At 43.0% G+C, this 140,016-nt stretch overlaps 2 protein-coding genes across 2 annotated transcripts; one reads left to right on the top strand and one right to left on the bottom strand.

Moving 5' to 3' along the window:
* Window positions 1-30,579: 30,579 nt before the first annotated feature.
* On the top strand, window positions 30,580-32,533 carry PTF1A (pancreas associated transcription factor 1a). The gene is made up of 2 exons (XM_004280952.3): window positions 30,580-31,588; window positions 31,982-32,533. The coding sequence occupies exons 1-2, from the start codon at window positions 30,811-30,813 to the stop codon at window positions 32,182-32,184; spliced, it is 981 nt and encodes a 326-aa protein (XP_004281000.1). The 5' UTR covers window positions 30,580-30,810; the 3' UTR covers window positions 32,185-32,533.
* A 7,715-nt stretch (window positions 32,534-40,248) lies between these two features.
* Window positions 40,249-133,219, bottom strand: C2H10orf67 (chromosome 2 C10orf67 homolog). Its single transcript, XM_049705367.1, has 15 exons — window positions 133,138-133,219; window positions 130,132-130,275; window positions 128,143-128,217; window positions 108,512-108,667; window positions 102,042-102,189; window positions 100,896-100,954; window positions 90,958-91,023; window positions 80,546-80,605; window positions 79,729-79,893; window positions 67,380-67,439; window positions 66,624-66,706; window positions 66,484-66,549; window positions 63,448-63,535; window positions 58,362-58,445; window positions 40,249-42,549 (listed from the first exon to the last, which is right to left on the bottom strand). The coding sequence occupies exons 1-15, from the start codon at window positions 133,168-133,170 to the stop codon at window positions 42,547-42,549; spliced, it is 1,290 nt and encodes a 429-aa protein (XP_049561324.1). The 5' UTR covers window positions 133,171-133,219; the 3' UTR covers window positions 40,249-42,546.
* Window positions 133,220-140,016: the final 6,797 nt, after the last annotated feature.

Here is a 140,016-nt window from a genome sequence, read left to right as displayed (position 1 = left end):
CCAGCAGAACTTCCAGGGGCTGTTTCGAGCTTTAGAGCCTGGGGCGCTCTGGAAAACAGAGCCCACTCACAGCTCTAAACTCACTACTAGGGAAAACACGCGAGAAGATGGGAAAACTCATGGCGGTTATTGCCAAGGCTTCGATGTCAGAGGAGTCTTCTATTCTGGCCTCAGGTGGACTGACTCACTGGCGTCAGGCCTGCCTGTGACTCGCATCACCAGGCTCGGTGGGCAGAGGCTGCAAAGATCTGAGTGGAGGAGTCCCCGGCATTCAGGGCTGTTGGCTGGGGGTCCGGAGCGACAGCCCTACTACCAGGTTCCCTGTGGAGGCCAGTGAAAAAGGAAGTTGGGGGATGGGGTCAGGAATCAAATGGGTTTGAAAAGAAGACAATCATAACAGGTATACTGTTTAAAAAATATCTCCCAGCGATGCTTCTTTAACAGTAAGCCTGTCTCTCTCTCCCTATACTTCCTGAAACGTCCACCTTCCTTTTCTTTATTTACACTCCACTTCTCACCAAAAATAATCTGAGGACAGAATGGAAACTTTGAGCCCCAGGAAGTACTTAATAGCATTGCTCTAAGTTTCGGGGCGTCCTTTGAGCTCACTGGCAGAAAGAAAACAGAAGTGCCTGAATTGTTCTCATTTTCAGGAAGGAGAAAGCATACCACATTTCCAAACTATAAAAGAGTTACTGACACAACAGCTAAAAGAATTTTCTGACGTGACTCTTTGTTTTAGCGGATAAATGTAGATGACGGAAAATCATTTTTCAGTAAGGCAGAAAGAGCATTTTATATGTTTATGCGTGTTGCTCAGAGTTGCTGATCTATTATTTCTACCAGAAGCCCACGCATGTCAGAAATGCATTTAAACAGCTTAATTTCTGCTAGAATTCACCCTAAAATAAACAAATGAGCAATTATTTATGTGCCTCTTCTGTTTCAGCACTGGGGTGAATGAAGAGATGCCAGAGAGTGAGAATAGTATTTGAGTTCTAGAAAATTCCTTAAGCTGTAACAGTAACACACAGGAAATAATTTGAACTGTGGAACAGCACAGACTTAGATGCCGGGGTGGGCGGCAGCTAGGCACCTTACCTTGGACGTGTGGGGGTTCCAGCAGGAGAGATCAGTGAGAACCACAGTGAAATAAAGCTGCGTCAGAATGAAGGTCTGGAAAGCCAGGCTCCAGGGCTCTGACCTGCCTCCTCCATAAAGAGGGCACCAGGCTCACACCCATCCTGGAAAGGCTGGTCCCATGCCAACGAGGCCAGGGAACAGAAACGGCAACACCGCAAGCCTCATTACAGGATAGCCATCCCCCAGAACAGATGCAGCCCCACCCAAACAAGGCAGTTTGGGGACAAAGGAGACCTAAATCCCTTGGCCACCCCCGACCCCCGCCCCTCTCAGCCGCGCTGTGGCCTCATTGGGCCAGGTGGCACCTAGGGCCAGTCTGCCATCCGCTGCTGGGAACTGGCATGTTTAATCCACTCAATTAGAAATGTAACGAGGGCTTCCCTGGTGGCGCAGTGATTGAGAGTCCGCCTGCCGATGCAGGGGACACGGGTTCGAGCCCTGGTCCGGGAAGATCCCACATGCCGTGGGGCAGCTGGGCCCATGCTCCACAACTACTGTGCCTGCCCTCTAGAGCCCGTGCTCTGCAACAAGAGAAGCCACCGCAGTGAGAAGCCCGCACACCACAACGAATAGTAACCCCCGCTCACCACAACTAGAGAGAGCCCGCATGCAGCAACGAAGACCCAATGCAGCCATAAATAAACAAATAAAAAATAATAAATTAAAAAAAAATGTAACGACTTCTCGCTTCCATTTGCCAGGCTGCCAGGGAGAAGGTACAGACAGCCAAGTGCGGTCCACGATGCTTAGCAAAAGCTCAGAAAGCGCAAGCCCAAAGCTTCCTTCAGAGTGACAAGCATTCTCCGGAAAAGACCCGGATGTGCCCAGCTCTTCTTCCCGCCCCGGGTGGTCCTGCCTGCGGGGGCATGATGGCCAAGGACACGGCCTACAACCCTCTTTTCGTCATCTCTAAATCGGTGTAATAATAGATGATGTCCACTTTTGCAAAGATTAAGACAGAGCCTATAAAGGGCTGATGCCTGATGTCTGGCACTTAGCAGTTTCGCAGGAGCTGTTATGACCCCGTTAATTTCTAGTAGTTTTGGTCCCTCCGTCTGCTATTTCTAGTCCCTCCACCACCGGGAAAAAATCCAGACAAAATGTCTCCTGAGATGCAGGTGAAGTGGGCTCAACCATACGACTCCCCAGCACATCAGTGTCTCAGCAACAAGTCAGGGAGTGGCCTGAAAACACCGGGGGAGTCGATAGATATTTCAGTAAACCCAGGGATGTCCCTTCCAGGATCGCAATGCACAGTCACGTCATTTCTCACTCACCTTCCTGCACCTCTGCCTCACCTGGGGGAAGCAGAGAGGCAGCTGTTTTTATACTTTCCCAATCAGCCTCCTATACTTTCTCACCTCCACCCAGGGCCTCCTCCCCATTGGAGTCCCAGGGCATGGCAATCAAGCATGTGTGAGGAAGGGTCTGCAGTAGGCAGAAAAGCAGTCCTTTGAGAACACCCACACCCTAGTCCCTGCGAAGGGCACCCCCTGTTCCACAGTGGAGGGCGGCTAAGGTAGCAGATGGAATTAGGGCTGATAATCAGCTGACCTTAAGACAGAGAGACGAGACAACAAATGCTGGAGAGGGTGTGGAGAAAAGGGAACCTCTTGCACTGTTGGTGGGAATGTAAATTGATACAGCCACTATGGAGAACAGTACGGAGGTTCCTTAAAAAACTAAAAATAGAACTACCATATGACCCAGCAATCCCACTACTGGGCATATACCCTGAGAAAACCATAATTCAAAAAGACACATGCACCCCAATGTTCATTGCAGCACTATTTACAATAGTCAGGACATGGAAGCAACCTAAATGTCCATCAACAGAGGAATGGAAAAGAAGATGTGGTACATATATACAATGGAATATTACCCAGCCATAAAAAGGAACGAAATTGGGTCATCTGCAGAGATGTGGATGGACCTAGAGACTGTCATACAGAGTGAAGTAAGTCAGAAAGAGAAAAACAAATATCGTATATGTGGAATCTAGAAAAGTGGTATAGATGATCTTATTTGCAAAGCAGAAATAGAGACACAGATGTAGAGAACAAACGTATGGATACCAAGGGGGAAAGGGGTGGTGGTGGGATGAATTGGGAGATTGGGATTGACACATATATACTATTGATACTATGTATAAAATAGATAACTAATGAGAACATACTGTATAGCACAGGGACCTCTACTCACTGCTCTGTGGTGACCTAAATGGGAAGGAAATCCAAAACAGAGGGGATATATGTATACGTATAGCTGATTCACTTTGCTGTACAGCAGAAACTCACAGAACATTGTAAAGCAACTATACTCCAAAAAAAATTAAAAAAAAAAAAAAGAGATGATACTGGAGGGCCCCACGTGACCACAGGGTTCTTAAACATGGAAAAAGGGGCAGAAGGAAGTGTGACAATGGAAACAATGGCCAGAGAGCTGCCATGTCACTGGCTTTGAAGATGGAGGAACGAGGGCAACAAGCCAAGGAACATGGGAGCCTCCAGAAGCCGGAAGAGGCAAGGAAACGGATTCCCCCGTAGAGCCTCCGGAAGGAATGCACCCTGCTGACACCTCGATTTAGTCCAGCGAGACCTCAGTCAGACTTTCAACCTACAGATTGTAAGACAGTAAATCTGTATTGTTTCGAGCCACCAAGTTTGTGGTGATTTGAATGACAGCCGCAGAGAATGAAGACAGAGACTTCCCACTCATCATCTGGCGACATCCATTCTCCCTCCCAAGATGTATTTCCGAGAGAGGTGGTGCGCGCTATCTCCGTGATTTTTCTCGTACTCCGATGGAACATGCCAGCCAAATGCTAAGACCCTATGCCCTGCAAGTATAGGTAAAAATCGTCGTCACGCGTGCGAACCTCCACGTGAGCCCGCTCCAGGAAGTAAGGATGGCCAAGGAGTTACTGGAGCCCGCAGTTGTGGCGTGTTCAGGGGTTGCCAAGGGCACCCGTGTTCTGCCTGATCACCCCTTCCATGCTTCCCAACCTCTTCATCACCACAGACCTCATGGCCCCAGGGTTTAAGAGATTATGCATGAATTAGTTTTTCTCTATTTTTATTCGTCAGAGAAACATATGCCTTCCAACCAAAGCTTGTAATGAGCATGAAGTAGCCAGAGCTCTCACTATGATTTCAGTGAATTCCAGGTGAAAGCAAAGCCAGGAAGCTTTAGAAATCCTGCCCAGTCCAATCCTCAGTAAATGGTTGGCTTCTCTAAGTTTTTATTTAATATTTAAAATACTTGGTGAAGCCGCATTATCACCTTATGGCTTCCTAAAGGCCCCAGGTTGAGAACTACTGAAAAAGATTTCATTTGTGTGATCCATTTAGATCCTGAACTTGACACCTCAGTGTCTAACTCCTTTCACCCCAGTGTGATTTCTGAGTGCCTTTCAGCTCTAGGAGTTGAAGATTTTTTTCATTGTATTGGTAGGTTTACTTCGAGGTCAGCTTAGATTCTGGTCTGCCGAGTGTATAGCAATGGAGGCATCCATGGTGGGCCTTGGAGACGCCACAATCTGATACAGAGGCTTTCCCCAGTCTGTCCCTGGGAAGGAAGGGACTGAAAACAAATTCCCTGGAATCTCCTTTTATGGACCATACGCTCCCACTTCAGAAAGAGTTAAAGCACGTGCTTCCTGCTTCTGGGAGTATAAACTGTTAGAACCACTGTGAAAAATAGTTTGGAGTTACCGCCTGAAGTTAAAGATACGCATACCCCATGGTCCAAAAGTTCCATTTCTAGGTTTACACTCAAAGAAATGTCTGCCCATGTGCACTAAGAGACATGTACAAGAGTGCTCATAGCAGCGTTATTCCTAACAGTCCAAACTGGAACCGTCTATAGGAGAATGCTATAAAGAGCAGCGTATTCATACAATGCAATACTACGGAGCAATGAACACAGCACAGTGGACGGTGCGCACACTCATAGTGTTGAAAACAAAAGAGAGCAGGTGCAAAGGAATGTTCTCTGATTCCATTACATAACGTCAAAAAGCAGCTGAAATCATAGCATTTAAGGATTCAGACTTAGGAGACAAAATTCTAAAGAAAAGGAAGTAGTTACCGCAGAAGTTTAATATTCATTACTCCTGGGCGTTAGGAAGGGGTTGGTGATTGGGAGTGGACATGAGAGGGGCTTCTGGGGGACTGGCCATGCTCTATTTCTTCACCTTGGTGGCGATCACATGGGTGCATGTTGTGCTAAATCCTTGAGTTGTGTATTTTACACATTTTTCTGTCTGTGTGCCATGTTTCACACTTTTAAGAAGAAAAGTTTGAAATGTAAATTCTGAACTATTTCCCTAAAAACAAATTCCTTGCATTCGAAATTTTCTTACTTTATGAATTTCCATTATACAACATATTCATGAGCATAAAAGAACATTTGAAAAACTTCAGATAAGTGGGAAAAAAATCACCTCTAAATTCTTTCTCCCAAAGCAAATACTGTTAATACTTTGGTACATTTCTTTCCAATCTTTTCTCCATGACTAGTTTTTGATGTTTTTATTTTTCATGACAGATAGCCAGATTTATTCAAATCTATATTTTAATATCTTTCACTTAACATTATCCTGTAAGCATTTTCAAAGTTCTTACAAACCCTCATGTAATTATTTTAATGACCATGTATCTCACTTAATGGTGCATCATTAAAGGACATATCAACCTGAACAATATTTAGGTAATTTCCTCTTTTTCTATCTATAGGCAGTATCATGGCAGAGCTTTTTCTGTACAGCCGATTTCAAATTATTTCCTTAGAAATGATCTCTAGAAATGGATTTTCAAGAGCCAAAAATAACGCCTTCCTAAGGCTCTTTATACAAAACATGTCCCTTTTCCAGGATCGGAGTTCAAGGAAGTTATGAAATCCAAACAGACTCATCTTAGGCTCATTTAGAATAGCTCCTCCCAGAACCGGGTCAGCTGATCTGTTGATTTCCCTAAATCGCGGCTGCAAGTCCATGGATGCCACTAACCTTGAGTTCACGCACTTTTATCTTCCCACTGAGATGCACAGCTCAGGGGTACTTTGGTCACCCAGCAAGATTCCTTAAAAGAGCAGAGCTATAAGCTCACCTGTGAGTTTCTAAATGCTTAGAGCAACAATTCCAACAAAGTTTTAGCGTCTTCAATGGAAAATGAGAATATGAATGTCAAATTTGAAGGAATATGTGTGAGTATAAATGCGATGATGCATGGAAAGTATTAAGTATCGCGTGTGCCCCACAACAGACTGTCTACAGATGTGAGTGCTCTTTCTTCCCTTTTTCCTGAGACTCATCTTTCTCCCGCAGTGGTGACAGGATCAAAGATGAGAGAGAAAGAAGAAGGAAATATTCAGGAAACATAATAATCATGACTTCCAAGTATATATTACGAGGCAACAACATTTATAGAATGTAAGTAGAGAGGCACTTATCCCAAGTCTTGCATTCACCTGGACTATACCTGGGAGCCTTTACCATTCGAGTCATTCTTATAAGCTAATGAATTGTCACCAGAAGGCTGAATGATTTGCTTCTCCATAGTTTTGTTTAGGGTAGTGTTTCTCCAAATGCGGTTATGGGACAGTTTTAGAAGCAACCTGGTATATTAGGGCAAGTAAAGCTAGAAGATGTAGTAAACAGTGCCCCAAACTCAGTGGCTTAACAGCATGAAGATGTAGTTATTGCTCATTTCATAGTTCAGTGTGTGTTAGCATGTTGTGAATGATGGTCTTCCCACCCAGCGGCCGTGGTTCTTTCCACCTAATGTCTCTGCTGTCACCCAGGGCCACAGGGTCCTCTACCAGGCCCTCTGTATCCAGCCGGCAGATAACAAGATAGGGGAAAGCCCACACAGAGGATTCAAGAGTGGTTTTAGGGGAATTCCTTGGCGGTCCAGTGGTTAGGACTCCACTCTTTCACTGCCGTGGGTCTGGGTTCAATCCCTGGTCAGGGAACTAAGATCCCACAAGCCAAGTGGCACAGCCAAAAAAAAAAAAAAAAAAAAGAGTGGTTTTAAGTACCAGTGCTAGAAGTACATCATTTTGCTGACATTCTATTGGTCACAACTCAATTACCCAGTCCCACACAGCTGTGGGAGAGGGTGGGAAGTGTAGTTTAACTCCATCCCAGAGGAAACGAAAATGATTTTGGTGATCTCACTGCATACCTGGAGTGACTGTAAATATATATATATATATATATATATACACACACACACATACATACATACACACACACACACACACATGCACACACATGCACACACATATTTAGTAGGTTTGGGTAGCCTCAGATCTTATGCATATCTGAGGCTACCCAGACCTACTAAATCAGAATCTCAGGGGCCTAGGAATATGAAGTTTAAAAGGATTATTATTATTTTTTTTTTTTTTGCGGTACGCAGGCCTCTCACTGCTGTGGCCTCTCCCGTTGCGGGGCACAGGCTCTGGACGCGCACGCACAGCGGCCATGGCTCACGGGCCCAGCCGCTCCACGGCATGTGGGATCCTCCCGGACCGGGGCACGAACCCGCGTCCTTTGCATCGGCAGGCGGACTCTCAACCACTGCGCCACCAAGGAAGCCCCTAAACAGATTATTTTTATAGGCACTAAAGCTGGAAGCCAGAGACGGCTTTGAGGGTTCCAGCACAAACATCTCTTTTCCAAGGGCAGCCCTGCTATTGATCTTACCTTAGCTGCCAGGCTGGGTGCCCAGAGTATTTTTGCAAATCTTTCAGAAGCTGCAACAACTGTACCGTAAGGACTCCCAGGATGGTTTGCCAACATCCCATTAAAAGTGTGCGTAAGCATGGCATTTGCTGGGTCCCTTTCTCAGCACTTTTATCCTTACTCAGACAAAGGGGACAGTGCAGGGCTACACTGAGCAACACAAAGAGAAGCCAGCCCTCACAGCCCAGATCTACCTGCTGTAGGGACATTGCTGAGGTCGCCATTCAAGACATCATCATTTTATGGGGACACATGGAAGAAATTCTCTCAGGTGTCAGTATCTTAAATAGTTGTTTTTCTGTGAACCATGAAATTGATTGCATTTCTTCTTTGTATTGGCTGCTGGGAAGTTTGGAGCCAAAACTTGAGACCACCTATAGCAAGTATACAGAACTTAATCCCAATTACATCTTATTTTTCCTACTTTTACCCCAAATATTCACATTTGCTTATTTTCTTATCTTATTAAAGTGTACATATTTGCACATGCTACTTGATATCTATTTTGAATGAGCAGGTTGTAGAAATTGATTTTTAATGGTTGAATAGATCTTGTGACAGAAAAGTGAACAGAAATATTGGTTCTTAGTTTTCTGACCATGTTTTAGCCCAAGGAAAATATTCCCCCCAAAATGACATGCATGAAGCCTTAATCACTGGTTTCACTCAGTACAAAGTGAGTTTCTTCAGAGACTTCAGAAAAAAATCATTAATTAAAGCCACACGTACCTTTCTAAGATCACTCTGTCCCAGCTGTCATCTCTTTTCCTGAGATGGAATCACCATATTCTGGGCCCAGAGATAGTACAGAACCGAATTACCATTCGAAAGTAGAGTGTTGGGTGAACACGTCTTGGCTTTGATAAATTTTGCTCTCTGAAAAAAAAAAAATTTTGCTCTCTGTCCAAACTTTCCCACAATAATAATTAAATCCAGTGCAAAAAAAGCTAGAAAGAATTCATATACCTTTGAGACATCTTAAGACTATTACTTAGCAAAAACTTCCCACACTGAATTTAATGAGTAACTCATGGAAGGGGCTGAGAGAAAGGTGTCCAAATGTCCATTTAATTAACTGAAATGTATTAACTAAAATTTATTGAGCGCCTGTTTATGTTCCAGTCACTGTGCGTTAACATGCGATTCCCATTTTACAGATGCACACACACACACACACACACACACACACACACACACACGAAAGAAGCTCACATTTTGAAAGGGAGGTATTAAGAGGGTGTGGACACGTTTCTTTGAGCAGCCCCTGACAATGGCCCTTGATCGGAGGGAGGCTGCCTCCGGAGGCCTGGCCGTTACCTTCAGCACCAAGGCCAGCGCACCTGGCTCTTCTGGGATCCCCTTACCTTCCCCATTCCGGAACTCTCACACCCAGAACTACAATAAAGACATGCTCTTTCTCAATGAAACATGCCTTCTTAATTCTTGAAATGAGCTTCATAAATGGCTCTTCATGCAGTGGTCAGCAGAAAAGCTTTTGACAATGAGAGATGAAAATGGTCCGTTTATTGGAGACTACCCCTTCCGAACACAGGCGCCCACGCAAACCACCCCCCCACACACATACACAAACACACGCGCGCGCGCTGCCAGATGGGCTGCACGTTGTCTGAGCTCTGCTCTTGTCACTCTCAGCACCTCTTCTTACAGAGGAGCAGTTGGGAAAAGCCTTCTTTGCCTCCTGTCCCAGCAAGTAGTGACTCCTGTGCCAGCACAGGGAGGGGAGATGTGTGACGAGCACAAGGGCTCAGGACTCTGGTTTTCTGAGATTTGTGCTTCTAAGAGCGTTTTATGCCTGGGGTTTGTGTATAGCTCTTGACTCTAAGGCGAACAAACAAACAATAACAACCCACCATAAAGACTGCCCTTCCCGGGCTTCCCTGGTGGCTCAGTGGTTGAGAGTCCGCCTGCCGATGCAGGGGACACGGGTTCGTGCCCTGGTCCGGGAAGATCCCACATGCCGCGGAGCGGCTGGGCCCGTGAGCCATGGCCGCTGAGCCTGCGCGTCCGGAGCCTGTGCTCCACAACGAGAGAGGCCACAACAGTGAGAGGCCCGCGTACCGCAAAAAAAAAAAAAAAAAAAAAAAGACTGCCCTTCCCAACTAAAGTAATACAAATCCTGTAAGGCAAACATTTTGGACATTGGTAGCTATTCCCACTTCACAGATGAGGAAGCTGAGCCCGAGATTAAGCTACTTGCCCAAGATAACACAGTGACAAAGACGAACCAAAAAAGCCAGATTTCCAGTCTCCTTTCTGCTGGTCCTTCCCCAGCAAGATACATACACATATTTGCCAACTGTCACCAGCTTCCGGGTTGTGCACCCCTCCCTCTGGCCCAATTATCTGAAAACCAAAAGAGTAGAAAATCGAAAATGAGAGGGAAGTCGGCAGGGACGTGAGGCAGCGTATTGCTGCCGCTTCCTTGCCTCCTTTTTCAGAAGCTAAAATCGACTCAACTCTTCCTCGGTGACAGCCCCTCGCCTGCGGCGTGGCTCCCGGCCTCGGCGGGGGTCCGTGCAATCTGGGCGCCTCCAGCTGCCCCTTCTCCAGAGTCGCCAGCCGCAGAGCGCTGGGACGGAGCGAGGGTGCCCGGGGTGTCCGGGATGCCCGTTCCGTTGCCGCTGCTGGAGCCGCCCTGGGCGCACTGCACAGGGCCCGGCTCTCTTCTGCTCGCCCGGCGCGCTGCTCGTCCCGGAGCGTAGCCAGAGAGCCTCCAGCTGCGCCCCGGGCCCAGATACTGGGCTTTGCGGAGCGCGGAGCCCCGGCTTCCCCCCAGCCAGCTCCCTCCTGAGTTAGCACTCAGTGCCAGGGAGAAGCGTGGGTCTCTCCCCACCCTCCCCAAGCGCACCGGGCCAGCTTCCATCTGATTAGAATGTTTCTTCCATCTGATTAGAATGACAGTAGCTTTCAAGTCATTCATTATAAGAATTTTAGTCTTAAAAGAAAAAGAGGGTCCCACTGTAATTGTGAGTTGTAATAGATGCGAACTTCTGGTGCCTTCCTCTGCAGTATGTAAGACAGTAAAAAATGTTGTCTCATCCAAACGCGCCCCCTCCCTAAGCCCATTGTGAAGTCAATCTCTAACAAAGGGGACGTGTGAATATTCAACACCAAGTCTTTCAGCAGTATTTTCCGGAATCCCTGAGTCGGGCTTTTTTTTTAATCAGCGAATACCTGTTTAAGTTTTAAAAGCACATGGAAATCGCCCGCGAGCGACCATATAATTTGATTTACCAGGCAATCTGCAGAGCGATCGCACATCATTTATAATGTTCATTGAACATTTTGCCTAATTGTGTCTGTCTCTGAAAGGGCGGCGCACCCCCTCCCGACCGCGAGCAGCACAAGTGGCGACATTCCCATGGAGCGGCCGCGCCGCAGCTTGTAGCATTCAGCTCGGGAGGCCGGGCCGCGCGCTTCCCTGCCCGGCGACCGGGCGCGCCTGACACTAATAGCTCGCGGCTCAGGTACGAGCGGCAGCCGCGTTTGACTCCATTCAATTCACAACCGGCCGCGCTTGCAGGTGTCGCCTTTTGAAACTGCCATTCAGGCGGCCGCTGTTCACTTCTCGCTGCGCCGCGGGTTTTGTGGAAGCGCAAGAATGGGGCTGATTATTCCCGTGCCCACAGGCCGCCCCCACCCCAGCCGGACGCGAGGCTTCCCTCCGCCAAAAGAGGCGTTTAATTAGTTCTGGAGCCGCGGACAGCCAGCGCGGCCGACAAAGCCAGGCTCCCCAGGTAATCCCGGTTCCCGGCGGCCCCGGGAGAGGGCGCCCGGGGCCAGAGCACCGGCCTCGGGCCGCACGCTTCCTCCCGCGCCGCCGCCGTCCCTCTGCCCTCCCGCAGGCTCTCCAGGCGGCGGAAGCCTCGCTCGCTGGGCGCCTCGCTCGCCGGGCTTGGGTGACCTTGGCCAGGGGCGCCGTTGGTCCCCGGCCGCGAGCAGCTCTCGGGTGCCTGCGACCCCTTCCCGTCTCTCTGTCCCCATCGCCAGCCGGGGAGATGGAAACTTGGTTGGCAAGACAGGTGGCCCTAGCTGTCTTGCGAGTGAGTGTCCTCTCCGTGACATGTCATCCTCCACCCCATTCCCATTTCGGAGAAATATCGGACAATGTTTTGGGGAAACACTGGAGACACCTGACTCCTTTATCCGCCTTTGCGTCTCAGCGCCGCGTGCGCTAAGCTCAGGGCGCAAAGTTGGGCCTGGGAGATGGCGAATGGTTGCCTCGCCACCGCGGCCAGTGACACTCCCTTTGCAACAGGGCTCGGGCGCCCGAGCTGGCCCCAAATACGCACGTCAGTGGACAGCATCAGCCTGGGCCGCATACTCTAGGCCACCGGAGTCACAGGTACCACCCTCACCCTCCAACCCCCCCAAAGGGATCGCGCCACCGGGATCCAGGCCTTTGGCTGCCGGACGCGCAAGACCTGCAGCGGGGGCGGGTGGGGGGGGTAGGCCCAGTCCAACCGGATGCACACTGGGTACCTTTCGCGGGGGGGAGTAGGCGTCGGCCGCTGGGCAGGAGCCCCTCCCGCCTCGTCATTTGGTTTCCGCGAGCGTCCGAGGACGCCGGCACCCATTCGTTCCACTCGCTGCGCTCTGTGAACGAGCGTGGGGAGGGCTGGGGAGGCCGGGCCCGGGGAGGGCCGGGTGGTCTCCCTCCCCCGCCCGCCCCGCCGGCCGAGCCGCGGCACAAGTGTTGCGATTCCCACGAACCGGCGGGCTCTGCGGCTGGAGGCCCGGGCATCCGGGGCCCGGGAGACGGGGCGGACGCAGAGGGGTTTGTCGACACGGTGACCTCCGCGCTCCCGCTCTGAAAGGGGCTGAAAGGAGCTGTTTATGGTGCATTACCAGTCAAGGGCTCAGGTACCAGCGCCTTGTGTCGGCAAGCCCCGGCGGCCGCCCGTGCTGCAGGTGTCAACTATACAAACGCCCGGGAGGGGGAAGGACGCCGGGGAGAGACGGGGAGGGGCGCCCGGCCGCGCCGCGCCCACCGCTCGCGCGGTTTCGCTCTTTCTCCTCTGCGGTGAGAGCAGCCGGCCTGGGGCGCAGACCCAGGTCTTGGGGGGTTGGGGAGTGGTAGAGACAGCGGCGGAGGCAAGGGCGGCGGGGAAGAGGGAAGGACCCACAGGACGTTGTTTATGGGCCGCATTTGATCAGGAGGGGCGTCGGGGGAGGCTTTGAGCCTCTGCCCAGCTCGACCCAGTTTCAAGGCTGAGGGCAGAGGGAGGTCACGGGAGGCTAGAACTGTCCAGTGGAGGCCAGCGTTGGGCCGGGCAAGCATTTTGCCCGCCGGTAAGGCTGCTTGGGCCCCCAGGGGCCTCCCCGGATTTAACCTGAACTTCCCACATGGGTCCATCGTCTTCATGTCTATCTTCCTGTGCAAAGATGGGCCTGAGCCTGGGTGCACGTTTAACAAATGTTCTTGGTTAAAGGAGTGGCCCTCTCCTCCTCTCCCCACGAGTCAGGGTCACTTCCGGCCCAGAAGAAACCAAGGAAGGCGCCGTACTCTCAGTGGGCCCCTCTGTGCCCCCAAAGGCTTAGCAAGCCGAGAACTCAAACCCCTAAAGTTGGCTTCTATAAAGCAACACCTGGAAATGTTTTTTTCCCTTAGGGAGGAGATTGTTACTGGAGTTTACTTCCTAGATTGGCCCTCAAAAGCCTTCACGGGGCCAAAATACTAGAAAAAAAAAAAAAAAGGTAAAACAAAACAAAAAAGCCCCAGACACCACTGCCATGATATTAAGCAAGACAATTTTTAAAAATAGCAAATGATATTTAACGATTTTCAGAGCCAACTAGAAAAAGGATGAGCAGACAGAAATCTTAGGTGTGTCTGAAGGAAGCTTCTGGGAACTCCCAAAGGTCTTAGCGATTATCTGCCTTGCTTCCTTATCTAATACTACCTAGAAACTTCTTTCTCCTTTCTGCAGCTCCATCACCATCACTACTTTTACATGTGCCATCTACGATTAGAATTAGTTTTTAACTGAGTAAAACTGAGTGCTTTTCTTAAAGTAACAGAGGAATGGGACAAGGAATGGTGAAGAGAATGAAGAAGACGGGTGTGTGTCTGAGAGAATAAAGGGGAGAGAATAGATTCCTTACGAGGTGAAAGAAAACATTTCCCACCTGAAAAACAAAGAAAAATCGCCCCTGTTCCCTCTATCATCACATTCACAACTAAACGTCTTGAGTAAGTTATCCAAAGTAGGGGGTTTCTATTTCCTCACCTTTATTCAGCGCTCAGCACACTGCATTGTGGCCCACAATCTCACACTGCAACTCTCACGCATTCAGTCATTTTCACCAATAACTTACATGGCCCCCAATTTAAGAACAATTTCTGACCTTATCTTGCCTAGAATTGCAGTAAACAGGCCCACCATTCATCCTGATACCAAGAGCAGAATCCTCAGTACCATCTTTTGTTTCCCTCTCTCCTCCAGGCCCACAGTCAATAAGTCACCAGATCCTAAAAGTATTTCTCCAGTCTGCCCGGCTACCAACCAGTTCAAGCCTTCGTAATCTCTCAGCCCTTCTGCTGCAGCTTCCTGATCCGTCTCCCTGCCTATAATCTTGCTTTACACCAAACTGTTTTTCAACACTGCAGCCTTGGTATCCTTTCTAAATGGCAGACTTGATCATGCCACCTGTGGCTTCAAACCCTTCCCTGATTAATTATATATAAGTTATAAATATGTGCTATTGTACTAATCAATTACATACATTATAAAGACTCAGACAAATTTTAAAAGAATGAGATACAAATACAGATAAAATAAATGATGGATTAGAACAGCAAAAAAAAAAATACAGGTGATAGTTTTAATATTTTTTTCCCATACCCCAGTGGATCTTCTTCTCCACTCTGGAAATAACTGTTCTACATTATGCCGAAGTCCTTAATACAGCTTGTAAGCTTCCTTATTCCCGACTCTGCCTATGTTTCCATTTTCATCATCTCTCTTTACTTCAGCCTTAATAAAGTTCTTTTACATTTACAAATGCCATGATACTCATACTCTGTCTCTGTTTCATGTTTATTTCAACCTCTACTCTCTGTTCCCTCTAGTCTGTAAGCTCCATGAATAAAGGATCTGTTCTATTTATTGTTAGTGCTAATCACAATTCTCAGCACAGAACTGTTGTTCAATGTTTGTTCCATAAATAAACATGGTACATCTTGGAGGAAGCCATGATTTCTATAAAGAGACTAGAAAGCAGAGAAAACTGATCCACAGAAAAAGAATGAAGCAGACACACAGAGGGGAACAGAAAGAAGCACAGGAAAGACAGAGAGAATGTGCAGGCATCTTTCCAGATCACAGTGTGTTAACAAAGGTGCAGGTTAGGCTGTTCTATAAAAGAGTTGAAATATATAGTGGTTTAAAAGAGATAGAAGTTTATTTCTCTCTCACAAAAACAAAACAAAACAAAACTGAATAGGCATTCCAGGCCTCAGGTGGGATCTAAATGATGTGGGAGACTCACTCTTTTATCTAGTTACTTATCCATCCTCAGTACGTAGCTTTCCACTCATGGTTCAAAATGGCTGCTCCAACTCCTGCCATTGCATTGGCATTCCAACCAGTAGGAAGAGAGAAAGTAGCAAAATGGGACATGTCCTTCCTCTTCAAAGAGCCCCAAAGGTGAATATCACTTCTACTCATTAGTTAGAAGTTAGTTTCACTGAGCTGCAAGGATGTCTAGAAAATGCAATTTTTATTCTGGGTGTTCATGTGCCCAGCTACAATTGTGGGGTTCTGTTCATATAGATATGGGGGAGAATTTTCAGTCTCTGAGACTCCTGGTACTGCTGCCTTCCTGAGGCCTAGCTACATTCCTGCTTATGGATTCTAGGACATGCCCTGAATCCCATATCATAGCTCTCTTTTAATGTTTGTTCATTCAAGTTGATTTCCATTACTTGAAACCAAGAGATTTAAAACTAACACAAAAATTCACCGAGTAATATGTGCAACAACACAGGTACATCAGATAAGCCAGGTCATGCTGCAGTAGCTACCTCCAAATCTTACTGGCTTCACACAACAAAAGCTTATTTCTAGTCCAGGTTTCCTGTTCTATGAGAGTTTGCAGGGGGACCCTGTTCATTGTAGTCACTCAAGGTCCCAGGCTGACAGATGTTCTGCCTTAAGCTGAGTTTCCGCCATCGTTACAGAAGAGAGAAGCAAAGGTCCAGTTAGTACACAGGCTCGTAAAGCTTCCTCCTGGCCTGCCTCTGCCCTGGTGCATTCTCCTTAGAGAACCAGCCATTTCTCTAAGGCTCTCTGGAACCTTTAAGTGAGGAATGGTTTTTAGAAACCAAGATCTGAGAACAAAGTGTGTTCATTGTTACAACGGCCCTTTTAGCAGACAGAGCTAGGAGAAAAAAAAAAAGAACGTACACATACATATATAAGTACCTCTACGTTTATATCTATATCCATATGTATCTGTACATTCTAGTCGTTCTCCTTTCCATATTTATAACTCCCTTCTCTAACAGTGAAAAACCCAGTTCTCATTATTCTCAATATATTTACTCATTCATTTACTCCTAGATCACACAGAAAGTCGTTTTAAAATTGCTAACCTATACCACTGTGAACATCAGACCTACTAAATACAGTTTAGAAGTTGTTTATAGTTCTTTTTACCCTGAGTCTGAAAGTATTGTATTCGAAAGTTACTTGGGGGCTTCCCTGGTGACGCAGTGGTTGAGGGTCCGCCTGCCAATGCGGGGGACACGGGTTCGTGCCCCGGTCCGGGAACATCCCACATGCCGCGGAGCGGCTGGGCCCGTGAGCCATGGCCGCTGAGCCTGCGCGTCAGGAGCCTGCGCGTCCGGAGCCTGTGCTCCGCAACGGGAGAGGCCACGGCAGTGAGAGGCCCGCGTACCGCAAAAAAAAAAAAAAAAAAAAAGTTACTTGGATCACTAATAATAATATTTTTTTAAGTAGCAGGGAAATTACAACAATAAAATGCACTATTGAACATGGAGGGGGAAAAAAGCTTCCTCCTGGAAGTGACGTGGCATTTCTACTCATCTTTTACTAACCCAAGCAAGTTACATGGCCACATCTCACCTCAAAGAAGACAGGGAAGTACAAGCTTATGACCTGCCTGGAAGAAGACAGAGGTCTGTGGCTTGTCCGTCCAGCTCCCATCACATGGGATGTCCTATGATGGAAACTTTTCAGGTTAACTCTTGTTGTAAAGCACCCAGAAAGTATAATATGGTCCTTCTGCACTTTCCCTTCTTCTCTGCTCACACCTGCCCAGCTGAAAAGGAAAAGTGCTCCCTAAGCACTAGGGACCTGTAAGGTCAATGACAACATAAAATCCCTCACATCACTTTAAATCAGGGCAGGGAAATGTCATAAAACGGATGATGGTTTGCAGAGCTTTGCTTCGCCCTGGGACATCTCAACACTCTTAGGAGTCTCTGCACATTTTCCTAGCTCCATCTTGGATTTTTACAGTGGGTTTGTCCTCCGGTCTGGTAGGTTCCAAGGACCTGAACAAATTACAAGGGCCAGGAGCATGTGAGGAAACAGGAAGACGTTCTACCATGAGGTAAATACAGGGAAATGGGTTTTGGAGGCTGGTGAAGGCTAAATAAAGGTGAGATTCTAGGTTCTTGAGGCAATCTCTGACTGTCCCCAAAATGCTTTCAAATGACTGCAATAGGCTACATTGTAAGAATTCATCCCTGTGATGGATGGCATTACCTTTCAAGGACACTAATAAAATGCCAGAGAGATGACGGTCCAGTTGCTGCATGTTGCTTACACCTTAGTGGCCTCTCGCTGAGATTGATGGCCTGGAAGTAAACTGGCTTTTAACGAGGGCAGAAAGGATAATTTGGAGCACTGAGCATTCTCTGAGAACACAGGTCTTGGTGGAGCATAGATGTGGTCACCATGAGGCCACACCATGCCTGGGATGGGAAAGGGGATGGAGGCAGGACCAAGAAAGGAGATACAAAAAGGCACATTGAAATGCACTGCCCCAGGGCTTGCTTGAGATGGAGTCTGTAGCTGGGACTCAGGTCCCTAAATGAGGGAAAATTGTGGGCTATTGCATGCCTTCTACTTTCATCAATCTATTCAGCCTCCTAGGGACGTACTTCTGCCCCTCCTCTTGTAGTCAAACTCACTCAAGACTCACCTAGCTCAACACTGTTCCCTTTATGAAGCTCCTGCCAACCCCTCACTCTCGTGCTGAGCCTTTAAACCTCAAGATAGCCCTTACTACACTGGATTATAATAATCTCTCCTCTCTCTTACTACCCCAAGAATGCATTAGGCACAGAGAGTGCATCTCTGATCCCCAGCATTTAACACAGTGACTGAACATAGCTGATGCTCAAAACATCTATCTTAAAGAGATAAATAAAGTAAGGCTTAGAACAGGGCATATTTACATTTTCTCAGTATTTCCACATTGCTTTTAACTTTGTATATAATATGGGGAAAAAAAGACAATTCAGCTTTAAAAAAGTGTAATCGATTGGCATTATATAGACTAGTAGTCTCCAAAGTGAACAAGATGTTCCTTTGGGCTACAGGGGAAAATTTAGAACTTCTAATATATTTTTACTCGTCTTCTTAAAATTTCTTTTTGGGCATGTTTAAAAATGTATGTATGCAGTGTATTAATAGACACTTATTTCTATGCAATTTTATATACATAATATACATAAATTCACCTGTAGAGTGTATACTCAAAAATGGTAATGATAAGGTGCATCAGACACAGCTAATCCTCCCCCCTCCTCAAACACACAGAATACTTTTCTCTCCTTATTTGATAACACCCCAAGTACTAACTGGGAGTATAGCCACCAAACGCAAGACCACATTTGTCACCTTCCCTTGTAGCTAGATGTGGCCATGTGATGGCTCAGGCCAACTGAATATGAACCACAGTGATGTGTGCAACCTTCAGATCATGATCTTAAAAGGAAAGGAGTGTGCCCTTCCTCTTTCCTTCTTCTTGCTGGCTGGGATGCAGACATGATGGTAGGAGCTAGAGCAGCCATTTTGGACTCAAGGTTAGAAGCCATGTTTCAGAAAGATAGAGCAACAAGTCACAAGGAAGCTTGACCCCCAACCCATTTAGCCACCATATAAACTTCGGGTTGCTGGGACTTCCCTGGAGGTCCAGTGGTTAAGACTCTGCATTTCCACCGCAGGGGGCGCAGGTTTGTTCCCTGGTGGGGGAACTAAGATCCCGCATGCTGAGTGGTGCAGCCCAAAAATAATAAATAAATAAATAAAATTTTAAACTTCGGGTTGCTTACACTTGGACTATTACAAGAGAGACAAAAATGTTATATTATCTTTAGATATTTGTTACAGAAGCCAGAACTTTATCCAGAATAATGCAAGATGTGCAGTAAAAAAAAAAACTCGAGACGATTACTTTAAAATGACTCCTTTATACAGACAATCGGGGCTCAAGGTGAAAGCTACCAGTGGTAGAGGACTCTTCAGGCTTTTTTAATGCCTGTGATATCACCTCTCATTCATATCTTTTTCTCCTGTACTTTATAGACATTTAATAAAAACGTATTCAATCTTGTATACTTGAAAGTTAAGACTAGAACATTAATGTTCTCACCATAACAGCCACAACAAAATGGTAAATTTTGTGGGGTAAAGGGTGTGTTAACTAATCTTATTTTGGTAAACATTTTGCAATATATACATATATCAGATCATCACATTGAACACTTTAAACTTATACGATGTTATATGTCAATTATATTTAATAAGCTCAGAAGGGAAAAAAGAAAAAAAACCCTTATTGATTAACCCACTGAGTATAGAGGGAAGCAGGATGAAACTAGCATTCTCTGAGTGCCTACTCTCTATACTTTACATACATCATTGCATTAACTTTCCACAGCAGTCCTTGAGGTAGATATTATTATTTCGTCCCATGTCTATAGCCAATGAAAATAAAACTCAGCAAGTTCAAATAACTTATCCAGGAGCAAACAACTGTGAAGAGTGGAACAGATACTTGAATTTGAACTCAGATCTACGAGAGTCAAACATCCACGCTTTTCCATCCTCTACACTTTCATATTTCAAACACCTCCTCTATCAAACTTCCAGACTCTTCCTCCTGCCTGTTCCCCTTTCTCATTTTGCTTCACATCCTTTTTACTTTACTCCCCTGCCCCCTTTCCTCTCTGCCTTCTTATCTCTTCACCTGAAGCCACACACCTGTATTTGATAACCATCTGGAACAGTATTTCTCAAACCTGACTCTGAAGATATGTATGTGTTTATGTGAGTATTCACATATTTATATACACACATAGATGAATATATGTCCTTGTATATAAAGTCTCCACACTTTTCATAGAAAAACAAAGCAACAACCAATAAAAGCTTTCATGAGCCCTCACTCAGTGTCAGCTTAACTGATCATTAAAATGAACCTGCTTAAGGATAAAGAAGATGTGGTATATATACACAATGGAGTATTAGTCAGCCACCAAAAAAATGAAATAATGCCATTGGCAGCAACATGGACGGACGTAGAGATTATCATACTAAGTGAAGTAAGCCAGACAGAGAAAGACAAATATCATGATATCGCTTACATGTGGAATCTTAAAAAAACGGACACAAATGAACTTATTTACAAAACAGAAATAGACTCACAGACATAGAAAACAAAAATATGGTTACCAAAGGGGAAAGGTGGCGGGGAGGGATAAATCACGAATTTAGGATTAATAGATACCCATTACTATATGTAAAATAGATAACCAACAAGGACCTACGGTATACAGCACAGGGAACCCTACTCAATATCTTGTAATAACCCATAATGGAAGAGAATGTCAAAAAGAATACATATACGTATATGTATAACTGAAACACTTTGCTGTACATCTAAAACTAACACCACATTGTAAATGAACTATAATTCAATAAAAATGTTTTAGAAAGGAAATTGCTGAAATATTTGCCAATATAAAGTTGGTATAAACTCTTTATGGGTGTTGTTCTTATATAACTGCAAAACCAAACACATTAAAACTTTTCTAAATCTACAAATCAATAAAGTTCAAATTAACTTTAAGGTGATATATGATACAACTGTGTAGTAACAGCATTTGCGACTTACAAAGCTGACGTGTTGTTGGTCCCTATCCTCAATCAACCCACTGTGCGTCACATCCATTTCTCCCCAGGTTAAGTAAACTACTGTGATAGTTTTGTTCATCTAGCTTGTTTTGTAGTTATTTCATTTCTTGGCACGAGCAACAATATCTGTATATCTTCTTTAGGCCGAAGCAATTAAAATAGACTGGCACCACCACAATCTTTTTTTTTTTTTTTTTTTTTTTTTTTTTGGTGCGGTACGCGGGCCTCTCACTGTTGTGGCCTCTCCCTTTGCGGAGCACAGGCTCCAGACGCGCAGGCTCAGCGGCCATGGCTCACGGGCCCAGCCGCTCCGCGGCATGTGGGATGTTCCCGGACCGGGGCACGAACCCGTGTCCCCTGCATCGGCAGGCGGACTCTCAACCACTGCGCCACCAGGGAAGCCCCCCACCACCACAATCTTAAACACAAACGTCAACTCAGATTCAGGCTCCAAGTTCAAAGATAGGGCTAGGTTTTTGGATAGCCATCCAGGTGGACCAGAATATGCTCACCCTTTGTTATTGTTTTTTCAAGATTAGCATCTGAACATGGTCACAAAATTGAAAAAAAAAAAAAAAAGACATAATTAACTTGTGGAGCCTTCATTTAAGAAGTATGGACCCAGAAAATCGGAGGTCCACAGAAATGAGAGGGGTCCAGTGATAGGTCGGAACCCTCACCAGGAAAATCAAACTCCTGGGTATGGAAACAGTCCCTTTGCTGTGAAGAGGTAAAAGGCTACAGATACGACCCCCTGATTACAGAGGCACGGGCAGATGACAGAGCGACTGTTTCTTCTAACAAGCCTGGCTTGTTTTTCCTTGCCGGTGAGGAAAGGCGTCTGGCTTCTCCGCAGGGCTGGTGAGAATGGAGGAATGAGTGGGGGACACCAGCCCCCGCCCCGTTCCTGCACTCCAGGCCCTGGTGTGTGTCTAACTGATATCTCTGAGAAGGACACTGCAGAAGAGAAACAGGAGAGACGGGCATGCGTGAACGTGCCCAGCTGAGCACTGGGGTGTTGCTCTGCCCCTTCACAGGCTTTGCTCTGGGAGCCATCCTGTGTGAATGGACCATTTTTCCATCCCCGACCCATAACCATGAGCATTAGCAAAACACCGTCACCAGGCCTAACCCTAACTGCCTCCAAAAGTTGTGAGAAGAGCTGAATAGAGGTGCACTGCCTCTTCCAGTGTCAGCGGCAAATCAACCTCAGTATCTGCTGATAGATTTTTTTGATATTGGTCCACTCTAAATCCTGGCGCTCAGGTAGGGGTGGGCGAAGCCAACAAGAATGACTCCTTCCTGCTTAATAGGGCTCCACTTGTAACTGATGCTACATCCTCATCGACTCCACCAATGTTTACTGAGCACCTATGAACCTACTACAGCTAAATAAATAAAGAGCATTGGACAAATAAATAAAATTGAGCAAATACTACCGTGTGCCTGACACTGGGTACGTGTTTATATTTGTTAACTCAATCCTCACAGTAACCCAACATGGCAGTATTGTTATAATTTCTTCTTGCAGGAGTAGAGGCCCAGGTAGGTTAGCTAACTTGCCCAAACGGCTGGTCAGTGGCAGAGCCACCAGAATCCAGGCAGTCAGGCTCCGGAGCCCATACTCACGACCTCTGTGCTTCCCCGCCTCTCTGGGGTGGCAGTGGAAGATGGGGTGCTACTTTCTCTGAGACAAAAATAGGCTCAAACCTCTAGCGGTGTGCAATCTGAGAGGAGTCTTGTGGTGGCAAAACCTGGGGCCTGGCGGGGTGCTGATTTCTTGGAATGTCCAAGCATGAAAACTGAATTCCAGACGTTTAGGGAACTTTTCCAAATAACTGGAGTTTCTTGACTAATAGTAGGCATTTCCCTGCTTGAACCAGGCATGGGCTGGCATAAGCTTCTTCAGGCACAGGTTCACGGGGCTGAGGAAGAGTTTTGCTCTAGGCAGGATTTTAAGGAACAAGAACAAAAATGCCACTGCAATAGCCTACATCTTCAGGACCACTGGTAGGCGTGAAAGCTAAGGTATCATTGAGGCGAGGGAGAAAAAATTACGCGGGAATCACAATCGGTGACCTGCCAAGCACGGAAGAAAGTCAGCCCACGGGCAAAACACAAAGGTGATTTCAAGAGATGCGCAAAGTACCACCTCAACTGTGCGTTCTCAGGAGTGAGCGGTGCTTAAGTGAAAATGAAATTATCCGACGGTAAAGTCCTATGACGAACCATCATGCCACTGTTCAAGCCCGTCAGTAAAGGTATAAGGAAATGGTGATGAAGAGAGGCAGTCAAGTGAAAAGTGCAAGATATGAAAATAGAAATACATGGGAGGAAACAGGCCAAAATGTTAGCAGTAGTCACGTGGAGGCTGCGGAGCTGTGGACAACGCAGACGATGTGGTGGCTTTAATGAGTAATTTTAAATTCCCTTTGTATTGTCAAATCCCTCTAAATTTTGTTTGCTATTGATCTCATGCAGAGAATGACACTTCATTCATCCCATGCCATCCCATTTCAACTGCACTGTAGGCGGGACTTAGACAATTACATGAAGGCTCACTCAGGACCTGGTCCACGTGCAGGGCACCCTGCGTGCCTGGTTGCCCCAGCCAGCCCTCACTGGTCCCACCTGCCAGAGGGTTCTTGCCGCTTTTTGAAGATGGCACAAGCTAATAATAGCCAATGTTTCTGGAGGGCTTCTCCAGGGCTTATATGAAGGGATCATAAACTGCAAACGTTTTCTTTTAAAAGAAATTCCTTATTTAAAAAAAAATCATAATTTAGGGCTTCCCTGGTGGAGCAGTGGTTAAGCATCCGCCTGCCAATGCAGGGGACACGGGCTCGAGCCCTGGTCCGGGAAGACCCCACAAGCCGCGGAGCAACTAAGCCCGTGCGCCACAACTACTGAGCCTGCGCTCTAGAGCCCGAGGGCCACAACTACTGAAGCCCGCGCACCTAGAGCCCGTGCTCTGCAACAAGAGAACCCACCACAGTGAGAAGCCCGCGCACCGCAACAAAGAGTAGCCCCCGCTGGCCGCAGCTAGAGAAAGCCCGCACGCAGCAACAAAGACCCAACGCAGCCCAAAAAATTGTTTTTAAATAATAATAAATCTTTTAAAAGATTTTAATTTAAAAGATCATAATTTAAAAATTAAAAAAACTCTGCATATATGTTCACATATTTCAAAAATCACAAGATCCGAAAGAGTATACAAGGAAAAACTCTATCCATTAGCCACTCAGTTTCTCCTTCAGTGCAGCTAACATCATCAGTTTCTTGAGTACCCATCTAGAGATATCGGCTGGCTGCATAAACAAATGTGCTCACATATAGTCACTGTGCTCTTTTTTTAAAAAAAATGCAAGTGGAGTACACTAGCCACTCTTGCTTCTTTCTCTTTAACGATGTATCTTGGAAATCATTTCACATCGTTACATCAAAAGCATTCTCATTTTGTTATGGCAGCTGAATATTGCATTATACAAATGCACCATAATTCAATTAAGGCCCTACAGATGGTCATGAAGCCAGAAAAAACATATAGCTTTAAAGAGAAACAAACAGAAAAAGGCTCAAAGTTCCTGTTTCTATTAAATTCGGGTTTTTTTTCCTCTTCATTGCTCACTATGGAGGCCAAGACACAGAAGTCTGGTAATAATGACCTGCAGTGTTTACCTTAACTAAAGACCAAACACCTTTTGGAATAACAAGACTGAAGGACAAAGCTCAGAAACTTTGCTATTCATCAAAGAAACCTTGGCACGACAGAAAATACTTATTTGGATAATTATATCAGCATTTCGGTGTTTCATCCTCCAAAGATTAATGTTTAACAACGGGAACTTCTAGAAGGAAGGAGCTGGGTGTTGGACGTTGGGATTTTCCCTGCAGTTGGTGGCAGCCACATGCCTCCTGCCCTCATTCCCAGATGGGACACGGCCCAGCTTTTTATTTCAGGCTGAGTAGCTTCAGAGCAGAGAATGTCTGATGGGAAACCCTAGAAAACAATGCTGACACCCCCATCACCCTTGTGCTGGAAAGCCATTTATTTCCACTCATGGCTCCCTGGCGCCAGCTGTGTCACTCCAGGACAGTGACTTAACCTTTCTGAATCTTATCATTTGCAAATAATAAAAACACCTGCCCAAGTCATCTCACAGTGCTCTGTTAGCAAACAAAGGAATCCATGTGAAAATCGTATTATATCAGTTACATTGGGCTTCCCTGGTGGCGCAGTGGTTAAGAATCTGCCTGCCAATGCTAAGGGACACGGGTTCGAGCCCTGGTCTGGGAAGATCCCACATGCCGTGGGGCAACTAAGCCCGTGCACCACAACTACTGAGCCTGTGCTCTAGAGCCCGCATGCCTAGAGCCCGTGCTCCACAACAAAAGTCACTGCAGTGAGAAGCCCACACACTGCAATGAAGAGCAGCCCCCGCTCGCCACAACTAGAGAAAGCCCGCATGCAGCAACGAAGACCCAATGCAGCCAAAAATAAATAAAATAAGTAAATTTATATTTTAAAAAATCATTTACGTTCAGTGTAGAGACAAAGAAGAGGCCAGAAGATGCTATGGAAGGCAACTGAGGTATGGAGTCAGACAATGTGGTGTGTGACTCAGTCTCCTTCTCTGACGGGCCATGCACCCTGGGTTTATGGCCGAGACTCATCTATTCACCGGTTGAAGTAAGGAGGATGCCCTTCAGCTTTGCGGAATTATGAGAGTAAGTGATAAACATGAGTGAAAGCCCTCCAAAATGCTCATCTCCATCTTGTCTAGCCTTCGTATTATTCCTTCTACCTATCTTACAATAAGTATAAGATGTCCAAATAAATATAAGATCGTCAAATCAAGGAGCTCAAACTAGTGGAAAGGACTGTAGAAAACCAGAGAGAGGTCATCGTAGCATTGGAAGAGATGCTAAGTTAATGAAGAATGAAGTAAAGAGGGCTTCCCTGGTGGCGCAGTGGTTGAGAGTCCGCCTGCCGATGCGGGGGACGCGGGTTCGTGCCCCGGTCCGGGAAGATCCCACATGCCGCGGAGCGGCTGGGCCCGTGAGCCATGGCCGCTGAGCCTGAGCGTCCAGAGCCTGTGCTCCACAACGGGAGAGGCCACAGCAGTAAGTGGCCCACGTACCGCAAAAAAAAAAAAAATGAAGAGAAGATGAAGAGAATGACAGGTAGGCGGGGCTAGTTCAAGGAAGGCTTCTGAAGTGGTGTCGAGGTTTTCAGCATTACCTAGGCCAGTCCTTTCCAGGATGGAATAAGATGTTACCTGATCAGAGTGTGCTTTCTGAGTGGAAAAATCATCCATAATCTATATAGTGTGACTTTGGGGGCCAGAGAAAGTCCCATGAGCCCATATTTAGTTCTGCATCCTTTGTCTTATGCTGGGAATTGCACCATTCAGTGATTCCTTCCTCAGCACATCAGGAGGTGCTGGAATCTGCAGTGTAGCCAGGACTCTGGAGAGGCCAGGAAGGTGGTGTTTGGTAAACTGGGGCCGGCTTAGAACGGGGTCTGACTGACTACATTGCACATCAATGTAAATACACCTTTCATGAGTGGGTGGAAGCAAGGCTAAAATCTGGTCTCAGCAGCCAGTGGAACCAGCACTGGGCTGGGGTGGACTGGGATTGATGGTAACCTGCTGTGCGACCTTAGGGAAGTCACTGAACCTCTCTGGGCTTCAGAGGCCTTTCAGCATTAGCCCATGATTCTATTTTTCAAACCCTTTCCTAAGAGTGTAGGGTTAAAGGGTGGGTTGATGAGGGCACTCAACTGAGAAGAAAAAGTTTTCACAGAAAGGGGGGAGGGAGGGGGAGGGTAAAGAAAGGGGAAACAGACACAGGTGAGGGCAATCCAGCCACCTGACATCACCTCTGTGTTCTTGAGTGGGGACGGGGACAATTTGGGTCATGAGGAATTAACATGGGACCATTTTCAAGGTGGGAGACAGACACCAGTCACATCTGCAGGTGCCGGCTTACAAGCACTAAGCGAGGAGCGTGGGACACCGGCGGGGAGACAACGGCACCCCATTTCTGGGGACCTGGGGCTCCAGCAGGGAGGACATATACTGAGGGGTGTCGAACACTGTGGAGCCATATGAAGGGAGAGAAGAGGATGGAGGGCCCAGAGGCCCCACCCTTCATGGGTGCTCTCTGCCCAGAATCCATCCTGGGAAGGAGTCAGGGACCCGGGCTCCAACGCTCCAGTCATTGTTCCTAAAAGCCAGAGAAAGACTCTAGAAATGTTTGCTGGGAAAGCAATGAGCAAGTATTCAGGTCCATGCCACCCCTGGGAGGGAGAGAGAGCTGAGAGAGACAGAGAGCATGCGAGGGAAAGAGAAGGACAAACAGGCAGACGGACACAGCAAAGCTTCCTCAGTGCCCCATGGCCCTTGCCAGATGTTCCCCTGGAACCCAGAAACTTGAAGATGGCCTCAGGCTTCCGACAGCCTCAAGATCAGGCTTCCGACAGCCTCAAAGGCGGCGTGGCAGGAGTCTGCTGGGCCCTGATGACAGGTGCCACTGAGCCCCTTGGAAAGACTTGAAAAAATCTCAGTGCCTCACTAGGATTTGGCCCTAAAAAGAATCAAGCACTTTGCCACTGCCTAACCTTAGGGGACGGATGTTATTTTATACTGAGGCGGAGGACAAGGTTATGGGACGTCTCTGCTGAGGACAGAGGGTGGAGCGGAGAAGCTAGAACTTAGCGAAGGGTGGAGAGGCTTCTGGCTCTGGGACCAGCCCTGTCCCTCTGCCCTGAAGTACCTGGAACCTTTTGTTCTTGTTCCTCTCCATGCCCCCCCACCCCACTGCCCTGGGGATCCAGGGCACGTGGAGGGATGGGCTGGAATGAGAGCTGGGGCCTGTAGCCTGGCGGGACAGGGCTCTGTCCCAGCCTTCTCATCCGACCTGTTGCTTCAAGAGGAAGAGGGCAGCCGTCCACACTGTTGTGACCTCCAGTGACCCAGAGAAAATTTCCTTTATTAGCAGTGAAGCCTTTCTTCTTTTTAGTAGAGAAAAGAACAATCATGTCTTACTTAAGGACAGGGTGTGTGTGTGTGTGTGTGTGTGTGTGTGTGTGTGTGTGTGTGTGTAAGCATGCACGCCCGCACCAGCGTCCCCGTATCAGCGTCTGCACCAGCCTGCAGACAGCCAGCAATTCTCTAAGGGGAAGATAATGGTTCGGGACGGGGAGGGCGAGGGCGAGGAGGGTTCTGACCGGAACAAGTGACTCTCTTTTCTTTTCCTCCTATCCCAGGCTCATCCCTGCAGCCCCAGGAGCTGCCCAGAAGCTTCATGCTAGCTTTGCTCACCCTCACAGGACAGTAAGGTTTCCCGCCAGCACTGGCCTTCCCCATAGCTCGCTTGGGTGCCCAAGGTAAAGTTCTGGACTCTTCCACAAACTCCTCAAGCATACAGAAGGTGATTTTCTGGGGACCCTGACTGTTAAAAATCACCTCGGGTTAAAATATCCCCCAATACACGCTTACTGACGCCCATTTCCCCCAGCTCCTCCCCCGCCCCCGCCCCCCGCATATCCATGACGCAAACATTTTCCCAAGAGCCATCTAGATCCATCAGAGAAGGCCTCTTGAAGAGAGCCTGTGTGGGCTGGAATCCCAGTCTTTCCTCCACGGACTGGTCATCAATATTTTGGATAAGGGTTTGAAGTCTGGTCATCTGTTGTTACTCCTCCAAGTGCTCGGATTGATTCAAAGCCATGTCCCTACTGGGTTTTAATCTAACCAGGGGAGGGGAGGGGAGGCGAGGGGAGGGGAGGAGGGTCTTTTAAACATAAAGAGAATTGGGTGCCCAATTCCAGCAGCTGGCTGGATCCGGGGTCTTGACCTCCTCCCCCGCAAACAGCTTCCCTCCCTTTGAGGTGAGAAAGGTCAATCTAAATACAGGAAATTGCAGCCCAGGGTCGGACACAGGGAAACCGTCCACATTTGCATCAGTTTATCACCTCACTAGGAAGGGCATGAGCTAACAGGAAAGAACTTGCTGAAAAACAGTAAGTCTTTGGGTTAGAATTCTCTGGTGTCCTTGGCCGTTCAAGGTAGGGTAATCTCTGGTTTTCTTATATATCTTTTGCCCTTTATTTTTTTGGTCTCAGAATTCACTTAAATACAATGTAATGTCTAAAACCAAGAAGCGTGTTGAAATCGCTGTTCTAAGAGACATGGACTTGGCTTTTGAGAGGGGTCTAAACACCCACTAGAAGCCTCTGGTGGGACAAGTGTCTGAAAAAGGAAGAGGCTGAGCCAGGGAGGCAGTGACTCTAGGTCTTCTGCTGAGAGAACACGCGCGGTCGGCTGCACTTCTGAACTCTCTGGAGCTTGGCTTTTAACAGAATTGCCTCGACCTTGAAAGTGTTTCTTTGTTACTTTTCAACTGAGGAACTCGTGTTGCAATCGTAGTCTGTGATAGAGTGTGTTATGGGCCAGAGCACAAATGTTTTGTGTTTGGTTTAAAAAAAAATTTTTTTTAAAGGCCGGGAAGGAAAAAAATCATTCAGGGATGGTCCCAGTTCCCAGTCAGAAAGGTGAGAGGCTCTGGTGAGAGACTTTGAAAAGGGTTCCCACTCTGCCCTTTAACTTCCATGCCCTCCCTCCTGACTGCTCCAGAGCAGAAGACTCAATTGACTCCTTTTGTATCCGGTTTTATTGCCCCGGACCCCTAGGGTCCCGATTTGATTTCAGAAGAAACGTGCCCCTCTGAGCCGCTCTCCAAGGCGTCCTCCAGCGTCCCTATTTCTGTCTGCGGGCGGGGAAAGGGAGGGGAGGGGAGGCGAGGCGAGGCGAGGCCGGCCGCGGAGCACCGGATACCGGAGTCAGGATCCCGAGCAGCGCCCCGCAGCCGCGCGCCCCTCGACCCCGAGCCGCGCCTGGAACGCCTTGCGAGCTGCATCGCTTCGCCTTCCAACCCCAGCGGCACACACTGTGCCAACTTGACCAGAGTCCTGGAAAGGTTCGGCAGCGAGACAGAGGCCGGGAATGGAACCCAGGCCGGAGGCCCGCGCGCTCCGGGGATGGGGGTGGCGAAACGCACCGCCTGGACTGCCCAGGCTGCCAGCAGTTTTTGCGCCGACCCCCAAGGAGCAGCGAGCTCCGCCCGCGATCAGCTCCCGCCGCCTGGGCCGCGGACGCGCCCTTAGTAACTTTTGTGGCTGCGCGGAGGCGCCCCGCGGAAGGGCCTGGGTCTGCGCAGCGCGCGCTGGCGGGCGCCGGGGGCCGCAGGTGCCCCTGGAGCCGCGCGTCCTGCAGGTACTCGGCCGAGGAGCCGGCGGGGAGAGGCGGGAGGAGCCCCGAGCCGCGCGGGCCCCGCCTCCCCTCCGCCCCGGGAGCTCCCACCGGGCGGAAAGCCTCCCCGGCCCCCTCCCCGCCGGCACCCCGCACTCGGTGATTGGCTGGCGCCGCGGGTCCCTGGCACGCGCCTGTGGATGTAGTTATAAGAATCCTCGCGTGCCAGCCCTCAGCTCCAGCCAGCCGGCACAGCCCTCCCCAGCGCAGCGCGGGCGTCGGCCAGAGTGCAGCGGCCGCGGGCTCCCCAGGGAGGCCGGGGGCTGGAAGCGGGCGGGCAGTCTTCGCCGCCTCCCGCGCCGGGCCGTGAGGGCGGGGCTGCCAGACAAGGCCGAACTGCCGCAGCAAACTTCCAGAGACCACCCTCACCCCAGGCCAGCAGTCCCCCGGGCGCTCGGCGGCGCAGAGCATGGACGCGGTGCTGCTAGAGCACTTCCCCGGGGGCCTGGACGCCTTCCCGTCCCCTTACTTTGAGGAGGAGGACTTCTTCACCGACCAGTCCTCTCGGGACCCTCTGGAGGACGGCGATGAGCTGCTGGCCGACGAGCAGGCCGAGGCGGAGTTCCTCAGCCACCAGCTGCACGAGTACTGCTACCGCGACGGGGCGTGCCTACTGCTGCAGCCCGCGCCCTCGGTGGCTCCGCACGCGCTCGCCCCGCCGCCCTCGGGGGGCCCCGGCGAGCCGGAGGACGGTGGTGGCGGCTACTGCTGCGAGGTGGGGGCGCCTCCCGGCGGCTTCCCCTACTCGCCCGGCTCGCCGCCCTCGTGCCTCGCCTACCCGTGCGCCGGGCCGGCCGTGCTGTCCCCCGGGGCGCGGCTGCGCGGCCTGAGCGGCGCGGCGGCGGCTGCGCGGCGGCGGCGGCGCGTGCGCTCCGAGGCCGAGTTGCAGCAGCTGCGGCAGGCGGCTAACGTGCGCGAGCGGCGGCGCATGCAGTCCATAAACGACGCCTTTGAGGGGCTGCGCTCGCACATCCCCACGCTGCCCTACGAGAAGCGCCTCTCCAAGGTGGACACGCTGCGCCTGGCCATCGGCTACATCAACTTTCTCAGCGAACTCGTGCAGGCCGACCTGCCCTTGCGCGGCGGTGGCGCGGGCGGGGGCGGGGGACCGGGCGGCGGCGGGCGCCTGGGCGGGGACAGCCCGGGCAGCCAGGTCCAGAAGGTCATCATCTGCCATCGGGGCACCCGTAAGTGCGTCCGCCTCCCAGCTGGGGGAGACGGGGACGGGCACGGGAAGGTCCCGGAGGGGCTGGGTGAACAGACCGACCAGCCGACTGACCGACAGACGGACGGACGGGTCGTGGGCACCGGCCACCTTGAGCGCGAGCTGGCGTTTCTGAGGTTTTTTTCCGCCACTTTGACCATGGCTCGGAGGGTACGCGTCCCCGACAGAATTGCAGCTTCTGGCATTGCGGGGTGGAGGCGCTGGGGGCTTGAGGGGTGGAGGAAGAGGGTCGTTCTAATGGAACCTAAGACGCCTGTCTGTCCAGGCGCCCAAGAGGGGATCCTAACGGACCGGAGGGCACCGTTGGGAACAGAGTTGGACATTCACAGTCTGTTTTCTCTTCTCACCCCCTCAGGGTCCCCCTCCCCCAGCGACCCGGATTATGGCCTCCCTCCCCTCGCAGGACACTCTCTCTCTTGGACTGATGAAAAACAACTCAAAGAACAAAATATTATCCGAACAGCCAAAGTGTGGACCCCAGAGGATCCCAGAAAACTCAACAGCAAATCTTCCTTCAACAACATAGAAAACGAACCGCCCTTTGAGTTTGTGTCCTGAGAAGTCCCAGACCCGCCAGAGGATCTGATTGTGTCTCTGTGCACATTGTACATGTATATAACGTAAATGTAATTTAAGAATCACATTTTTCTAATGGCAATCAACTGTTTGTTATTTATCTATTTATTATCCTGTCGAGTTAATGAAATAGATGATCTCTTTTAAAATATATAATTTATATAATTTATCCTGATTTTCTAAAAATATGCAATAGTCTGTGATTCCACCCAGCACCTTTGGCAGAACTCTGCATTGTTGGAAGAACTCTGGCCAGAAAACTTCATGCTAATTTATTGCCAGATATGGTTTATTTCTAAGCAATGTTAATAAATGCTATTTACACCTTTTTGTAAAAGTTATTTGTTTAATACATGATGGAGTGTAATTAACTTAGTTTAAAAAAAAAAAAAAACCTGAACCAGAGACTCAAACGTAGCTTTTAGTTTTGCTGAAAGGAATTGGGTTAGAGGTTTAGGCCTCAGTTCTCTCAGAGGCTCTTCATCTGAATCGCCAGCGCTAAATACGTAAATATTTCGCCTGTATTTTTAGCCTACCATCCAAACACCCTATGAGGCAAGGAGGTCATAGACTATTTATTGTTCTCATTTTTCAGACGGGAAAGCTAAGGCTGGGAGACGATGTTTGTCTTACCCAAGGTCACCGGCACCCTGCCTAATCATAGTGTAGAAAGTGTGTCCGGTGGCAACAGGGGGCTAGCTTCTGGTCTAGCCAAGGGAAGGGGCCTTTCTGCTTCCATGGGCTGGGGAGAAAGGGTTGCTGTTGAGCCGCCCTGTGACCCATCCCTTCTGCAGTTACAGCGTCAGATACATGGAACTCAGATGGGGAAGACGACCATGCTGAGGCCGGAGACCCTGTCGGATGCTTTCCAACAAAACCCAGGGTCTTTTAGGTAAGGCGAGAAGGAGGGCGCCCTCTCTGCCACTTCTGCAACTGGGTTATTTCTGAAATTCACTTGGTTTTGTCTCCAGAATCTAGTCCTTTTAAGGCAAGCAGCGTGGGGAGAAGGCGAGCTTCGGGTGGAGGGCTCAGGGTCGCCCCCTAGCGAAGGGGAGAGGCGTAAGGGCGCGGCCGGGAGAGCCCAGGAAGCTGGGACTCGGGCTAGTCTCCGCCGCCGCTACCCGGGGCCGCCCTGGCCCTCGGGGCGCCCTCAGCCGGCGGCGGGAGTCGGGGCGCGCGGCTTTGTGTGTGGGGTCCCGCGCGCGCTCGGACGGCACGGACGCGGAGGGAAAGGCACCGAGAGGGGCCTCGCGCGCCTGGCGCGCACCTACTGGCTGATCCGCAGACCCCGTGCCCCGCAGGCCCTGCGGAGGCGGGGTGTCGCTCCCCTCCAGGCAGCGGCCTTGTCAGCCAAGGTACGATCGCCCCGGTACCCACGGCCCTGCCGAAGGACAATATGTCGGCAGCATGCTAATTGCTTTAACCTAGTTTCAGACCCACCGAGGGGTTCCCGCGCGCCGCGGGTGCCATGGACGTCATCCAAAACCAATTAAAGCGAGGCCGCGAGCCCGACCCGCAGCGCGGCCTGGCCAGACGCGCGGAGATTCTGCGTCGCGAAGCTCCCAGGAGGCCCTTGGCCACGGACCCTCTCACCCTTTCCAGCCTCTCCCGTCCCTCCCCCTAAAAGATGGAGATTTCACACTGGAGGCAGAATTTGGGGACTAGAGAAAATAATTCGATTTTGTCCTGTATTAGGGCCTCATTAAACACGAAAGTTGCTTTTGCACAAGTGCTTCTATCAGGCATGTAATCTCATTACACTCATTAGAAAGTCAAATGGTAGGCAGACTTCAACTTAATTATAAGTTATGTAAGTATTGTACCGTTTTCTTCGGCTGTGTAGACCTGCGTTTCAGTTGGATTAGAGAATGTGGCAATCCGCCGTTAAAACACTACCATCATTGTGATGTGGCACCTTTTATTTTGCGTGCCACTTTTTTGTGATTCAATGCTTCAGCGACATCCTTTAGTGCGGTGCAGATGAAGCGGAAGAGCCGGGCTGAGCATGGAAAACACCAGGGTCTCTATCTTGTCACTCTTCTGTCCTGACTTGGCAAGTCCCTTTAAACACAACCTTCAAAGAGACTGACAGCTTCTTTTTATTTACTCATAATCCATTCATTCTAGTGTAGCAATTCTTAAAAAAAAAAATGCGGCAGTAAAAGCAGAACAAACGTATCATTTCAGAGTCTCCTTTGGCAGCGGAGAGGCCGGAGCTGCGCTCTGCTCGGTGCAGGAGCGGCTCTCCCTGTGGCAGAGCCAGGCTCGAGAGCCTCTGGCCCGGGGCATCTCTAGCCAGTAAATACAGCCTGGCACTGGAAGGATCAGCGTGGGGGCAGTTTGAGTGACAGGTATTCAGCGGTCCTTCTAAGTCGACACTCTTCTTCCAACTTCAGCAAAAATGCTTATGAAAACAATCCAGTAAGCCAACCTTCTGGATGGGTATGGAGACCCTTGGCTCAGCCCTGCTCTTCTGAACACTCATCAGCCCCTGCCCTGAAACCTAGCCTGGGACCACCAGGAGAAAGCGTTTAAAGCCCTCCCTGGCTGCCCTTGTCCATTTAGCGTAGTAAAGAAGCTGCAAACCCAGAACGGGATGCATTTTCTGATCTCTACTGGCAAACTGGCTAAATCATTGCCCAGTGGTCCAGACTCCATGCAAGCGGTCATGGGGGGGATGGGGTACAGGAGAGGGCTTGGTAAAGCCAAGGAAGAGAGTTTGGGTGTGGGGGGCTCCCTTCTCCCCATACCTTACCCCCCTCCCACCAAGTACACATCCTCACTTCCAGCCCATCCTCCTGGGCTCCATCCCAGGTTGCTCGACCATTCTATTCTGCCTTGGTGTCAGAGTGCCTATAGCTCTAAACAGTAAAAGCCCCTTCTCCCCATTTCTCTCTCTCGCCTACATTTCTGGTGGGCGTTGGGGTCAGTGTCCTCTCATTGTTGCCTTAAAAGATATTACATGTCACAAAAGGGCAGCTGTCTATTTTCAGAGACTGGGGACCAAGGCACCAAACCTCTTTGCTTTGTTTTTCATCAGGGGATTCTCACGTATGAGGTGAGGTGGGGTGGGCTGTCTCCTGAGAGGGGAGGAGAGGGAGTCAAGAAGAGGGACCTACTTCCCCACCCTGAGCTGGGTGGCCTCTGGGATGGAGCCCCCTTGTGGAGCCTCTTCCTTCCCAGGGAGGGCACACTAAGGAGTAATGAAAAGCCCTCACAAAAAGTTGAATTCTGGAGCCTATTGGTCCTGTAAGGTAGAAAAAAGTGGATGGGAAAGAGAATGAGCTTCCCACCCCAGGCTGGGCGCAGAGCGCATAAAGAGCCTTGTTGGAACTCCTGTGAAATCGGCTGCGGGTGATTCCCAGGACTGCTCATCTGCCAGGATCAGGATTAACGCCCCTCTGTGGAGAGGGTGTGAAGCCTCTTAAATCCATAAACTCATCCCATTTCCATTAATGGGCCTTTGCGGTGGCACCGAGTACCAGCTGCGGGGCTGAACAAACACCAGTAGAGCACTCCCCGGAGAACCTCTCTGGGAAGAGCCCTCGCCCTCCCTCTCTCCCTCGCCCTCCCCTCCCACTGCCTTCCAAAGCCTTCTGCAGCCTGTGGGAATGGCCCTAAATAATTCCACAACCAATTGCGTTTTTGAGATCTGGAACCAGTGGTAGGAAGCGATTCCCACGATGGGATGTGGGGTCTGGCCAACAGGTGTTGGGATTTGGCCCAGGGAGATGGGGAAACCCAGGGAGTGAGAGGGGACTGCCAGAATGCGGGCTGCTCAGGCCTCTCGGCTTTACAGGCCGTGGAAGCCGCAGACAATCGCAATGATATCTTTATTGCTAGGTTCATGTCCTGGGCTATAACATATCAATCCCTGTCGTGGTGCTCTAGGGTGCACCTGGTATTTCAAACTTGTTCTTTTTGTGCTTCTGGGTCCTGGGCTGCAGCTGCCTAAAACAAGCAAAGAGAGAGGCCCTTACAATGTCTCCAAGACGTGTTGGCATGGTTTGCCTGTCTTTAATGTACCATTAACTATTGTCTTTACACAATATGGGAACTGTAAAGCATGACATGTGTTATAATAAAACACATTTTCAATGATACACTTGGACTTGAAGCTGGGGTGCAGCAAACAAACAGGCCCAAATCTTGTTTTGTCTCCCTTGCTAAGCCTACTGGCAATTAAACCCAAGACCACTGCTTCCCCCCCTCCTGATCAGCCAATTAAATTTTATGTCTCCTAATTTTTCACATAGAAAAAAGTCTCCGTGCTGGCCCCTAAAGACATTGATTTTCTTGCTATCACCTGGCGCTCAGGCCTTAGTTCCATTTATCAAGAAGGGAAACGTCAGGCGTTACATAAAGTGACTCTGTTACCATAAGGCTCTCACCATCCTAGCCTATTGTTTTCCCTTGTTAATAACTCATTACCAGGATTTAACAAATCAACCATTACATATGTTTTGTGTCTCCATATTTTGATCCGTACGATTAAGCAGATGTTACGATTGAAAATTGAAAAGTCCAAGGCTACTCTAGTCTGAAAGAAAGAGGGCAGCCTCAAACAACGAGCTAACAATGAGATTCAGAAGATCTTCAGAAAAACATTTACCACCAATAAACAGACTCCAACCTGCTCCATTTCAACCATTGTGTGCTTTGGGGGAATAATTAAGTTTAATAGGAATAGGTCTGGAGGGTTTTCAATGCCAAGACCACAGGTGCGGGGTGGCATGATGAATGATTTGCCTGATTTTTGCCAAGCTCAAGGGCTCTTCTCTTGGACTTTCAAGCAGATAGAAAATATTGTCATTTCTTTTAATTCACAGCATTACTTTCAAGCCGAACAAAGGCCGGGGCCGGGGGGAGGCGGGGGAAGGGCTCGGCTGTAAGGAAGCGCCTCGGAGGCGGAGGTGCAGCCGAGGAGGCTGAAGCGGCGGCGGAGCGCGCTGCTGCGTTTGTGCGCAAGTGACTGTCCTGTGCCACACACAAAAGGCCTCCTTTTCCCCACCTTCTGCCGCCTTTCAGCCCTCGGGCCCACGCCGAGACGGCTGCCGGGACTCCGGGGGCCTCCTGGCCGCATCCCCAGGGCAGCTCGGCCTTTGGGAGTTACGCCGCTGCCAAGGCAAACCTCGCCAAACTTTCCCCAAACTCGGCGGGCTGGGGAGGGACCCTGGCTGGAGGCGCGCATGCGCCCCGCCCGCTGCTCGGCGTTCCCAGGGTTCGGGAGAGCCGGGGTGGAGTCGGACCAGCAACCCCAGAGGCTCGCCTAACCCCTGCTCCCGGGGCAGTCGGGGTTCGGGGGCTGTCTGTCTTCCCTCGAGGCTGGAAGTGGCTGCCCGGCGCCGGGCTCTCCGCAGTCCTGCTATCTTTGCGCATGGAAGTCTCCAAGAGGGGCTTCAGGAAGCGGCGAGCAGAGAGGGGGCTGAACGGCCTGAAGGAGGGCAGGAGATGGGACCCAAGGCTTCCTTTGGGGAGACAGGGGGTAACAACGCCCCCTGGCCGGGCGGGGATCCCTCGGGCGGCCGCCTGCAGAGGGCTCCGTGGCCCGGGGCGCAGGCTGCGGCGAGCTGGTTTTGCCTCTGGGCAGAGGCGTCAGCGCCAGCGGCGGCAGTGGCGAGGGCGCAGGTTTCTAACCCGCTCCTGCTTTCTGAACCCTGGGCATCTACCCTTGCTCCGCCGGGGGGTGGTCTTGGCCCTTGGGAGATCCCCGCAGCTTCACGCCAACGCTTTCCCTGGGGGGTCGGCACCAGTTCCAAACAAGCTGTGGCGCTGACATCGCTTTGGAGAGGCGCCGGCGCTTTGCTTGATGGTGGCGGGCTGTGTGGAGGCTCCGAGGCCCCAGGGAAGAATTTAGGGTTCCCGGCTAGTGAGAGGCACCCCTTCCCTGCCTCTTGTGGCACGCAGTGTGCTTCACGCCTGCCTTTGTCCCGGGAAACCAAGGCATCCTGGGCACTCCTGCACTTGGCCACTCTGTGGACTTCTGTATCTCTCCGCAGTTTGGGTGGAAGGACTAGACAAAGATCTGGATTAGGGACACACCACGGGCTCCTTAAATCCTCCCTTTCCACTCCTCGTTCCGCCCCCCCCCCCCCCCCGCAGCCAGATAGGAATCATTAGTCCTTCACCCCACCCCCAAGTGCTCCTAGAGAAAACTAGTTTCTTTTGCACTCGTCTTAGAGGAACTGGCACCTGGGACATTCTCACCCTTCAGGTGAAGTTTCCTCAGTTATTTCTAGTTTTACGATTTATTTCCAGCGATTGCACGGGATCGCCTTTAGCTCCTTTCTTGTTTGGGCCACAGGTCCGTCCCCCAAACAGCTAGGTAATCACCTACCTTTAGAGTACAAGCCTTTGGAATGGGATTCCGGTGAGAAGGCTAGCTAGTGGATGTTTCTAGAAGGAGTTTTATTGTGAAATCCAGTTGGGCAAGTGTTTTGAAATGGATAGCAACACTGTGTTGGCATTCGGATTTTCAAAAGAGACGTGGACTTGAATTGGGGCAATTCTGAAAAAAAAAAATTATCTCCTGACCTTGGTCAGTGACATGCTAACTACAAGTAGAAGTTGTAGAAGAACCACTTCTCAGTGAAGGACTGCGGGCTGCACACCCACCCACGTACACCTAACACTGGTGCAAAAATATAAATATTGGGGTTCAACCGTTAGGACGTGTGGGAATAACAAATGTGAGACTAAGCAACTATTGGGAAGTTTTTCTGTACTTTTGAAAACATCCTTGATGCCTCATTTCTTTGATGCCTGCTCAATAGACACCATGAGAGGCTGGCTGAGCCGTCCCTCCCCAGCCTTCCTCTTGCGTGCAGTGCTTTCATCCAGCGCTTGAATTGTGTTGTCAACGTTTAGTAGACGAAAGAGGCGGGGGCATGAGAACTGAGGGGGGGGGCGGGGTGTCCTTGAAAAGTCTTGGAAATCGGTATTTTTGCAGGTGTAGAATGTGCCTAATAACCATGGCTAGTGCGTGCTCCCCAATGGCGAGGGTATGACAGGGACAGCTGGCTCAGTTTTCAGCGTGAAAACACCCCCTCGGTGGACCAAACACAACGATACTGACCTTTCTGCGGGGGGAACGGAGATGTGCCTTTGACTGAACTAGACATAAAGACGTCTTGCTATGACTTTTGTTCCCCACGAAAGCGAAGAAATATTGCGTTTAATATGAGAAGTACTGTTCACAGCTTTTCTGTGCCCCTTAAGAAATATTACAGTGCGGATTTACTGGCCCTCTTCCACTGAGTTGGCCCCAAGGCCGGGGGTGGAGGGGGGGTACGGGGAGGCGAGGACAGAGGAGGGGGTGGCAGAGGGAGTGCGCTAAACCGCCTGTTGCCTGTTTCCAAAGTTCTCCCTCTGCAGCAGCAAATTTATCAATCTTTTCATCTGACAATACTTTGAAATATATCATTGTCATCCAGAGTTGTTTGATAGATTATCTGCAGGCACACAGCCTTTTTCAAGGTCAAGTTGAAGATTCTTGTTTGCTGTTTAACTGGGTTGTTTAAAAACTCAGAACAATGCCTGCCTGTTAAATTTTCACTTGTTCTCATGGGGCATTCCAAAGCAAGTTTTCCTATTGACCGGATGTCAGGTCATTTCATCCTCTTGAGCTTCTAAATTCAGCAACCAGGGCTTGGCAATGAAATCAACAGAAGAAATGAGATTTAACCTTAGCATTTGCAGACACTGAGGAGACTGAGCCATCTTCCACATCTCCTCAAAGTGTGTACTAACGTTTCTCTGCATGTCACGGTGCTGGTTATAGCCACACACATCTCTTCAACTTTCTGCCTTTATTCTAGTGGGAAGCTAGAAATGCACTCTCCTAAAGTAGAAGTGCAAAGAAATTGTGGCCACTCTTGTCTCTGTCAGCGCATAACCTGTTGCTCTAAGGACATTTTATAATAAAGTCAGCCTCTAAGTCGTCATGCTTTATGGACATATTTATTTATGTTTTTAATGGAGATAGGCTTCACAGTTTCCACACTATCTGCGATGATTGATTTTTTTATTCAGCCAACTTTTATTTACCTTGCGAAAATGTTCTGGACCAATGTGATAAATTACAGATATGCAAATTTCTTTGAATGGTGTTGTAAGTGTGTCTAGCTCCAGCTGAATAACGCCTTGCAAGTCAGTCTGTGCGCGCTCAGGACCCCAGGGAGCTGATCAAAGCACCCATTCTCTTTCATCCCCGGTATTCTCCTCCAAACTATTTCGATACAATATGTTTCCATGATGCACTTAATGTGCTAGGGACATAGAACTCATTACAACCTAGCTAGTTCTGCCGACCTCTTTGTTCTGAGGCAGAAAGTCAAAGAAAAAAGGAAAAGCGCTGCCCGTTGCCAGCTTTCTGAAATGCTAAAGCATGCGTCATTTTTCACCAGGTCTCGTCGTGATATCCTCAAAAGACAAACTATGAAACCGGCCTCAGCCCTTTCTGGCATTAATTACACTGCTGTCCAGCCGATCTGTTTTTCCTATTATATGCATTTCTCAGCAGGGATTTTTTTTTTTTTTGCAAGAGTAATGCAGCTGCAAGTTAAACTATGAATGCATTTTTTATCACTATGGAAAAAATAAGTGAAAAGGCTGCAAAACATACAGCTCAACTTTGTAAAGACTTCTGGTAGATGAGATCTAGGGTGGGACTTAGGAGGTTTGTGCAACATCTGTAAAACCTGAAATTGACTTAAAAGCCTCAGGCATTTCCAACGTGCCCTCAGTGTTCTGTGGAGACACTCATTGTGCCATGTGAAATTCCGCTTTGGTACCCAGATAAATCTTGAAGGTGAAACTTTTCAAGGTTTCTGTGAAAATTCTGAAATGAAACAGTCTATTCCACACCCAGGCAGAAGGCTGTCTCCAAGGGATTTCACTGTCCAGGATGATAGCACGGAGAATATAAGTTCTATTTCATTTCCTCCGTTTCTTGTAGGGTTGATTGGTTGGTGGAAATGGCTGGCAGCCAGTTCTGGGAAAGATTCCAGACCTGACTCCGATTAACCCTCTCTGGTGAAACTCTGCTGGAAACCAACTCACCAGCAATTGCCATTAATCTACTTACTAATTAAGCCAATTCATTTCTAAAGGAGAAAAATTCCTTTCTTTAGCCAAACTGATGGGAGGAAATTTGAAAGAAGCGCCAAACTGTGTAACTGTAATTCAGCCAAGGACTGCTAAAAAAAGGTGTTGATATATAGCCGCAGATTTAAAACAAGTTTCTAGGGCAACACTCCTCTGGGGACGGTGGCATACAGTGCATAGTAGATGAAGCTCGAATAATGCTCCACCGTGCTATGCCACCCCACGTCCTCGAGTTGAACACGTCTCTCTCCAATTAAATCCAGTGCCTTTTACGCACAAATAAATCGCCTCTGTAGCTTTCGTCTGCACCAGGGTACATCGGCTTTATGTGACGGCTACCACGAATATACTTCCTGAGATTTAATAAACAGCTTTAGAAATCTGCAATCCAGAGCCTACTATCTTGAAACTGGGCTGCAGACTGGGCCTGACTTGTAGTCAAGGGAACAGAAAGGACCGAATTGACCACTGCGCCGAGAAGAAAGCAAACCGGTCTTTCGGGAAATGGTACCTGACATTCCGGAAAGAATAGATATGTAAATCTTCATCTTGATCCTTACCTGGAAACACTAGTCCAAAGAGTTTCCACACTTACTGAAGAATTGTTTACAGCGTTTAAGATACTCTGGGAGTCCCGTGCCTATGTCGGAGTGGACCTCCTTTGAGGAAATTTAAAATCCTCTTCGAGGTTTCCTGGTTCTCCTTTATGGGATCAGTTGGCAGCAAATCAGTTCGACTTCCTGTTACAGAGAGACGGAGTGGATTAGAGAGGGAATGACACTGGGTTAGTGCCTCAAACTTTTTAATTTTAATTGAAGTCCGTTCCTTCCCACCTAAGGCGCTGGGGCACCCCGCTGAGCCCAGGAAGCGCCTGGATGGTTTTGGCGGCGGCTCGGGGTCTGTGCGCCCCGCTCACCAAGCGCCAGAGAGCGGGGTTTCCTTCCGAGCTTGGAAAGGTGCGCACAGAGCGCGCACTTGGCCTTCTCTTCAAGCGCGGTGCTCCAGAGCGTGCGCGACATGTGGAGAGACGGAACAGTTATGTTAGAAACGCCTTGGAGATGGTGTCCCTTGTCAGGGAGGCAGTCCTTACGCCAGGATGGGGAGGGCCCTCTTCCTGGGGTCCCGCTCTGCGCAGCCCAGTGTCCGGTGCCTACTCAGGGGCATCCGTATCGTTGACTGGGGTGTTCTGGGGCACCGACGGCTTCTCCAAAGACTCTTCTTCCAGGGCTTCTGACAGCCTCACTAAACATAGGGAGAGACCAAGAGATGTGAAATTTGTTTTACTTCTGTACATAAACCACTCCCCACCCATAGCTCTTTCCCTCACTTTCAGTGGAGTCTCCCAGGCCTGGCTCCAGCTGGGGGGCCTCTTCAGTAACCTCGACGAGGGGGTGAGGGCAGGTCAGTCAGGCGGCCAGATCATCCTTGGCCTTCAAAATAGCATGTGACCATCAAGTTTTCCCCTGAGGTAGTTTTCCTGCTGCCCCAGACTGGAGATATGGTCTGAGGTGCCTGTGACCAAGGCCGGTTCTGACTCAGGAGTTACGAGCCGTCGTAAGAGAATAAAACAAGGCAGGGGTTGTCTTGTGTTTGGGTCCTAGGATCTGACTAAGGTTTACATTTCCATTTGCGTTTTCAATCTTTCCTCCTTATGAAATAGCAAATTATGAATGAGGAGGAAAGACAATCAACTTGGCGGGGTTCTGATGTTAGGGGGGTGGGGAGGTTTGCCCTCCCTGCTCCCCGTCCCTCTCCCCCCAGGCTGGGCTCTCTGCTCGGTAGGGAGGGACATTTACCTGGTGTGTAAATTGTGAGGAAAGCGTTGGGGGTCTGAGACAGCAAAGCCACAACATGGGATATGATGTTCCAGCTTTGAAGGGGAACAAAGGCCCTGAGCTAACCCCAGTGAAAGCCAGGAGCGTGGAGAAGGCAACAAAGACTTGCAGCCTGCGGTCACCGGTAGGTGTCAATGTGGACACTCACAGCCGGGGCAGTGGAAGAGGGGGACACAGAGCCAGGCTGTCATTCCAAGGCTTAACATGAACAAAGATAAAAACGCGACAAGCTCAGCTTTCAATGGTTGGGAGGTTCAAAGTGGAGTGCTAGGGAGTGTATCTGGGTCAAGTATTCTCTGAAGCAGGGTCCCTCTTTCTCTCGTCCAGTATCAGCCAGGGAAGTTCTAAGGCCCCTTTCCCAAGGTAACTTCTCTTACTAAAAGAAGAATCTTCAAAATAATGTCCGATTCTACCCACTGCCTAAGTTGAAGAAGATGGAACTTTCAGCACTTCCGGATCCCAGAGACCCAGGTGGCCGCATTAACTTATGAACTGGAACAGCCTACCTTAACTTTTGGGATAAAGTTCATGTACTCTTGTACGAATTTAATGAAAAGAAATAACATTCCTTTTATGAAACTGTGCATACATGTAGATGAATCAAAGGGTAACATACTTTAGAAAGTATTCATCCAACAAAGAAGTTTCAGCAGTAAACCATTGAAAGAATAATGGAGACCTAGTAGAATTAAATATACCTGTGGTTTCAGATTCCCTATTAGAAATCAGCAGACAAGGCATTTACCAGCAAAGGACTCCTCTAGAATCTGGGAAAGATAATTGGGAATCCTCTGCTAATGCAACGGATTAGCAAAGACCATCTTAGAGAATGAATAAGTGGAAATGATAACAAATTATGTTTAATCCTTAGAAGGCGGACACACTGTGTTCCTTAAATTCTGCTACTAGAACCAAAATACAAGTTTTAAAAATTATCATATAATAAAATTCTGATTTTCTTTAGCTGAAGTATGTCTCCTAAATAATAATTTAAAAAAAGGATGTAAATATCCTTAAAAGACTAATGACATTTCACAGGTAATGCAATTTGGAAAGAAACACTTCCATGTTTTCTTTTCCAACAATGTGCATTTTTGTAAACTGCTATAAATTGCAATTCAAAAGCACTGATCTCGCCATCCCCAATCATTTTTTATACTGATCAAATGAATGCAGATACTCCCATTTGGGAGGGGCGACATGACATTTCACTTGGCAGTTCTAAACAGGTCACAGACCTTTCACAGACCCTAAGGCAGTGGGAGGGAGCTCTTTACTAAACCGTGTAACCAAATCAAACCAATGGTTACCCCTTTTCAAAACCATTGGAATGGTTTGCACAATGCTATTCACATAGCAGCACAGAAACTGAAAGGATGGTCATCCAATGGAAATTTCTTTCCTTTTGTTTACACTTGCAGAGCTCAGAAAGTAATACTTGGAGGAAAATAATTACATTTGCTATGATAAAAGTCTTAAATACTTAACATGCATTTTGGTTGGCGTGACCCGGCATAGATACGGCCATCCATTGGTACATATATATATGCACATGTATGTATGTATATGCATGTATATTTATTGGAGATGTCTCTTTGTTTGAAACCTTAGGCACAAAGACACAACATGGCTGCCCTCAAGATGACCTATTGCTTTCAAGTTGCTTGAACACATCAGAATTTCCATTGTTAAGGTTGATTAATTGAAACTGATAAGTTACCATGAATAAAGATTGTTTTCCTGTTTAATGTGGTGGGCCTGATTTGGTAAATGCCTTATTCATGTAGCTTTGCAGTGCAGCATATGGGCAAGAGTCATTCAGTATCACAAACATATACAATTTATTATGCTTGTATGGGCACAACCAAAGGCCTTTCTATTTTAATGACAAAGTTTCAATGAAAAATTCCATTTAAAGAGTCACTAGGAACATGAGGTGTGATTTTGTAATTTATTCTTAAGAGTTTCCATCTCTGAGTTTCTGTGAGTAGTTTAAAAGATATCACATTTAAATACAGTTTAAAAAAAGATGCAAACATCCACATTACACCTTAGCGCTTGTCATTGGGAATACAGCAGAATTTATGTTAATGTTAGCAGACATAAGAAGAGAAAGCACCTTTTCATCTGATGCTACCTTGTGTGCTCTGCTAATGGTAAAGTTACCTTAAACGTTTCATTGAGATGCCAGCAATAAAAGCTCACACTGCCCAGTTTACAAGAAAATGCAAAGGATGCTGGTGAATAACAAGTTAACTTCCTGACATCTTTTTTCCTCCTTTACTTAAAAGCTGATGTCACTTTTCAGACTACATTAAAAACTGTCATGAATATTTACCGATAAAGGTAAGTTTTAAAATTTTTTTCTAATGAGGTACAGAAACGTTTTTCTCCCTTTTTCATTTTGGCTGCTCATGTAATCCCCAGAAGAAGAATAACAACAACAAAAATCTACGAGAGATTTGCTAATGAACTAAAGAAATGACTGTATCAAACCATCAAAGACATAGCTACCATATTCAGCCCTTAATGTCTTATCAAATAAATTCTCTGGTCATTCATGTCCATGAAACAGTTCAAGTTCACCCAACATTTCTCAATTAAATTAGATGGGTAATCTCAGTTCAGCTCTTCGGGAGAGTAATAAACCACATTGGTCACAGTTGACCACAGCTAGTATGCGATTCATAAAGGACTGGGTGTCCATTGGAAAGCTAATCAGTGCACCGTCACTTGTAAAATCCCCTCCTGCATTTTGAAGCGATAATCTGTATCTAATTTTTAAAGAAAAATTTACTCTCCTTTCACTCTTCTGAGGCCAATTTCTTTTCTGGACCTGAATAGAGATCATTGGTGAAACAGTACCAAATAGCTCTGGTATGTGTATAACAAAAACCCACCTCTTTGTAGAACATAACAAATTATGCAATGTTCACAGATGCACTTCGCATTGTGCCTTTTGTGAGAAAATGAAGGCCCAAGTCAATTCCCCACCCCCCTCTTTATGAAAGCCTGGGCTCCCCATGCAATCTGTCCTAATCCTAGAGAAAAATCATTATACCTAATATGGAAGCTTCATAGTTCTTTGAAAAGGGATTTTTCATTTGCACTTTTGGTCTTTGTAATTTATTTGCACAAGTGTGAATCTGAAGTTGCAAGCAAATTTGTTCCTATAAACAAGCAAGGAGGATTAAAATGTTAACTGCTCCTCTAGCCCACATCTGATATTTAGAGGAAATGCTGTGTTCACACAATCCCATGGCTTGAATTTATAGGCTACCAAAGAAATATAGTCATTTTTCAGTTACAATTTTAAAAAATTTACTCACTGAAAATATGTTAAACATCGTTTCTGTATTTTGGCCTTTTATGATCTTTATGAGGGAAGGGGCTGCTAATGGCTAATCCTGATTTTCATGAGGTAGCAGTTTCTGCGGAAAGGTGACAAATGCAGAGAGGCATTTTCAGGTTCACCTTGCCTCGTGGGACCTCTGTAAATACTGGTATTACTTTTATTGAATGTGCTAATCTTTGAGTGTCAGTCTTAGAATAGAAATTTCAAGCACTGAGAAGACTCTCTGCATCCTCAGTGCCTCGCCTAAGTCTTTGTTTATAGTAGGTGCTCACAGTTACCATATGATGCAACAATCCCACTCCTGGGCATATATCCAGACAAAACGCTACTTCGAAAAGATACATGCACCCCAGTGTTCATAGCAGCACTATTTCCAATAGCCAAGACATGGAAGCAACTTAACTGCCCATTGACAGATGAATGGATAAAGAAGCTGTGGTATATATACACAGTGGAATACTACTCAGCCATAAAAAAGAATGAAACACTGCCATTTGCAGCAACATGGATGGACCTAGAGATGATCACACTAAGTGAAGTAAGTCAGACAGAGAAAGACAAATACCATATGATATCACTTGTATGTGGAATCCAAAATATGATACAAGTGAACTTATTTACAAAACAGAAACAGACTCACAGACACAGAAAACAAATTTATGGTTACCAGAGGGGGATGGGGGTGGGGAAGGGATAAATCAGGAGTTTGGGATGAGCAGATACAAACTACTATATATAAAATAGATAAACAGCTAGGTCCTACTATAAAGCACAGGAGACTATATTCAATATCCTGTAATAAACCATAATGGAAAAGAATATGAAAAAGAATATACATATGTATAACTGAATCACTTTGCTGTACGCCAGAAACTAGCACAACGTTGTAAATTAACTGTACTTCAATTAAAAAAAGTAAAATCTAGTAGGTGCTCATAAAGTCTGTGGAATGAATGAATAAATAAATAAATGAATTCACAAAAAGAAGGTGAAACCTAGGAGGTTAAGAAGTGTGGGCCCCTCGGTATCCACAGCCTTTCCAGTTGCCTCCATGTTGACCGGTCTTGGTCATGAGATTCTCTCTGACTAACGGGACAGAAGCAAATGTGGTGTCAGCAAACTTCAACAGTCCTTGTGCACTGGCGCTTGCTCTTTTTCGCTGTTCTTGAGAACCCTGACACCACCATGAAAGCAAGACTGGGTTTGCGTGATCAATGATGAGAAATATAAGATGTGGTTGCGCCTGTCAGCCCAGCAGACGGCCAGCCTGAGGCCAGCGACAGCCAGCTAACTGTAGAATATGAGCGACCCCAGCAAGAGCAGGCACAAGACCTACCACCTAGGTGCAAGCGTGTATAAAGGCACAGGAGCATGGAATAGCACGGAAGAGTGGGGAACAGCAAGTCATTTGTTATGACTAGATTAGAGAGCTCATGTAGGGGAGAGGCAGGGATCATGCATGCTCTTATACGCTAAACTGAAGAATTTGGTTTTATCCTGAAAGCCATAGACATCTATTGAAGGATACAGAGAAATAACAAAGTGTGTAAAAGTGAATCAAAGAATGAAATCCAGGGGCTTCCCTGGTGGCGCAGTGGTTGAGAGTCCGCCTGCAGATGCAAGGGACGTGGGTTCGTGCCCCTAGTCCGGGAAGATCCCACATGCCGTGGAGCGGCTGGGCCCGTGAGCCATGGCCGCCGAGCCTGCGCGTCCGGAGCCTGTGCTCCACAACGGGAGAGGCCACAACAGTGAGAGGCCCGTGTACCGCAAAAAAAAAAAAAAAAAAAAAAAGAGAAGAGCATTTCAAGAGTTAAGGGACGCTCATTAGTAACAGAATGCAAGGGGTGTGGTCCAGTGCCAGGGGATACACTGAGGAACTGAAAACTATTTCACCTTTGAAGGATTCCCTAGGGAGGGTGCCCTAGGGAAGAGCAGTGTCAGGGAGATGCAGAGCAGAAGGCAAGTGGAGTAATCTGGGGCTAGAGAAGGAGAGAGAGCAGGTTCCGATTTCTCTCTGGAGGGCTGACATTAAAGGTAAGGAGGACCAGAGTGCGCCTGCTTGAAGAGGAAGGGAGGGGATGAGTAAGAAAAGAAGGCGTTGACAGCATTACAGGAGGAGAGCGCTGGGATGCGGTGGGACTCTTTAGCCAGAGGACAAATAGGGATGTTAGGCTGTTACCCAAGTTCATACAATTATGATGTGATGCAAACGTCAGACTCAATTTTATTAAACATTTATTGATCACTTACTGAATGCCTGGGAAGTGGCAGGCACATTTATACACAAGCCTTACCACATTTGATTCCTTAAAACGACAACATACCTTGAAGTTGGAGGAAGTAGCTTTCTAATCAATCCAAGGGAGATGTCTCCGTTACTTGAGAAGTCAATGGCAGAACTCCTTACCCTACGATGATGTAATGCCAACTGGAAACACAAGGCCCCTGAACTCATTTGGGACGGTGGCTGTCTATCTATTGAATGTGGATGTCATGGAAATGATCAAATCGGCATCCTGCTTTTAGCTTCCTAGAGCTGCTGTAACAAAGTAATATAAACCATATAGCTTAGAACAACACGTATTTATTCTCTCACGGATCTGGAGGTTGGAAGTCTGAAATCCAGGTGTCGACAGGACCTTGCTCGTGCTCAAACTCTGGGTGCAATCCTTCCTTGCCTCTTCCTAGCTGCTGGTAGTGGCTGTAGATCCTTGGGGTTCCTTGGCTTACAGCCGCACCTCTCCAATCTCTACCTCTTTCATCACGTGGCATTCTCCCTGTGTGTGTGTGTCCCAATTTCGCTCTTCTTTTTTTTTTTTGCGGTACACGGGCCTCTCACTGTTGTGGCCTCTCCCGTTGCAGAGCACAGGCTCCGGACGCGCAGGCTCAGCGGCCATGGCTCACGGGCCCAGCCGCTCTGCGGCATGTGGGATCTTCCCGGACCGGGGCACGAACCCGTGTCCCCTGCATCGGCAGGCGGACTCTCAACCACTGCGCCACCAGGGAAGCCCCCAATTTCCCTCTTCTTATAAGGACACCAGTCATATTGGATTAGGGCCTATCCCAATCACCTCATCTTAACTTGATTAAATCTGCAAAGACCCTATTTTATAAATAAGGTTACATTCACAGGAACCAGGGTTAGGGTGTCAACATATCTTTTGGGAGAGGGGGGATATAATTCAACCCATAACACATCCTTTTCCAGAAGAGGTAACTTATTGCCTATTTCACAGACAGAACACCGGGGGAAAGGACTTTTACTAAGGTGCAACAGAGACTTTTAAAATGTTCTTTCAAGAAATGGTAGATATTTAATACGTGCTTTTGATGTATAGGATAATAAGAAGTGGGGCCATTGTTTACAAAGGGGAAGTGTTCTTAGAACAGACTGTATACATAAGGTAGACCTGAAATCAAATGAAGGGTCTTTGGTCTAGAAGCGTGAAGAAAACTGGTTTGAACATATAGGAATTTTTTGGTGGGGGGAGAAGGAAGTACAATATAGCAAGCTCATGATTTATTATACTGTATGGACATGATAAATAACAATTTAAAAAGAAAATAATCCAAAGATATACTGGGGGTCTTCCCTAGAGGCGCAGTGGTTGAGAATCTGCCTGACAACTCAAGGAACACGGGTTCGAGCCCTGGTCTGGGAAGATCCCACATGCCGCGGAGCAACTAAGTCTGTGAGCCACAACTACTGAGCCTGTGCTCTAGAGCCCGCGTGCCACGACTACTGAAGCCCACGTGCCTAGAGCCCGTGCTCCACAACAAGAGAAGCCACAGCAATGAGAAGCCCGCACACCACAACAAAGAGTAGACCCTGCTCCCTGCAACTAGAGAAAGCCTGTGTGTAGCAACGAAGACCCAACACAGCCAAAAATAAATAAATTAATAAAATAAATTTTTTAAAAAACCCAAAAAATAAAGACATACTGGGATAAAATAGATAAACATTTCTCAGGTAAAGAAATGTAAAACAATGAACAAGGCTGTTATGGACTGAATTGTGTCTCCCCCGAAAGACGTTGCAGTCCTAACTGCCAGGACCTGTGAATGTGACCTTATTTGGAAATCGGGTCTTTGCGGATGATTGAGTTAAGATGAGGTCATTAGGGTGGACCCTAATCCAGTATGTCTTCATCCTCATAAAAAGGTGAAATCTGGACACAGATACACACACACGGAGGGAAGACTGTGTGAAGACATGAGGAGACCACCATCTACAAGCAAAGGAACACGTGAGGTTCCTGAAGCTCTGACAGCAGCATGGACAGGTTCCCCCTCACAGACCTCAGAAGGAACCAACCCTGCTGGCATCTTGATTTCAAACTTCCAGCCTCCAGAGCTGTGAAACCACAAATTTCTGTGGTTTAGCCAACCAGCTGCTGTACTTGGTTACGGCAGCCCTAGCACTCATACACAGGCTGAAACCACAGACCTGTGTAATTCCAGCTGCAGAAATTCACAATGACAGCCAGGAATAAAGCTCCTTTTTGGTGACAGAGGCTGAATGTGCTCCGTGTTGGGTGAAAGAACAAACCACTCCTCAAAGACAGAAGCATGAATGAAAGGAAATTGGGAGGAAAAAAAAAGTTTCTAACCTGGGGCTACTATGGCTTTTTAGAAAGCTCTGGGCTTAGGGAGGCTCAAAGGCAAAACTTACTTCACTCACAGGAACTGAGCCAAGCGACCTGATGGCTTAAAGGCTTCAAGACCCTATTGTCACAGCAGGACAGGCATCCCCAAACTTACAAGAACTGGCTGTAGACTGGGAGTGAGAGTGGCGGAAGTGGGTGCAGTTACAAAACCGTACTCAGGAAATACTGCATTCAGGTGGTGGCGGGGGGGGGGGGGGGGGGGGGGGTGGGGGGGTGGGGGTGGGGGGGAGGGAGGGACGGAATGAATATGAATGAGACAGAGAAACTTGACCCTGTAAACCAAAATTCCAAAATAAATAAAGGAAAGGAATGCTAGGAAAGACAACAGAAAGATAAGCTATCAGGATACGAATTCACTCCAGATAAATTTAAGTTGGTGAAATAGTTTGACAAAGATTTTAAAATGTGTGTTTAGTATGCTCACAGAAATAATTGATAGTGTCCACTAAACAAATAAATTATGATGCAAAACAGGCCAGGATAAAATAAGAACTGACGGCTCTGAAAATGAATCAATTTAAAGTCTTGGGAAATAAAAAAAGTCACTAAAATAAAACTAAAACATGGGATAAATTGGGCATAGATGAAGAGAGGATTGGAAAACTGGAAAAGGTGACATCAAGAAATCCATCCATATGCACAACAGAGAAATAAACACAAAAATTAGAAAATGTAGATTAGAGGCATGAGAAGAGACTGTGAGGTGCTTCAGAAGAAAATAATGTGTAGGATGTTACACAAGCAACATTTGAAAAGACAATGGCTGAGAAATTTCTAGAAGTAAAGAAAGATATGAATGATCCAAATTGTACTCTGAATATTGATCAAGATTAAATACATTTTATAGAATGAGTACATTACAGTAAACCTAAAGACCATCAAGAATAAAGACTAAACCTTAAAAGCTACATAAAGAAAACTCAAATGACCACAAATGGTTGACAAATCGACAACAAACTTCAAGAAGCCTGAGCAGAGGCTCAAAGGCAATGGTATAATAACAAAATGTGGAGGAAAAAATAACTGCCAACCCAGAGTATCGTATCTTGCTAAACTACCCTCAAGAGGGAGATAAAATTAAGACAAACAGAATTTATCATCAATAGGTCCTCACTGAACAAATTATTGAAGTAATGATACTTTTTAACATGCACATATACTAAAACATACACATATGCAATGGGTACTCAACATGTAATTCTGTGTTTTCTGAATATTTCATAAAAAACAAAAAAATAGTTTCTAAATTAGTCAACAAGCCCTTCCTCAATTCATTCTCACTGATATGTAAACACAAATAATAAGATTATTTTATAGTTGTCACTCTAGCTTCCATTTGTGTAGCATGTAATAGTATACAACATACTTCTTCCTATGACCTACTTTTTTTCCATGTGATCATTTCATTCAAGATAAGGAACATGCATTAAAGAATCTGAACCAGCCGGGAACAGGAAAGGTTGAGGACTGAAGCCCAGTGACACTTCTCTACACTGACATAAATATCCGCTTTTCTGATCTCCATTTATTCCCTCAAATTCCAAACTCGGGGTTCCTCCCATTGAAAGGAATATTCACATGCAAAGATGTCACTCCCAGTTCACTTAAGGGTGCAACTTGATATGTCCATGAATTTGCATGAATCCATACCCAACATCTTGTAACATTTTGTCATTTCTCTAACAGAACCATTCCTAAATTTAAAAATTAATACTCACTCAACACTAATTAAAACCTCTCTCAATATTCTGTTACCACCATAAAAGGCTTATATGGTTTATAATGACTGGGCGGCAATGGGCAGCTGAGGTTTGGGATGAAATCAGTGGCCACAGGAGCCAGAGAGGCTGCTGGAATCCAACTCATGGCCCAATGACTGAATAATAACACACACCAGAAACCGTCTTTGCCGCATGCTACATGCTTTGGAGACCTCTGAGTACCAATCTGGGGCATAATTAGGAATATGCTTAGTGGCATTTATTCAATGAAACGTTGTCTACAAATACTTAAAAAAAGCATCACTAGGCTGAATTAATACAAGATAGTCCATCAAATTAATAAAGTACACTTTTAATATGTATTAGTTGTGACCTTTTTTCCTACTAAGTTGTTATGATCTTACAAATACAGAGTACTTTGCCTGCCTACTTGTTTCAACTATTAACATTATTTTCAAAGCATGTTATTATCTGTTTTCATTTTTCACATTTTTCAATTCCCTATTTGACCAATGGACAAAGCTTCAGTTGGATAGAGAACTTCAGATTAATTCTCAAATCCAGTTGGTCATCCTGGCTCTTTTCTATGCCATTGAGAATTCCCTGTATTTGGAAAGGTATGTTAAGAGACACACTGCTGATCTTCCAGGCTTTATTTGTCATTTAATAGCCTAAATCCCATGCCTTGAATAGAAAATATCTCTAGAACACAGGCATAAAGAGCAAGGCAAATTCTTAAGAAAAGGTAGTTGAGAATCAGCCCAAATCTCAAAGACAAGGATGACATATATAACTTAGCAATACGACATCTGAATTACAGGTAATTGGTGACAATAAGGGAAGTAGAAAAGTTGGTGGCAGTGACATCATGAACATTAACAGACTCCTTAATACATTATATTTAGTAAAATCAGGTTAGTCCTATTTTAACATTTTTAATAGCCATCAATTACATGCTAAGTGATGTTATATATTATGTATGTATGTGGTATATGTGGTAATACTGTAAAATACGCATTTGAATATGAATACCTTAGTAAATTATATTAATTATAGCTGAAGTCTAGAAACAATATGTAAAACAATGCTAACACTTATGCCTAAAATGCTTTCCTTTTTATCTTTTAAATTCCAATTTCTTGTGTGATTTTTAAAATTATTTTTGTGTTTAAAACAACAGCAGGGTCAACCGAACTCCACTTTCAATTAATATTTATTTTTATAAATTGGTGGATAATAATACACTTAGTGGAAAAAAACACTTTTCAGGTCCAAAGTTTCAAAGGGTGAAAAGAAAGGTTTTAAAATCCTATCCAACGTATTGCGATTGTTCTACTATTCTTTAAAGCCTTTAAAATCACTTCTTCCATGTTTCTTCCCTAAAAGACTGAGAGAATTAACAATACAATGTAATCTAGGTTTAAATTTGGGTGTCTCCTGTGTTTCAGATATTTATGTTTGAGCTTTCTCTTACTGACAAGCCACTTAAAGGGTCACTGTTACTTTGAGGTTTTATCTATGAGATTTGTGTCTTTGGGGCTCATTAGGAACATTTTCAAAGATTACAATGTCAATAGCACCTAATTACTGGACTGTGAGAAAGGTCTTCTTAAGTACATAAAATCTGTGGCAGTGCACAGTGCACAATGGGCAGCTCAGATCCCAAATTTTATCACAGTTAAGCAGCAAACAAATTAATAATGTTACCTGGGATCTTTTGGGATAATTACTACTGTGTAAAAAAAACGGCTTTGAAATTCTGCAGATAGTATGGTACCTCATTTTTTTATTCCCTTATATTGATGAGGATTTATTTATCTCTTAAACTTCCTTTGTTGCAAGAATAACTCTGTTGTTCTTGCTAGAATTTTTTGGAGTAAAGCTTGCAACATAACAAGAAGTTAATTTCAATTTGCTTAGGAAAGATATATCACCTGATGTAACATTGTTTTAAGTTATGTTTTGTTTTATTTTGCTCTTTTCAAAATATCTACCATATGATCTGATACCGGTGACAAATTTTATTCTTTCTTATGCTTGGTAGACAATTAGTTACTAAAGAATTAAAGGAGAGACCAGTTCTTTTAAATCACTAGCCTACTGCTGAGGACATCATAGCTCTCGTGTAGTAGATTAAAAAGCAGGTTTGCCTGACTTTATTTTGGGAACCCAGGGATTATATTATCCATAGCTCAGGAGGAAAGGCAGGGATGGGGTCAGCTAGGCACTTCACCTCATTTAATCCTCATAACAAAGCTAGGAGGTGGGGTCGCCATCTCCATTTTACACAGCAGAGGGAGCTGAATGAAGTTACCCAGGGAGTGACTGGAATGAGACAGGAATCGAAGTCTGTCCACCTCCAAAGCCTTTCTGCTACATCACGTTTTCCCATTGTGTGTTGTTGAAAATGGGACCACACATTGTCATGCGTGAGCCTTGGGGCAAGTCAATATAACTGAGTGGTGACAAGCCTGGGCTCTAGGGCCCCATTCTCTGGGTCTGAACCCAGCCTTATTTATAAATTAATAATCTATTTGTGGTCATAAACCTGGCAGCTTACTAAACCCCTCTGAATCCAACTGTCTCCTCTAAGGCTTGAGAAAGCAAGAGTGCTGACTTTATAGGGTTTTTGTGAGGATTAGAGTTAAAACTTAAAAGGCATTTGGAATAGTACCTACACCCACTAAATGGTAGTTATCCGTAATTTTCAAAAGTACCTTGTGGTATGAAAATACAACGTAAGAACCTCTATCTTTGATGCAACACCAAGGATGCTGTTAACAGGGAGGATAAATATTCGTAGGGTATTTAAAATATTAATATTCTATTTACATAATTTAAAAAACAGAACTCAACACCACAGTGACTTTACAGGGTTGAATTTGGCTTCTGTCACCATAGAGGTTACCCCTGTGTTATAGAAAGTAATTAAGATTTGTCTGTAAGTCAGGTACGTACAAACCATGTAGCTAAACACCTCTTTGAAAATGTATTTGTGAATTAGTGCTTGAAAACACTGATAACGTATTAAACTATTTCCTAGGGGCCTGAAGGGGGTTCTCCACCTTCTGAAGTACCTGAGAAGCTTGGAGTGATTTGTTTTGTGACGACAGTTTGGTCCTTTGACCGTCTAGTGTGAATACTGTTCAGTCCCCATAATTGTGAAAGGCTGATACTCATCTACTCCCCAATTAGTAAATTTGTAATTCAGTTTCCTCCTGGCATTTATGTATTGGTTTTCTTATCCATTAAAAATAGAAAATTTATTTCTAGTCAATTTTGGATGAACTGGAACCCAATTAACCAGAAACTTTTGTTAACTGGATGATTTCCCCACACTATCTTCAGAGGGGAAAACATGACATGTCAACGTTATATCAGAGGTTTTGTAGAAACATCAGGGTTATGCCCAGAGGCTTTCAGTATGACACTGTCGCCCACGCCTCTTCTGCGGTGCAGTCATATTCAGAATGAGGCACTTTGTGGCATGCTGCAAAATTATGGATCATAAAATAGCATTTACTTTCAATTTTATTAGTAAGGCAAAAAAAGGGGGCTAATGAATTTTAGGAGGACTTTCCGTAGACAGGGTGGAAATAACTCTACACTTCACATTTTCAGGACAGAGGAAAGGGAGTGACAGTGTTTGTTTTGGCCAAAGCTGCCTTATGGCCCAGGTGGCCATCAAGGTCAGTTTGTATGACTACAAATGGACCTTTGAAAACTGTTTTGCTTGGCAGAGAAAAATCACTTTTGGATGTAAAATTCTCAACTGAATTTTTTGCTGTTAATTAAGCTCTCTAATTAAAATGTCAGGTGGAACACAGGTTCCAAATTTAACAATTTATATTTTTATGATAAATCATGAGTCTCTCTTCCCCTAATACATTGTGATATTTTAGAAATAACTTACTGTATGGGTTGGAATTTCCAACAATTCAACAGAGCTAGTCCCTTATTTAAATGCTGATATCTTCGGGGACTTCCCTGGCACTCCAGTGGTTAGGACTCCGTACTTCCACTGCAGGGGGCCCCGGTTTGATCCCTGGTCAGGGAACTAAGATCCCCCAAGCCACGCAATGTGGCCAAAAAAAAAAAAAAAGGTGATATCTTTAAATTGCATGCCCTAGGCTAGCAGCTGGTACAGAGTCCAGGGTGGGTGTTACTGTCACCTAAATGCCAGTCCAGGAGGCAGCCAGCACTGTGACTGCCGAAAGATTCCTCTGCACCCAGGCAGGCACCTCCGGCAAAGGTACTACCTATACCCGTAAGCACTACAGAAAAAGCCTCTCCACTGCATGGAGGCCCAGAAGAGAGGTTCCTTTCTCAATCTAGTTTTCAAAAAGTTGATTTTAAAATTAGGGTCCAGCAGGAATAAAGATGCAGACATAGAAAATGGACTTGAGGACACGGGGAGGGGGAAGGGTAAGCTGGGACGAAGTGAGAGAGTAGCCCTGACATATATACACTACCAAATGTAAAACAGATAGCTAGTGGGAAGCAGCAGCATAGCACAGGGAGATCAGCTCGGTGCTTTGCAATGACCTAGAGACGTGGGATAGGGAGGGTGGGAGGGAGACGCAAGAGGGAGGAGATATGGGGATATATGTATACATATAGCTGATTCACTTTGTTATACAGCAGAAACTAACACACCATTGTAAAGCAATTATACTCCAATAAAGATGTTAAAAAAAAATTAGGGTCCAGGATTTAAACTCATATCACACACTTCCTCCTTGTATAAAGATTCATTATAAAAGTCTACTTTTAAAGATTCCCAGACATGAACAACAGAAATTACTGATACCCTTTGATTACCATCAATAATTCAAACAAATAACGTTGCATTTCATTAATCCAACTTGTTTATTAGAGAAAAGCAAGCATGGTTGTTTCCTAAAGACTTACAGAAACGTGTGGACAAAATATACTTCCACCTCCAAAAGAGTCCAATTTGAGGTCACACAAGGACTGATGGGAGATAAAGGATGCTATAAATAGTTATCCTTTTCTTCTAAGCATTAAATTGGAAAAATAGGGATTTAACAGGAGCTTCGGGTTTGTTGGCAGTTTAATTAAAAAGAAACAGGATTCCAACTGAGACAGTTCCTGGTTTTGAAATATGACTTAATTCATTTTTAGTTAGCAGAGATCAATATTCAGAAATACATATTAACATTCTTTTATCATATCTATTAATTTAATAAATTGGCTGAAAAAAGTCATGCATTCATCCAGAAACCAAACATCTCAGGACAACAAAGAAAAGCATTATTAATCTTAATTACCCATCCTGCGTGAACCATTTCTCCAACAATAAAGATTCTTATCTCTTGGTGAAGGAGGGAGGGATATGTGATCCCTGTCTAGGTCGACATACCTGTTGTCTGTAGGTAAACCAAACCGTTTCGTTACTGAGGCTGAATAATACTGACTGATTAAATGTTAAATAGGGAAAAAATAATCTACCTACCGAAGATGCATGATAAACATTTGCAGAAGATGTCGACGCTGTTATCAATTTCACTTTGGATTGCACAAATAAAGGTTTAGCTTTCTGAAAGACACAAACAGTATGTACCGTGTTATCCAGGGGAAATAATGACCAGCCCAAATGGATGTAGAATGTTTTTCAGTCTTTAGTTAACTGAGATATGAAAATCATGCTCCTAACTTATTTGCTCAAATATCGCTAGGGAAATCCTTTCCTTTAAACCCAAGGAATAGACCCCTTCCTAATTCAGGCTACTTTGAGAGAAAATTCAAGAAAAATGTTTTCCTTAATGTCTCTTCTGACTCTACTTCCTTTTGATTATCCCTATGCCATATGGGATTTACTGCTTGTAACTGGTCAGGTACTACGGGGTCATCCCCAGCACCACCCAGCTCCTGGAAGCTACACAGTGATGGTCGTGATTCCCAGGAACTGAAGAGTGAAAAAACAAAAGCATCTCTTCCAGGAGTTCAGAAGCAGTAGCACACAAGCAGAATTGCCACCAACATCATATACTGCAAAGTAAATCATGACATTAAAAATGCACAAGTGAAAAGGACCAGAAGTACACCAAGCATGATTATCAAAAAGAGGTCTGAGGTCCATGGATGCACCCTGGAAATTTATGTGACGTTCTCCCTACTCAAGGCTTCTCTCTTGCTGGTTTGTATGTGTGTATACACACATACATTAAGTGTGTTTGCACACATTTTTCTATTTCCCCACAGCCTGCCCCCACTCTGTTTTTGTTCCTCTCACCAAATAAACGATTTAAATATTTATTTGTATTTTTTATTTGAACATGTTCTTGCAAAAATATGTAATTTTGTGCATGTATTTTAATTTGTGCTAGTATTATGTGATATCCTATTTTGTTGATTCTAAGGCATAGCCTTCTGATATTTTAACATCCCTAAGATCAGGATGCATCTGACAATAGATGGAGCGTCACAGTATGATTGGCAGCACTTTTTCTCTTTTAGAGTCTTATAAAATCTTGAACCGATGTTGAGCACATCTTAGATTCAGGGTGAAAAACAGCACATCTCGTGTGTTCCACTTCTTTCGCTGAGGACTATGTACAAAGTAATTCCACTAAGTACTGTGCTTTTAAGGTCCATCCATTTTGCTACATGTACATAAAATCTAGCACCGCATAGGACTACCTAGTACTCCAGGCATGTGTCGGCCCCGTTTTGCCATCTGCTCTCCTAAGGTGGTCTAAGCCACACCATCTCTTACCAGCATCACTTCAATAGCTTCCTAGTCTGTTTCTTTCCCTGCCCCCGGCCTCCATAGCTGCCAGAGTTGTCCCTTTAAAATGTTAAGTGAGACTGTCTTACTGCTCTGCTGAAAACTCTAAAAGGCTCCCAATTTTACTCAGAGTAATAGAAAAAAAATCAAAGTCCTATTATCCCTTTAACCATATTTATCCCTGTTCTCTCTTGTTGCTCACTGCTCCAACCACACTGGATGTTTTGTTGTTTCTCAAACATGCCAGGTACACTTCTGTCTTAGAGTCTTCCGATGGTCCTTTCCCTGTCTAGAAAACTCTTTTAAATATACACATGGTTCTTTCCTCACTGCCTTCAAGTCTTTCATAAAGATGGTAAAAGAAGCCAGTGTTAAATGCCTGACTGCTGAGAATTTAAGTTCCAATGTACTCCATTGTTTCATACTGTGGGTGTAGAAGAAAAATACAACCTCTCTGCCAGGGCTGAAAAAGGTAAAATCCTGCTGAAGTTGGGGTCAGAAATAGGGGCTGTGCCTATCAACCTGCCTTCCAGCTGAAATGTAAAAGGGAGATTTGAGCAACACACAAGAGAATGCAGTTGATAACACTGGGTTTCAACACACCTCACCCTGTCAAGGATGAGAGAGAAGAGTAAATAAAACAGGGACTATGAAAAAACTGTAGCGTCAGTTAAAGAAACAGTATCCTGAAATCAGAACTATACTCTTTAAAAAATGACCTATTATGAGATCTAGATGAAAACTTCATTAAACTTGCTGTCCCCAACAATAGAGTATAAGAATATACGACCTCTAGAAACTACTGACAAAAGTCTCTGGAAAAGAATCGGTGGAGATAAAATGCAAACTAACATAATATTGTCAAGAAAAGCTATGACTTGTTTATGGATTAGATGATTCAGCACCTAAAAGGTGCCAACTGTGCCCAAACTGATCTATAGACTTAGTGCACTTCTAATCAAAATCCCAATAGAATTTTTAATTTGTTTCTTATGGTTTTTTTTATACTGTGAATACTGACAATCTGATTCTAAATTTTATATGGAAATGTAAAGATCCAATAAAGCCAAGGCATTCTTGAAGAACATCAGGGCAGGAGTATTTGTTTTATCAGAAAAAGATTTATAATAAAGGTATAGATACTAAATCAGTGTCACATTGATGCGAGAGTAGACAAATAGAACAGTAGGACAGAAACAGACTCATACATACATAAGCCCTTACTATAATATATAACGGGTGGAATTATGTACCAGGGGAGAAGATGGACTTTTTAATAAATGGCGCTAGATCTGCTGATTATATTAAAAGAAAATGAAATCAGATGTCTACCTTTCTGTACACTAATATCAAATCTAGGTGGATTAAACCTCTAAATACAAAAGGCAAAACAAGAAAAAAAATTTAAGTTTATAGAGAAGAAAATATTTTTTGTTTTTTAGGTTTTTTAAATTATTGAAATATAGTTGACAAAATTATGTTAGTTTCAGGTGTACGACATAGTGATCTGACATTTGCATACATCAGAGAAGAATTTTTTTTTTTTTTTGCGGTACGTGGGCCTCTCACTGTTGTGGCCTCTCCCGTTGCGGAGCACAGGCTCCGGATGTGCAGGCTCAGCGGCCATGGCTCACGGGCCCAGCCACTCCGCGGCATGTGGGATCTTCCCAGACCGGGGCACGAACCCGTGTCCCCTGCATCGGCAGGCGGACTCTCAACCATTAAAGGTTAGGTAAGGTTTTCTTAAAGACAGAAAAAAATATAAAGGCAATAAGGAAAAGATTATTAAACTAACATTGAGATTAAGAACAATTTATTTATGAAAAGATACCAAAACCTTGTCCACAAACTGGGAGATGACATTTGCAACCCAAGCATGCTGCTTGGTACATATTTGTACTCAAATATCTGTGAATGGACAAGTGACTAGAGTATAGGAAACCAAGGGAAAATGTTAGTTTACCCAAAGTTCATTAACTCATTCACTCATCACTTTCTCCCCTTCCCTCTCTCTATTTTTCTTAAATATTCGCTGTCCACTTTGATGAGTGTCTTGAGTGCATATATACTGTGTAGCTATATAGATAAGGATTCATGAGCTTGAATCCCAAATAAGTAGTGGCACACAGATGTATTCTCAACTAGATAGAGTCCATCTCTCCTCCACAGGAAGACAGATTGCATGAACATCTGAGGCAGGGCCAAGATTTTTCTCAAGAAAATACTGGATCTATTACTATGCTTGGACTGGAATAATTTTGAGATTTTAGAAGTCTGTTTCATAAAGCCTGGACAATTCAAATTTGGACCAGAAAATTTTACCAGATAATCCTTAAAAAGCCTGCTTTTTGAGTAGCACAGCATTCTCCTGGGTCCTCCAATATTTTATTTGTCCAGCTGATTAAATATCTAAAATGAGGATTACTCCAATTAAAGTTGTAACCTTCAGTTGAGAAGAGAAAAAACCAAAAGGAGAAGAAAGAGACTTAATATATTCCCGTCTACGTAGACCAGTTTTGGAACATTTCAGGGGAGTCAATTATTAAAATCCTCAGCAAGGTTCATATTACTATGTAAATTTAGTTAAAAATTAGAAATAATATTATCTTGCCAATGTTCTTAAGTTCTTTGATCTCTTGCAGCAACTTGGAGTTAGAAAACTGACTTAAAGTGAAAATTGTGGAAAAAATTTTAGAAAGAAAGTGATTTTAGATTGTAAGCCTCTTGAAGCAGGAAACCAAAATTTATATTTCTTTTGTGACTTTTTCCACAAACCTGACTTGTCCTCAGAACACTTAGCTGTGTAGCAGTTTCTCAATAGCATTTACAGTATGTTAAGTTACTGATTGATTGCAATTTATTATCTTTCTACACTGGTCATCATTTGCCTTTACAATTACAACTCCCAAGTGAAAACATTAAGTAAACAGTTTTAAAAATAGTCTATTTTATATCATATGATATCACTTATATGTGGAATCTAAAAAAATAATACAAATGAACGTATTTACAAAACAGATATAGGCTCACAGACATAGAAAACAAATTTATGGTTACCAAAGGGGGAAAAGGAAAGGGATAAATTAGGAGTTTGGGACTAAACAGATACACACTAGTATATATAAAATAGATAAACAACAAGGACCTACTGTATAGCACAGGGAACTATATTCAATATCTTGTAAAAACCTATAATGGAAAAGAATCTGAAAAAGAACATATATATATTCAGTTATGTATATATATGTGTGTGTGTGTATATATATATATATATAAAACTGAATCACTTTGCTGTACACCAGAAACTAACACAACATTGTAAATCAACTATACTTCAGTTTCCAAAAAAAGTCTATTTTAGAATTGGGCTTTATCTACAGGTGACTTCTAGTGTGAAAACGAATGGCTTGGTACTAGGAATAGATTCTTTTACCTCCTTTCTCCATTTGGAAGTGACTGGATACTTGGATCTTGAGCTGTGATAGTTCCTACATTCCATCCACGCACACAAATGGTCAGGTTGATAAATGCCACCCGGGGGAATGAGTCCCCCTCCTCTGAAATTTTCACTTGCCTCCATTATAGCTCAACCATACTGCGTGGTAACAATTTGTTTACACATCTATGTCTCACACTGGATTGAGCTCTTTGGGTTCAGACACTCTGTCTTATGCCATCAGCATTCAGCAGAGTGACTCATGTACTATCTCCAGAGCCTCTAATGTCAGGGGTTCAAAAAATGTTAACTTCAGAAAGACACGTTACAGGTATCATCAAAGAGACAAAGAGTATCTAGCCAGTGTGTACTTACAACATAATTGAAGGATGTGTCAGTCAGCACTGCAAACTGACGGGACAATGTGTGTCTAGTAAACATCTCGTTCTTAAGGACATGAAAGCTGAAACAAAAGAAGCAGTGGAATTAAAATGAACAGAAATTATAGGAAAGAGCAAATCGGTATTATGTTCTTGTGATTAGAAACTAGAGTGTTCAGTGTAAGAGCAAGGAGATACAAGTAAAAATTTAAAAATATTAGTATGAACTTACCACTCTTTGATTTTTAAAATTATGTATTTTCCAGCCCTGAAAAGCAAATAGGAGGGAGTAGCCATACTAGATATTAACATATACCACAAAAATCATAGTATAAAAACAGTTTGGAAAGGAAAAATAAATGGAATAGAATAGGAACACTGAAACAGATTCGGGAATGTACTAGAACATAGTATGTGACCAAAGTGGCACCACAACCCAATCCGGAAAGGACTGGAGTAAAGACCTAAATATGAGAGGTAAATCATATTTAGATTTAGGCTTAGATTTAGACAAGCCATAAAGAAGGCTTGTCTAAAACCGTGGGAGAATATTTTAGTGGAGATGGAGAAAGACTTTCTAAACACACCTAAGGCAAAAATATTGATGGATAAAAATTAAGAACTTCTGTACAATAAAAGTCAGCATACACAAAGTTCATAGACTAGGAAAAGGTATTTGTAACATCTAAAATTGATAAGGAATTAAAAATAAGAATACACAAATAAATTTCACAAGCCAACAAGAAAGCAAAAGACGAAAAGAGTTCACAAGAGAGGGACGTCCTTTAGAGGGAAAACATCAGATCCAAAAAAAGCATCTGAAAGTCAGTTATTACCAAATATTAGAACTCAATCCTTGTATCTCTCTATTTTTCTCCAACACTCATTCTTAACTGATCTCATTTAATTCCATGGCTTTAAATACCATCTATACTAATTAATCCCAAATGTATGCCCCCAGCCTAAACTTTCTTCTGAACTCCAGACTCATATACTCATCACTGCCACCAGACCTCTACCCTTAAGTGACTAAAGGCAACTTAAATCAAAATTGATTTCCCGCCAAAATGTGTTTGCTTGTTTCAGTTGAAGGTAACTCCATCCTTCCCGTTGTTTAGGTAAAACCCTTGACTTCTTTCTTTCCCACCTTATCTCCAATCTTTCAATACATCCTACTTTCAAAATATATCCCCAGGGCTTCCCTGGTGGCGCAGTGGTTGAGAGTCCGCCTGCCTATGCAGGGGACACAGGTTCACGTCCCGGTCCGGGAGGATCCCACATGCCACGGAGCGGCTGGGCCCGTGGGCCATGGCCGCTGAGCCTGTGCATCCGGAGCCTGTGCTCCGCAACAGGAGAGGCCACAACAGTGAGAGGCCCGCGTACCGAAAAAAAAAAAAAAAAAACCCCAATGTAATCATTTCTCAACAGCTCCAGGTCTCCCATTCCAGTCAAATCACCATCATGTTTTGCCTAAGAGGGGTTTATTCTTTCTGGAGCTCTTAACTCTTCTCCCTGCTTTTCCTTTGGCTTCCCTATGGCTTTTTATCAACACAAGTCATAATTCTTTTAAGACATCAGATCATTGGGTCTTTCCTCAGTTCAAGACTCTCCAGTGAGGTTTTAGGGTACCAACTCATTATTCTGAATATTGATAAATAAAGGGGATCAAGCATTTATCTTGCCTTATCTTTTCTGAAACTATATTTCAGGGTAACCAGTGGGGAAAACTTTTTTTTTCTTTAATAGAATTTAGCTAAGAAATGCAGAAGGAAAGATAAAATTAAGGTATCACCAACTTGCAACCCTAATGAAATCTTGGATCATGGTTTGTGATCATTGATGGATGTTAAAATTATTTGGAGAAAGGTCAGTGATGAACCTTAAAATATATGAATTAGCCTGATAACACTTGATTAAAATAATATAGCCAGACACTATGTGCCCTATGATGTGATGCACAGGAATTACATAGTAGTTCGAGTGAAGTAGTCTTGCCTAAAATATTGAACCTGAGTCTAATCAACTCTCTGGATTTAAAGATCAGTTTGTAAGATATACAGATAGAAGAACATGTTAGATGACACCACACATACATACACACGTGCACATAAACAATTAGTCAAATCCAGAATGGGGGACATTCTACATAACAAATGAGCATATTTCTCTAGCAAATCAGGTCGCTGGAAAGAACGGGGACGTAAGTGGGACCATCATAGAAAGAAAAAAAAGATTTAAAGGATATAACACCCAAATGCAGTGGTCCACCTACCATGAATCCCGATTTAATCAAACAACTGTAAGAGATTCCCTTGAGATAATCAAGGAATTTGAATATGATTTGGTCAATACGTAGTACTAAAGGATTGATATTGCTAACTTTATTAGGTGTGGTAATGACCCAGTAGGCATGTAAAAGAGAAAATTTTCGTATCAATTGAAAACAAAGCTTCTAGTGATTTCCCATCTCAGAGTAAAACCCCAAATGTTCTACCTCACTGAGCTCTTATACCACTCCTCCCTGCTCATGTCTCTCCAGCCACCTGGCTTCCTCACTGTCCTTGAACACACAAGCAAACCCCCACCCCAGGACCTTTGCACGTGATGTTCCTTCACCTGGAAGTCTCTTCCAGGTAATCACATGGCGTGCTCCCTCACTCATTCAGGTCTCTGTATCTGGAGATAAATATTATCATGTGCAAATGAATGGAAATGTTTTAATAGCCCTACGGAGGAAGATGACTATGTAGGTCCAATTAAACCAGGTATCAAGAGAGTCTGTCCATCCTGTCTATGATTTAAATTTGAAACACTGAGATCAGGAATAAAACAGTTTTGAATTAGTTTTTCTTTGAAGTGACTTTGACTACTCTTCTTTTTTAGGTCAGTTATTTTGCATCTCTTGAAAGAGGTATTTGAGGGCATTTCATATTAGTTAATATATACAGAAAAATGCAAGGCTCCCAATTTCCTTAAAAGACTATTAGTCGCATTTTTATAAATAGAATTTGTATATATCACCACACTATACCTGTTCCTGAGAATGAAGAATTTCTTTTCCCAGTTTTTGTTGATCTGATCTGATTCCTTCTTAACCCTGTAATAAATTTATAGGTGGTTAAATATTGTATTAGCTGCAAATGAACAATTATGAATTACTATTACCAGTACCTCTCCGACTTCTTTTTCTCTTTCTCTAACTTAGCCTTTAACATTTGTATTTGCTCTTCCAAACCACGTTTCTCTTCTTCAATCTTTCAATAGAAAATACATCACAAAGTTAATTATACCCTATTTCCCCATAAATCTGAAAGGTTATTTCTATTAAATAGCATGCATATTCTAACTATCATCGAAAATTTGAGGGAACAATGAGTTACATTTACTTGCAAATTCCCATAAACTGGAAGAATTTAAGATCCCATGCCTCCATTTCCTGTAAATGATTCACTTCAAAGCAGCCAGTGTGAGACAATATTACCAAGTAGCCAAAATTTATCTTCATCACCCCTCCCCCCTACCAGGTATCACTTTTTCTAAATCTCTTCATCATAGCAGCAGCTGCCCCCAGTTACTCTATTTCCTCTTTCTATCAAAACCGTCCTCAGGAAAGGATCTGACCAACTCAATCACATTAGAACTGTATGCCATTTCTCAGTACTGTTTCTATTTTACAAGGGGACAAAGTTTTGGCAAAGGAATGAATCTGTAACAGTGGAATTGTAGGCATGTCATGAATGAGATTTCTTTGGGTGTGGCAGGGATGTAACCCAGAATCATACTATAGAGGCAACCAGGTCCTCTGTCTCTTCATTAGACTGATTCTTGGTGTAGCTTTCAAAGTCATTACTCCTCTCTAAGGATAGTCAGCATTGATATAAACAATATTTAAGTTAATAATAAGGGTCATATTAGTCATTATTATACCTTAGCCACTGGTAGTCTCGCTTTTTCTCTATGCATCGCAGCAGGTATTCCATGTCTAACCTGGAAAGAAAATAAACAAAAGCAAGTATAACATTTCAAGTCAATGCATAAAGACGTGGTTTTTCTGCAGCTTAGAGAAAGGCAAATGAGACTAAAAATATGCCAACCCTAGTCCCATAGGGGTCTTGACTGCCTCATTTAATTTACAAGACTCAGTGTTTATACATTGCATTTGCAATTGGACAATTATATCCCATTAAAACCAACGTTCCCACTACTGTTTGTTTTCTAAATGCATTACTTTGTAATTATATATGGGTCAAATTTTACCATTACACTTTTTTTTTTAATGAAGTGGGCAGTTATTACCCAGTGAAGTCACAAGCTTAAAAAAAACCTTTTATTTTATTTTTCTCAACTATCTTTTGGATTAAATCTAATGAATCCCAGTTATAGATATAAAAACACTGCGTTTCAAAATGGTTAAGTAAATTACATATTGCACTTTTTTGGTTTTTAGATTTTAATGCATTCGTTTGCTCATTTATTTAATAATAAATAAATAAACTTTTATTTTAAATGATAATTAAGACGAATTTTCACTACTATTCCTCTTGAATGATGCAGAGAGCAGATGGCAGTGAGAAAATATACTGAATATAAAAACCTGCTTGATTAGCTATTCTTTTGGTTTTTTTTTTTTGTTTTTTTTTGCGGCACTCGGGCCTTTCACTGTTGTGGCCTCTCCCGTTGCGGAGCACAGGCTCTGGACGCGCAGGCTCAGTGGCCATGGCTCACGGGCCCAGCCGCTCCGCGGCATGTGGGATCTTCCCAGACTGGGGTATGAACCCGTGTCCCCTGCATCGACAGGCGGACTCTCAACCACTGCGCCACCAGGGAAGCCCTTTGATTAGCTATTCTTATATTCCTCCACAGAATGTAGACAGCAAAAGGTGCTTCTTATTACCACCACTACCTGCTCTAGTGGGTGACCCAAAAGCTTTTGATCTGTTGCCCATGTTGATGGGGTGGGGTCTGCCACGCAGGGTCTGGAGCCAGGTCTGCAGAATAAAGTAAAAGGAACCCAGAGCTCCCTGAAGCAATCAGAAGTGAGGGCTGAGAAGAGCTAGAAAAGAAGAGAATGGCCAGGCAGGACCCCAAGGCTGGAGCTGCTAGTGTGTGGTGAAGCCACAAGTGACCAGTGCCCAGGGGTGATGTCCAATATTCAATGTGAAACGGCATCTTGGTGATGCAGACTGTCCCTGTTACCTTCTTCAACCTCATTCAACTAAAGGTGTCCTGTGAGTGAGTGGTTTTAGTAGCAATCACAGAATTGGGTTGAATTCAGTGTATGATTCAACAAAGTGGGAGCTGGGATGACACAGAGTGCAATGGGACTCAGAAATTGACCCGTTTCAGTGGAAGAAGGAGCCCAGACATAACAACAACCACCAGAAGATGCCATGGGTGTCTGGAGAAACAAGTGGACACGTTTTCGGCTGCCACAAAGCACAGAATGTGGGTTTGAGCCAACTTTACTCGTATCTGAAGGGGCAGAGAGAACCCAGCTGACATTAGCTGCCACGTAACAAAATTTGTAATTAACAGCCATAAAAGTTACAAGTTTTTGAGTGCCTACTATGTGCCAGGCACATCACACATATTACCATTCACTTCTATACACTAACCTATTGATTTCACCATCCCTGTTACTTTAGATTTTTAGCGATAGAGAATGCACGCACATATTTTAAAAATAAACTGCAGATAGTATACGTGAACATAAAACTCTCACTTCCCAGAAGCCAAGGGTTTGGTTTTGTTTTAGTTTTTCTCGTCATTATCATTATAAATAAACAGTAGCCTTTATTTTTTGGGCTCCCCACAAATAAACATTAAGAATTTAGAGCATTCGAATTACCTTCCATCTTCTCTCTTCCCTCGCGTGCCTGATTTTTTATTTGCAAATGTTCAGCTCTTACTGTGGTTGCCTTTATTATGATGTCAATATATGTAAACTTCTATATGGTGATCTACGAACTCCCTGCTGATAATTCCTGATTATCCCCTGGCTGATAGGAGAATTTTCAGCATGGACTTAATCCTGAACTCGGACCCTAACCCATTGCTCTTACCTTAGTTCACTAAACTCTAACTCCTACTCCATCAGTCCCCTCAGTCCTGAGGAGCTTTCTGGTGGTCCTAGAACTACCAAGATTACAGTTCCCTTGGTTGTCTGCACACCTTCCTAGAGAAACCTACCACCTACAACCACCAGCATAGTGACTCAGTCTCCCCAAGGCCCATGTGGCAGGAAGTTAGCCAAAAACAAAGCCTGAGGCCTAGCAACACCTATTTAACAAAACAGTGAGAATCGTGGTTATCATTAGCCTTCCTTGGCTTCGAATACGTTGGGGTCACCCAAGTCATGGGAGGCATGCACTTTTGGGGCTCCCTCTACCTGTTTGTTCTCAAAGAACACAATCCGCTTGAACTGCCTCTCTGACCAGGACATGAGGAGTACACAGTGAATTCACTGCCATTTGGTTAACAGTAGACCAAGGAAATCATGGGAGTAAGAGCCCCAAACTTTGGAGGGCACTTGCCCGTATGTTAATGGGAATAAACCAACCCAAATTTTAAAAACGAATCCACAGGAAGTTAGGAAAACAAACTGGCAAAACAAAATAAGTTTCCACTTAGAAAGGCATTTATATTTATTTCACTCTATCTGAAGTCATATCAGTAATTGAAAGTTTATTAAAAAAAAAAAGATTCTGGGACTTCCCTGGTGGCGCAGTGGTTAAGAATCCACCTGTCAATGCAGGGGACACGGGTTCGATCGCTGGTCTGGGAAGATCCTGCATGTCACGGAGCAACTAAGTCCATGTATCAAAACTACTGAGCCTGTGCTCTAGAGCCTGCGAGCCACAACTAGTGAACCCACGAGCCACAACTACTGAGCCTGTGTGCCACAACTACTGAAGCCTAGAGCCCGTGCTCCGCAACAAGAGAAGCCACCACAATGAGAAGCCCAGGCACTGCAACGAAGAGTAGCCCCCACTCGCCATAACTAGAGAAAGCCCGCACACAGCAACGAAGACCCAACGCAGCCAAAAATAATAAATAAATTAAATTAAATTAAAAATTTTAGAAAGGAAAAAAAGATTCTGTATTTAAATTTGCATACAGTAAAAATTAGTTCCAATTTTCAAGGCTCCTTTTTCCCAACTCTCATATAATGATCAACTCTGTAATAACTACAGATAAAACTGTGCTAAACCATATCTTCTGTAAAGCAAATAAATATTCAATCTCTCCCAAAGACAATACTCTGACAATGACAAAGATAGCTTCTCTTTTCATTAAAAAAAAAGCACCACATGTAGACTAGAGTGTTTGCTCTCCAGTTTGAGTTGAACTTTCAACTCCCGCTATAGCACGTTATATTCAATCCTGGCTCTGTCCACATTAAACTGTCATTTTGTTTTGCCAGCTGCTGGCGTTCCATTTTCTCTGGAATACATGTGCTGGTCTTTATGTGGCTACTTCATTGACAGGTGCAAACACTGGACTGCTAAACAGTAGATAGAGGTGAAAATGAGTGGTAATAGAAAAGGAGATAACTTCCTAAGTAGGAAAATGTAAATTAAATAATTACAAAGATAATCGAACATTGTGACTAGACATAATTCATTATAAATATTTCTCTTTTTTTTGAATTTGTATATATATTTATAGCTAAAAGTCTATTAAATTAAGAAATAAGTTTTATTTACAACAGAAATTTAAGAATTATGATTCTTAAATTTATTTCCCAGTTTAAGCACTTAAAACATGTTAAAAAAACACCCAACAGTTAATAAATATAATCTAAATTTGGAATCAACAGCCAAGGTTTGTAATAACAGGAGTGCAATTATGTTTATTAACTGTCATATGATCAACCAGATTCCTTATCATATCCTCTTTCTTCTTTTCTTGTCAATCAAAGACTCATCACATTCTTTCATTTCTCCCAATTTCCACAAACATCCCTCTTCTGAAACTTGGGCCGTTCCTTCTGGGTTTAATGCCTCCTTGAGTCTCTCCTTTAAACCATCAAATATATTTCTATCAAAACAATGTTTCTAACTCATGAAGAAAGATGATATTCTGTCCCTAAAATTTCATTAATCTTGACTTCCATATTATCATTTTTTTTTCTGATTACCTTCTAAGCAAAGAACTAATTCTGAATACCAGTAATGTGCCAGCAGGTGCTAGCTATGGTGGTGGGTGGGGAGGGGAGAGTGATGCAACCATAGGAAGAGAGGAGAAGCAGCCTGTGTGCTTACAGTCTGGAAAGAAGAGACTTAAGAATTGAGAGCACTGAGGATAGACTAGGAGGCTGTATGCAGTCAGGCACTGATCACTGCGTAAGCCAGAAGGCAAAACAGAACATTTACTTCCATATATCACTGGTGAATTTTCTTCTAACAAAATTATTAGAATTCAATTTCAAAATTCTTTCAAAAATAGACAAGAGCCACAGGCACACAGCACTTCCCAAAGAGTAAGTTTGCTTTAGAACAACAGAGAACTCTTTCTGCCCTCACCTGTGAAGTACCAAGCAATAGCAGTCTATTACCAAGGAAGGCATAAGAGCATAGAGAGAGACTTACTCGGTGGCACAGGTGGATAGTTCTGCTGAAAGCTAAAGGTGGAGCAGCACACAGAGAAAAGCACTCTGTTACCCTCATTCCCATTCTAAGCACACACCCACTGCAAGAACATCAAGGTTGTGGCCCACTAAAAGGAACCATAGCTACAACCAAACTCAATTCAACTTTTGGCTAGATTGGCTCTACCGCTTACAATAACAGTCTGTTACAGGAAGAGGCATGCCATTTCCACGTGTGAACACTGTTTATTTCAGTCTCTACTATTCTACACATGATGACTGATATTCAATCGAAAATTATGAGACAGACAAAAAGGAAAAGAACCTATTGTCAGGAGACAAAGCAATCAACAGAATCAGATTCAAAGATAACCCATGGATCATGGAACTATCAGATGAGGACTTTAACTATAATTAAAATGTTAAAGAACCTAGGAGAAAAAGTGAACAATATAGATGGTAAACAATAGATAATTTCAGCAGAGATTTGGAAAATGTAAAAAAAAAGTCAAATGTAAATATTAGAAATTTTTTAAAAAGATGAAGAAATTAATTTCTTTGATTAATCAATACAGCTGAGGAAAACAATTAGTAAATTTGAAGGTAGGTCAAAAAAATACCCCAAACTGAAACACAAAGAGGAAAAAGTCATTTAAAATCAATGATCGGAATATCCAAGAATTTGGGGACAATATCAGATGGTCTAACATATGTGTAATCAGAGTCTCAGAAGGAGAAGGGAGAGAGAATAGGGCAAGAGACATAATTAAAGATAATGGTAAGGAGTTAATGAAAGACACCAAACCCCAAATTCAAGAAAGTCCATTAGGACAGAGAGAAAGAGAGAGGAACAACAAACACTCCAAAACACATTATAGTCTAACTGTTGAAAAGCAAAGAGAAAGAAAAAGTTCTAAAGGCATTCCAAAGTAAAAGACACATTACAGACAGAGAAACAAAGTTAAAATATACAGTAGACTTTTTGTCTGAAACTATGCAATACAAAAGATAAGGGAGTGACATCTTCAAAGTATTAAAGAAAAGAAACTGTCAACTCAGGCTTCCATACTCAGAAAAAAATCTGTCAAAAATACAGGCAAGGGCTTCCCTGGTGGCGCAGTGGTTGAGGGTCCGCCTGCCGATGCAGGGGACACGGGTTCGTGCCCCGGTCCGGGAAGATCCCACATGCCGCGGAGTGGCTGGGCCCGTGAGCCATGGCCGCTGGGCCTGCGTGTCCGCCGCAATGGGAGAGGCCACAACAGTGAGAGGCTCGCGTACCACAAAAAAAAAATAAATAAAATAAACAGGCAAAATAAAGTTTTTTTCAGACAAGCAAAAGCTGAGAGAATTTGTTGCCAGCAGACCTGCACTATAATCACTGCAAAAGGAAGTTCTTCAGGAAGAAAGAAGAGGATACCGGGCAGAAACTTAGATATATAAAAAAAATAAAAGCTCCAGAAATGGTATAAATGAAGGTGTCAAATGCAAACTTTGCCATGGCAAATCATATCCATTTTTGTTACATGAAAATATCTATATTAAATTATAATCTTCTGAAGAATATAACATGTTAGAAACTCCAAAGAACTGTACTTTTGAGGGACACATTGGAAAAGATCATCCAAAGGCATTTTGAGCAAGACGAATGGACAAATATGAGTTGCACAGTGACTTTCTGGAGAACTCTTAAACACTATCTTTACTGCTGAAGACTAAGCTATTTGGTGGGAGATTTCCAGGGGTTCCTACAAATTGCAATGACTTCCCACTGATCTCTTATCAACCAGCTGCTTGGGTGCTTCAGTCTGAAATCGTTTTTTTGTTGCTTTCCTAATAGATGTTCTCCTAGCTATTCCAGTGGTTGTATAAGAATCCCAAACGATTGAAATCTTTCTAATTTAAGTATAAAATTTACCTTTAAAATACACTTATGCCTTATTTAATGTAAACCAGACAGAAATGTTATGAATCTTAATCAGAATCCACTTGCATATATTCAACTAGAGAGAAAGACCACCAGAATTACTCTCTAGGACGTTCAGGCTCATGTCTATCAGTTCTGGTGGCATGAAACACAGTATGGGTCCACCATATGCTTTCAGCCATTGGATTAACTGGACTCCATAACACTTCATGGCACTGGTTATAAGTAACTCCTTATTCTATTCTGGAGATATATATATATATTCATATAGTCGACAGAAGAATGTTTCCCACATAGAAATTAGTGAAGGAGATCCTCAGGCTATATTCAAGATTTTTTAAAAGCCTAAAAATCAGTATACCTGATTCCCTAATAAGGCTGCATAGGCTAACAAAACATAAGAACTCTTTGGATTTGGCTGGCATAAAATCAATTCAGTGAGCTATCCTTGGTTATCTAAAGTTGATCAGAAATGCAAGTTAGCAGTAATATGCAGTAGGTGAATAAGGGGAAACACATAGCTTTCCTTTACTTAGTTTAGTTTTTTGATGAACGAATGGAGACTACAACTGAGGCATTACATGAAGAAAAGTCTAAGTACCACCCTCCACGAAAATACATTCCTAAAGAAAGGGGAATTGAAATATGTTGTAATTTATACAAACTAATCCCTAGGGTTTGAGGAGAAACCTGAAGAGGTCAGGGCTGGAGAAACTGACAAGTTGGAAGAGCTGGACCCGGAGAGGGTGGCTGATAGTCCAATGCCAGCATCCAGTGGGGTGTAGCTACCTCAGGTTGACGGTGGTGAACGTCCGTATTAAAGCTGTTCTATGACAGTGTTTGTAATAGAATTCACAGCAGAACTAGTACATGCAATGATGGCAGTTAGGATGGGTGGCAGCATGTCAAATGTTCAGGGGGTGAGACCCAAGTCCCGGCAGTGTCAGGACTCTGGCAAATGACCTGGTGTTCAAGACTGGCCCCAATTCCCAGGGAGAACTAGAAAGAAACCCACAGCTGAAACCCAGGTAAATGGAATAAAGCACACCATGCAGTGAGGGGTCAGGTGGCTGCCCTGTGGGCTCCTGAATGACATTTCCTCTGTTACCACCAAGGTGGTATTACATGTGGTCAGGACCTAGCATCTGCCCTATGGCTCAGAGTGTCCAGGGAAGAATAGCAATTGATACTAATCTCTTCTTTTCCTGATTTCCACAACAATCTTAAGCCCTTAAAAGAAATTATACTTAAATATCGCAAACTCTACAAGTAAAATGTTATTATTCTTCCCCAGCAAAAATAAACAAGAAGAAGACAAAGCATAAAACCTTTCAAGTGATTTTTTTTTTTTTTTTTGGTGCAGTACGCGGGCCTCTCACTGCTGTGGCCTCTCCTGTTGCAGAGCACAGGCTCCAGACGTGCAGGCTCACCGGCCATGGCTCATGGGCCCAGCCGCTCCGTGGCATGTGGGATCCTCCCAGACCAGGGCATCATTTACTGGGTGCAGCCTTAAAAATCAAGTGATTTTTAACAAAAACCATTTTTCATTTGTGGAACAAATGTTGGATATTATTTTCACCAAAATATTTTCAGTCCCAAATATACTGAAAGTACTTATTTATCATCAAACTACTTAGAGTAGAATAATACAGAAAGTCAATGCCACCTTTCACTTGAAGTTTAAATATGGTATTACTCAGATTTTTCAATTTTGGTCTCTGACAACACAATCTAAAGATGCATTCACTTTAGCGGCAAATGACAAATTTGATTTTAAAATAAAAAACAAGTAATTGTTGTGTATGATTTCAATTATCTCTACATTTTAAAGTTATTCCTATTCAGGAATTCCCTGGCGGTCCAGTGGTTAGGACTCAGTGCTTTCACCGCTGTGACCCCGGCAAGTCGCACGGCACAGCCAAAAAAAAAAAAAAAGCTACTTCCATTAGAAAACAAAGATCCAGTGCGATAAGGAAAATTCTTTTGTGTCAACATAATCTATCAAAATACAGTAAATATCCTTTGACAGTCCCTGAAGACCATACAACCGTACACGTGTCCGGGACTGTCCAAGCTCTGTATGACTCTACCACCCTGGGCTGCCAGGTCAACAATGAGCAAAATGCTGGCTTTTTCACACAGCTCTGCAGAACTATGAACTACCTTCTTTATGAAGGCAAGCCCAGGGGAAAAATAACGAAATAATGAAACAATGAACAGGTTATATGATTTTCTTCTCTGATGGAGTGTATTTTCAACTTCAGCAGCTCAATCAAATAAAAGGGATGTACAGGAGAGGAATGGGAAAGATCTTCCTTTCACCCACCTTGCCTATAATACTCTACACCCATAATAATTCCATATCCCATAGTAATAATTTTTTAAAAATTACTAGCTTGCAGGGTGACTATGGTCATACTTGCAAAACTATTGCAAAAGTACTTCACCTTGCAATTCTTGAATGTTTAAAGAACAACATTCTAGAGCTTTTATTAAAGTTTTTCCTTATGTCCAAATTGCTTTGTATTGAATGAACTTTAAGAATGGGAATACGACTGACTTTGTCCCCTGTCCCATTTCCCACATGGAAGGGTCCTGATGCTTTCTGCAGATCTAAGCGCGCACCATATGTTCCATCAGCGCAGACAGGTGACCCCATGGAAGCTCAGAAGTCTTCCAGGGAAGCATTTACTGGGTGCAGCCTTAATTAACTAATTACCCTGGAGCGGGGGCTGTGGGAGGGAAACCTGGGAATGTAAGTTAACCTTGCTTTGTGAAACCTCAGTATTTGAAATGTTTTACAGCTATCAAAAAATAAACTTTACACAAAAACGCTGTCCAAATACAAATTTCATGTTGTGAAATATTTCATAAATAGAAATCACACAGCAATGTTCCTATTGTGCTTTTCAGACTGGTTGAACACTCAGTTTATCACTGTGTGCGCCGCTGGGTGAAGCACGTGTGCTGTTCCCACCGAATGACACAGATTTCAAAAAATAAGTATGATTAATTAGATAAGGTAAATGACTGATGTAAAAACTTCCTGCAGCAAGCTCTCTGTTTGGTCATTTACACGTGGTCAAGATGACAAAACCCTTTAAAGACAATTTTTAAGAAGTCCAACTACCTCAATATAATAAAATATTTAAAGGAGAGAAACAGGAAAATGGTAACCAGAGTGCATATAGAGAGAGCTAATCTACAATGAAGAATACACCACATGGGGAGGTGATGGAAGGGAACACTCTTTATAATAGGATCATTATTAACAAAAGTGTATATGAGAGTAATAACGGTGAGCTAGAAAAATATATTTCCCTTTAAAATCGAGTCAATTCCTATGAAAATGTAAACCAGCTTATGTCATCTCTCCCCTCCCCCAGTCCAATTTTTACAATAAGTAAAAGTTACACATTAACTTCCGAGGCTCCCAGCTGACAAAATGTACTCTTAAGCTTCGGAAACATCTAGATAACAGTCATTACGGTCAGAAGGAGAGACTGTGACACTAGGAGAAAACCCTACTGAAATGACACCTTCTCAGAGACGCTGTCTGCCTTTGTCTCCCCTTCATGGTGTCTTTCCTGTAGGGGAGAACAGTGGTATTTCTGCCCCTTGTCGTTGGGACTTTGGAAGCTCAATTTTGATGGGTAAATTCGGGACTTTGGAGTTTCTAGTCTGCAATTCTAGGATTTAGTTAGGGCCCTGGGTTTGCTGTAGGGAAGGGGTTGCCCTGTCCCCGTCTCCAACCCCACTCTGCAATGCTCCTGCCATCATCTCAGAGCCTCAGACCACAGACCCCCGGCACACACCCTGATCTCAAGGCAGCTGACAGAGGTTTATGGAACAGGACACTGCCTCGGCCACAGACTCCCTAAGTCCCAGGCTTGGACTACAGCCCCTCGCCCAGTAAGGCTGGGCCCCCCGCCCCAGGTCAGCAGGCAGCCCTGCATGCTCAGCCACGGGGCGGGGGGTTGCTTTTTGTTTTCTTGCTTTGTTGTGGGCCTCCTCCCCCCACCCACCCCCGCCAAATACTTCCCAGATCTGGATTCTAAAACTCTTACTTCTAGAACCCAGTCATTGGTCAGTCATGTGCCGCATTCCCCAGATGTCCTTCTCCCCCTCAGGAAATTCCAGTTGTTGATACTTCCTAACTCTCTGCAAAGTGGAAGCGCTCTTAGAGGAGAATGCTTTTTCTCAAGTCCTGGGGTTTCCTTCCAAGTGGAGTGACTGCCACCAGTATTAACACCCTGGTCTCCCTCCACCTGCTGCTCTACTTCCCTCTTTCTCCTCCGAAAGGAGAGAAAGTGGTGGGTTCGAGTGGTGAGCCATCTGCCTGGTGAGTGAGCGAGAGGGCTATACCTTTTCCTGCCCCCGTTTGGAGCAAGGATGACACAGCGAGCATGATTCTGCTCTGTTCTCCTGCCCTGAGTGTTGGAGAGGTAGATTCCGCCCCCTGGGGGAGAAGGAGGGAGAACACGGGGACACGTAGAAACAAGACAAAAGAGTCTGGGAAACCAAAAGATTCTAGTGGACAGACTCTTTCCAGGAAGTGCTGTACCTTGGCCATATGTGTCACCCATCAGCCTCTAAGCTTTCTAAACGTCAACGTGGAAAAGGAGCTTTGACCGGTTGCACGATTCACAGGGCCCACAAGATAGATCGATTGTTCAGAGAAATGCAACTATTCCCATAACTAAGCTCAGAAGAAAGTTCGCCACAGGATCATTTTAAAGGGAGGTATTGGGTAATGCAGTGAGCAGTGTCTCTGCACAGTCCACACAATAAGCCAACATTGAGACGAACATCACAGACCTACTTCTTGATATGCCCTTTAATATAGACCAATGGCACCGCCGTAGGCCAGGTAGAAGCAACTCTGATTATCTGGGGGTAAGGAGGTTACTAGCATATAATTCATGGATGTATGTCTCTGATAGCATGAGCTAGTCCACGGTTGATTTAGAATAGTCCATGAGCAGGGCTTCCCTGGTGGCGCAGTGGTTAAGAATCTGCCTACCAATGCACGGGACATGGGTTCGAGCCCTGGGTTTGCTGTAGGGAAGGGGTTGCCCTGTCCCTGTCTCCAACCCCACTCTGCAATGCTTCCACATGCCGCGGAGCAACTAAGCCCGTGCGCCACAACTACTCAGCCTGCACTCTAGAGCCCACGTGCTACAACTACTGAAGCCCGTGCGCCACAACTACTGAAGCCCATGCGCCTAGAGCCTGTGCTCCACAACAAGAGAACCCACCACAATAAGAAGCCCGCACACCGCAACGAAGAGTAGCCCCTGCTCGCCACAACTAGAGAAAGTCGGTGTGCAGCAATGAAGACCCAACACGGCCAAAAATTAATTAATTAATTAATTAAAAAAAAAAAGAATAGTCCATGAGCAAATGGACTTTCCGACTGCACATCTTTCAGGGAGTCTCCAGGAAGCCTCTGATAGATACTGGGCAGTCATGAGTTAGAGATTATACACACTAGAAAGCGCTTGGAATGTGGCTTCTCTGTGTTGCTAATTTAATAGAGATCCACGAAGCCATGGTGACTAAGCCAAATAAACCACCACGCTCAGGACAACGGTGGCATCCTCCTGGATAAGGTAAGGGGCCTGATGAGGACGCATCGGTGAGGGGAAGAGAAGCCAGAGCCCCCTGCCCAGATGCACGCAGAGGGAGTAGGGGGAATCGGGTGTCTGAGACTGTTTGCAGGTGAAGGTGTCCCTGGGTGTGGTCCTGTGGGTGGGTCTTACCGTAGGATGCTCTTCCTTTGAAGCCTTCTTTGGACTCTTGACTCTTTTGGCCTTAGAAGGCAATGAAACGGTGAAGGAAGAACGTGGCCTCGGAGCGCCTGCACTCCCGGGCTGTGAGGGCCACGGGGACAAGGTGGTTTCTTTCTCCTTGATGGCTCTGGGGCTCTGGCACAGAAAAAGAGCCAGCTCTGTTATTCCCACTATACATGCCTCCGATTCGCCTCCCTCTCTTTTCCTCCCTTGTCCTCCTCTCCTGAGCTAGAATCGCAGTCCCGAAGGGCCTGGATCTACTCTTGCTCCCTGTCCCACCATCCCCGGTCCCCCAGCGCCCCCGCTCCTGCCTGATTTCATTTGCAGGTGAGGCCCAATTTTCCATTCCTCCCACAGATGCTCGTGTGCTAAGAAAAACATACCAAGAGATCAGTGTTTTCTGGAAGCACCTGGAAAGGTGGGGTCTTGGTGGAGTGGGGTGAGGTCGTAGCTTGAGGTGGGTGTCGTATTTGTACGGAGGTGGAGGTGGGCGTCGGGGGCCGCAGGCAGGAGCGACGGGACAGGAATCTGAAGGGCCAGGGCATTGAGCCCGGGGGTTGGGACGCCAGTGACACCTTCCATTCTCACTCCCTCCTCACTGCTCTCACCCACCAGTCCCTCATCTCCCATGCACACGTCTTGCCTCACTTTTAAGTGTTTTCTCCTTCAAACTTGGATGTGGGAAAGTGAAAAGCTTCGGGATGGTGTGTATAGGTTCTTCAAGCCAGATGCCCAAATAAGAAATTAACAGAGTAAAAGAAAAAAAAAAAAGAATTTAAATGCAAACCTTGGCGACTATGGCATCCAACTTTCTTGTCATTTCAAGGTCCGCTTTCTGTTTATTAACCTGTGAAATTAAAGACCCATGTCATTTGTTATCATTTGCAAAGATTAAGAAAGAGAATTTTTGGTAAACTTCTTAAGCAATGGAAGAGTGGCATTTTAAACCATTTCACTGTCCAAACTATTATAGGAATATAAATTATAATACTGAATGTAAATTAGAAGAGAAAATAAATTTGCACCCAGAAAAAAAAGTACTTTATAATAGAGATTATAGGAAAACATGCAATTGTTTGCTTATGTGTATTTATTTTATTAACATTATTGTGTACCAGGCACTGCACTAGACTCTTAGAATAAATAATACATAAACCTTGCCATCAAGCATTTAGGTTCTAGCAGAAAATGGGTTTCTAAAATGCTCCAATTAGGGAATTCCCTGGGCGTCTAGTGGTTAGGACTCTGAGCTTCCACTGTTGGGGGCAGGGGGTGGGTTCAATCCCTGGTGGGGGAACTAAGATTCCCACAAGCCATGAGGTTGGGAAAAAAATTAATTAAATGCTTCAATTAAAAAAAAATTTTTATATATACCAAAAAAGGAAGCAGTGCAAATGTTAGTTAGAAATAATAAAAATATGACCATCCGACTTGAGGAAGAGAACAATAGCTACAGTGTTGAATCTCCCTGTGTAATTGTAAGTGTCCCATGACCACCACCCTCCCAACCAGGTAATCACTATTCTGAATTTTGTGCTCGGGATTCCCTTTTATTTTTTTGATAATTTTTTGTCACTTTTATAGGCTTATCTTTTTACCCCATTGGTATCCTTAAACAATATACAAATTTAGTTTTGCTTATTTTTAAACCTTGTTTAAAAATCATAATGTATGTGTTCTTCCTCCACTTGTTTGTTCCATAGTTTCTGAAATTAACCCATGTTGATACTGGAAACGGTTCATTCATATTGGCTGCTGTATTCAAGTGTATGAGTAGAGCATAATTTATTAATCCATTCGCTGTCAATGAACATTTGGGAAATTCTAATTTCTTTTATACATAATATGGCTTTGAATGTTCCTGTACCTGTTCCCCCAGGCACATGTGCTAGGGATCTTCTGTGGACATTATATGCCTAGGAGCGGAACTCTGGGGCATATGTTAAGAGAATGATCAGCTTCAGAAGATAACCCAAATTTGTTTTCCAAAGTTTTGGTAACAATATACATAGTCCCCAGCAGTTTATGAGAATTCTCTACTCCACATTCTCACCAACACTTGGTACTTTTATATTATTAATGAAATCAAGCACATTTTCAATCAATGTTCATTGGCCATTGAGTTTCCTCTTTTGTGAAGGGCCTGTTAAAAACTTTTGCCCATTTTTCTATTGGGTGGTTTTTTTCTTATTGATTTGAAGGAGTTATTCACATATTCCTGAAAACAGCTTTGTGAATACATAAATGGTGCGAATATCTTTGCCAAATTGGTGGCTAGATTTTAAACTTTCTTTGAGGGGGTCTTCTGGTGAAAAGGGGCCCTTAATTTTTGTGGGGTTGAAATTTTTAACTTTCCTTTTATGCTTTATTTTGTGTCTTGTTTAGGCAATAATTTCTACTTGGAGTTCATATGATTTGTTCCCTAGAATTTTAAAAGACTGTTTTCCCTTTATATTTGAATGCTTAATCCATACAAAATGGGTATGCATCATGTGAGGTAGGGAGCCAGTTTCATTTTATGCAATTGTTGAATCAATTGTTAAGCATCTTTAGTGAAAATTCCACCCTATTTACATTGATCTGTGATACTGATACATATTATTTACGTATGTCTGGTTCTGCTCTGGGTTCTCTATTTTCTCCCAATGGTCTATCCCTGGCCCAGTATCATGATGTCCTAATTACCTTAAATTTATATTAATAGCTTACAGGAGAAATCGCTCCCTACTCCATCATGTCATTGTTTCACTTTGTTTCCTAGCTATTCTTGACCCTTGTTCTTCCATATTAATTTTAAAATAAGCTTGTCAATTCCATGAAAAACCTTGTAGTAATTCTGGTTGGAATTTTATTGAATATAGAGATCAGTTTGGTGAGAACTATTATCTCTAAGATAATCTAGTTTGCCTATGGCGACTAAGTTATAGCTCTCCATTTATTTAGTTTTTGTAATCCCCTTAAGTTTTTTTTAAAGTCTTTATTAATCCCAGTCAATAATTTTTTTTAAGTCTTTATTGAATTTGGTAATATTGCTTCTGTTTTATGTTTTGGTTTTTTGGCCGCGAGGCATGTGGGATCTTAGCTCCCCAGCCAGGGATCAATCCCGCACCCCTTGCATTGGAAGGCGAAGTCTTAACCACTGGACCGCCAGGGAAGTCCCAATAGGTTTTATAATTATTTTCCATGGAGATTTTTACAAATTTTTATGAGATTTATTTATGAGCCCTTTATAAACTTTGCTATTTAATTATAAATTTTTATAAATTATAATTTCTCCTAATTTTTGATTGAGAAATCCAATTGATTTTAGAATGCTGATCTTCTATCCAGCGATCTTGTTAATTTAAATAATTTGTCTTTAAGTGTTTTGCGAGGTTGGCTAAGTGGACAATTGCATCCTCTTTGAATAATAACAGTCTTGTTGTTTTCCATTCTACTCCTCACACCTCTTGCTGTCTTTTTTTCTTATTCTACTACACTGGCCAGAATTTCCAAAATAACTAAAAAAATGGTATTAGGCAACCTTACCTTGTACTGATTTTAAAGAGAATGCTTCCTGTGTTTCACCAAGAAGTCTGTTTGCTGTAGGTTTTACTCTTTAGCAAGGTAAAGAACTTCCTCCTACTTCTCATGGGACAGCAGTGTGTATGTGCACACCTGTGTGTGCATAAGATTGGATGTTATTTTTTCTCAAAGAATTTGCATCAACTCAGAATATCATATAATTTTTCTCCTGTAATCTGATTGTGTGGGGAATTACATTAATAGCTTTTGCCCAAATCCTTTTAAAACTTGTTGCATTCTTTTGAATGTTGCAGCTTGAGCCTAATATTGTTTGTGAGATTCATCCATATTGTTACCTGTCACTCTAAGTTATTCCACAACTAATTTAATTTACTCTAGTTTAGATGGACATTTGAATTGTTTCCAATTTGGGGCTATTACCGACAATGCTGCCCTGAACATTCTTGAAAATGTCTCTCTTTTGTGAGTCATTCTAAGGTATCCTCATCTTAAACAATAGTAGAAGATTTGCCAAACAATTGTCAAAATTAGTTCTCCTACCTTTTGAGAGTTATGAAAGTTCCCCTTGCTTCACAACTTTGCCAACACTTAGTACTGTAAGCCTTTTATTTTTGTTCTTAAACAATCAATCTGGTGTGAGCAATACTGTTTCTTCATGGTTTTACTCTGTTTCACTTATTGTTGAGGAGATTGGATATATTTTTGTAGGTTCCTCATCTGAATTCCCACTTTTCAACTCTTTGCCTATGTTTCTAGTGGATAGTATGTCTTTTATTAAATTGATTTTAGGGCATATTTATATTTTGGGGGTACTCATACTTTGTCAACTCTATGACGTGTGAAATCATCACTACAGTCAAGATAATGAACATACCCACCACTCCCAAAAGTTTCCTTATGCCTCTTTGTCAGTCAGTCCTGCCTCATCACCAGGCAACCACTGATCTGCTTTCTGTCACTATACATTAGTTTGCATTTACGAGAATTTAAAGTAAGTTGAACCGTACAAAGGTATTCTTTATTTTGTCTGGCTTCTTTCACTCAACATAATATTTCTGAGATTCATCCTTGTTGCTGTGTATAAGAACGATCCATTTCTTTTTATCTCTGAGTAGTATTCCACTGGGTAGATAAGGTACAACTTATTTACCCATTCACCTATTAATAGACATCAGGGTTATTTCTCCTACGAACATTTACATACAAGTCTTTGTGTGAATATACATTTTTACTTACCTCAGATAAATACTTAGGAGTGGAATAGCCAGATCACATGATAAGTATAGATATAAATTTTTAAAAGTATTGAAATATTTTCTAAAGTGGTTGGATATTTTACATTCTCACCAGCAGTAAATGAGAGTTCTAGGTGTTCCTCACTTTTGACAACACTTGATGCGGTCAGATTTTGACATTTTAGTCAGTGTGGTGAGTATATAGTGAGTGATAATATCTCCCTGAGATTTTAATTTGTATTTCCCTAAAGATTAATGATGCTGAGCATCTGTTCATGTCATAGTTCGCCACCCATACGTCTTCTTTGGTGAAGTGTCTGTTCAGATTGTTTGCCCATTTAAAAAATTGGGCTGTTGACAGTGTTACTGAATTGTAAGACCATTTTATGTATTCTAGATGCAAATCTTTTGTTAGGTATGTTTTGCAAATATTTTTTCCAACTCTGTAGCTTGCCTTTTCAGTTTTCTTTTAACATTCTGAAGAGCAAAAGTTTTTAATTTTGATGAAATGCAGTTTACACTATTTAAAGAAATCTCTGCCAAACCTGATGTCACTAAGATCCTTTCTTGTGCCTTATTCTATTAATTTGTGGGTTTAGCTATTACATTTAGATTTATGATTCATCTCAAGTAAATTTTTATATGAGGTATGAGGCAAGGGTTGAGGATCATTCTTTGCCTATAGCTATCCAATTATTCCAGCATCACCTGTTGAAAGGATCATCCTTTCCTGCTTGAATTGCCTTGGCACCTTTGTCAGAAATCAATTCATCATATATGACCCAAAGGGTCTACTTCTTGGCTTTCTATTTTATTCCATCAATCTATACGTTTATCCATATGCCAATATCACTTTATCTTGACTACTGTGCCTTTAAAGTAAGTGCTGAATTCAGGTTGTGTGAGTGCTTTCTCCAGCTTGTTCTTTTTCAAAATTGTTTTAACTATTCAAGGTCCATGAATTTCCATATACATTGTAGAGGAGCTTGTTGATTAAAAAAAAAAAACCTGCCGGGATTTTGATTGGGATTGTATTGTATCTATAAATCAATTTAGAGACAACTGACAGATTAATAACATGCATCTTCTGAACCACGAACACAGTATGTTTCTCCATCTAGTTAAGTCTTCGGTTTCTCTCAGCAGTGTTTTGTATGGTTTTGTACATTTTCTGTCAAATTTATCCATAACCATTTCATATTTTTATGTTATCGCAACTGGAGTTTTTTAAAATTTCAATTTTTGATTGTTCATTGTTAGTACATAGAAATGCATTATTTTGATCTTTGTAACCTTGCTAAATTCACTTATTAATTCTAGTAGTTTTTTTGTAGATTCCTTAGAATTTCCTATATAAATGATCATGGTTATCTGGGAATAAAAACAGTTCTACTTTTTCCTTTCTAATCTGGATGCCATTTCTTTCTTTTTCTTGCATATTATATTGGCTAGGACCTAAAAAACAATGTCTAGTGGAAGTGATAAGAACAGAGAGTCTTGTCGCATTTTCTGATCCTAGACTTAAAACATTTAGGCTTTCACTATCAAATGTACTAATGGTTATGTTTTGTAGGTGCCCATTATAAGCTTTAGAAGGTTTCCTTCTATTCCCAGTTTGCTGAGAGCTTTTATCGTAAATGTATACTGGACTTTCTCAAATGCTTTTTCTACATCTATCTGCCCCCTGGCTCCAACGTTTTACATTTTTCCCACATGCAAAATACATTCATCCTCATCCAAGGCCTCAAAAAATCTCATTCTATAACGGCATCTGCTTGAAGTCAGGATCTCATTACTTAAATCAGGTTTAGGTGCAGTTGAGGCTCCTTGAATAAGTCTATCTTGATTGGAAGACCCAGGAACTGAAGAGACAAGTTATCTGACCCCACAGCCAACATACCATGATGGGACATAGGATAACCACTAAAGACTCTCCCCTTGGGTCATGGATTTATCTATTCCCACTGGAAATGTGTGATGGTTCCTAGGCACAGAAATTCAGACATGTATTTTATTAGAGTAAATGTCTGGGTTACCAAAATATCAGTTTTCTAGCTGAATGGCCAAATGCTGGCATGTTACAGGTAATAGAACTGGACAGACTTGAAGCATGGCTCAGAGGGAACTCAGGCAACAAGGAAACCAGTAACGGAATCAAAGCCCACTGCAAAGATAACTCAATGCTGTGCCCTCAGAATGAGCGGCTAGAACAACCTTTGTAACTCCTTTCTATCTCAAGTCTGGATTGTTCCTAGAAATAAGGTGCACTGGGATGAAGTAGATAGAAAATTAGTTAAGGGTAAGAGTTCAATTATGGTAGTTTTCTGATAAGGACCCTCTTTTTTGTTAGCTTCACGATCAATGAAAGTTCAGGTTACAAAATCTACATATAAAAATCAGTAGCATTTCTATACACTAACAACGAATTATCTGTGAGAGTAAAAAGAAAATGATGCCATTTACAATATCACTAAAAGCAATAAAATATTTAGGGATAAATGTAACCAGGGGGGTGAAAAATCTCTACACTGAAAACTACAAGACACTGATGAAATAAATCAAAGAACATACAAATAAATGGAAAGAAACTTCATGCTCATGGATTGGGAGAATTAATATTGTTAAAATGTCCATACTACTCAAAGCCATCTATAGAGTCAATATAATCCCTATCAAGATTCCAGCGGCACTTTTTACAGAAGTAGAAAAACAATCCTAAAAATTATATGGAGCCACAAAGTCCCCCCAAAACCAAAGCAATCCTGAGAAAGAAGAATAAAGCTGGAGGAATCATACTTCCTGATTTCAAACTATATTATAAACCTATAGAGTCAAAACAGTATGGTGCTAGCATTAAAAACAGAGACCTAGACCAATGGAACAGAATCAAGAATATGGTCAACTAATATTTGACATGGCAGCCAAGAATACTCAATGGAGAAAAGACAGTCTCTTCAATAAATGGTGATGGGAAAATTGAACAGTCACATATAAAAGAATGAAACTAGACCCCTATCTTACACCACTCATAAAATTAACCCAGAATGGATGAGGGACTTAAATGTAAGACAGGAAACCATAAAACTAGATGAAAACATAGGGGAAAAGCTTCTTGACATGGGTCTTGACAATGATTTTTTTTTTGGATATGACACCTAAAGCACAAGTAACAAAATAAAAAATAAACAATTTGGGACTGCATCAAACTAAAAAACTTCTGCAGAGCAAAAGAAATAATCAACAAAATGAAAAGGCAACCTACAGAATGGGAGAAAATATATGGAAATCATATATGTGATAAGGGGTTAATATCCAAAATACATAATGATCTCATAAAACTCAATAGCAAAACCCCAAATAATCCAATTAAAAAATGGGCAGATGATATGAGTAGACATTTTTCCAAAGAAGATGTTCAAACGGCCAACAGGTACATGAAAAGGTGCTCAACATCATTAATCCCTGGGAAAATACAAATCAAAACCACAATGAGAGATCACCTCCCACTTGTTAGAATGGGTTGCCACTGAAAAGACAAGAGGTAACAAGTGTTGTCAAGGATGTGGAAAAAAAGGAACTCTTGTGCACTTGTTGGTGGGAATGTAAATTGGTGCAGCCGGTATGTAAAACAATACACAGGTTTCTCAAAGAATTAAAAATGGAACTACCATATGATTCCACTTTTGGGTATTTATCCAAAGGAATCAAAACACTATCTTGAAAAGATATATGCATCCCATGTTCGTTGAAGCGTTATTTACAATAGCCAAGACATGAAAGCAACCTAAAAGTCCATTAATGGATGAATGGATAAAGAAGATGTGGTATATTTATCCAATGGAATATGATCCAGCCATAAAAAAGAAGGCAATCTTGCCATTTGAGACAACATGGATGGACCTGGAGGGCATTATGCTAAGTGAAACAAGTCAGATAGACAAAGACAAATACTGTGTGATCTCATATATGTGGAATCTTAAAAAACAACAACAACAACAATAACAAAAAACTCATGGATACAGAAAACAGATTGGTGGTTGCCTGAGGCAGGGGGTAGAGGTGGGACCAAAATGGGTGAAGGTGATCAAAAGGTACAAACTTCCAGTTATAAGATAAGTAAGTCCTGGGGACGTAATGTACAGCACAGTGACTGTAGTTAACAACACTGTATTGTATATTTGAAAGCTGCTAAGAGACTAAATCTTAAAAGTTCCCATGATACGAAAAAAATTATGACGGGCATTCCCTGGAGGTCCAATGGTTAGGAATCCATGCTTTCACTGCCGCAAGCTGTGTTGCACAGCCAAAAGGAAAAAGAAAAAAACTGTGTAACTTCACGTGATGATGGGTATTAAGTAACTAGACATATTGTGGTGATGATTTTGCAATATACACACGTATCAAATTAATCATTATGCTGTATACCTGAAACTAATACGATGTTATATGGCAATGATATCTCAATTTGACCAAAAAAAAAAAAAAAAAAAAAAGGATAAAGGAAAGCCACCAAGCATAGGAATCACAGAAAGATTCAAAATTATTTCATATGCTTCTACTAAAACTAACTAAGGGTACATCGTTCCATACTTTATTGCTTACCTATATTTACTGATCCTGCCTTTTTACTACAACCTCTTTGACTTTTTAAACTAGGCTCTTAATAGTCCAGAAAATAAACTGTATTGAAAACAGTAATAGACAAGCATGGAACAAAAACCCTTCAGGGAGCACGTCTTTTAATTTTTACAAAGTGACTCTGGTCAACCCCACCTTCTTCCACTCCTCCATCTGGCCACAATCACAAATCTCCATTTCTGGAAAAAAGCACTGTAGCAACAAAGAAAGCCCTAATAGCCACAAAGCCAGCCTCCCTTCCAAGTGAATAACAGAATCCCTTGGTGGGGGGAAGGGGGTGCCAAATAGTGATCTTGTTGGGCCCAAAGTTATGCCATGGAAACCCAGTCCTAAGAAGAACCTTAAGTACACTCCTTCTACTGAAAATATGAGCCTCCAGACCAGCTCTGAACACGCTGAAGGCTCTTGTGCTGTCGTGAGGTTTGCGACGCAAGATCTTGCTGCTTGGCAACAAGCGTGGTGCTCAACTTCTAAACAGCAAAATAAAACATGATTGGTTCCCCATGGGCAATATAATAGCACCAGTTAACCGCTTACAGTTCAAATAGAGCGGCAAAGTAATTCACAAACTGTGTAGTCCGTTCCTAGCATAGGCACGAACTCATTGATGGAGTAGTTTAATTTCTTCTCTGATACTGCTAACAAACTGACAGTTTAACATCTGCTTCCCACTCTATAAAAACACTTTGTATTTTAATGACAATGTGCACATTTAGTTGTTTGTTTTCAGAAGCAACTCCTGGACTGGGGGGAATGACAGAAGAGGAAGGGGGTGGGGCAGAAATCGACCACGTATACTCAGTTCATGGAGATGACTTTTATACGCCAGGGGTTTAAAAGTAAAGAGTTCAAAATAACACATTTGTTAACACATGGTTTCTGTGGATAGCTAACCATAATTTTTTTCCTGGCCTGCATTCCCAAGTTGGTTTCATAGAAGGCTTTATTGTAGTCCCAGAGCATTGTTTTGCATTAATTTCTATGACAAGGCACCCAAAACACATGGTGCTGAGAGTAACAAAACAGAGTTAGGGAAACAGTCATGACTTGGCACAAAGTGTGACAAGCTGTAAAAAAGGGAATGTTTCAATATCTGAAGTGGTGTTGATTTCCTATGAACAACCTTTTCTCTTCTAAACAGTATCATATTCTTTTCAAGCACATTTAGAACGCAAGTCAAGCTGTGTTTTATTTTTGATTATAATAAACACAGTCAGTTTACTGTAACAAAGACATAGTAGTGGTGATCAGTTGAAAGCCAAAGTACGACACCATGAGCTGGACGGGGGGTGAAGTCGGGGAGCCTGGGGGGGGGCGGGCGGGTAGTCAACTGATAAAATAAAAGACCAGCCGTCTGGAAAGTTCGCTTAAAAGAACATAAAAAGGCAGTGTTTTCTTATGAGACTAACACAGAATGCCAAAATATCTGGCTGGGCTCTTTTTTGTTGTCACTTATGGCAATTTGTAACTAAAAATAGTAAATCCTTCAAAATACTGGGCTCTCATATTTGTTTTTTTAATCCCTATAATAAAATACAAAAATTTTGTACACTGCTTTAAATTGTAATACTCTTTCTTGTATAAGACTCTTCTACATTGTATGTATATTTATTAAAGAACTACTCAAATTGTTTTCTCCAAAACAATCATTAAAAAATGTTTATAATTACGCATGCATTTAGATTATGGATAAAGGTGAAATGAAGAGTTCACAGTAAATAGTTACAAATAAAGTTTATAAAACTTTCATGATTAAGTTCCTGGATTCAAATTTATTAAGAAATAATGTAAATCCCCTTACCATTTCTTGCACTAATGATTTTTCAAACTCAAGCTCACATAGTAATTTGTCTCTGCCATTGACTAGCTGAAAGAGAGGAATATTACATTTTGATTAAAGGTAAGAAAATACTCAAGAGTCCTCCTCAGTGAAATCTAGTGAAACATTTTGATTCTAAATGTGAGGAAAATGGATCCCAGTATGATCAAAGCAAAAATTAAATGTCCATAGATTACCATGTAATAATGATATACTACTATATAATTATTTTTATTATATAAGCAAGCAAAACATACATAAAAATGCCGATTTATTTACAACCTTTCTCACCCTACCCCCCAAAAAATGTGACTCAATGTCTAATAAAGCAAGTCCTACTCTATCAAAAAGAGCAATTTTGCTTTACTCATTATATGAACCATTTCTCTTATTTTAGGTTTTGGTGCTATATTTATATGCGTATCAAGCCATATTCATAACAATTGAAAACAGCCATCAAAGCATATACTGCAGGGCCTTTGTACCAACTTGACTTGCTTCAGTATTTTATTTTTTATAAATTTATTTTACTTTATTTATTTTTGGCTGCGTTGGGTCTTCACTGCTGCGCACGTGCTTTCTCTAGTTGCGGTGAGCGGGGGCTACTCTTCGTTGCAGTGCGTGGGCTTCTCACTGTGGTGGCTTCTCTTGTTGCGGAGAACAGGGTGCATGGGCTTCAGTAGTTGCAGCACGCAGGCTCAGTAGTTGTGGCTCACGGGCTCTAGAGCACAGGCTCAGTACTTGTGGCGCACGGGCTTAGTTGCTCCGTGGCATGTGGGATCTTCCTGGACCAGGGCTCGAACCTGTGTCCTCTGAATTGGCAGGCGGATTCTCAAACACTGCGCCACCAGGGAAGCCCCACCTCAGTATTCTAAATGATTATTTGCAATTTGCATGTAGTATATACACTGACAAAATTCAACCCTTGGTTTTGACATCCATTCAATTCAATTAATTCATATATTCATTAATTTAATAAACATGTATGGAACACCTTTCAGATGCCAGACATTTTGTTCGGCTGTGGAGGTAGGGAAATGAAGTTAAACAGATCCCTTCCCTGGAGCACCTACAGTATGCTAGGAGAGCAATGTGAACAAAATAACTGTAACACATAAGAAAAAAGGTTAATAAGTCAAATCTTCAGGTAGTCGAAAAGCATAAAAATCCACATAACCTGGCAACCGTAATTATAACAAGTTCTGCTATACCTGGTGTCAATGGCACAGAAGGGCCATTTGACAAGGGTCTTGAAGGATCTGCAGAAGTTCAACAAGTTGGAGGAAGAGAAAATGGCAATAAAAACAGCAAAGTAACCACAGAGAAGCCTGGAGTAATGGAGGAACTGGAAAAAGTTTGGTGTTTGTGGACCCAGGGTGCATAGAGACAGGAACGGCAGGAAATGAAGGGAGACAGAGATTCAGGGTGATATTATGAGGGGGCTTGTTCACCTCAATTAGGAGTGGCAGACTGGTGTAAAGTGCAGAATAGGGGTTGGTTCAAATCAGAGCTCTGCTGCTTACTAGCTGTGTGGGTAAATTAATTCTATGCTTCAGGTCTTCGTTGTCTCATCTATAAAACTAGGATAATAAAACCTACTTTGAAGAGTTCTTCTGAAAAGAATTTGAGACAGCAAATGTGAAAGTGCTTAGCTGCTCCCGGCACATAAAAATCACCCAGAACATTTTGAGGTAGCCTGATTTTATGCTGAAGGCAATGGGAAGCCACTGAAGGTTTTAGCACGTAAGATTAGGGTATTAATAACCATAGCAGGGGTGTGGAAGCTAGATTTGAAGGGGATGAGAGTGGAGACAGGAAAATGAAGTAGGAATCTATGGAAATGATGGGGCCTCAACTAAGTCTGTGACAATGTTGTTGCAGAGAAAGGGGATGGGGGTAAATTTTGGAAGGAATGTCTACAGACCTAATGACCAACTAGATATAAGGTATGAAGGAGAGAGTAGATGGGAATTCCCTGGACTCCATGCTTTCACTGCCGAGGGCCAGAGTTCAATCCCTGGTTGGGGAACTAAGATCCCACAAGCCATACCATGCGGCGTGGCCAGAAAAACCAAAAAGAGAAAGTAGAGAAGGACCCTAGATTTGTCACTTGGTCCTCTGGGATAGATGCCAATGTCATTCATTTAAGTGGGGAACACAGCCAAGTCCAGATGTGAGGAGTAATGAGTTCAAGATCTGACACTGAATTTGATGAAAATGTAAAGCTTTTTTTTTTTTTAGCAAATATTTTTGAGAGCTAACATGAAGGTAATAAAGGATTGACACAGTTCTTGACCTCCAGGGAGCAAATAGTCCCAGGTATGCGGGGGCACAGAGGAAGCCCCTAATTACCATAGGGGACAGAAGGAGACTGTCAAAGAAGTCTTCCCAGTGCATGTAACATGGAAATTGAGGGTGAGGACAGAGTTAATATTACAGATGTGGTGTTCAGGGAAAACATGAAGCAGGGGGAAGGTTCAGAAGTCATTTGTAACCAGATGTGCCAGTTATGGGAGAGTCTGAAGTCAGCCAGAGAGAAAACAAAGACCAAGGATAAAGAGAATTCCCAAGAATGGCATTCAAGTGAAAGATGGAGAAGAAGGAACCATTGACAGATATTGCTTGGGAAGGTGTGAGGGAGTGAGCAAAACATCAGAAGCAAGCACTGCTGCAGAGGGCATCTCTGACATGGGGCATAGTCCTGCCACAGAGAGTAGAAGATTCAAGAAGGAATGAGACTGAAAAGGATTGAGGGCAAGATGAACCTCATGGTGACCTTACCAACAGGAAAAACTAGCAACAGGGGTGTGAAGAAGGGGCTAGTAGATACAGGTTTCTTTTAGTTGATATTTGAAGAAGAGTGAATGGTAATTACTTCAGGGGTGATCAGGGTCAAGGGACACCACCCAGAATGATGGCTTGGCTGTATCTGAAGGCCAGAGGGAAATGCTTAAAGGCATATGAGAGAGAGAGGGAGAGAGAGAGAGAGGCTGATGAAGAAAGGTCCCAGAAGAAGAAGAAGGAAGCTTGTGAAAATGACTATACTACCCAAAGCAATCTACAGATTTAATGCAATACCTATTAAATTACCAATGGCATTTTTCACAGAACTAGAACAAAAAATCTTAAAATTTGTATGGAGACACAAAACACCCCAAATAGCCAAAGCAATCTTGAGAAAAAAAATGCAGCTGGAGGAATCAGGCTCCCTGACTTCAGACTATACTACAATGCTACAGTAATCAAGACAGTATGGTACTGGCATAAAAACAGAAATATAGAACAATGGAACAGGACAGAAAGCCCAGAGATAAACCCATGCACCTATGGTCAACTAATCTATGACAAAGGAGGCAAGGACATACAATGGAGAAAAGATAGTTTCTTCAATAAGTGGTGCTGGGAAAATTAGACAGCTACATGTAAAAGAATGAAATTAGAACACTCCCTAACACCATACACAAAAATAAACTCAAAATGGATTAAAGACCTAAATGTAAGACCAGACACTATAAAACTCTTAGAGGAAAACATAGGAAGAACACTCTTTGAATAAATCACAGCAAGATCTTTTTTGACCCACCTCCTAGAGTAAGGGAAATAAAAACAAAAATAAACAAATGGGATCTAATGAAACTTCAAAGCTTTTGCACAGCAAAGGAAACCATAAACAAGACGAAAAGACAACCCTCAGAATGGGAGAAAATATTTGCAAATGAATCAATGGACAAAGGATTAATCTCCAAAATATACAAACAGATCATGCAGCTCAATATCAAAAAAACAAACAACTCAATCAAAAAATGGGCAGAAGACCTAAATAGACATTTCTCCAAAGAAGACATACAGATGGCCAAGAGGCACATGAAAAGCTACTCAACGTCACTAACTATTAGAGAAATGCAAATCAAAACTACAATGAGGTATCACCTCACACTAGTTAGAATGGGCATCATCAGAAAATCTACAAACAATAAATGCTGGAGACGGTGTGGAAAAGGGAACACTCTTGCACTGCTGGTGGGAATGTAAATTGATACAGCCACTATGGAGACAGTATGGAGGTTCCTTAAAAAACAAAAAATAGAATTACCATATGACCCAGCAATCCCACTACTGGGCATATACCCAGAGAAAACCATAATTCAAAAAGACACCTGCACCCCAATGTTCATTGCAGCACTATTTACAATAGCTAGGTTATGGAAGCAACCTGTCCATCCACAGACAAATGGATAAAGAAGATGTGATACATATATACAATGGAATATTACTCAGCCATAAAAAGGAACGAAATTGGGTCATTTGTAAAGATGTGGATGGACTTAGAGACTGCCATACAGAGTGAAGTAAGAAAGAGAAAAACAAATATTGTATGTTAATGCATATATGTGGAATCTAGAAAAATGGTACAGATGAACCAGTTTGCAAGGCAGAAATAGAGAACAGAAGTAGAGAACAAACGTATGGACACCAAGGGGGGAAAGGGGGGTGGTGGGATGAATTGGGAGATTGGGATTGACATATATACACTAATATGTATAAAACAGATAACTAATGAGAACCTGCTGTATAGCACATGGAACTCCACTTTGCTGTACAGTAGAAACTAACACAACATTGTAAAACAATTATACCCCAATAAAAAAAAATTCAAAAAAAAAAAAAGGAGGAGGAAGAGATGGAGTCAGGCAAATGGGTGGAAGGATGGGTCAAGGCAAAGAAGAATGTCCCCTCTTCTGATGAGAAGGAGTAAAGGTGAGGCTAGGTAAGCTAAGTGACAGGGTGAGCAAGAGAGTGGAGAGGGGAAAAAAAATCCAGGAGTCCACTGTGTTCTCTGTGAATTAGAGAACCGCGAGGAGGAATGGAATATGGAGTTGGGGAAAGTGGTAATGATGGAAAGAGCGGCAGTGGGTGGTTAGAAAGGGTGCTAATTACAGATACAAATGACTACCTATAAAATAGATAAACAACAAGGTCCTACTGTAGAGCAAAGGGAACTATATTCAATATCCTGTGATAAACCATAATGGAAAAGAAAATGAAAAATAATATATATATGTATATATATAACTGAATCACTTTGCTATACACCGGAAACTAATATAGCATTGTAAACCAACTGTACTTCAATCAATCAACCAATAAGTTTTTTTTTTTTAAGGATGCTAATTAGATCCGAGGGAAAGGATGGGTAGAGGGAGGGCATAGCACCTAAAGGCAAGGATCAGCTTGTCTCCAATGGCACAGCTCAATCCCTGAGCAAGGCCGGGGAACAGTGGGTACTGGTTACATGAGAGCCTCAGAAGGGGAGGTGGTGGTGTAGTTGAAGATGTGAAAGGCTGAACAGTGGGTTTAGAAAAGTAAAGGAATGAGAAGTGGAAGGAAAGGAAAAGATTTTGTGTTGAGTCTTATACCTTGGTCTGAAAAGAAGTGTCATTAAGTTTACAATGGGCATCAGTTACTGGCGAACACCAAGGCCCTTGGCCCCAACCCTTCCTGCCTCCGTAGATGTCTCTCAGCAATGATCTCTTCTCTCTGTTGTACTTTTACCCTCTCATTCTTCTTTCCATCGACGTCATTTAAAAATACTCTAGTTTCATCTTTTAAAAAATTCCTTCCTCAACCCCATGTCCCCCTCCAACTACTCCCCGACCCCTCCCTGGCCATTCGCAGCCAAACTTCTAGAAAGTTGCACAAACCCACTGTCTCCACGTCTGCATTCACCCCCCATTCTCAACTGCTTCCACGTTCCAGTAAATGACCCTCATTAATTACCAGGGTCATTTTACTTGCCAAAGCTAATTGTCCAATCCTCCCTTTTTAGCCTTTTGCACACCTGGCCTCCGGGCAGCGCTGGGCACGCGGAACGAGTCCTTTCTCTTTGAAACTCTTGCCTGGCTTCTGTGATAGCCACTCTCTCTCCTGCTTTCCCCCTGCTCTACCTCTATTGTCATTTTCATTTGAATGTCAGTCTTCACTTCTCTCTGCTTAATCTCTCCGGCCTTCAACCTTCTTAAAGACCACAGCTTTTATTGCCTAACCATCTCTTGAATTCATCCATCCCCTTCATCCCCGTGTCACCGCCCTCCTTCTGTTTCGGGACTTTATATTTCCCCTAGTTACGGACGCGCAGGCTCAGCGGCCATGGCTCACGGCCCTAGCCGCTCCGCGGCATGTGGGATCTTCCCGGACCGAGGCACAAACCCATGTCCCCTGCATCGGCACGCGGACTCTCAACCACTGCGCCACCAGGGAAGCCCTATACAAGAAATCTTTTAACTGGCCTCTCTGGCTCTGGATTTTCCTCCCTCCCGTTCACCTTTTTTCTGAAACACGAATTCGATCCTGCCCCAACGTTCAAAGCTCCCCATCCATTCAGAAGGCAACTCAAACCCCTTGGAATAACACTCCTCCATGATGCGCCCTGCTTCTCACCACCCCTGTTCCCACACCTCCTTCCGGCCAAAGCAAGTCATGTGCCCTCTCCCTTCTTTTGTTCTGGCTCATCCACCTCCCCTTCACCCTTTCCTGCTAACGCTGACCTTGCTTCCAGGAGTCACCTCGGTGCCCTCCCTCCAGCCTTCCCCGATCCTTTACAGTCCAGGCTGTCTGTGCGACCACCTGCCCCCACGGCAAGCAACGCTGCCCTGCTTCCTGACACTGATCACACCTGGGCTATAATCTCTGACGACTGTCCCCTCTCAGAAGGAAATTCATATTTACAAATTTATAAATTCATGTATTCAGCCACAGGTGGAACACAGACTCAGCTGTCATTTGATTATTAAAATTTAAACATAAAAGCTACCGAATCCCATAATTGACAGCATTTAGCCCATGGAGACGGCAAGAGGTCAGCCTACACAAATTCCATCCCACTTTCAACTTGTTTTTAATTGCATCCTGGACTGAAAAGGGGAATATGTAGCTTATCCAGAGGCTTCTGAGCTGCCCCTTTCCTCTCTTCCGGTTCTGTTTACTCCTCCCTCACACCCCAGACTCCCCCCTCTCCCTGCCCCAACACAAATTCTCACCACGTGGTCTCACCAGATCCCACCTCCTGCTCCAGCCATAGCAAATCACAGAGTTCCACGGGCGTAGCTTACACTTTATGCATTCACACGCTGCATGCAGCTCTTCCGCCCTCCTACCCACCTGGAAAAATCACTTCAAGCGAAGGAGTGTGAGATAGGTGTGGAAGAATAGGTGAAGCCTTTTTCTAGAACCTTCCAGGTAAAGCCAGGCATCTCTTCTCTATGTACGTACTTCTATTACAGTCCCTATCACCCTGCCCTATGGTTTTTGTCTCTCCCTCCAGACTTGATCTCCCCCACAGCAAGGCTGCATGTGTGTATATAACACTTTTGTATCTCAGCAGTGCCTGGCACTAAAAGGCATCTGATGAACATTGCTGAATTAATTGATTTAGTGGAGGACATTGGAAACAAACAGGTAAATGTCAGCTGTCATTTTGTTCAACAACTCCAGATCTGCTCTCCAACTGGCAAAGCACTTTGACGTACATTACCTCATTCTGTCCACACAGTAAGCCTGTGAGACTCAGGAAGGAGGATGAGGAACCAGCCCAAGTGGCCATAGTGTCAGAAATGGAACAGGAACCCTGATCAATACCAAATTATTCCTACACTCATCTGGGTAGAGGCCCAGTGCATATAAAGAAAAAAAAAGAAAAGAAAAGAGACAGGATAAAAAAAGATAATCAAACAAACTACGGATTTGCTATATTTGTCTAGAACAGAGCAGTTGAATAGAAATATAATGTGAGTCTTATATATAATTTTAAACTTTACAGTTTATAGTTGAACTTATAGCCTTGTTAAAAAGGTAAAAGAGGGCTTCCCTGGTGGCGTAGTGGTTGAGAGTCCGCCTGCCGATGCAGGGGACACAGGTTCGTGCCCCGGTCCGGGAAGATCCCACATGCCACGGAGCAGCTGGGCCCGTGAGCCATGGCCGCTGAGCCTGCGCGTCTGGAGCCTGTGCTCCGCAATGGGAGAGGCCACAACAGTGAGAGGCCCATGTACCGCAAAAAAAAAAAAAAAAAAAAAAAAGGTAAAAGAAACAGGTGAAATTAATTTTAATAATATATTTTGTTTATCCCAATAGCTATTCAAAATAGTATCATTTAAATGGGTAATAATCCACATTAAAAATCATTAGTGAGATATTTCACATTTCTTACGGTACCTAAGTCTTTGAAACCCAGCGTGTATTTTTCGCTTAGAGCACATCTCAATTCGGGGGCTAAAATTTCATGGGAGATACTTGATCTGCATTTAGATTTCATAAAATTTACAAATAAAAAGGTAGATTCACATATTCAAGTTATTCAAAATATACATAAAAGTTTTCAGTAACTGAAACAAATATCAGTATTTTTATACTGAAATTTAAAAATTAAAATTAAACAATTTAAAATTCAGCTTCTCAGTTGCACTAGACACAAGTGTTCAGCAGCCACCCATGGCTGGTGGCTACCATGGGGCACTGCGGCTCTAGAAAGCTGAGGCAGCATTTAATCGAAATACTTAAACCCACAAAGGGTATAACCAGCCACTCAGGGGCTAATGGCTTAACGGTGAGAGTTTCTGCTTTAATTTCCTTGAACTGCCCCCAGAGAAGAGTAGGCTCATCGGACTCATCTTTCCCAGAGACAGTACTGACTGAGTAGTTTAAGAAACATTTACATAAACGGAGATGGTTCCCTTGCAGGTTATTAAGCGAAACTAGAAAGCTGAGATTTCTTTTTTAATCTTAGAATTTGATGCCAAGAAAGTTAAACTTGTCAGTTCTGTAGACTCTTGTTATCTCTGTAAGAATGGCATTTGCACCCTCATCACTGAAAATAGGATGAAGCACAAGAAAATGACATCATGTTGTGAAAACCTGTGATGGATTCAGTGATCACAGAAGACATCTCCCAGCTCTGACCGATCATGGCATACATTTGTTTACAAAACAGTTCTTGGAAGTCATTTTATCTAAAACCTAAGAATACCCAGAGCTGCAAAATCAGGTTGAAACCTGAATCTAAGTCACCTGAGCTCTCGATATGAGGCTAGTGTGACTGAGGAACTGAATTTTTAATCTTATCTAATTTTACTTAATTTTTATTTAAAAATTAATACTCGATTCAGTTCACGGAAACCTTTATGTCTATTTGGAATAATCGAGGATGTAAATCCACGTTTCGTCTATAAATTTTATGAACTCTAACTACATTCTCATTCTCTGAGTCACTCAAAGAGTATTTTTATTTTTAAGTGCGCCAGCACGGTGCTGAGCGCTGGGACGAGATCAGAGACCGAAAGATAGTACTGTCTCTGGGTTGTGGGGTCTTCGGCAAGGCAGACTGACCATCAGAGAAAAGCGTTTTGAGAGCTAAGAAAGCACAAAGCAGGAGCCCCTGACCTGGGTGTGGAGGGCAGGAACTGCCACGGTCCTGCGGCATTTGATGCCCCAGGAGATCTTGATCTTCATGATATCAAAAGAATTTCCTGCTCTAAATACAGATTTCCTGGATATACAAACCCAGTTCATTCATATACAGAAAAATGAACATAAACCAACATCTGATCTGAAAATAAGGCTGCTCATTTTTAATAATATCATTTTTCCACAAGCACATCTTCGGACTCCCTGTGTCATATGCTTTTTCAGTTCTTACAGTCAACAAGGTAGATACTCAGTTATCCCAAATAAAAGAAAACATGTATTTGTTTTCAAGATGGAATCCTTTTTCATTACTAAAGAAATAATCCTGAGTAACGGGCGAGATTAAAAACAGAAACCGACTTTTCTCTACATCATAAGGCAAGGGGAACACAGGGTTATTTCACCAATTATGCTGATATTGCCATTGAAAAGAGTCATTCATCAATGCAAAAAAGTTACAGTACCTTTTGAATGGTTTTATGATCCTTTTCTGCCATCTCTTTCAGACTTATAATTTCATCTTCTGTAAACAAAAGGAGAGAGAGGCCAAGCATGAAATTACAAGCTTATGGCCCTGTATTCAATCTGCCTGCTTCAGGGCAGGCTGTACACTGCTGGCAGGCATGGTGGACGCAAGTCCTAGCAGGACTGTGACCTTCACAACTGCCCTTGACATTCACAGCCTTCTTCCTGCTGTTCAGATGGCTGGTCAGATAGGGATTAAGAACTAAGTTCAAGATCCAAGTGTGGCTCAGGGTTGAAAGCTTTTCATCGATACTAGCAAGAGATATTTCTGCTGTTAGTCACAGCCAATACAAACGGCTTTAGCAGGTGGTACTTTATGACTCAGTAAGAACTACCGAAACCTAAAAAAGCATTACTATACCACATCAGAAGAGAAACGAAACTACACTGACGTGGTATAATTTTACATTCAAGGAATATTGTCCTATATCTGATTGTATTAATGTTTTGCTGTAAATTTTGAATTGCCTACTCATAGCTTTTCATACTGCAGATTAAGGATATCATTGTGTGACTAACATAAATACAAAGATAGCAGTACATGTAAAGGCTTTAAAGCAATCTAACTTGGTGATTTAAATGCAATATTTACCAATGTTTATAGATATAAAAAAGAGGGTATAAAGTCTACAAATGGAAATTTGTACTTAACATTTGTACCAAAAATTGAAGATAATGTAGTAAGTAGTAGCATATTTTTCTGAAGGGCCAACTCTGTTTCTCCACAAAGCACACCCCAATATATATGCTTAAATATTAAAATGTTATAAATTTTAGATAATTAAGCACATGAAACAGAAATCAGCACAAGTTTCTATTTGTTTATAATATTTCTAAGTGATATAGAATACTGATTAGCACAATGCTTGGCTTAGAAAACAACCACCCTGAGTTAAAAAGGCATGGCTAGGGGAGTATGACCAATTTCTGTCTCAAGAAAAGAATGAAAATGAAAAGTGGCTAACGAACTGATGTTTTAAATGTAGGTAACCAAACAAACATATGTTTGGAAAAGACAAGCATGGCTATGAATTTTATAAAGTGCCCAATGTAGAGTTTTCTCAAAAATGACTTTAAAATGTTACCTAATAATGAATTTTCTTTTAGATTGAGTCGGATGTCTTCTTCGAGTTCTGAAATGACTTGAAGCAGTCTCTCATTTTCCACTTTGTACTCCAAATTTTCCTTTTCCAGAGCTGTTCTTAGAGGGCTGTCGTCTTTGATAAAAGAGTCCTAAAAGATGGAGAATTCCATATTTCTAAGCAGGGAGCCAAGGATTTAAATATGCAACACAAGACAATACAGATACAGAAGAGCTATCATATAATTTTCTGAATTCTATTACACACTTATAATATGAATAGTAAAAAGGAAGGAGACTAAATAGAGCTTGCTGGGAGAAAGGCTGCAGTACATTCTGTACAAAGACCACAGCACATGGGGACAGTTTATTGACAGGAATAATGCATATCATACTGTTTGTGTGCCCTCATCATTCAGGTCAATTCATTATGGAGGCAGCTGGGGCCCCTCCACCCACACTTCCCTCTGTGTGTGTCTGAAGTGCTGTCCGCCCGTAACCAGGCAGGCTGGGGAGACCGCGGATGGGCAGCAGCCGGGGGTGGGGGGTGGGGGGGTGGGAGGCTGGGGGGGAGGGCAGCAGCGCCGGGGGGGGCGGGGCAAAGCGCACAGCTAAGGAGGGGGGCTTGTCGCCTTTGTGGCATTCCCCAGTGTCAGTGCTGCCAGTGTCATGAGGAGCACATCACATGTCAAAGTGGTGACGTTTTCAGGCTGGGAGCCGCATGGAGTCCATCAGGCACACGGATAACCACACAGTTGGTTTTCTGCTTGGTGAAGGAGCCACCCAGAGGCAATTCATATTCTGAACATTAACGTGGCTTTGCATGCCTGTCACACTGGGACTGTGCAGGCGTTTAATGCTATTGAGGACTTCGGTTTAAATCTCTATGCAAACAGTGATTACCTTGTAAGAAGGTTTCAGGATAACTTACAACAAAAGACTTTAAAGTTATAGTTTTAGTAAAGCAAACTCATTTACATTTTTATTATGTGCGTCTTTTGTTTAAATCTTGCCATGTCCATTATGGGAGAAGCTTTTTCTTACGCAGTAGAAGCTTATGGGGACAGCTAGTCTTCTTTTCTTCTTCTTCTTCTTGTTTGTTTCAAAGCTTTTGAAAACATCTGAATATGCTTGCTTATGGCTGTCTAGATTTTATTGCCACGCTTTTTTTTTTTAATTAAGATGTAATGAATTGGAGAAGCTGGTGCAGAACTTTATACTTCATGATGATACAATATTAAACTGATTATGCAATCTCAAAATATTAAACAGCATGTTTGAAAGTCATTGTATTGTTACACTAAAAGAGAGAAGCATCTATATGCCTTCCTTCAAAATTAATATAGACACTAGAAATACTTTTGAACTTTAATCTTCAGGTGAATTATAAGCTATTCTTTTTGTAGCAATGCCATGATTGCAAATACACAAGAATAAATTCTCCTCTCAAAAACAAAACCATTCCTCCCAATATAACTGGTGTCCCTTTGAAACTATACTTTGATTTAACTTTAGAGATATCTGAAAGTAAATTATTAAAAATGTTTTCCTCTGTGGTTATAATGGTTAAAAAGAAAAATAAGTGGGTACAATGTTTTATAGTACATGAATAAATCCTTGAAAAACAACAAGTGACTTACTAATGAAGTTAGTTATATCAGAGTTAATATTTAAAATAATGTTAAATTTTGCACTAAGCCCAATTATGAATCTTCATGATTTTGAGTCACCATTCCATTTAAATTATTTAACCCCAATTCATTCTTAACTAACAAATCTAATAGCTAAGAAACAACACTGTTTTCTTAATAAAGAATCCCAGTCATTAATTTCTTGTCCCACATGGTTCAACTTGAGAACATCACAGAATGTATTTATAGACTAAAAAAGCTTTCTTAAAGACAAACATTTGCCTTAATAGGCTTAAGCATACATTTCCTAACAGTGGCAGAAAATGAACATCCACTGTGGATTACGTGAGCGCTCATTATTATAAACTAAACGAGAACTATTTGAATTAATCAGATGAAGTGTAAAATTTACCAGTGGTAGCAGCTAACACCTAAGTGCGTTTTCTAAAAATCTGGTAGAAAAGCAGGAAACAAGGAAACACGTCCAACTCGAGGGGTTTTTTTCTCCACAAATCCATCGACAGCCCCTCTTCCTGAAAGGTTAACCTTTAGCTCTGTCCCCACCATCTGTCAGCTGCAGGAACTGCAAGTAATTAACTATTCAGATTCTCACAGCAATGAGGACACTCATTAGCAAAATGAACAAAGGGATAGTTCTGGGCGGCTACGGTCATCTGTTACACTCTGAGTGGCAGGTTTTGTGGTGGTGTTCCTTCGACCATCTGCCCACACCACTAGCTTTGGCTCACTTAAACCATGAGACTTCTTTAAAACAAACTGCATTAACAAACCGAAGTTAAGAAGGATGGAGATCATTAAAAGGTGGTTAACTGGGCTTCCCTGGTGGCGCAGTGGTTGAGAGTCCGCCTGCCGATGCAGGGGTCACGGGTTCGTGCCCCGGTACGGGAAGATCCCACATGCCGCGGAGCGGCTGGGCCCATGAGCCATGGCCCCGGAGCCTGTGCTCCGCAACGGGAGAGGCCACACAGTGACAGGCCCGCGTACCGCAAAAAAAAAAAGGTGGTTAACTAGTTAAAGCTATTAAAAGCCACATTATAGCCTAAGACAGGCTGTGTGTGATCCACAGTCACTCTGGAAATTTAAATTTATAAAGTAACTTGCCAGTTTAGAGTTTTTCTATCGTGTAGTGAGCGCCAGGACTTCAAGTGGTGGCTTACATTGGTCTACTTCTCTTGTGAGCCAAGATGTGCAGTATCACTGTTCCCAGGTTTCAGAATCCCAAACTGAGTCATGAAAGAATCGTTTCTGAAAACAGGTGTGCTCCAGAGCCTTGACACTCAAAATGTGGTCCAAGGACCAGGAGCCTCAGCATCACCTGGGAGCTTTTTGAAAATGCAGAATCTCCAGCCCCAGCCCAGAATCTGTATCTTAACAAGAGCTGCAGGTGACCCATACACACAATAACACAATAAAGGCCGAGAAGCACCGTTTGGAGCACCGCAGGTGCCTTCCCAGCAGTCTCCCTTCTGCCATTTTGGCGTCTCAATCCTGCAGGCTCCACGTACAGTACTTGGACATCTCAATTTGAGGCTGCGGGTGGAGTGGGCTTCTGCTGCATGCCCATGCTGCATGGCAGTCACGGAGACGAGCAGGTGCTTTCCCAGTGAGTGACAACCAGGAAAGCGGCACACTGGGGCAGTGTAGCCCTGCAGAGCTGCCACTTTTGAATGACAGCTCTGTTTCAGAACTGTCAGCAACAAATAGTTACATTCACCTGTTGGTGGGGGTGAGGGGATGTGGGTGTGATAGTTGCATAGATCATCCATGTTGGGTAAGAAACAAAAATGAAAAATCTTTTCAAAACAACTCCAATTGCACTGAAAGCACATATGCATGTGCCTGGGCACACAGACACACAGGCACACATACCTCGACAGGCTAGTTTCTTCAGCAATTCTCCAGTGGATTTATCAGCGTACTGCATGGCAACCTGATAACTACAGCAGTGTGCCATTAAGTCATTGCAGGTTTTTACAGAACCTGAAAAGACACTCAGCCCTTGAATGTAGTTGGTCTGGGGTCGGGGTGGGAGTGGGGGCGGGAATTCAACATTAAGGGTGTTCTGACCTGGAGAGATGAGGCTTCTGGAACTTGAAGAGATTCTTTTTTCTGATTTCCATTTTGTCATAAGTATAAGTTAAACTAGCTGTTTATTAAACCTTCCCTTTCCTATCATATTCTTAGATTTCATTCTACAACAGTCCTAGAGAGGGATTATGACTATTAACTATAGAGCGATTTATATAATTGGACTATGAGAAAGAACTAGAGCGTTTCCTTACTGTTTATTCAGTTTGCTTATTTCAAGCTTTTTACAAGTTTTTTCCATTGCTGCATTGAAATTTTCTAAATTGTTTCTCCAAATTCGGTTTTCCAAATCTAGTTTCAGATACTTGCTGTCGCAAGTTTTTTTACACCACTAGAGGGAGCAGTCGTATTAGATGAAATTTCAAATTTAAAAGGTAATTCACCTAGAACTTGAGTGGCATGGGGTTCTAGGAAAGCTAGTTCTTAGAGGATCTTTAAAAAGAAATTTTCAGACGTTTATTTTATATAACCCGTGATCTGCTTTTGCAGTGTTCATGTCCGTCCTCCCAAATGTACACTAGCCCTGCTCTGCGCTGTCCTCAGCCAGCCTGGCGCTTTGCTGGGGTCCTAAGAAGCTGGGAAAAAGGTATATACCCAGTTCATCAGAAGTCTCACTTTCCTCAAATCTTAAGGTGTTTACAGAAAGACTGATGTGGTGTCCTTGGGGACCAACTACAGTGAAACAGCCACGGTCTTCAGGATGCCACCCGAGCCAGAGAACGCCTTCTTATACAAGAGCGGGGTGCAGGCCTGCCACTTTCTGTGGTCCTCACCAAGCCCCATCCACCCTCATCCCCTGTACTCAGGCCATCCAGACAGACCAGTTAACGGGCTGAGGACACTCAGAGGTGTAAACACGCCAAGAAAGACCTCGTGTTTTACTGGAAGAAGCTCAATTACCGAATTGGGATGTTCTCAGCAGTGCATTTCATGGAATGTAAACCAGATGGTCATGAGGACTTGTGTATTTCCTCATAATGATAACTAGAATTTATATGCACGTCTTTCTTCAAAGAACTCACAGCATTTCACATCCACTACAACGGGTATCCTCCTCATAACTCTGTTGGCTAGGCAGGTATCACCTCCCATTTCACAAATGGGAAACAAATGGATCAAAATTGCCTTGCTAACTGATGCTGGACATTGGTAGCCAAGTCAGGATTAAAAGCCAAAACTGTTAGTCTTATTTTAACCTTTTCTATTAAATTATTTTCTCCAAAAAATAAGAGTAAATGTAGATCTAAGACAAGAAAAGTAAATGCAAAACTTGGATGTGCCTCTCCCTCCAAGGCAACCAGAACATGTACAAAGAAATAATATTCAATTTTATTAGGTCTATGATAATAATCCTTAATACCACATTGCTTAGAAGATGCTCTGGTTTTTTTAGAACATAGAGAATTCTAATAGATTAAACAAAGCACTCCTTCCCCAGTTCGTAAATAAAGTCCTTTAGAATGGCGCAAGTTCAATTTCTTATCTTTTCTAACTTTGGGGTTTTAAGTAAGAATACTAGTGTGGGACTTAGATAAACCAAGGACTGCACTTAAAGGGCCCAGCAACCCACAAGTGTTTCTTCCTAGTGTTAACACTTTGATGTATAACTTCTCAGGCTTCTTCCATACATATATATGCATGTGTCGATATTTATGCGTATCTATACACAGGTATTAATATACACTATATATTAATTATAACATACATTATAGTGATATACCTATAGACCATAATACCATTATCTATTATAATAATATAATGTGTATATATATATATATATATATATATATATATATATAGCAACTTTAATTCTTCCTCTATACAGAGCTCCTCCCTCCTCATGCGGGCCTTTGGGTTCAGCTGGACCTCGGTTCTCATGTCACGTCAGCATTTACCAGCTGTGCCCGGGGTGTAAGTCAGCTTCCTTATCGGTAAACTGCGCTGTGATGTGAGGAGGTAACCCTGCCAGTTGACACTCAACAGGTTGTGATTCTCTGGCCTCCCTGCTTGCCTCTCCTACTCAAACAATCCACTTCTTGCTCCTAGAACCTAATACGAAAACCCCTCTATGGCTCTGCGCTGTGGTTGGGCAGTACAGCCGGCAGCTCAGAGCTGATCTGAGATGAAAATAAACTCTCCTCTAGGGTCCACACTTTCCGGATCCTTCACATTCACCTCCTTGACAGGCAGCTAAGCTCTCCTTTCTGCTTTCTCTCTCTTCGCATTTTTTGTTCTGTCAGTGCTCTGAGCAGTAAAGCAGCTTCTGGCTCCTACTGCAAAGGGGAGAAGAGGGCAAAAACCCTCTGAGAATTTTCCTTCTTGACATTTCCACTTAAGGTCATCCTGTTCCAAGTTGGTTTCTTGGAAGCCTCTGACTTGAGATTGTTTTGTGTCTTTCAAATTATCTGGACTGCAAAAAAGGTGGGACTCTTCCGAATTAAAACAAAAATCTCTTTACATTTCTTCTAGGGTGGGGAAATTTCTGTAGTGGGAGATAGGTTATTTTATTTCTATTACAAATAAAAATTGAGAACAATTATATTGCTCCTATTTATAATTATTATGGGTTTTCTAGAATATGGTGTCGAGCACAAAAGGGTTGGACTGGCTTATGTTGTGGAGAGATACCCAAGATACATGCATTGTAATCCCTTTATTCCGACCCCAAGCTTTTAGACAGTTGTAACTTCATTTATGTGTATTAAAATGAATTACTCTTTGCTGTGAAACTTACAACTTTTTGAGATCCAAATTCTTCACACTGGTCCAGTTCTTCTCTTAATTCCTTAATGAGTTCTTCTTTCTCCTTCAGTTTTTTTAACAAAATATTCATTTTGACAGTCATTGCGTCATGCACAGGTGTCTTCTCTTCTTCCACCTCAAAGAATTTCTGGGGGGAAAAAGCAGCATTAAAAGTCAGACACTATGCTAGCACCAGCAGAAACCATTTCATGTTTTATTCAAGCTCCTGTCTTGTAAAGTTATTTTATTTTTGCAACTGGCACACAAGTTTTAGTAAACAACTCTGCTTATATTGAACAATACACTGAAGTGTCATGGTATACGGCACAGTATTATTCTATGAGACGAAGCATGAGTCTGACTGCGTCAGCCATGCCAGTAATAATAATAATAATAGTAAACCTTAATAGGAAATCCACATCATGATTGTGAATGTGCTACCTCAATCTTCTTCTACAAAGGAAGCCAGCAAAAATTTTGACGATGTAAGAAAGGAAATGCACTTCAGCGGTGCAACTAATTCCCTCAGTGGTTTGGAATGGAGATGTGAACAAAAGAAGAACCATTTCTTGACAGCCTATTTTAAGCATTGAGGTGCTAACCTATTTGCAGCCATTGCTCTGAAGAATTGTATCACAAGACCAAAACAAGGAAAAATGCTTTAAAAATGATGCCGTGCTTTACTGCCGACATATAAAAATCTCATTTTCAACACAGACATGCAAAAGCATCTTGTCCATTTTGGACTCTGAATTACAGAGTGAATTACAGCATCTGTGAATTACAGAAGAATTATTTTATTTTTATCATTTGTTTGTTACTAATACGTTTGGACACATGGACATACAGGAAATATAGTAAAACCTAACCATATCTGCTAATATATTATATTTCAAAGAGTTAGATTTACAAACTAAAATTGTTCTAATGTTATACAATGAACACCGGCAGACTGAGAAGAATAATAATACATCGAGGTAGCATTAAGAGTCAAGCTAAGGGCATAACACTGACACAGTCTACACCACACTGATGAAAAACATCAGTAAGTGAATATGCAGTAGAGTTAAAAAGAGTGAAAACAGAACAATCCATATGACAATATAGCTTTCTAATTGGGAGATTTTAAAGAACAGCACTGAGTATGTAGATCTATTTTTCACATCTACTCTGTTTATGTCTACAGTTCAAACGCTCTGCAGAGACTAAGTTACCCCACTGGTGCTCTGGGTGTAAGTGACAGGGCAGCTCAAATCCAACAGGTCTGAGCGGAGGTTGCCCATCTTCACTCTCCTCCTTTCTACCTTCCCCATTTATAACAGCAGCCCAAGCCAGAAACCGGTTTTCTGTCATTTTAAGGACCCCCTCCCCCCTCACCTCACCAAATCCGTTCAACCCACCCCTAAATCACTCCCGAGCCCACCCTCCCCTTCCCTGTTCCCCCGCCTTCACGTTACCACCAAATCCGGGGTCCGCTCGCCCGCACGCAGCAAAGCCGATCTACTGACACCGGGTTGCGGTGCCGTGTGTTTATTGTAAGGCGCCGAGCCGGGAGTCCGGGACAGCTAACGCTCAAAAAACCCGAGCTCCCTGATGGGATTCAGCAAAATATTTTTAAAGGCCAGGTGAGGGAAGGGAGCCCAGGATGTGCGATCAGCTCGTGCACCATTCTCAGAGTGGCTGACGGTGAGGTAGTGGGGGTGGGGTGGGGGGGTGGTGGTGTCACAGGGGTTAATATTATCAGTCCTTAGGCTCCAGGAGGCCTGGGGGCTGGGTGCTCATGGTCATCAAGTGGTTAACATCTTCCATTTGGTGGAGGTTTTAGCATCTGTGAAACGACTCAGGAAATGTGCATCAGATAATGTTATCTGGGTACTTCAGAGAGGAGCTATAGCAGGGGACCTGGGGGAGGGCTCTGTCCCGGGAATGCCCCCTAGGGTCCTGCTCAGTTACGGTCGGAGTCCTTGTCTTCACCTGGACTATTGTACTAGCCCTTAACTCACCTCCCTGACTCTTCTTTTGTCCTCTCCAACCAATCTCCACCCTGTGGCCAAACCGATCTTTCTAAAATGCAACTCTCCCCGTCCCCATAGGCTAAAGTCCAGGTCCGTTAGCACAATGGACAAAATGGTACCCCTGTTGCTCTGCTGCTGGCTGACCTGGCCCCTGACTCGTGCCAGCCTGCTGTCCCCTTGCCCCGCCAGACTGGGCATTTAATCAGTGCTGATACTCAGCCGGCGATTTCTCAGAAGCACTGTGGGACCACAGGTCTCCATGTACGTGGAATTTCTAGGCCACCTAATAAGCTCTTACTTGTCAATCTCCTGAATGGCATGAGAATAGGTTAGCCTGCGCCTGAGGACCAGCTCTGTCACTTAGTAGCTTTGTGAGCTTGAACAAGTTTCTCAAATCCCCTGTGTCTCAGTTTTATCATCTGTAAAATGGGACAAACAATAACACTATCTGAATTGTTGTGAGAATTAAATAAGATAGTGCATGTAAACAATTTTGGACAGTGTTTACAGCACCGTCAGCTCCCAGTATTATATCTTAGCGTTTATTATTGTTGTTACTGTTTGTCATCCAAACCCAGATGTCACCTGCTCTGGGAAGCCTTAGCATCCCTCCCCTGCCCACCTGCCTTCCACTGCTCTGTTCTTTCTATATCTTATAGACATTCTTCTTGGGTCCATTTGTTTATTACTTGTTTTTTGCTCACTAATCTTTATGTTCTGAATAGGATGGATTTATTTGTCCTCCTAAAAAAATAGCAAAACAAAGATGCTCCTGACAAGCTGGCCAAGTCACCTCCTTTATAACACAGCACAAACGACCTCTGGGAGCTCATTTAAAATCCCACCAGGAGGGCTTCCCTGGTGGCGCAGTGGTTGAGAGTCCGCCTGCCAAGGCAGGGGACATGGGTTCGTGCCCTGGTCCGGGAAGATCCCACATGCCGCGGAGCGGCTGGGCCCGTGAGCCATGGCCGCTGAGCCTGCGCGTCCGGAGCCTGTGCTCTGCAACGGGAGAGGCCACAACAGTGAGAGGCCCGCGTACCAAAAAAAAAAAAAAAAAAAAAAAATCCCACCAGGAACTGGGCTGAGATGCTGCACACACATGGCATTGCTGGGGTCAACCTGCCTTCAGGATGCACTCGTCCCCTCTGGACTTCAGGGCAGCGGAGGCCACAGTTCGTTGGAAGAAAAAGAGTTTCACTTTTGACATTTCATAAAGTAATCGTAAGGCCCAAACACATTGGATTCATTTCTCTTCATCTCCAGGAATGTTTCTGATGTTTTACTAGTGTTTATTGAATGAGCTAGGCTCAAGAGGAGGTGAGCAGAAAGCAGGGTTTTGTTTTCACCACCCCTTCAAATCTGATATCCTGTCTCATGTTTCAGTCTCTTAGAAGAGCTCTCGGGAAAGTGCCATGACTTTTTTTTTTTAACTCTTAGATAGCAGCGAAAACACAGAAAGAAAGAGAGAGACAGAGAGAGAGAGGGAGAAAGAGAAAGACAGAGAGAGAGAGAAAGGAAGGAAGGAAGGAAAGAAAGGAAGGAACGAAGGAACGAAGGAAGGAAAGGAAGGAAGGAAGGAAGGAAGGAAGGAAGGAAGAAAGAGAAAGAGAAAGGAAGGAAGGAAGGAAGAAAGAAAGAAGAAAGAGGGAAAGAAAGAAAGAGAAATGAAGGAAGGAAGGAAGGAAGGAAGAAGGAAGGAAGGAAAGGAAGGAAGGAAGGAAGGAAGGAAGGAAGGAAAGGAAGGAAGGAAGGAAGAAAGGAAGAAAGAAAGAAAGAAAGAAAGAAAGAAAGAAAGAAAGAAGAAAGAGGGAAAGGAGAGGAAGGGAGGAAGGAAGGAAAGAAAGAAGGAAGGGCCAAGAAACTTAAAAACCCCAAAACTCAACCCCCCAAATTCCAATCCAGCTGACTCTTACCCATCAAAGCTCCTGACCTTTCCCAGTCCCAGCCTCCCGTACACTAGCAGCCTGCAGGGGAGGAGAGGGCTTGAGCCTGGCTTCCTTTTCTAGTATCCAGAGATTTGGTCAAACACCAGCCTAGATGTTGCTGTGAAGGTATTTCCTATGTGAGGTTAACATTTAAATGAAGAGACTTTGAGGAAAGCAGATTATCCTCCACACTGTGGGTGGGCCTCATCCAATCAGCTTGAAGCCCTTCAGAGAAAGACTGAGATTCCCAGAGGAAGAGGGAATTCTAACTGCAGAGTGTCTTCAGACTCGAGCTGTAACATCAGTTCTTCCCTGGGTCTCCAGCCTGCCAGCCTACTTTTCAGATTTCAGAATTGCCAGCCTCTGGGACCACAGAAGCCAATTCATTAAATCTCCATCTCTCTCTCCCCCTCTCTCTCCCCACACACCCTACTGGTTCTCCTTCTCTGGAGAATCCTAATATCTACAAAGAAAGAACACACATTCACACAATGCCTCCCACTCCAGCCCAGCACCACAGCGTTTACTACGTATGGCTCGTCTCCTTTCCATAGTACAGTGCCTTCTCTGGCAGTTAAGAACTGGTGCCCATGGTGCTTGAGGCACTGACATCTGCTCCATCCTCCCTCCCTTCATGTAACCGATCTTCTGACCACACTGCACCCTGAGAGCTTGGCTCTGATGCAGGGCACAGGGAGGGGAAGGAGGCAGGAGTGTGTCTTTGGTCTTTTAATTCACGAGGGCAAGAACATTTTATTTTGGACTTTAATTCTTTTCTTACAAGAAAATTTAATATTTAATTTTTCCTTTGGTAGTCGAAAGTAGGGGGTTAATATTCAAATCTGTTGATTTGATGTAACTGTTGGCTTTTTATTATTAGAATAATTTTATGATGCTATTTGACCTCATGGGCAAAACCTCTTGACAGACAATATTGGTCAACACAGCTGGATGTAATCTGGGGTGAGAAACAGACTAGGAAGTAAATTCTCAGTAGGGGATACAAAGTGACCTTGGAGTTTAATGCAAATGATGCACTCTTCTAACCCGATGCTGAGTCTTCTGGGTCACCAGCAGTCTCGGGATCCCCAGAGGAGCGGTGGTTGGTATTGGGGGGGCTGCATCATGAAGGTGGGAGCAGGGCTTTCCTCTCCCCCAAGGCTCAGACCCACGCCTAGTTGATCACAGGCTAAACAGTTAAGTTTAATGTATTAAGAGAAGAAGAAAAACCCAGGGAATGTTGTTTCCTTCCATGTGGAGTGACATCCTCCATCGATTATCTGATTAAGACCTTGGAAGAAGGAACTTGGTCACATCTTGGCCATCCCCTCCCCCTTGCCCTTCTCTTTGGGGAGCAGATGCTCTGCTCTGGCAGGAAGAGACCTCCTCAGCCCACTGCTGCCTGTGATGGGAGTTAATCTGCCAGATTCGGGGGTTCAGCACTGAATAGGCTGTGTTATCAGTAAGACGGACGATCTCCGTCTGCTGGCTCCCTGACTTTATTTTAACTGGTCCAGAACCTCAGTAGGGAAGACAAGTATTATTTATCAAGTCTCATAAATACTCCAGTAATATTTATCTCTCAAGTTTGCAAATCTAAGCAGGTCACGAAAGCTGCTTAGAATTCTACCATGATTCTTTGATGTCTTTGAGATAAAATATAAATTCTGTAGGTTCCTTTTCCTGTATCCCCTCTCACCACTTTCTCAGCCTTCTTGTCTTCCAGTCATACCAAAGCACTGGCAGTTCCCTGGCGGTGCCTTGAACCTTAAACGCCTCTATGATGTCAAGTGGGCCACCTCCCTGCCTTTCTCCCATTTTCCTTAAGCTTGCCAAAATTCATCATCGTTTGTTGGGGCCCAGTGTAGCCGCCCTAAAGTGTGCCTCAATGGCATATTGATTATTTTGAATTAAAGTTTCTTAAGAAATGGGACACTCAGACCCTCCTTTCTGTCTCCGTGAAAGCAGGAAATCAATCTCCCATAAGAAAGGTGCCCTCCCTACATCTAGAGGTGGAAGGACACCCTTATCACATCCTGCCGCACTAGAGAAGGCAAGGGGGTGATCACACAGGAGAAAGGGCAGAGTTAAAGGGGAAGATGCTTCATACAGCTTGTGTCTCGGTGAGTACGGGATGATTTATTTTGTAACTCTTCTTTATAGTCTTTAGTTTCTTGCCATTTCATCTAAGCAGTTTTCTCTCTCACTCTCTTTTCAACAAAAAGCCTCATTCAGGCCATTGCTCCAGGCAAAGGAATTGGTCACAATCCAAAAGCACGCGTCCTGCCCTTAGCAGAAGCCCATCATGGTTTCATAAGTCAGAGTACAGAAAATTCAATCCCCTCCAAATACTGAAATGTTGGTGTTTTATTGCACAGTACTGTTATTAGGACTTTAAAAAAAAATTTGAAGTAAAAATCATTTAACACCTGGACAGTATTTGCTGCATTAAAATTTGGAATCTAAAGTTGTTAGAAAGGGATCTTCTATATCTCTGCAACCCTCCAGAGGTGGAAGACAATGACAATCAACACAGCAATGCTTCTATTTTAAGAATAAATACTTTCCCTGTTCAGAGACTATTTTTTTTAATAAGGTTTCCTTTTTTTTAAATATAAATTTATTTATTTATTTTTGGCTGCATTGGGTCTTCATTGCTGCACACGGGCTTCCTCTAGTTGTGGAGAGCAGGGGCTACTCTTCGTTGTGGTGCGCGGGTTCTAGGCACACGGGCTTCAGTAGCTGTGGTTCGCGGGCTGTAGGGCGCAGGCTCAGTAGTTGTGGCACACGGGCTTAGCTGCTCCGCGGCATGTGGGATCTTCCCGGACCAGGGCTCGAACCCGTGCCCCCTGTATTGGCAGGCAGACTCTTAACCACTGCACCAACAAGGAAGCCCACCGTTCAGAGACTTTTAAAAACAATTTTAGGGCTTCCCTGGCAGCAGAGTGGTTAAGAATCTGCCTGTCAATGCAGGGGACACAGGTTCGAGCCCTGGTCCGGGAAGATCCCACATGCCGTGGAGCAACTAAGCCCGTGCGCCACAACTACTGAGCCTGCGCCCTAGAGCCCGCGAGCCACAACTACTGAGTCCATGTGCCACAACTACTGAAGGCCGCACACCTAGAGTCCAAGCTCCGCAACAAGAGAACCCACCACAATGAGAAGCCCGCGCACCACAATGAAGAGTAGCCCCCGCTGGCCGCAACTAGAGAAAAGCCCGCTCGCAGCATCAAAGACCCAATGCAGCTAAAAATAAATAAAATAAACAAAAACAATTTTATTATTTTACCATTTTAACAAACTCATTTTTTAACATGACAGCCTTGAAACAGATTTGGGTAATTCTGAATTGAATTCTTCATCTACATTTGAGAAAGTAAAGAAGAGGACAAACCTGAAATGCTTTCCTTGAAACAAGCACTGCTACTTGCTATCCATAAAAAGGTTGCAGTTCTGCAAAATGAACTATGAGTTGTTTGCAAGATCTCTTCAAAGTTACCAAAAAAGACACGTGAGTATCTGATGGGGAAGACATCATGGGAGAATATTTGAAGTCAACTTATAACAATTTTCCATTCCAGTAGATGATGGCTTAGCCAGAGGGGAGAAGACATGAATATAAGGCTTTTCTCCAAATATCTGAGTGAGGACACTCAGAAAAGGCGATAGTTCCATTTACCTTTCCTTCTGAACACCGATTACAGTCTCACCGAAAAGGAAGGCATTGAGATAAAAATTCAGATATTAAAATCTGCATTTTTCTGCAATCCATTTGAGTTTAACTCTAGTCATTTTTTTGTATTTTTATAGAAATATAATCAATATGATGCTACACATGAAGCATTTTGCAGAGTGCCTGGGCCATAGTAAATACGTCCATAAGTGATAATTGCTTTCACTGTCATTAATTATCTGCCTAGGGAAAAGGAGGAAGTTTCCCCAAGCACTGTTACTCACAGATCTTTAACCAATGCCCTGTCACCAACGCCACCTAAGACAAAAGAACTGGAGCCCCAGACTATGTCAGATTCCAGGAGATCAGGTCTGCGCAGAACGATGGAGGTACAGCTTATGCAGGGCTCTCTCTACTCCTCTGTATCCTTTTCTCAGGGTAAACATGCCTCCCCATCCCCCTCTTCTCCTCCAAAGTGCCCCCAACAGTCAGTTCCCTAAGGCCCTCTGGCCCAGATTTTACTCACAGAAGAAAGAATACCCACTAAGAAGGTAATGACTTCATTCATTAGCCCCCAGTTAGTAAAGGAGAGGGAGGCGATTCGATTTGAGGAAATGAAATTCTGATGGTTCTGTTTCAAGCACTCTGGGCGTGCGGATGTGCCTAAGGCTTTTGAACAATAGGACGAATTCTCCTGTTACGCCGGCACCCTAAGAGAGCTCTTCTACACAGAGTCCTGCAAGAACACATCAGCATCCATTCTGTACATATTCATAGGACCTACTATGCACAGTTCTGGGCTAGTCACAAATTATTCTATGTATAAGAAAAGCCTCATCATTCAGTGTAGACAGACAACAGAATAAAGCTAAGTCTCTCTAAAATTCTCTTTAAAAGACCTGGGAGACCATCATCTAAAGAAGCATCTAAGTACATGCAGTAGGTAAGACACAGGAAGTGAGCGTATTCCAAACTTGAAAGCAAAATTAAACCATGTTCCATGCCAAAGGGTCTGAACTGAGAATCACCTCCACCAGGCTGCCAGCCTTCATCTGCACTTCACCTTGATGCCTCTGCAAAGACACATGTCTTAGTCTAATTCAGACTCTTCAGTTTTATAAAAGTCACAGGACTCTCTTCTCTGCCAGGAGCTACAGGCATCACATGGGGTGTGAGGCTGGTTATAGGTTTTCCCAATGCATTAGTGCCAAAGAACTGTGGTCCCTACCCCAATTCTGTTCCCTCCTTAGGATACACATTTGATTCCCTACCTTGACAAGGCGAGGAAGCGCCCAGTCCTTCCCCATTCAGGAATGAGGGGCAGAGTCTAAACCACTTGGGCCTCTGTAAAGGGACTTGATTCATCTCCGCAACGCTTTTCTGGGAGCACTTAAGAACCCAACCTCAGGAGTTAGATCACCTCTGTGTCATCCATTCTAGCCTGATTTTTCTTAATCTTCTCTGGTTCCCTGATCCCCATTTGGCTGTGTACACCTAACATCCATCTCAAGTCCCTCCGACTGTAACTCTTTTTTGACCTACTTTTCTGGTGAAGTTTTGGCCTCCCCCCATAAATATATATTCTATTTTTACTTTATTGCCCAATGCACCAAGGCTGTAGGTTAATGACATCTCTACAATCAGCCCATCTCAAAGGACTAATTAGTCTGACCCTCCTTCCATCCAGCTGCTCCAACAAGGAATGGATTCAATAAACTCTTCCAAACAAAAAGCCGTTCTTATGTTTAATGATGAATTACAGGTAGGACTCCCTTCAAATTCAGTGGAAATGATCACTCTCTTGAGCACTATTTAATATTATTCTGCAACTTCTGTCTAGTGTAAAAAAGTGATATACATTTGAGAATTTAAGGCATGTTATCATTTTCAGTTAGTAGATGTAAATATTTAGAAAATACAAATGGGACTTCCCTGGTGGCACAGTGGTTAAGGCTCCGCACTCCCAATGCAGGGGGCCCGGGGTTCGATCCCTGGTCAAGGAACTGGATCCCACATGCAAGTCGCGACTAAGGGTTCGCACGCCAAAACTAAGGAGCTGGTGAGCCACAACTAAGGAGCCCGCCGGCCCCAACTAAGACCCGGCACAACCAAATTAATTAATTAATTAATTTTTAAAAAAAGAAAATACAAATAAATTAAGAACTGTTAAAATGAGATCTGATAATCCCACATTTGGAAATCTATCAACAAAGTGGTCGGAAACAGTAGTTATAAAAATGAGTGGTTTCACATCAAAAACATTATGCTGAAGTAAAAGAAGTCAACTGAAAGAGCACATATTGTACAATCCCACTTATATGAAATAGTCAGAACAGGTAAATCCACAGCGACAGGAGTTTAGCAGTTGCCAGAGATTTGAAACAGGAGAGGAAAAGGGAGAGGGGAGAATAGGGAATGACTGCTCATGGGTACAAGCTTTCTTTGGGGGTTGATGAAACTCTTTTAAAATTAGCTTAGGGTGGTAATTCCCTATCAGTCCAGTGGTTAGGACTTGACGCTTTCACTGCCGGGGCCCAGGTTTGATCCCCGGTCAGGGAACTAAGATCCCAGAAGCCATGCGGCCAAAAAAAAAAAAAATCAAATGCAGTGATGGCTGCACAATTCTGTAAATATATTATAAGCCATTGAACTGTACACTTTAAATGAATGAACTTTATGCTGTGTAAATTATATCTCAATAAAGCTGCTAAAAATCAACAGTTTCCATGTATATCAAAATACTCAAAATATGACAAAAATTATCTCATCTTCTAAAAACATAAGATATTTAGGAATAATTTAGTTGTATGAAAAAGATATACAACCCACATAAATAAAATTATAAAACTGCATTGAGATACATGAAATAAGATAAGTGAATCAAGAAATATTCTTGGATAGGAAGACTGATTATTGTAAATGATACAGATTTCTTCCAAAATTCATGAATAAATGTCCAAACAGTTCCATTTTAATAAAAATGCCAAGGGAGGCCATTTTGGAATGGAAGTAAACACAATTATTTTAAAATTTATCTAGAAAAATAAGAGATCAAAGACATTTTTGAGAAAGAGAACTAATGAAAAAAGACCCAAACTTAACCAGATATTAACATATTATAATGCTAAAAACATTAAATACCAAAACAGCAATGGAGAGCTATAACACTGCATAGATAATCTTATATAGCCACAAAACAGCAGAGATAACCTTGAGATAAACCTTATTGTTGGTGTATGATGAGTGTTAATTAAACAAAGAGGCCATCAGACTGAGGTGGCTCTAATACCTTAGCAGCCTATGTAAGCAAACCCCAACCTGAACCTGTAAATGCCTCAAGGTTAAGAAATCAATACCTAAGGACAACGAGTCACAAACAGACAATGAGGCTTTTCCATAGAAGGCAAACACTTAAGCTACAGCCAATAACCTCCTTGCTTTGCTTCTACCTTTTCTCTATAAAAGTTTTTCCCCTGACTCCTGTGTTGGAGTGCTCCTAACTACTTCTGATTTAGTGCTGCCTGATTGATTGATTCGAATCAATTGATTCGAATCAATTGAAAATTGATTCGAATCAATTTTCGCTCAAATAAACTTAAAAAAAATTTGTTTTTACTCATCCCTCCCCCCTTTTATTGAAATATAATTGACATACAATATTATATTAGTTTCAGGTGTACAACATAGTGGTTCAATATTTGTGTACATTACCAAGTGATCATCACACAGTAAGTCTAAGTTACCATCTGTCACCATACAAAATTATTACAATTTTATTGACTATATTCCTTATTTCGTACAATACCTCCCCATGACTTATTTATTTTTGCTCAAATAAACTCTTAAAAATGTAACATGCCTCAGTTTATCATTTAAAATGAGGGAAACATCGTAAATCAATGAAAAAGGAAAAGATATTCAACAAATGACGTTGGGAAAATTGCTTATTAATTTGAAAGCTAGTGACAGTCTCCCAAACTTTTATTCCTCCAGTCTCTCTAAGGGATTTTTTTTTTTTTTTTTGGCTGTATTGGGTCTTCATTGCAGTGTGCAGGCTTCTCATTGTGGTGGCTTCTCTTGTTGTGGTGCTCAGGCTTCAGTAGTTGTGGCACGCAGGCTCTAGAGTGCAGGCTCAGTAGTTGTGGCGTACAAGCTTAGTTGCTCCGTGGTATGTGGGATCTTCCCGGACCAGGGCTCGAACCCGTGTCCCCTGCACTGGCAGGTGGATTCTTAAGCACTGCACCACCAAGGAAGTCCTCTCTAAGGATTTTATATGCTCCTAAATCCCTCTGTGTCTGAGGGACCTAGAGTAGTGTGTTTTCTTATCTGAATCAGAGCTGATACATTTCCAAGACCAAAAGAAGCTAAATAAAGTGTAATTTTTATCAAAACTTTTTCTTTTATCTGAAAATAAAGTACTATAATATCATACAAGAAATTGTTTTAATAGTTAAATAGATTTAAAACCTTGCTCCATAGCTGAAAAAGCACCTGTACCTGTATCCTGAACTGGTCTCCAGAGGGCAGCAGAGAGTCATTTACACTTAACCAAAAGTTACCTCTTAACCAAAAGTGTGTACTTTGGTTGTTTTTTCAACTCTTCTGTTCTTTCTTATGACTAGGCCTTAACAAACTGGGTGGCCAGGATTTGGAAGGCTGTCTGAGGTCATGGATCAAAGCGATGCCAACAAGCCAAAGCAAAGATTCAAAGAATCACTTTTATATCTTTAAAATAATTCTTTAATTAGATAAACCAATGAACCACAGTTAATACACTGTTGGCTAAGCATATTTAACCAGCACATGTTTACGAAACACCGATGCATATAAAGCATTTAATCCTTTCAGGGCTTTCTATTCCTAGACATACAGAAAGTATATAGAAAGGGTGATAGTCACTTATTCTGTCATATTTTTTGAGCATTTGATACACACTAAAAGTTTATCAGTGACCCAGAAATTGTCGAAGACACAAAGGATTATAAAAGCAAGTTTCAAAAAAAAAATCATGTTATTCTGACTTACTTCGTAAACAACAAAGATTCTGGAGAGATAGGTGAGATGCTTCTATAAACTGACAAAGTAAGGAATAGTTCAGCCAAAATTAAATGAGTGCAGACATCCAGAGACTTGTGCAGGACACTGAAGCTGGCCCGTACTCCAGGGCATTGCGAAACCAGGTAAATGTGAACTTTGGTTTTCACCTCTTAACAGGGCACAGAGAAAAGGCATCACATAGGTCTTCCTCAAAGTGGTGATTCCAAATAATAGGAGACCACCCCATTAAGGTTGAGACACCAAAGGGCCATCTCTTCAGTGTGAGAAGGAACTAGAAGTAACCACCTTGAACCCTGTACCTCCTCCCATCCCAGTAAAAGTGAAATTGCCTCCTGTCTGGAAACTTGGCTCAAAGTATAGAGGTGGAGAAAAGTCTCTTCTGAGTTTTATACGCATGAGATGGCCCACATTCATACATCTGGGTGGTCTAAAATGCCTCAAGCTGAGAATTAGGTTAAAGCTGTCACAGACCCAGGAGTCTCACAGAAGCAAACAGAAATCTTCTCTACAGAGACTCACCTCTATTCCAGGCCTCAAAGAGTTTCTGCAGAAATATGAGTTCACAGTCAAAAATCATGAAACCCGAAAGTAAAGGACATATCATGAGCAACAGCCAGTACTTATTAGACCCTCAAAGATGAAAGACATGGAAATTATGAAACATGGAAGATCAATCAAGTACACTGAAATATATTTATAGAAATAACAGGACAAGTTACGGGCAAAGAGCCAGAGCCATTAAAAAATAACCAAACCAACCAAGCATAGAACTCCTAGTCATAAAAAACGTGATAAGTGATATTTTAAAACGCAATGAAAATGGATAAAATAGTAATAAAAATATGCAGTGGGGTTTTAAAATATAGGATTAAAATATACGAGAGTAAGGAGATATATATTAAGCCTTTATTCCAACACATTTTTGAGTTTAAAGGAAATAAAGGCCCTAGACAAATATTTCACTATATCTGACTCGAAAGGAATACAAAACCCAAATAGTCTCATAATCAGTAAGGAAATTGGGAGTTCAAAATATGTCAATCAATCAATCAACTCCTCTAGGCCCAGGTGGCTTCCCTGGCTGTTCTAAATATTTAAGGAAGAAAAAGTTCTAATTTTACACAAATGCTCCTAGGAAACAAAATGCAGATAACATTTCCCAGCTCATTTTGTGAAGCTACCATAATCCTGATTCCCAAACCCGAAAAGAATAGTATAGAAAAGGAAAAGTAGGTGCTTCCCTGGTGGCGCAGTGGTTGAGAGTCCGCCTGCTGATGCAGGGGTCACGGGTTTGTGTCCCGGTCTGGGAAGATCCCACATGCCGCGGAGCGGCTGGGCCCGTGAGCCATGGCCACTGAGCCTGCGCGTCCGGAGCCTGTGCTCCGCAACGGGAGAGGCCACGACACTGAGAGGCCCGCGTACCGCAAAAAAAGGAGAAGTATAGCTCACCACACTGATGTTCACAGGTTTAAAATATCCTAAGCAAAAGATTAACACACTAAGTTCAGGAACAAATTTTAAAAAGAAACAAACAAAAAAACACATCATGACCAAGTTGGGCTTATACAAAGAAAGTAAGGTTGATTTCACATTTTTAAAAATCAGCTAATTAATTTCACCACACTAATAGATTAAGGGGAAAAAAATCATATGGCCTCTCAATAGATGCAAAACCCCCACATTTTACAAAATTAAAATTCATTCATGATTTTTTCAAAAGTCTCTTTGCAAAAGAAATATCTACAGCAAGTATTATGTGTAATGTTGAAATACTGTATTCAGTATTGATATAAAATAAGGATGCTTGCTGTCATCACTTTTACTTAACAATTTGCTAGATGCCCCAACAGTGCAGCTGGCAGAGATGAATGAAGAAATGGTGTAAAATTGTAGGACAGCAAAATTTGCCATCCCCAAATGTGTCTCTTTGGCATGAGGATTAATTGGGCTGATTATCTTTAAGAAACAGAAAACTCAGAAAGCTTTTCTTGTTACCTCCCCCTTAGCTGCTCAAAGAATTTAGATAAAGGGCCTGTCTCCAGAATGGAGCTATCACTAGAGATATCTGTAAAGAATATGGACTAGGTGTGCTGGGAGAAATTTGGCAGGGCCTATAGATTAGGGTCCACTCTGTATCCCATTGTCTCTGCAGGACCCAGCAAACATTTGTTTACCAAACATTTGCTTTTCCATCTCTATTTCCTTCCTCCCCCTTGAGGTCCCAAACCATACCCCCAACATCCTCTTTTGTCTCTAGCAGAAGATGGTATTTAAGGTGAGGGTTTCAGCCATTTTGGCAAGTTACTCAGTTTTCCTGGGCCTCTCCCATGTGTACATGTTATTAAACTTTTGTTTTCTCTTGTTAATGTCTCATGTCAACTGAATTCTTAGAGCAGCCAGAAGAACCTAGAATGGTAGAAGAAAATATCTCCCCCCCACCGCCGACATAGATTTATTTTAAAATGTATATGGAAGAACAAAGAAAGAGCCATGAATATTTAAGCCATCCTGAAAAAAGAAAATGAGACAATTTATCTCACCAAACACCTACAATTAAGTATTAATGTAAGCAGATGGGGTAGGGGGTCCCGGGAGAAAGAGACCCAGGCATGGCTTAAGCCACTTTGTGATCTAAGCCTGGCCACAATGCTTGCCCAGTAATTAAGGATCTAAAGGGAAGTGAGGGAAATGAAGGAACAAAGGAAGAGCAGTAAAGAAACAATAGTTCAGCGAGAAAACAGAGTCCTAGTTCCTCCTCAAGGGATGTACATAACCATCTGACACCTGTCTTCAGTTCTGCAGGAACTAAGGCCCCCACCCAGGTGGAGGACAGAATGATGTTGACCCTCTTGACTTCAGTCAACCAAAGCCAGGACTCTGTCAACCTTTGCCCCAATTCTTGCCCTCTGCCCAAGTCCCTTTATGAATATGCATGAACCCTTAGTTTAAACGTCCCCAATTTTGCTGTTTGGGGAGACATTGCTCTGTGAGAGATCCCCAGTGTTCCCCTTACTTGCTGCAAGTAATAAGTCCTTCCTTCTCCCAGTCTTCGGCTTGGTTGTGTCTTTTGGCTCAACACCCACCAAGAGGCAAACCCAGTTTTGGGGTAACATTAATTTTAGTGGGATTTCCCACAAGGACAGATAATCTAACGAATGGAACAGAACAAAATACCCCAAATCTGACCTACACACATACATGGAGTTCTGACATGACACATTATCTTCTGTTATTAACTTGAGAACCTGGGGGATCATTATGGGGAAAAAATTAATCCCTCTTTCACATCAATACTAAAAATCAGTCCCAGTGGATTAAAGACCTGTATGTATGTAAAAGACAATAATATAAAAATCTTAGAAGACTTTAAGATATAGCAGCATTTTTAAAACAAAACACAGAACGTGGAAACCATGAGGAAAATATAGGAGTTTGACTACATTAATGTAAAAAAACCACTTTGGTTTATTAAAGAACACTGTAAGAAGAGTAAACAGGGGACTTCCCTGGTGGCACAGTGGTTAAGAATCCGCCTGCCAATGCAGGGGACACGGGTTCGAGCCCTGGGCCGGGAAGATTCCACATGCCTTGGAGCAACTAAGCCCGTGCACCACAACTACTGAGCCCACATGCAGCAACTACTGAATCCCACGTGCTCTAGGGCCCGTGCTCTGCAAGAAGAGAAGCCACAACTACAGAAAGCCTGTGCGCAGCAACGCAGACCCAATGCAGCCAAAAAATTAAAAAATTTAAAAAAAAGAGTGAACAAAAAACCAAGAGAAGACATGTGCAACACATAAAACAAACAAAAGATGAGTATCCAAAATATGTTTTTTAAAATACTCTTATTAACCAAAAAGAAAACAAATAACACAATAAACAATGAATTTGAACAGGCACGTCACAGAACACGAAAACTGAATGGCCGATACACTTTTTTTTTTTTTTTTTTTTTTTTTTGCGGTACGCGGGCTTCTCACTGTTGTGGCCTCTCCCGTTGCGGCACACAGGCTCCGGATGCTCAGGCTCAGCGGCCATGGCTCACGGACCCAGCCGCTCCGCGGCATGTGGGATCTTCCCAGACCGGGGCACAAACCCGTGTCCCCTGCATCGGCAGGCGGACTCTCAACCACTGCGCCACCAGGGAAGCCCCAATACACATATTTCTAAAAGGGTTAACCGTATTAATAACAAGGGAAACACAAATCAGACAAAATGAAATAGTTTCATGTCCATGAGATCAACAAACATTTAAACATCTGACAATATCAAGTCTCGACGAAGAAGAGTAACAAATATTTTCATATTATGATCAGTTTGGAAGGCTCTTGGCCTTAGATAATAAATATGAAAATCCACATACTCTCCATTCCACTCTTACAAACATACTTTAAAAGCACTCTTGCACATGTGTACCTGAGACAGTACAAGAATGTTCAGAACAGAACTGTAAGAGCAAATGGCAATTTCATATGCCTCAACATAATAAAAATTGATAAGGATTACAGATATCTTCAGGGCACTTTACTATATCTGAAATCTGTGGTCAGTGGACAGAAAACTGTAAGCCTAAACACTAACACAGGATAATAAAGGGCCAGAAAAAGACACCAACACCAAGGAGTGTCATGAATTTGTGTAAGAGCTTATTTGTTTCACAAACATTTAGACTGCACTTATCATGTGCCCAACACTGTTGTAACTGCTTCACAAGGATCAGTTCATTTCATCCTCAAAACAGGCCTATGAGCTGGGTACTAATATGATCCTCATCGGACAGATGAAGAAACTGAGGCAGAGAGGGTGAGTATTTTGCCCAAGGTCACACGCAATTAAGTGGCAGAGCCAGGATTCGAAAGCAGTAGTTTGACTCCCAAGTCCTTGTATTAAAACATACACTATGCTAACTCCTAACCATGATGCTATAGTGTGCTGGCAGAACCACTACGGAAGGAATTTATCCAACAAATGCAGTCAAATCCCTTATTGATGTGAGCGTAAGGATACCATTCCAGCTATCTAGTCATTGCTGCATAACCCTGCTCCCCAAACTTAGTGGCATAAAACAACTATTTCTCATGGTCACTCACTAAGGAATTAGGACAGGAGTAGCAGGATGGCACACTCCTGCTCCTTGCCAGGACCCCAGATGGCAAGACTAAATGCCTGGGGGCTGGATGACTTGAAGGCTGGGCTCAGTTGGGCCAATGGCCCCAGTACCCACATGCAGACTCTCCAAATGGCTTGGGCTCCTAACAGCATGGCAGCTGGATTCGGAAGGCGAGAATCCAGAGAGCAAACATCCCGAGAGCATAGGATGTAGTTGCAAGGCTTCTTTTGTCCCTGCCTTCGAAGTCGTGCAGCGTCACATTCTGTCTTTATGACCAAGTCACGGAGGCCCCTCAGATCCAGGGATGGGGAATTAGGCTCCACCTCCGGGTGAGGAAGAAGCAAGGTAACCTTGCGGAAGAGCAGGTGAGTGGGAGACAGTGTCAGGGTCACCTTTGGAAACACAACTTGGCCCAGAGTCACAGAGGCTGTTGACAGGGCAATAGGTTCTGGGATATTTTTAGCCACAGGTAACTGAACAGGCAATTAACAGTGGCTTAAATTCTAAGGGGGTTTTTGTCTCATGACATAAAAGGGCCAGAGGCAGGGCAAGTCCAGAGTTAGTTAGTTGCTCGGTGATGTCATGAAGGACCCCAGTGCTTTCTGTTTTTCTAGTCTGCTACCCTTAGCACATCCTAAGTATCCCACTCCTTGCTTTTAGGTTGGTTGCAGCAATTCCAGGCATCAGAAGGAGACATAATAATGTCAAACAAAGAAAAAGAGGGGTATATTTTCCCTTGAGTGTCTTTTAATTAAAAAAAAAAACAAAAGAATAGGGACTTCCCCGGCGGTCCAGTGGTTAAGACTCCGAGCTTCCACTGCAGGGGGCAGGGGTTCGATCCCTGGTAGGGGAAGTAAGATCCCACATGCTGCAAGGCACAGCCAAAAAGAAGAAGAACCTCCTTTCTAAACCTCACAGTTAACTTACTTTCAGGTCACATTGGACCTGAACTTGCCCTTGTTCATGCCATAGCTGGAAAAGAAGCTGAGAAAGGATCTAGCATTTTGGCTTCATAGTAAGACGTGCTTCTGCTAATAAAAAAAGGAAGGGGAAGAATGACAGTGGAACCACCAGTACCTGCCACAAGTTCAGGCAACCTCCATTCCCTTAGCAATTATTAGCTGATTGCTAATTGTGTACCAGGCACAGCGCTAAGAGGCAGGGCATGGCGGTGCGCAAGACAAGCATCCCTACCCTTGTAAGGCTTACAGTCCAGCACAAAACAGAGACACGTAACAAGCAATCCCATAATTAAATCAAAGGCGTTCAGTACCATGAAAAAGAGGTATGCAATCAAAGCACGATTTGCTGTAAAGAAAGCAATATTGCTTTATGGAAATATACTGCAATGAAAGACAAGATTATAGTTATAAATACTAAAAGAATTTAGTATAAATACTAAAAGAATCGCTAAGATGAAAAAATAATGACTGGAAATGATCAAGAGAAGGAAGCATGGTGTCTGGAAGATAGATCGCGTCCCCATCATTAGAAAAGTTACTCCACTGAGGATCTGAGACTGTTCCCTGGGATTTACTACAGACCTGATGAAGCTTCTCTTGAGACTCCCTGACCTCCTTCTATCGAACCGCGTGCTCACCAAACAAACACTGGAATACTGCATCGCTTGCCCAGGTGGACTAGATACCAGACTGGAATTTTTCAGTTTCTGAAAAGTTCTATCTGTCACCATAAAGTGTTATTTTGGTCAGTTTAAAGTAAGCATGAACAATCTTAGACCGTCAAAGCTATAATCGCGGACTGGGAACCCACGGTGAGCCCCACCCTGGGCACTCACAAGATATCAAGCCGGTTTCACCCACGATGGCACTCAAAACTCACCTGGTACATTCCTTTGATAGTAGCTATGGCATCGGCCAGCTGCTGATTGTAGCATTTTCTTAAGGTATCCTCATTCTGCAAATGAAAAATAAATACAACAAGCACCACAATGTATTTCCAAATGCAACTCTCACACCTACAAGGGAGGGGCTCAGTATAAAACCATCATTCAAATCATATGCTCTCTCAAAAACTTCACTTTATAATCATTTCCCCTATGCTTACAGCTAGTACAACACATTCCATTTTCACTTACACTGAACCAAAAGCAATAGAGAGCTCATATGGATAAAATAAATACAGATGATGTGAACATTTTCTCTCATCTTCCATATCATAGTCTTTCTAATGTCTTAGAACTGCTTATAAAATAGTGAAATCGGGGGATGGGATAAGTTGGGAGATTGGGATTGACATATATACACTACTATGTATAAAATAGATAACTAATGAGAACCTAATGTATAGCACAGGGAACTCTACTCAGTGCTCTGTGGTGACCTAAACGGGAAGGAAATCTTTAAAAGAGTAGATATATGTATACGTATAACTGATTCACTTTGCTGCACAGCAGAAACTAATACAACATTATAAAGCAACTATAATCCAATAAAAATTAATTAAAAAATAAAATAAAATAGTGAAATCTATTTGGAGTTCACATCCTCTTCTGGTCCTGGTATTTTTGGATGAATTATGCTCATGGAAAGAAATCTAGGGCCACTAATCCACAAACTAGAGTCACTTTCTGATTAATCAAATTATTTGATCCTATCTGTTATGGGTAACAATGAAAGATAGTACATTAAAAAAATACTCTTGTATGGAATCTAAAAAAAAAAAAAAGAGTTCTGAAGAACCTAGGGGCAGGACAGGAATAAAGACGCAGATGTAGAGAATGGACTTGAGGACACGGGGGAAGGGTAAGCTGGGATGAAGGGAGAGAGTGGCATGGACATATATACACTACCAAACGTAAAATAGATAGCTAGTGGGAAGGAGCCGCATAGCACAGGGAGATCAGCTCGGTGCTTTGTGACCACCTAGAGGGGTGGGATAGAGAAGGTGGGAAGGAGACACAAGATGGAGGAGATATGGAGATATATGTATATGTATAGCTGATTCACTGTTATACAGCAGAAACTAACACAACATTGTAAAGCAATTATACTCCAATAAAGATGTTAAAAAATACTCTTGATTCTGATATCAATTTTGATTCTAGCATGGAGTGTAAACCACCAATGGGCTTTAGAGTCAGACAGAATTGGATTTCAATGTTACTGTGCCACTTACTATCTGTCTGACTTTAAGCAAGTGACTTAACCTTGGTGGCTCAGTTTTCTTATCTGCAGAGCAGGGATGAGAGGATTTCCACTTAGGGATTGTTGAGGGATTTAAAGAGGAAATGCATTAAAAGGTACTTTGAATGGTGGGGTCAACAACACGTGGGTGTTTTGTTTTATAACAGAAAAATAACACTGATGCCTGTTCTTAATGACAGATAAATATGCTAACCTGATCAAAGATTTTAGGAAATTCCTCAGAGCAGCAGAGTTTTCATGTCTTTGGCTCCTACGGAGCCATTAAAACACAAGTCATATAAAACTGTAGTTAAGGGCTGAAATTCAAGCATTAAACTCTCTGGTCTGGAACCTAAACCCTGATGGTTTTTTAACTGGTGACCTTGAGCAAGTGAATTAACCTTTCTGTGCCTTGGTTTCCTCATCTGTAAAAGGGGTATAATAATTGTACCTACTTTGTCAGGTTAGTCATGAGCCTTAAATGAGTTCATACACAGGGTACTCACAAAAGTTTCTGCACATAGTAAAGCTATAGGTACCATACAGCTTTATGTAGTCATCACATGATACACAACACATACAAATTAAATTGCCCTCATAAGTTGCTAAGCTAAAAACTAGTATCTACACATCTAAACATAAAATTAATCCACATACGAAACAGAGGACATGAGAGAACTTCTACCTGTTGGTAACGTTTTTCGATTGTCAGGATCCTGTCATGTAGAGAAGTGAAAAGTCTGCAAGATTCCTCTCTAAGACGGTCCTCAAACTTCAGTGGAATCAATTGTTTGAGGAACCCAAAATCCACCTGAAGAGATTTAATAATCTAAAAATGGAAAAACATACATAATTGTAGAGAGTTAAGGGCCCTCTGTGTAAAGATTCCAGCACCTGGCCTGGTCTGGGCAGATCACTTGGGCACCTGGTCAGGGGCTTGTCCTGAATTGAAGATTACCTCTGCAAAGTCATGTACACTGGGGATTCCAGTTAATCTGCTAAACTAACACATGCTGATGGACGAAGGGAGAGGAGGTTCCCAGCAGTTTCCTCCCATACAGAGTAAGTTATCCTTTGCCATGAATCAAAAAACGTTTGAAAAAATAATTTTCAATATGTGATTTTCAGATCAGGAAAAATGGGCAAGAATCAACATTTGTTGTGAATTTACCAGCCAAGCACTTAAATATATAACCAGTGTGTTGACTAAGAACTGGTTGGTACCATCCAAACTCAATGTATTTTTGTCTCCCACTGTCTATTTAAAATGTATTCACTAGGACTTCCCTGGTGGTCCAATGGTTAAGAATCCGCCTTACAATGCAGGGGACGTGAGTTCCATCCCTGGTCGGGGAACTAAGATCCCACATGCCACGGGGCAGCTAGGCCCGTGCGCCACAACTACAGAACCCATGCACTCTGGAGCCCGAGCCACAACTAGAGAGAAGCCCACGCACCGCAACTAAGACCCAATGCAGCCCAAAATAAATAAACATTTAATTCAAAAAATAAAATAAAAAATAAAATGTATTCACTAGGTAATCTTCCCTCGCCCTGAATGGAAACTGTAAGCAATTCCTACTCATTCTTGGGAACAGAAAGTCCCATCATCACTCAAAACACAGCCCAAAAGTAGCATTTAGAATGTGACACTTCCAACTTCATTCATAGGTAAGGCTGCTCCCTGCACTCCAGGCCAAGGGCAGTAGCTGGCAGCTGCACGTCTTTAAGGAAAAGAGTGGGATTCACTCTTGAGCTCTCCCCCCTCTTACCTCCTCCCCCCACACCCCAGTTGCTTCTCCACCACAGACAAGGCAGAAGGGATAAAGGGACACGGCTGTTCCTACCTGGCGGGGGGCTTCACCCTGGTCTGGTAGGACAGGAGAACGACCCTTCTTCCCTCGGGCACCAACACAGCTTCTCTAGAGGTTCCCGCTGCAGGTACCCTCTCTCCTGTGGATGCACAGGGACAAGCAGCTGCTTCTCTACTCCAGGTGGTCACTGCTACTCCGCCCTCGGGCCCTATGAATCTAGAGTTTCACCCTTTCTTCTCCCCTCTGTTGGGGGCCCTCTGTCCTTCTCAATCCGTCAACTGGAGAGGACCCAGAATGACCCCAAGCTGGCGCTCTCTCTCTTTTTCTCAGAGGCCACATGTGGTCCACAAGAAACAATCACACAACCCTCACCCCAGCAACTCTGGCAGTGCAGACTGATCCCAGCTCAGCCGCTCCCCCTTCTTGCCCCAGCCCACGTTAGCTTCCTTGCACATGAATCGGCGCCGGTCCTCTGAGTCTTCCAATAGCAGCAAACACATTTCAAGTTCCACAGAAGCCTGCCTTACCGGCTTTGAGCTGAGGAAGAGCCCTTCTGCTACCCCTCCCCCAGAAAGAGCACGGTAATAGTATTTCCTAAAGAAACTGCTTCAGCAATTTTTCCCCTTCACCTCCTGATCCCTGTTTTTATTATCCTTGGTCTGATTAAAGAGCTAAGAGTCATTGATCTGATGTGTAACATTCTCTTCGTAAATTCTGCAAATGGGATCTTACACTCACTTTGGAATTTGATACCTGGCTACTAGCACCCTGGGAAGAAGCTCGGTTTTAGCATCCTGCTACTATGTGGGAGGCTTTATTTTGCAGTTGAGGATATCAAGACTTTGAGAGGTTAAGTGACTGACTAGTCCAACATTACGTGGCCGGTAAGCGGAAGGTCCAGATTTGAACAGAGTTGTGACTGACTCATACTCCTTCTTTATACCATGTTGTCAACTTATGAAGGTGACTATTTTGAGAAATACGAAAAAAAAATTCTAGAGCAAGTGAAAGCTTAAAGAATTCCTTAAATTCCAGGGACAAGATGAAATGACTTTGCCTTTAGAAGATCCAGCCCCATATGGACGGCTTGTTCTGAAGAAGGGAGGGACAGGAATCCTGGTATGGTCAAATAAACTTCTACTGGCCTAAGACTCCCATGGATCAGTTTACAAGAGACATACCTAAGATACAATGACACAGAACTGAGGTCAGTGTAGAAATAAGAAAGTTTTGCCAGGCAAACAATGTCCCGAAGAATGTTAATATAGGTATATTAATATTGAACAAAATGGACAATATGTGTATGTGCATATATGTATATATATGCACATGTACATGTGTGTGTGGATATATATACACATATATGTATATACACACACTCAACAAATACAGGTTTTTTTTAATTTCTCATTTCCATGGCACAATAATGAAGACTGACCTCACACAAAGCCTCAGGACAAGTCGCAACAAAGACCAAATAATTCATCTCACAAAGACTGTCCGCTGACAACAAAGTTAAAACTCAACAACATAACAGTAACTAAAGAGCACGCGTGGAGATCTAACCAACTTCTTATTAAACAGTGGGCCAACAAAATAAATGGGAAATTGGAGCACTTGAATCTAAATACTAATAAAAATACTACATCTCAAAGTTTGTGGGATGACATTAAAGAAGTAATTAGTAGGACTATATTGCCTTAAATATTGTCATTTATACTGTCTTTAAATGCTTGTGAAAGGAAAGAAGGGAGCCTCAAAATGAATGACCTGTAGGCATGGATAGCTAAGAGCCCCGTGTCCATCACACAGGTCCTTCCTTACTGAGAGAAGCATGACTTTGTCAGGGCAGTAATGTGCCTCGCCAATATACTCACTCCTTCAGAACCCTTTGCAGTTAAAGGGGTCATGTGATGTAGTTAAGGCCAACGATAAATACGCTGGGGTTTTCGATGGAAAGTTTTTGCTTTTTTAGTAGAGCTACCACCACTCCATTCCACTTCTCCCCTATTCTCCTTCCTCTGTGAAATGCAGATGGAGGCTGGAAATGGAGCAGCCATCTTGTTACTGTGAAGTCAGAAATATGATAGCAAAATCCATGCACTAATGATGGAACTGTGAAAAGATAAAATGAATCTGGTACACAGATGACATCAGGGAGCTACTGCCCTAACTTGTAACTCCAGATATTCTAACCCAAGACTTCCTGTTAAGTCAATATAGTTGCACTGTCTGTACATAGAGCTATATGACATCCCATCTAATACCCAGATCCAATTAACGGAATTAGAAAAAGAAAAACAGAGTAAACCCAAAGATAGTAGGAGGAATTAAATAATAAAGATAAGAGGGACTTCCCTGGTGGCGCAGTGGATAAGACTCCGAGCTCCCAATGCAGGGGGCCTGGGTTTGATCCCTGGTCAGGGAACTAGGTCCCAACATGCATGCCACAACTAAGAGTTTGCATGCCACAACTAAGAAGCCCACATGCTACAACTAAGCAGCTGGTGAGCTGCAGCTAAGGAGCCCGCCTGCCGCAACTAAGACCCAATGCAACCAAATAAAATAAACAAATAAATATTTTAAAAACACATAAATAACTAATAAGGATAAGAAAAGACATTTATGAACTAGAAAATAAAGATACGATAGAAAGGATTAATAAATCCAGAAGTAGGGTCTCTGAAAAAAATTAATGAAATAGATAACACTGTCAGGATTCATCAAGAAAAAAGAGGAGGTATGAAGACCATATTAAGAATTTTAAAAGAAATATAACTACGGATACAATAAAGACCTAAAAATGATATGCAAAGACAATAATCAACACCATAACCAACAATTTGAATATTTTGTAGAAAAATATAACATCAAAACGACCCAAGAAGATTTAAGAAAACCTTAATATAGCCATAACAAAACAATAGCAGTAAAAATAAGCACAGACTGTTTTACATTCAAGTTTACACTGAAGAAGTAGATACTTCCAATCTCAAGCCAGTAATTCCAGAGAATAGACTAGGGAACACTTCCCAACTCACTTTATGACAATACTATGACTTTGCTACCAAGACTGAACAACAGCATAAGGAGAAAAGAAAATTATAGGACAACCTCACTTACGAACATAGATGGAAAACAATCCTTAGTAAATTAACAGCAAATAATGCAATGCAAAAGGAAATATTATAGTCCAGTTGGGTTCGTTCCAGGTTTACTATCAAAAACTCGAATTTCTTCACATCATCAGATAAAGGAGAAAAACCATATGACTGTATGACCATCTCAACAGATCCATGAAAAGCATTCAAATCCAGCCATTCATGATTTTTTTTAAAAAAATGTCTCTCACTAATTTGAAATAAACATCCTTAATCTGATTTAAGCATATTGCATCAGATTTTGGTTCAACTATATTAAAAAATCCAAATAACAGAAGCATAAAAGAGAGGTAGGTTTACTTCTCTTTCACTAGGTGGTGAAAATGACCCAAGATCCTTCTATCTCCTTAGTCTTCTGTATACCTCAAAATCATGGTGTAACTGGTAGCATCCCTGGTCTAGGCACTGAAGTAAAAAGAGGAGGGCAAGAAAGAAAGAGAGGAAGGAAAGAGGGACAGGATGAGGAAGAGGTAAAGTGGCAGACAGTGCATCGGAACTGTGCCTTAAAGGTTGCCCAAAGCGGCCACCCAATATTTCCACCTAAATTCTACTGACCGGAACTTACTCATTTAGACGCTAGTTGCAAAGGAATAAAGTTATAACACTTTTCTGAAGGCATAAAAGAAGACAATAAATTGGGACGTATGTGGGAAAAGAGACATCCTCAAAAGTGGGAGTGTAAATTGGTATAATTTCTATGCAGGGCAACTTGGCAACATCCTTCACAATGACTAATGCATGCATCCTCTGACTCAGACATTTCACTTTTAAGAATTTACATCCCAGTTTTACTGGCATGTGAGTATGTACAGAATTATTCATTGCAGTAAAAGATGTGAAACGACCAAAATGATGTCCATCAGTAGGAGGATAGCTAAATAAATGATGCCAGTTTGTGATACAATGTACTTGTAAAATAGATGAGGAAGCTCTTTATGTACCAACGTACACAAATGATTTCCAAGTTATGCTGTTAAGTGAAAAAACAGAAGCAAAGCAACCTAAAGTATTTGTAGTAGTATGCCACCCTATGTCACAGTTTTATTGATTAGAACTTTTAATAATAACTCTTGATATCTAATGTGTATGAAATGTTCTGTTTCTTTACAATCGAAAAAGCCCCAAAGCTTTGCTGTACAGAGAAATAAACACAACATTGTAAATCAATTATACTTCAATAAAATTTAAAAAAAATTTTTTAAAGCCCCAAAGGAAATATGATAGAATACGGAGATCTGAAAAAGCTGTATGGTAGTACAGGGGAGCAAAATCTGCCACCTCAAATTGTGTCTCTTTGGCATGAGGATTTATTTAGGCTGATTATTTTTAAGGCCCCAAAGACTCAGGAAGAAACTTTGACCTTCCCCATAACTTCCTAGAAGAATGCAGATAGAGGACCTGTTCCAGGAAGGGAGCTAGCACCATAGATAACTATAGTATAATATGCACTAGCTGTGTAGACTGGGAGGAACCTAGCAAAGTCAGTTAAAATTCGTCTCTGTGTCCCACTGTCTCTGCATGGCCCTGCAAACATTTGTTTACCAAATATTTGCTTTTCCTTCTTCATGTGAATTGTCTTCCTCTCCTACGAAGTCCCAAACCACTATCCTCAACATCCCCTTTTGTCTTTGGCTGAAGGTGAGAGCTTTGGCTATTTTGGCAAGTTACTCAGTTTTCCTGGGTCTCTCCCACATATATGCTATTAAATTTTTGTTGGATTTTCTCCTGTTAATCTGTCTCATGTCAATTTAATTCTTAGACCAGCCAGAAGAACCTAGAGGGACAGAGGAAAATTTCTTCCTCCCTGACCATGGGTGACACAGTTATTCACTACTGTATATTATTCTTGACATTTTTCTATATGCCAAAAATATTTTGTAATTTTTTAAAATATCGTAAATAGTAAATGTTCACAGATGTCAAAAGAATTCCAAAGAGAGTAAGAAAACATTTCACTAAACAAGTTAACATATATGAGCATGACATAAATATGACACAAATGAAGTAGTAGTTTATACTAATAATTTTATTTTATTTTACTTTGCGGTACGCAGGCCTCTCACTGCTGTAGCCTCTCCCGCTGCGGAGCACAGGCTCCGGACGCGCAGGCTCAGCAGCCATGGCTCACGGGCCCAGCCACTCCACGGCATGTGGGATCCTCCCTGACCAGGGCACGAACTCGCGTCCCCTGCATCGGCAGTCGGACTCTCAACCACTGCGCCACCAGGGAAGCCCCTATACCAATAATTTCAAAAACACACCTGTCATCCAACTCAGTGTGTAAAAGATATTAATATTTTTAAAATGCTAATCATTTCACTTCTGTCAAGGAAAGACATAAAGGCAAACAGTACCCACAAATTATCTCAGAAGTTTCAAAATAAACCCAGATTTACCTGCACTAGCTTTTGTGTAGACGAACTCAACTCTTTTAATGGCAAAATCTCACTGGAATCCGTTTGAGTAGCATGGTCTGTGCTGAAAAAGCCAACCTTCAAATCATCTGAAATGTTAAATCTGAAAAAGAAAAAAAAGGGAGGAAGGAGAGATTAACTGTGGTTTATATAGTAGATATTTCCTTAAAAATATATTTAGGGAGCATATTTCATGCAAATCATATTTTACAGATTCAAAGGACTGGTGAAGTGAGGAAACCACTGAATTATCTTCTCATGACTAGGGGTTTTCCCCAGGACTCTGCTGGATTATCAGATTCTCTGGACACGAGCACATTGCCCCACTGATACTCATCTTATTTCCATTTTCTGAGACATGACCAATTTATGAGCCTACTTTTAATATCTTATTTGCGTTTTATGTGTGCTTCTGCTTGAAGCCATTATAAATTATGCACGGGCATAGCAAGCAAAATTACTTTTAGATAGAGGTTCTCAAAGTGTGGTCTGAGGAACCCCTGGAGGTTCCAGGACACTCTTTCAGGGAATCCACAGGTCAAAATTATTTTCATAACAATATTAAAATTCTATTTGCCTTTTCCATTATCATTCTCTCACAAGTGTTCAGTGGAGTTTTCCAGAGGCTACAGGTTATGTGACTGGATGACAGATTGAATGCAGAAGCCGACAGGAGAATTCAGCTATGTTCCATTAAGCCAGGCATTGAGAGGGCTTGCAAAAATGTAAAACAATGACACTATTCTCATTAAAGTTTTTGTTTTGAAAAACAGAGTTCGTTTTTCTTCAAAATACGTTATTTATACTAACACAGAATTGGTTTATCATTATTTTAAACGTCTCTCCTTTAAAATTTCTAATGTGGCAACTCTGAATAAATATAACATAAACTAAAGCTCTTTGAGGGACCCTATAATTTTTAAGACTGTAAAGAGGTCCTGAAACCAAAACATTTGAGAACTTCTTCTTTAAGATAATCATACCACTGTACTGTATTTGATTTTAAACAGAATTCCCCCCAAAAAATCTAATTAGGAGCAAGTATTTGTAATGTCCTCCTACAGACTTTTAACTACAGGCACCTCAAACTGTAACAAGAAGGCCAGTTTTCTGGATGTACTCTGTCAATTTGACCAAACTTACCACAGCTATTGGTTTCTAAAATGTCAGGTGAAGAAAGAGAGCCGTGAAAGCTCAAGTAGAATTCCCAGACTTTTCAGCGCAGGCTCTGTAGACAGTGTCTGTGTTTCTACCCCTCACTTGTCTGCTGACCAGGTGGGGCAGACCGTGATGGGGGGCACCCCCTGGCAAGCCCTCTCTTTTTACCGCTGGCAGAGCCTCAGATTTATCTCCCATGGAACTCAGGGGAGGGTGATCATATTCCCAGTATCAAGGGTAACCCTCGTCTGGTCTCAGCCCACCACAGTGATCCCATTCTTCTGGTCAGATATTTTAGGGGTGGGTGTGGGACTCAGTGCTGGTGAGTGTGACGGGAGAAAAGATCTGTCGGGGGCTTGTGGGAAAGCTTTTGACACAGAAGCACCAGGGAGAGGCTTCCTCTATGACTCTGGACATTGCCACGTGTGGAAATGAGGCCAGGAACTGGCACAGTCATCTGGTGACCACAAGAGGGGCCAGCCAGAGGGCAGAGCCAGCGCACAGATGACGAGCTTTTAAAAAGATGGAAATAGGGCTTCACTGGTGGCGCAGTGGTTGAGAGTCCGCCTGCCGATGCAGGGGACGCGGGTTCGTGCCCCGGTCTGGGGGGATCCCACATGCCGCGGAGCGGCTGGGCCTGCGAGCCATGGCCGCTGAGCCTGCGCGTCCGGAGCCTGTGCTTCGCAACGGGAGAGGCCACAGCAGTGAGAGGCCTGCGTACCGCAAAAAAAAAAAAAAAAAAGATGGAAATAATTTCGACTGCTGACTTTGTTTAGCCATTGACTCAACTCTGAAACCCATCACACTTCTGGTCTTCCTGGAATGTCATATAATAAATCAACAATTTGTCAGAGTTTCTGTCAACTGTAGCTGAAAGCATCCTAACTGATATTCGATGTGACGTTATGTAAATTACTTACCCTTTCTGTGCCTTAGTTTCCTCTTATGCAAAATAAATAGTACCTATTTCATAGAGTTATTGTCAGGATAGTGAGTTGAGAAGTACTTTGAATGGTGTATGTCACACAGTAAGCCTTCACGAAATGTTATCCATTTTTGGTGCTGTGACAGTGGTTGTTGCTATCACCACTATGTTTTGAAAATATCACAGTTTTTAAAATCATATACAGAGAAAACTATAAAAGCATAGCAATATTCAACCAAGAAAGGCTAAATTTAAATTTTTTTAGATTTTGATATTCACTACACTGTAATGATTTTCAACTAATCCCACTAAATTTTCAACTAAACTTCCACACACCCATCAATATTATACTGATGACAGACCTAGTCAGCAGCATTATTCAAAGCAGAGGGAGCATCCGTAATGCTGTACATCTCAATTTCAATTAAAATTTCTAGTGTTTTCCCACAAAAAACTGTAGCTTAGATTTGGCCTACTTCATTTTAGGAGGCTATTTTTTTCTCACTAACACAGTACCTTTGGGAGAGGCAATCTCCATTGGCCCAAGCGTCCCTGCATGTTCTTTCTGGGCATGCCAAGAATACAAAGGCCCTGATCACTCTTTCCTTGGGCCATTCCCGAGTTGCGTTTGCAGTGAGCAACCTTGAAGGATGAGGTAATGTCTTTCCCCTGCCAAGAAGCACGCTTGCTACTCCTTACTGCAGAAGTGGTGAACCCCCCAAGCTCAGGGATCCTCTCCTTGAATACAACTCACTACTGTATAGGCATCCATGGTAGGTCTTTTGTGACATCCTCATGGAACTTAGGGGGCATGGGGAATCAATGCAAATAAACATGAATCACTAATACTGCTTTTGCCATGATGAAGCCCTTTGTCTCTGACCCAGGAGTCATGTCGTCTGCCAACAGCCATGAAACAGTAACAAGCAAACATATTAGCTTGTAAGGAGGGTAAGATCTCACACACTGCAGAGTCCTTGACAAGTACCTGACCCATAAAATCCTCTTGATAAATGCTTGTTGTATTCAATTCCTTAAAAAAAACAAAAAAACTAAGATATAGCAATTAACTGAAAAGATCACCAATATTTAAGGCTT

Source organism: Orcinus orca, chromosome 2 (assembly GCF_937001465.1).
Source record: "Orcinus orca chromosome 2, mOrcOrc1.1, whole genome shotgun sequence".
Lineage (NCBI taxonomy): Eukaryota > Metazoa > Chordata > Mammalia > Artiodactyla > Delphinidae > Orcinus > Orcinus orca.
Note: the sequence above shows the minus strand (reverse complement) of the source record. Positions and strands in the feature narration are given on the sequence as shown.

What these genes read in the sequence shown, in the direction of transcription:
- PTF1A (XM_004280952.3), top strand. Translation starts at nt 30,811, where the DNA reads ATGGACGCGGTGCTGCTAGAGCACTTCCCCGGGGGCCTGGACGCCTTC. An exon ending in CATCTGCCATCGGGGCACCC is followed by an intron (nt 31,589 to 31,981) that starts GTAAGTGCGTCC and finishes TCACCCCCTCAG; the next exon opens with GGTCCCCCTCCCCCAGCGAC.
- C2H10orf67 (XM_049705367.1), bottom strand. Translation starts at nt 133,170, where the DNA reads ATGACCCCTTTAACTGCAAAGGGTTCTGAAGGA. An exon ending in CTGCAAAGGGTTCTGAAGGA is followed by an intron (nt 130,276 to 133,137) that starts GTGAGTATATTG and finishes TTCCATTTTTAG; the next exon opens with ATTATTAAATCTCTTCAGGT. An exon ending in TTCTTCATTCTCAGGAACAG is followed by an intron (nt 63,536 to 66,483) that starts GTATAGTGTGGT and finishes CTTTTGTTTCAG; the next exon opens with CTTTCATGTCCTTAAGAACG.